The 144,179-nt window shown below is 41.2% G+C and overlaps 3 protein-coding genes and 1 long non-coding RNA gene across 4 annotated transcripts; all 4 read right to left on the bottom strand.

Moving 5' to 3' along the window:
• Positions 1–5,461: 5,461 nt before the first annotated feature.
• LOC309840173 (olfactory receptor 52H1-like) lies at positions 5,462–6,403 on the bottom strand (the record flags this gene model as incomplete). Its single annotated transcript, XM_082682245.1, has 1 exon — positions 5,462–6,403. The coding sequence occupies one exon, from the start codon at positions 6,401–6,403 to the stop codon at positions 5,462–5,464; it is 942 nt and encodes a 313-aa protein (XP_082538371.1).
• A 23,367-nt stretch (positions 6,404–29,770) lies between these two features.
• LOC309840318 (uncharacterized protein) lies at positions 29,771–124,450 on the bottom strand. Its single transcript, XM_082682385.1, has 23 exons — positions 124,348–124,450; positions 116,351–116,840; positions 115,779–115,874; positions 114,858–115,088; positions 112,334–112,356; positions 110,939–111,039; positions 110,636–110,662; positions 109,869–110,420; positions 95,743–96,656; positions 79,459–79,929; positions 78,325–78,420; positions 76,796–77,026; positions 75,762–75,784; positions 74,435–74,535; positions 74,103–74,129; positions 73,224–73,782; positions 37,889–38,345; positions 37,222–37,317; positions 36,355–36,585; positions 33,451–33,473; positions 32,154–32,254; positions 31,838–31,864; positions 29,771–31,587 (listed from the first exon to the last, which is right to left on the bottom strand). The coding sequence occupies exons 2-23, from the start codon at positions 116,771–116,773 to the stop codon at positions 30,992–30,994; spliced, it is 5,406 nt and encodes a 1,801-aa protein (XP_082538511.1). The 5' UTR covers positions 116,774–116,840; positions 124,348–124,450; the 3' UTR covers positions 29,771–30,991.
• Positions 50,452–73,219, bottom strand: LOC309840218 (tripartite motif-containing protein 5-like). The gene is made up of 7 exons (XM_082682289.1): positions 68,777–73,219; positions 60,189–60,675; positions 59,210–59,305; positions 58,360–58,590; positions 53,636–53,658; positions 52,161–52,261; positions 50,452–50,672 (listed from the first exon to the last, which is right to left on the bottom strand). Exons 2-7 carry the CDS (start codon positions 60,612–60,614, stop codon positions 50,659–50,661), a joined length of 891 nt encoding a protein of 296 aa, XP_082538415.1. The 5' UTR covers positions 60,615–60,675; positions 68,777–73,219; the 3' UTR covers positions 50,452–50,658.
• LOC309840253 lies at positions 83,739–85,218 on the bottom strand. The gene is made up of 2 exons (XR_014298567.1): positions 85,030–85,218; positions 83,739–84,234 (listed from the first exon to the last, which is right to left on the bottom strand). It is a non-coding gene; the product is annotated as an uncharacterized lncRNA (long non-coding RNA).
• Positions 124,451–144,179: the final 19,729 nt, after the last annotated feature.

Below are 144,179 nucleotides of genomic sequence, written 5' to 3'. Positions count from 1 at the left end.
CTTTCTTCTGCCCCATTGTAGAGAAAAGAATATCCATGTTTGGCTCATGGGTCACAAAAGGACTATTTTATGACCTATTCCAAAAACAACTGTTTGACTTCATTTTGGATTTGTGTCTTGCTATGGTATATAGGGTGGGTGGATATCTTAGTGTTTGCCCACATCATCCTAAAGGACAACAGGACACTCATTTTAAATGCATCCACAAATATAAACCCATGCTTACACATACAAGATAAACTTAAAAAAAAACCTCTGAGATAGCATATGAAATTTCAATCTCCATGTGTCTGGCCCCCGTCTGAAATGGCCAATTCTATATCTATCATGACCACTAATGTTTGTTTGCTTGTCTTTTTATACATCCATAGAATTTCTGATCTTTAGAAAAATCATAGAAACATCTTAGGAATATATGTGGGAGGGGCTCAGAATTAAGCTCCTAATAAATACCTCTCTTTCACACCATTCTTTTTGCATGAGTGTCAGCTTTATAATCTATCTGTAGAATTCAAATCTTGTCCTTTCTTCTTTCTCGGAGCCCCTTCTTTCCCCACCTGCCTCTTTTCTCCTCACCAGCTCCTTTTCTCATCGTCTCTACTCCATTACTCCCTAATAGTTCTGTATGCTCACCAAGGGCTTATACCTTGCAGATCCTGGTCCCGGAACTGCTTTGCAAAGGGAAGGTGCTGATAAGAGTGTGCAGGAACACAGCAGGTGAAAAACAGACCAAGGAACAAAAGAAGAAGTTCCAGGATTAGTAAGGACAGATAAAGGGACATAAGGGACAGACATAGACCACGCTCACAGTAGGGAAGACCAACATGGAGCCTGGAAGAGTGGAGTGCAAATGTATATCCCTTGTCATCTCCAAGGATTAAAGACAGGTTAGAACAGAAGATTGTGAACCCAGAGGACCTAGAGGCCTCAGGTCCCAAGACATCAAGTCAGTGTGGGACATGAACAAGGATTCAACCAAATTAACACTTTCCCAGGTTAGAAACTTACACTTCAGCTCATATTAGTGGTGCATTAGAAATTTTGGAATCCGTGATGTTAGAATACGTGAACCTCAGTGGGGTCTGGATCTAGCTTTATCGGTAGTTTGATAAAGAAGGTCTGGCAAGAGTCATTCTACCATGTGTCAGCCAAGTTAGAGAACTCCTAAAATTTCATGTGCAGAGACTGTTTCATTCTTTGAATCTGTGGCTGAGGGCACTTCATAGTGGAAAATCAATAAATGTCTATTGGATTGAAATACATCAGCTTCTAGCCTGATACAACAAAACCCTGGAGATATTTCTGCCTAGGGCTGCATCTCTCCAGGTGTGAAGAGGCCTGTCTTCTCAGATATTCACTTAAATGTTCAGTCTTGCTTGGTAGTTCTGTCCGTTTTCCCTCAGTGGATAATCATCATTAACTCAGTATTTAGTCAATTTGTCAGGCTACAGGCCACTAATCTTTATGTTCAGGACAAATGTCTAACACAAATCACACACACATCTGAAAATCATAGCAAGCCAGCCAGGATAAGTCTCATCTTTCCAACAGAACCCCACATATGGCCTCCCATCAGATCCACAAGGACGTCTACTTTCAATGCCTAGTGGCTAACCATGTGGAATATTCCCTGTTATGCTCATCCCTTCCTTTGTCCTCTAACAAAACACTATCATTGTTCTGGAAATCAGGTTCTGCATCTCTAAAAATGGAAAAATAACTTAGAAATGTTTAAGTTAAAGAAAGGCTCTGAAGAATAAGTGGAGAAACAACTATCACCTTATTGTGGAGAAAATAAGTCTTTTTCCATGACTCTCCTTAATTTCCTCTCTGATTATGCAGAGTTACAAATCCATGTAGATGCTCACCAAACAAAAGGGATTTTATTCATTCATTAAAACTCATTCATTTCATCAAAAACTAATGATGTACCATATGGTAACTAACATAATATAAATAAACAAACAAATAAATTAATCTTCTAAAAATCCTCATTCCTTTCAACTCTTTTATTCAGCAAATATTTATTGAATGTCTGTTACAAACTAGGAGCTTGTAAATGATAGGAATGCAATGGTAAACAAAGTAGGCATGAGCCTGATCTTTGATGATATATAATGGAGAAACTGACACTAAACAACCGAGTATACAACCAGTCATTTTATTAGAGTTGTGATATGTCCTACAATGAAAGGTCCATTGTGCAATGAGAATGTATAGGAGTGATGCTAATGTAATATACAGGACTGAAGAAGAAATATTGGAAGGAATTTTTAGTTGAAACTAAACAGGAACTGCCAGGCAAAAAATAAAGAGAAAGCACAGGTAGAAGAGACAAGGAGAAATGTGATGCATTGGAGAAGCTGAAAGTAGACAACTATGGTGGTGTATGTCTTCATTCATCAACAGTAGTATCAGTCTATCTTGTGCAGTCATTATCTCTAACTTCCCCAAAATACAGGGCTATTTTCATTAAGAGTCATTAGAGTCCTTTTTTTCAATTGAGTATGTAAGAGAGACAGTATGGTTTAGAACAAGTTGAGTTTAGGATAAACAAGACAATGGCTGCAGTAACATACGTTGGAATCTAAACTGGATAGAGAAGGAAAAAAAGAAAAGTTGATAATGACGTCAAGAAGGGGTTCCTAATAAAGTTTGAATGTGTATGAAACCTTCATTGAGAACATATGGTGTGTCAGATATTTTCATTTAAAAGGGCATAAGAAGATGCCTAGGACTAAGTTTCTGCCTTCAAGGAGCTCATCATGTAGGTGTGGATAGACAAATAAATAGGCAAATAAATATGATGGTTTATAATTGTGGTTTGGATAAAACAGCCCTTCCTGTGCATCTTCTGAATTCCCCAAGGGCTTACAGACATAAAAGAAAATGTCAACACACATGCAGACCCCCCCACACACAGAAGATCTTACCTCCTTATACCAATTTTACTATTTACTTCTTATTCCTGAGTAATTTAACATGTTTGTCTTGGATAAATTTATGGCCTCTTTTTCTGTGGACAGTGTAGGAAATGAGCATTTTTTATTAATTAATTTTCAGCATAACAGAATTCATTGTTTATGCACCACACCCAGTGCTCCATGCCATATGTGCCCTCTATAATACCCACCACCTGGCTCACCCAACCTCCCAACCCCCGCCCCTTCAAAACCCTCAGATTGTTTTTCAGAGTCCATATTCTCTCATAGTCCATCTCCCCTTCCAATTTCCCTCAACTCCCTTCTCCTCCCCATCTTTCTATGTCCTCCATGTTATTTGTTATGCTCCACAAATAAGTGAAACCATATGATACTTGACTCTCTCTGCCTGACTTAATTTCACTCAGCATAATCTCTTCCAGTCCCGTCCATGTTGCCACAAAAGTTGGGTATTCATCCTTTCTGATGGAGGCGTAATCCTCCATAGTGTATATGGACCACATCTTCCTTATCCATTCATCTGTTAAAGGGCATGGGCATTTTTTTATCCTGAGAGGTTGTTTTTTTTTTTTTTTAAGATTTTTTTTTAATTTATTTATCAGAGAGAGAGAGGGGGAGAGAGCGAGCACAGGCAGACAGAATGGCAGGCAGAGGCAGAGGGAGAAGCAGGCTCCCTGCCGAGCAAGGAGCCCGATGTGGGACTCGATACCAGGACGCTGGGATCATGACCTGAGCCGAAGGCAGCTGCTTAACCAACTGAGCCACCCAGGTGTCCCTATCCTGAGAGTTTTTTAAGAGAAACATAGATGGTTCCTACCCAGCTCTACTTAATACTCTACTAATCTACTACTCACACCAAACTATTGTTGTTGTTGTTGTTTTAAAGAACCAGACACTGTGTACACAAAGAACATCACTTCTGAAATTACCTGCTCAAAGAGTCAGGGATGTGCAAATTAAATGAAAAAAACATAAATGAAGTGTAAATAAATATAAATTGAATGTAAAGCTCTGATTTTTATGGACGATCACTCTTTTCATTAGATTCTTCCATTCCTTATATTGATGCTAAGGTCAATGAAATTATTGAGGAAATGCAAGGTAAAAAAGTGACAGAATCACATGAATTCTAAGATGAACACTCTAGCTTTTATAGAGAGAGTGGATTGAATGGAGCAGGATTGGAACTCCTTTAAAAAGACGACTCTGAAATACTCTCAGAGAGACAGATCATAGAGAAGGACAGAGGCAAGTTCTATGGTCATGATAAAAGTAAGAATCTCATGTATATATCTACTGATGTGACTTACAAGCATCTTGAAATAAAATATTTAACCCAAATATTGACTTGATTTTGCTAGAGCACGACATAGGATAAATCAAGAACAAGCCACAGGTTTCTGGCTTGGGAATGCATTTGGTGGTAGTGCCATCATTCACCATAAAAGAACACTGAAAAGGAAGAGCACTTTTTGTGGAGGAAGTTAGTTTCTAGGTCAGTTTTGGAAAAATTAAGTGGGAGGCGTTTGTAAGCCACTCAGTGGGTAGATATTCAGGAAGCAATTGGATAAAGAATTCTGGATCAGACAGACCTGGTTTTGGATACTAAATCCACTATTTGTCTTTCTGTAATCTTTGTAAATCTCCATTTCCTCATCTGTGAAATGAATTAACTAAAATTATCCTATGATAATTATTTTTATTTTTATATTTTAAAGATTTTATTTATCTATTTGAGAGAGAGTGAGTGAGAGAAAGCATGAGAGGGGAGAAGGTCAGAGGGAGAAGCAGACTCCGAACGGAGCTGAGAGCCCTACTAGGAACTCAATTCTGGGACTCTAGGATCATGACGGGAGCGGAAGGCAGTTGCTCAACCAACTGAGGCACCCAAAATAAATTATTTTTACTTAAATTAATTAATACTTCTAAAATACGGACCAAGGGTAGTAAAATTTTTCTTGGAGCATGCAACTGAAGAAAACAGAAACAAAAGATAATCAGCTCTATGTAATTTGAGAAGGATAAGGAAAAAGGTAAAGCAAGTACAGGACAGAGAAGAGGGGATTAATAATGTATAGACTTGGGACTGAAGCTGAACGCAGAAAGTTTAGTAGTTATACTTGAGAGCATTGATAGCTACTAAAGGAGGAACACAGGAACTTTTGTCTTTAACTCAGGAACGGAACAATACAGGGGTGAGTTGTATATTGGGAAATATCTAGCCTTCAAATATCTCAAAATTAGAAGCAGGAAAAATGGAAGCCTGAGTTTTAATGCTCTTGTGTACCCATCATCACCTTCTTCATACAAGTGTTGAGAAAACTGAACCGAGAAGAGGCTTGATTTTCTGAAAGTCTAGAAGATTTTCTCTTTTCCTCCATTCCCATACTTTGCTCATGGCTAGAACACTAAAATTTCGGGTTAATAGGAGTTAAAGTTTATTTTTATGTTTCCCATCTTACATAAAATTTCACCTACTTGAATTTTACCTCAACGTCTTCTTCAGTGACCCTCCCCACTCATTGTGTCTTTTTTAAAGAGAAAAGCAGAATAAATTTGTCTTGGATCTGCTTGTTCTTCACTCCGTAGACAACAGGATTTAGAGCAGGGGGGATGGCCACATAGAAGTTGGCAAATAGGATGAGCACATTTCGAGGGACACTGTGCCCAAAGCGATGAGCAAGGATGGAGAATGTGGCAGGTGTGTAAAACATGAGAATAACACAGACATGGGAACCACAAGTGCTGAGGGCCTTCTGACGGGCACCCTGAGATGAGAGCTGAAAGACAGCACGAAGGATGAAGGCATAGGAAACAGCAATAAAGATCACATCCGAGAAGACAGTCATGAGAGGCACAGAAAATCCATACCAGATGTTGATGGAGATGTCAGCAGAAGAAAGCCGAGCAACACCTATGTGCTCACAGTATGTGTGTGGGATGATGCGTGTCCCGCAGAAGGGTAACCGTTTCAGCAGAAAAACATCTGGCATGATGACACAGAAGCTCCTCACGGTGATGGTCACCATAACCTTGATGACCACCTGTGGAGTCAGGATGGTGGTGTACCTCAAGGGGAAGCAGATGGCCACATAGCGATCAAATCCCATGGCCAACAGGATGGCTGAGTCCACTACAAAACTGAAGTGGAGGAAAAACATCTGAGTGAGACAGCCAGAGAAGGTAATTTCCTGGGAGCCCAACCAGAGGTTACTGAGTAGTTTGGGCACTGTGTCTGTGGACAGGATGAAGTCCGTGGTAGCCAGCATAGCAAGGAAGAAAAACATGGGCTCATGGAGGCTGTGCTCTACAGCAATGAGGTAGAGAAGGGTGCAGTTGCCCACAATAGCCAGAACATAGATGACACAAAAGGGAATCCCGATCCAGCTGTGGAATCTCTCCAGACCGGGTATTCCCACAAGGATGAAGGAACTGGGATTGTAACAGCTCAAATTATACATGATCTCCTCAGTCTGGGATCCTCTGGTCTTGGAGCCCCGAAAACCAATCAGCTGTCAGAATGGGCTGGGGCTGACCGTGGTGGGGGACAACAACTGTCACATTCAGGCTTCCTCTGTCCCCTGGATGTTGGAACCTATAAAACGGACTTGTTATTGTCCCTTTTCTTTGCAAGTGGCCCCACTTGATTTCCTTTATACCTTTATTAATACGTCTTACCGGAGGGTTATTTTTGGTGGTCAGCAATTTCATGTGATTAAACCTCAATAACTATGTCCCTTTCTTAATGTAGACTATGTGGCATAGGCCCAGGCTCAGGAAAACAGAAAACATATTGTATGTAAGGACAAGAGGTTTGTGTATGTCAGTGAGACAAAGAGTGGGGGAGGAAGACAAGCAGGAAATATGACAATTATTACATGGGATGAGCTGCGAGTAATGGACTTTTATACAGCAAATACTGTTTCCAGCAATAGTTTTGATATAATAAACTGAAGGATTTCAGTAGAGTGGTAGAAAAGGTAATGAAAAGGGAAGGGAAAAGAAAGAACAGATGCCAGAACTGTGGGTGATACAGGAGATTTGTTGCACAGGGTTTGAAATATGGTTTAGTCTAGGAGGGATGCTTTCCAGGATGTGAAAATGAGAGATGGCATCAACCAGCAAGTGCGTGGGGACAGGTGAGCGGCATTCTCCTGACTCGGGCAAAGGGCAGTGAGCTCAGAGGATGACTTGTGGTCTCAGGGATGATTCCCTAAATCTTGGAGGATTTCCGTTCCCTAACTTAGTAGGGGACAGAGCTCTGCCCACCAGTGAGCATGACAATGCCTCCATAACAGATACCAGCCAGGGTGATTGGCCTGGGGCAAATCAGGCAGAGCAGAGTCTCACCTCCTAGAGATAAAGTTAAAAATAATAAAATAGTGCTGCTTGAATGTTTTCATGTTTGGTGTGCCAGAGCTTGGACCCCATCTTTGGACTAAATAGAGCCTGCCTTTTGCATTTCCATTTTAACTCCAGTGTATGATCTATTTTAAAGTATTTTTGGCAATGGGGACCAGTAACAGTGAAGCAGGGAGTACAGCACAAGAGGCCAGGACACCTGGAGCCATCCTTCAGCCAGTTTGGAATTGGTTTAGTTCTTACCCTCTCCACCAAATTTACAAAGTCATTCAAAAAGCTTTGATGGAAAGAAAGTGGGATTTGAGGATGGGTCCCAGCAGCTCTATATTATTGTGTTTGGCAGGACTTTGTAGGTGTGTGGCAAGGAGGGAAAAATGGGATGAGCCATGTGGGATTTTGTGATATCTCAGCCATAATTCTAGCCAAAGCTTTATATAGCAAGGTTCTCTGATGTAGCAGATGATTTTGACATGGCTGGAGTCCTTAATTAGGCAAAGTGAACAAGACATCAACCTGGGAGGAATGTAACTGTTCCCACTGTCCAAAAGCAGCCGTCTGCCCGGCCCCAACCATGACTCATCCTCCACGCCCAGAAGAACGAATGCCCTAAGTTCCACCTGCAGGTCTGATGCAGGCTAACAACTAGTGGGCACTGAACTTATTACATTTACATGAAGACATCAGAGTCTTCATGAAATTGTCCCTAAAAGGACGGCCACCTCATCTTCTGTGGTATAAAAAGTAGGTAGACTGAGAAAGCCCCAAATGTCAAATTTTAGGCTAGATAGCAACTCAGTCTCCTGAAGCACAGACTCCCTGCCTCTGAAAAGAAGCACATTTGATCAGGGTCTCAGGGAATACATTTAAAGGGGAAAAAATAAAGTACTGGTCATTAAAACTACAAAGGAGGTCAACAGAAAACATACACACCAAGGTTTGCTGCTTCAGTCTGAATCTAGTCTGACTTCACTTCTTTTGCCCAAAGAGCTCCTCTTTCCTTCTGGATTCCCCACCGTACTCCTGGTCACATTAGTTGGTCTGCTCATGAAGTCAGTCGTTTTCTGTGAGGAGCTGTCTTCTTGTGGAATCACTGGTGTCAGCAGAACTCCTTTCTCCCGGAGTCATGTCCTGTAGCACAGAGACCCTACTTGGACACTGAGCAGACCCAAGGCTACACTGTTTGATAAAAATCAAAGAACCAGTGTAGCATTTTTCTCTTCCCTAAATGGCTGTAGTTTTCAGCTCACCAACTTGTCTTCTATCTCTTGCTTTACAGGAGTAGTGGAAAATATCTGTTTAGAAGGAAACAAGTAAAATTTTAGGTTGGGACATGTTCCATAGAAGTGAGATGAACGTTTTTATGCATTACCTTATATTCCCAGAAGATAGAACTCATGTTATGTGGGTACCACCATTTTTTTTCCATCCCCAGAGAAAGGATGAGGTCAATCATATTAACTATTTTCCTTTGAGATGGAACATAGCTTGGTTGTTTCAGTAGGCTGTGGATATTGGATCCCTAGGAGAGTCAGTCTAGACAATTTAGACCCAGTCGGCTGAAACAGAATTCTCAGAGGCCTGAGAATGTTCCTGTATATGTGATATTGCTCAGTTAATTAAGCATCTGACTCTGGATTTGGGCTCAGGTCATGATCTCAGAGTCGGGAGATTGAGCCGCACATGACCTTGGGATTCTTTTCCTCTCTCACTGCCCTTCTCCCCCATCCAAAAAAAAAAAAAAAAAAAAAAAAAACTTAGCTGTTTTTTGCACTTTGCATTCCCAAAACTTTATAAGCAGTTTCTAGATTTATAACCACACACACTTAGAGATTTTGTTTTGATTGCATTGAATAGGTCTATCAATATGGAAATACCTGATACCTTTATAATATTTTATTATTATATTATAAATATGATATACTATGTTATTCCTGTAGTCTTTTAATTTCCGTAATAATAGGTTTAAAAACTAACCCAAAAAGATATCTGTATACCCATATTTATTGCAGGAATATTCAAAGCAGCCAAGATATGGAACGTGTGTGTGTGTGTGTGTGTGTGTGTGTGTGTAATATTATTCAGCCCTGAAAAATAATGTAATCTTGCCATTTGTGACAACACAGATGGACCTCGAGGGCATGATGAAATATGTCGGAAATATGTCAGAAAGTGTAAAATATGTCAGAGTAAGACAAATATTATATGACCTAACTTATAAATACACATAACAGACTTGTGGTTGCCAGAGGCAAGGAGGGAGGGGTGGACAAAATGGGCAAAGTGATCAAAAGATACAAACTTCCAATTATGGGGGCACCTGGGTGGCTCAGTGGATTAAGCCTCTGCCGTCAGCTCAGGTCATGATCTCAGGGTCCTGGGATCGAGCCCCACATCGGGCTCTTTGCTCAGCAGGGAGCCTGCTTCCTCCTCTCTCTTTCTCTCTGCCTGCCTCTCTGCCTACTTGTGATCTCTGTCTGTCAAATAAATAAATAAAATCTTAAAAAAAAAAACTTCCAATTATGTAATAAATAAGTCCTCAAGTAAGAAGTAAGGTACAGCAAGGTGACATAATTATAATTACTAACTAGACTTATTGTGGTGAAAAATTGCAGTGTATACAAATATTGAATCATTGTGTTGTACACTCGAAACCGATACAATGTTATATGTCAATTATAACTCAATTAAAAATACATATACTCAGGGAGGCTTAAGTGGATAGGAGAAGAATAAATGAAACAAGATGGGATTGGGAGGGAGACAAACCATAAGTGACTCTTAATCTCACAAAACAAACTGAGGGTTGCTGGGGGTGGGGGTTTGGGAGAAGGGGGTGGGATTATGGACATTGGGGAGGGTATGTGCTTTGGTGAGTGCTGTAAAGTGTGTAAACCTGGTGATTCACAGACCTGTACCCCTGGGGATAAAAATATATGTTTATAAAAAATAAAAAGTTAAAAAAAAAATACATATACTCTTTTCTTGCAGAATGCAGAATATTTGCTCTTTATTATACTATTATAAAAATTACTACAGATTCCATGGCTTAAAACGCCACAAATCACAGTAATTATCTTATAGTTTTGTAGCTCACTTCAGCCTAGGTCTAACCGAGCTAAAATCCAGGTGTTGAAAAGGCAGCTTCTCTTTTTGGAAGCTCTAGAAAAGAAACTCTTTCCTTCCTTTTTCTGGTATCTAGAAGCCCCCTTCTTCCATCTTTAAAGAAAGCAATATTACTTCTGCCCTTCTGCTGTACTCAGTTCCCCTCCGGTTCTCCCCTTGAGCTTTCCTCTTCCACTTTTAAGAATCTCTATGTTCCCATTTGAGCCAGCTACATATTCTGAAATGATCTCCATATTTTAAGGTCTACTGATGAGTTTCATCTGATAGTCATCTTAATTCCTCGCGGCTATGTAACCTAACATAATCACAGAGGTTTAAGATGGGGACATCTACCACACAAAGCTTCAGAATCTGCAAATTATGTTTGTCAAACAAACTTACTGTTCTTGATTAATTTAATATCTAGTTATATTGACAATAATAGATGCATTTAAACATCTCATTTTGTTTTGTTTATTTCTCCTTGCTTCTTAGTGAGTATTTTGCATATTGAGGGCATATTGTAGTGTGCATATATAATGCCTCTTTTCACAAGTCCTGGTAGTTTGCAGCATGGTTCTGAGGGGGAGATTCCCTCTGACTCTTCTCTTTCTCTTTGACTTCTTTGGTGTGCTCATTCTTCTAGTTACCTCATTTGACTCTCCTAAACACTCTGTCCTGAGCCAAAGTTTAGTGTGTTGTCTTCTGATCCTGATCAGCAATCATTTCATGGAGACCACTGATGGTCATTGGGACAGATGGAAGATTTGTTCGATTCCTTGGGGCAGAATGTGTCTCTATCTTATAACATCCCTAAGTAAACCACTTCCTATTGTTGGGTCGGTGGGCTCTGGGAGTTCAGGAGGAACAATAGAAATGACCAGCTGCTCCGGAGGCTCCTGGAGTGCAGGAAGAGCAATGGAAATGACCACTGCAGGGTCTCACCGCCACAGGGTCTCGCTGTCTTCCAGCCTACCCCCGCTCCTAACCCTTATCTCTCCCGCCAAAAGGATGTATGCCCAGGTCACGTCTCCATAGGTAACCTGATACCTATGCAGGAGACAGATAAATGACACACCACCACCCCCCACCACCCCCACGCCTCCGCTAACTCCCTCTCAGCGCAACTTCCCCCACTCTGCTTTCCAGAGTCCCGGAACCTCGCCCGAGGGTGCCCACCTCCTCCCAGTGCAACTTTCCTGTCTCCCCTTCTCCTGAGCCCTGAAACTTCACTGGAGAGTGCCTTTAATAAATTTTGCCTTGCACCCACTTTGCCTGGTGTCGTGTTTATCTCGCCTACAAAACCTTACGTTTGGTGCCCGAAACCCGGGAGAAGATTGAGCCCCCAACCCAGTGGGAAGGCTCTCTCCTCTCCCCGCTAGCCAGATCTGGACCTGCCTTTCCCAATGCCACCTCTGAAGCCATGGTGAGTTCTCTGCGCCCCCCACCCCCGCATTCCTCACCTCCTTCTGGAAAGCCCTGCCCTAATCACAGCCAGGTCAGGGCAGACCCCGCCAGTCACCAGGTGACCTCCGTGACTCCGGGAGTCTGGGAGATGTCCTAAGCTCTATGGCAGTCAACAGTTCTTCTTCAACCCAGTGGCAGATGAGGGGAGGCCTTCCTCCAGCACTCGGGTTGCCCGGCAACGAATTGTGGGGACCTCCCAATCCAAATTCGACCCTAAAACATCCCAGGGGTGTTTTAGGCTTGTTGGCCAATCTTAAAACCCTGGAACAAAACCAGGACCTGTGAAAACGACGTTACTGTACTGTAGCTTGGCCACAATACCGATTAGACAATCAGTCCCAATGGCCTCCAGAAGGCATGTTTAATTATCAGATTCTCATGGACTTAAATAACCTCAGCAGACACCAAGGCAGATGGGCCAAGGTCCCTTATGTTAGGATTTCTGAACCGGCACCCTCGTCTACCCCTCTCCCTCCCCTTCCCCAATCCTATCCCAACTCCTGACAAAGTTATCCACCGTAAATGTGAAACTTCAATCAAAGTTTACTGAAGGTCAAATAAACTCATGTTATTTGTTAAAAATCTGTTAGCAAAGAAATGACTAAACTGATGGTTAGTTGTCTGTCTCAAAGTTTAATGGGTAATTGCTGAGATAGCTTTCAAAGTCTTTGGTAACCTGAAAGTTTAAACTTTTGCTTGGATGACAAATGGAATTAAATTGTTGGACATTTAGGTCTTTTCCAAAGAGGATAAAATGCCAAGTCATTGATTACTGAACATAGGTTTGTGCTTTTGACTTCTTACAGCAAAGAAAATAAGAATATTTAAATCTGTTAGTAAGCATGGTTTGTGCTTAACTGATTCATAAATTGGCATCTAAAGAATTCTGTTATAATCATTCACAATTGATTAATAACTGACTGGAGGTTAATAACTAAAGGTATTTCTAAGAGTACAAAATTCTGCTAACTGTAAGAGTGATGGAAATAAAGGAAGCCACTCTGTATGTAGGAAAGTAGAAGATATATAAGAAAGATTTAAGGAATGGGAGTACATTTTATTGAAAGTAAAAGGAGATAATTTTGTCCTAAATGAGATGGTTGTTAGGGACAAAACCTGAATGTGAAGGAAAGTTGTAGAGGGTTTGTGAAGGGAAATCATTCAGGAACCCAGTGAAAACCAGGCCATGTTTCTTAACTGACTTACTGAGGCACTGACTTAATACACTCACCTAGACCTGGCCTCTCTGGCAGGGGCAACTGTTTTAACTACCCACTTCATTTCTCAGTCAGCCACCGACATTTAGAAAAAAATTAAAGAAAGTGGAGGAGGGCCCTTAAACTCCCATTTCTGATCTGGTGAAAATGGCATTTAAAGTCTTTAACTCCCAAGAGGAGGTAGCAGAACTTAAGTGCCAAGCCAGACTCCAACAGAAGGTCCAACAGCAGACCCAAGCCCTGGTAGCAGCCCTGAGGCTGGCAGGTTCTAGGGGTCAAAAAAAGGGAGCACCTAACTGCGTCCTTCCAGGGGCCTGTTTCAAGTGCGGAGCTAAGGGACACTGGCCCCATCAATGCCCCAATCCAAAAGCGCCCACTAGGCCCTGCCCTCAATGCTGCATGATGGGCCACTGGAAATCGGACTGCCCCAGCCTTGGGGGATTCCTGGGCCTCCATGTTGGGGAGACCCTGAGATGGTAAATCCTGCCTTCCAACTTCTCAGATTGGAGGATGACTGATGGAGCCCAGACTCAGACACCCCTCTCACCCATGCCAAGCCCAGGGTCATGCTCCAGGTAGCAGGTAAGTCCATTTCCTTTCTGCTGGACACGGGATATTCTGTCCTGCCTTCCTACTAGGGTCCTGCTCATCCCTCCTCAGTTGCTGTTATGGGAATTAACGGTACTTCCTCCACTCCAAAGGCCAGCCCACCCCTTACATGCAGCCTGGATGGGTTGCCCTTCTCACACTCCTTCCTCCTCATCCCTTCCTGCCCTGTTCCCCTTCTAGGGAGGGATATCCTCCACAAACTTCAGGCCACCATTCGTCTCTCTCCCTCTCCCTTGACTTCTGCTCACCTCATCCTCCCTCTACTCCCCTTTGACTCATCCTCTATCCCAGACTGTCTCCCCTCCGTAGACCCGCAGGTATGGGACATTTCCTGATCTATAGTAGCAACCCATCCGCAAGGACTTAAGCCCATCATTGACTGCCTCCTGCAGCAGGGTCTCCTTATCCCCATTAACTCTCCAAGCAACTAGATGTCACCGCCCAGGGATGGCAGCCCTGCCTCAGGGCCCTAGCGGCAGCCACTTCTCTGACAAAAGAAACCCTCAAACTTACCTTAGGACAGCCCATCATGGTCTTCTCCCCGCATCGATTTATGGGCTTAGTTAGCCACAAATCCTTGGCACAACTCACTCCTTCCCATCTCCAACTCTACCACCTGCTGTTCATAGAATACCCCCAGGTCACACTCTCTGTCTCCCCTCGCCTAAATCCCGCCACTCTCTTGCCGATATCTTCATTTACCCCCACTCCTTCCCATTCCTGCTCTCAACTCCTGGAAGAATTCTCTCCCTCCCATCCAGGACTTTTGGACCTACCACTGCCTGACCCTGATTGCACTCTGTTCGTGGATGGGAGCTCCCTCATAGCTCCAGATGGATGGCGACAAGCGGCCAATGCAGTGGTCATCCTGGACGCAGTCATAAAAGTGGCCCCCCTTCCCATTGGGACTACTTCTCAAAAGGCAGAACTCATGGCTCTTACCAGGACCCTTCACTTATCTGAGGGCCAACAGGTCACTATACTGACTCCCAAGTATGCTTTCCTTATTACTCACACTCACTCTGTCCTCTGGCGAGAAAAGGGGATTTCTCACGACCAACGGAACCCCCATAGTCAATGGGCCTCTTATTGCCAAACTCTTCGAGGCTCTTAATTACCCTACTGAGGTGGCTATTGTCCACTGCCATGGCCATCAGGCCTCCAATGATCCCATTTTTTGGGGGAACAACAAGGCCGACTCTATTGCCTGACAGATAGCCTTAAACTCCTCTCCAGCCCCTCTACTGTTTCTCAGAACTCCTCACAGTCCCTTGTACACTGATGAGGAGACTCGGGCCCTTAAAACATAAGGTGGCAGGTTGGATGACAAGGAAGGGTATTTTGTCCAGGACAAAATTGCCCTCCCGAAAGCCTAATCCACACCCTCATTACTGACATCCACTAGTCTCTCCACATCAGTCCAAAGGCCCTATACCAATTTATCCAACCTCTATTTCACCACCCTCTCCTCCAAAATACCACTAAGGAGGTACACCAGGCCTGCAGAACCTGTTTTACGGTCAATGCCCAGGGCAGCCTCTGCAGACCAGGACCCATCCACCAGCTCCATGGGCATCAGCCAGGCTAGGACTGGCAACTTGACTTCACTCACATGCCTCGACACAAAACCTTCAGATACCTGCTAGCTCTTGTGGACACCTTCATAGGCTGGATCGAGGCATTCACTGCTAGGGAAACAGCAGACGTGGTCACCCCCATTCTCATTGAGCACATCATCCTGAGGTTTGGACTCTCTCGAACCCTACAATCAGACAATGGATCGGCCATCATCTCCAGCATCACACAATAGATCTCTGAGAGCCTCAACATCACCTGGAAACTCCATATCCCCTATCACCCCCAATCCTCAGGTAAGGTGGAGAGGGCCAATGGCCTCCTCAAGGAACAACTCACCAAACTCACTCTTGAAACCTGCTTCTCTTGGCCAACCCTTCTCCCATTAGCACTCACCTGCCTTAGGGCCTCGCCTCGCAGCCCATCAGGATTCAGCCCTTTTGAGCTCCTATACAGCAGGCCCTTCCTGCTTAATCACAACCTGCCTGCCTCTCCTCCACCCCTCCCCCTATCTGACCCTCTTACGAGCCCTCCTAAGGGCTCCTGCGGATTCAACCATCCCCACCCCTGACAGCCTGGGTGCCCCTGACAGCCTGGGGGGAGACTTCCCCCAGGCCCTAAATCCTGGGGACCAAGTTCTCCTACGAGACCTTCACCCAAAGTCCTTACAGCCCAGGTGGACCGGCCCCCATACTGTTATTCTCACAACTCCCACAGTGGCAAAACTCCTAGGACACCACCGGTGGGTACACATTTCCAATCTAAAACCAGCCCCACCACAGGATGGCTGGACTTCCCAAACCCTGGGGTCAATGCAGTTGCAGATTTCCCGCACTTCTTCTCCTCACTCTCCCCTTCCTCCTAACCCTCTCTAGCCATTTGTCCATCACACCTGAGTTCAGGTGGTGCTTTTACCTGAGGGAAAACTGGACCCATGGGGAGACTGCCCGGTCTAGCCTACTAGCTACCACCGATTGCCAGTTTGGAGGGTGCCAGGCCTTTATCAACTTCATGCCTTCCTTCCATTCAGAGGGGGCACTCCAACCCCATTATCTGCTTCATCTATGACCAAACTCATCCTAACTGCCGAACATACTGGGTCCAGACAAATGGGGGCTGCCCATATACCTACTGCAAAATGCATAAGGCCTGACTAGATATTTATGGAAACTAGTGCTCCCAATATCGCTTCACCACTGATGGGAGTAGTGCTTGGTACCTCACCATCCCCAACCCTTGGGATCCACAACCGGCTACTGGAGTTGAGGCCAGACTTTACACATGACCCTCTGATTCATATCCAACGGTCTCCTTGCACATCTACCGGGCCTATTTTAGAAACACTCCCCCAAAATCCTCAGGAACTCCAGAGCCAGTCACGGTCCATCCAGGCCCAGGAACACACAATCAGAAATGTCCTACTCCCCTCTCCTACTCAGGATTCTGACCCATTTTCCTGGCTTAAACTGGGTTACTTATGGAGACCTAACCTGGGCATACATCCTTTTGGTGGGAGAGTCAATGGTTATTCCAGGCATCACCCTGGAATAAACCCCTCTCAATCGTGGCTCGCCCCCTTAACGACCTGGCTCCTTCCAATCCTAAATCCCCTTATTCTCCTCTGCCTATTAGCACTATTCGCCCCCTGTGATCTTCGCTTCATTCAGGAACGCATCCATGAGGTTTCCAGGGTCACTGTCAACCTGGATCCCTATACCTGCCTACCCACATCGGAAGGACACTATGATGACGCCCCTTTGCCAGCAGGAAGTAGCCAGATCTGAGTCGCCACCCCTATTACACCAAAAAGGTCAGAATGTTGGGTCAGCGGGCTCCAGAAGTGCAGAAGGAACAACAGAAATGACCAGCGGCTTTGGAGGCTCCCAGAGTGCAGGAAGAGCAATGGAAATGACTGCCACTGGGTCTCGCTGCCACGGGGTCTCCCTGTCTTCCAGCCTACCCCCCCCCTTAACCATTGACTCTCCCACCAAAAGGATGTATGCCCAGGTTAGGTCTCCATAAGTAACCCAATACCTATGCAGGAGACAGGAAACTTCGCTGGAGAGTGCCTTTAATAAATCTTGCCTTGCACCCACTTCACCTGGTGTCGTGTTTATCTCACCTATAAAACCTTACACCTATAAATGTAGTTCTAGAAAGTGCTTTGATGCCAATGTGTGTGTGTGTGTGTGTGTGTGTGTGTGTGTGTGTGTGTGTGTGTGTTTAATTTAGGTTTTAGGGCAAGAATCCCATCCCTCATTCTTAGCCTCAAGTACTGACCTCAGTTTCGATCTTCTACATGAAAGAACTGATCAAAATTTTACAGGAGCTAAATATCTTTTTAGGCTACTACCTTTTTCTAGCTCTGGAACACAGAATATTTAAGGATTTGTGAGCCCTCTTACCCAAAATCCTTGTTTTATTTTTTTCTCTTGACCCACAAAATGCCATTAGTGTTTAGATATCACAATTCCTCAATATTTATTTACCTGGAGCCTAAAAACAGGTGTTTAATCTATTTTCCCCATTTTACTATTAATTTAAAGGGAGAGAGAAAGTTCCATTTGTACCATTTACTTCTCATAGACTAAAGACAAAATACCTCTGTTCATATCTAAAATGACCACTATCAAACCTCTCAGGTCTCCTTTCCCACTAGAGTGATGCCTTTGGGTACAGGGAGTGCAATAGAGAAATAAAGTGTTCAGGAAAGTCTTCTCTTGCTTTCCAAGACATCATGTCTCTGATATCACCTGCCACATTCTCAGGTTCCTACTGCTATTTCCTCAGCCACGTTGGAGCTGCTTACAATTTCTTTGAGAACTAAATCAGGTCCATATATAACATGGGGTGAACATTTTGTTTCCTATGAATAGACTGTGACTGAAAGAGCCACAAGCAATGTGACTGCATGCCAAGATAAAAGCCAATGCTCTATAAGGAAAGTCAATAAAACAGATATTAAATGTGAAAAATACAAAGTCTTTAGAAGAAAGCATAAGAGACCATGTTTACAATCTTGAGTAGTTAAAGATCTTTTTTAAAAAAATTTTTTAGCCAAAGATGGAGCCACTCCTGCCCCAGGTTCCACAATAGGGCACCCAGACTTAGACAACTTTCATGACTCCCTGTAAATGTTCTACTTGACCATACACACAGTATATCCAGTCAGCCAGGCCCCAAACATCAAGCCAACACTGGGCCTTCTCAACTTACACAAGGTTGACTATGTGGTCCCTGGCCAGTCTGATATTTTTTATTTGCCTCTTCCTTGTTGCTTATTCTTTGTCCCATGAAAGCTTTTTGCCTTCAGCCCCATTTTGTGGTTGTCTGAAAGGAGACTATCCACTTCATGAAGTATTTAAAAAGCTTGAGTGTATCACACATAATCACTAAATTGTTTTCTTTGTTTAAAAAATTTTTTAAAGATTTTTACTTATTTATTTGAGAGAGAGAAACACACACATATATAGGCACACACACACACACGCACACACTAGCATGAGCAGGGGGAGGGGCAAAGGGAGAAGCAAACTCCCTCATAAGCAGGAAGCTCATAGCCAGGCTTAGCTGGTGGGGTCAACCTCAGAACTCTGAGATCATGACCTGAGCCAAAAGCAGACACTTAACTGAGCCACCCAGGCACCCCACTAAATTGTCTTCTTTTTTTATTTTTTTTTAAGATTTTATTTATTTATTTGACAGAGAGAGAGAGAGAGAGATCACAAGTAGTCAGAGAGGCAGGCAGAGAGAGAGAGAAGGAAGCTGGCTCCCTGCTGAGCAGAGAGCCCTATGTGGGATTCTATCCCAGGACCGTGGGATCATGACCTGAGCCGAAGGCAGAGGCTTAACCCACTGAGCCACCCAGGCACCCCCTAAATTGTCTTCTTTAATCATTTTTTCAACCAAGATTTTCTGAAAGGTAACCAGAAATAATCAACCTTAGAAAATGATAAATTGCATAAGGAGTATAATCAATAATGTCATAATAACTTCATGTGGTAACAAAAGGTAACTACACTTATGGTGAGCATTTTGTAATGTATGTAATTGTTGAATCACAGTGTTATACACCTGAAACCAATATAGAATTATACATCAACTGTACTCTAAATCAAATTTTTTAATACTCCAATTCAAAATTTTTTTAAATGGAAATATTTAGCAAAGGTTCTGATAATCTATGCTTCTTTGTTGGGTTGATCTCCCATCCTCTGTCCCCCAAGTCAAACACAATCTCCCCCCACCTTTTTTTTAAAGATTGATTTTATTTATTTATTTGGCAGACAGAGATCACAAGTCTGTGAGAGGCAGGCAGAGAGAGAGGAGGAAGCAGGCTCCCCGTAGAGTAGAGAGCCCATGCGGGGCTCAATCCCAGGACCCCAGGACCATGACCTGAGCGGAAGGCAGTGGGTTAATCAACTGAGCCACCCAGGAACCCCATCCAATTCAAATTTTTTAAATGATAAATTAAACTTCAAAAATGTTAAAGTTCTTCTCAACCACAGACATCTTTAAAAACATGCATATGTAAGCCAAAGAGAAGAAAATAGTCCAATATTCATCAAACATCTATTTGACAAAGGTCTTGTATCCAGAATCTATATAGAACTCCACAAATCAATAATAATTAAAAAAAAAAAACAAACAATCTAATTTTAATATGGACAAATGATTTGAATAGACATGTCATTGTAATTTTAAAATTGAAGAAGATTCGAACAGACCTGAGGTAAAGTTATGAATGGCCAAATTTGCACAAGAAAAAGTGCTTGCCCTTATGAGTTCAGGAATATGCACATGAAAATCATAATGAAGTAGAACTAAAAGTCACTACTTGCTTACAATTACTATGACTTACAGTTTCACACATTGGCAAGGATACTCAGCAATCTGAAACCTCATATGTTTTTGGTGGGTGGTTAGGTTGCTGTGACAACTTTGTAAGAAAATCTAACACTTTTCTTAAAGTGAAATACATATCTACACAGCAACAAAGAAATGCAACTTTCAGGTGTATTCTCATGAAGATTTAAGCACATGTCCACCACAAGAAGACTTGTATAAAAAGACTTGTATAAAAATGTTTATAATAACTTGATTCATAATATCTAAAAATTGAAAGCACTTTAAATGTGTCTCAGCAGGAAAATGGATAGATGGTATATATTTATACAATGTTATGAATGTTAATTAGCAGTAGAAGAGAACAAATCACTGATACAGAAAGGGACAGGAATAAAGAACAAAAATGTTAAGTTAGGTCAAAGAAAGTTGTTTATACAATGAAGTTTATACCGTATGATTCCATTCATAAGAAAATCCAAACTGAAAAATTGAGACTCAACTTCAGGCAGTTGAGGAATTCATTCTATCAAGATAAACTTCCCATAGATAACTTAAAACCATATGGGGGGCGGGTAGGGAGGGGAGAAGGGAAAAGAATCTGAAATCACTGTAAAATTATAAAAGAGAGTCAGAAACCAGAAGTGAATATGCCCTCAGTAAAAAGGAAATAACTGTGGGTGAGTTTCCTGTTTTTGTGTCTTTTCAACTGAGAGGTACAAGGTAACACAATTAATATTTATAGGAAAGCTCAATTTGTTGACAACAAAAGTAATTTTAAAAAGAAAATGCAAGTGTACCAAATATGCTGGAAAGTGAAGAGAAATACCCACAAAAGAAACAGTTGAAAAATTCTATGTATAAATGCTGTCCACATATCTGAACTACACATTTGAGGAAGACTTCATACAATCTAAGTAAACTTACAAGAGCTGAACAGGGATTTTAGCTACCACATACTGAAGAAAAGAAGATGGAATTTGAGATCAGCCAAGCAAGCTGCCTGAAAAAAAATAAATTTAACCCAGAAAACTATAACAGAATCCAGAATTTTTTTTTTATTACAACATACCATTCACAATTTCTGGAGTACAGTATGCAATCTAAAATTATTAGCCATACAAGAAAAATAGAAAAAATATGACCCAGGCACCAAAAAAAAAAGACAATGGAGAGTGATTCCAAGATGAGTCAGATGTTTGAATTAGTGACACAGTACTTTTCATTTCTTTCTTTCTTTTTTTTTTAGATTTTATTTATTTACTTAAAAGAGAGAGAGGGAAAATGAGCATGAGTTGCCGGGGAGGGGCAAGGAAGAAGCAAGCTCCCAGATAATCAGGGAGCCAGATGTTGGGCTCTATCCCAGGACCCTGAGCAGAAGGCAGTGCTTACCTGACTGAGCCATCCAGGCACCCCAGTGACCAGATTTTAAAGCAGCTGCTTTAACTATACTCAAAGACACAGGATAAATTTGTTTCTAATGAATAAGTAGGAAATCTCAAAAGAGGGAAATGAGATGTTGGCCCAAGGGTCTCAACTTATAGTACAGTGCAGATAAATTATGGGGAGCTAATCTAGGGCATGGTGACTATAGTTAATAATACTGTATTGCAGGGGTGCCTGGGTGGCATGGTTGGTTAGGCATCCGACTTTGGGTTTCAGCTCAGGTCATGATACTGAAGTCCTGGAATCAAGGTCTCTTGTGGGGCTCCACACTCAGTGGGGGATTCTGTTTAAATTCTTTCTCCCTTTGCCTCCTCATTTACTCTTCACCTGCTAATGTCCTATCTCTCTCTCTCTTTCTCTCTCAAATAAACAAATAAAATGTTTTAAAAATACTGTATTGTGTACTTGAAATTTCCTAAGAGAATAAATCTCAAGTATTCTCACCACACAAAAAAAGTAACTCTGTGAGTTGACAGATATATTAATCAGCTTGATAGCAGTCATCATTTCACAGTTTATACGTATATCAAAACACTATTTTGTAGACCTTAAATATATATAATTTTTATTTGTCCATTATATCACAATAAAGAGGGGGGAAAATCCAACTTGAAATGGAAGAGGAAAAAAAGAAAACAGTCTCAGTGACTTGTGGGATAAAATAAGAGAAATAATACACATTTAATTGGGATTCCAGAATTTAAAGTAAAGGAAAACAATATATATTTTAAAATATTTAAAGCAATATTAGCCAAAAAAAAAAAAAAAAAAAGTCCTCATTTTATGAAAGACCCTAACTAGAATAAATACAAAGAAAATAGGAGGTAGTGCGAAGGGCAAAGCCTGACAACGGACACCTGGACGATGAGAAGACCTGGAGCTCAGACGATCTGGGGAGGGCTAAGCAATCAAGCATGAGAGTAGCTGATTAAAAGCAATAAGCCAAAATTAAAGTAATGGTGAAGCCTTTAGTAGCATCAGTAGAAGTTTATCATGCACACATCAAAAAGACGGTTTGCAAACCAGGAACACTCAAACCAAAACATGGTATGAGGCATGGAAGTGTATGAAGCAGCTTGTATGGAGGAAAGCTTTGACTGTGGATTCTTCACAGTGATTAGTTATAATTTTAGAATTGCCTTATAAATTGCAGGGAATTGATCAATGGTTACCTGATATCAACCCGGGGAGAACAGTTCAAGTTTTTCTTATGATTTCCAAAAGCCTAAGCAAGAAGTGGCCCAGATCAAGGTAGCCTTGCAAAATAAGCTAAATTCAACTTTCCATGGCTAGACTCGTTTTGTCTGCTTAAACAAAGGCTGAATCTATTACTGATTTTTTTTTTAAGATTTTATTTATTTATTTGACAGAGAGAAATCACAAGTAGACAGAGAGGCAGGCAGAGAGAGAGAGAGAAGGAAGCAGGCTCCCTGCTGAGCAGAGAGCCCGATGCCGGACTCGATCCCAGGATCCTGAGATCATGACCTGAGCTGAAGGCAGGGGCTTAACCCACTGAGCCACCTAGGCGCCCCTCTATTACTGATTTTAACAGTGCCAACTTCCCCATTCCATCTCCCCTTCTGGGGTCAGAGAGATCAGTGCAGACACCGAGTTGTCTCACTGCCAAAGAACTCTGAATGCAAGTCTCCTGCTGTTTATGAAGCCCATGCATGAGGGAAATTGAAGAGTGAAGGGCTAGGAGAGGAAGAGTACTGAGAACTGAGTTTCCCAATAAGGAGACCACCAAGTGAAGCCTACTGGGCCAGCACAAGAGTGGCCTGCCAGGGGGTCTGGGTCCCTGACCACAGCTTTCTCCTGAGACTGCCGTTCATGGCTGTGCACCACATCATGTGTGGGAAGGGTTTTTTGCCCTGGGAGGCCTGCCCTCTGTAGTTGAGTTCTCTCAATCGTCAAGGGACGGGCCTGAGAAATTACACATAGGATGTCAGCCTGAGCTAAAATCCTTCATTTCATTCCTTAAATTTTCAGGACTCAACCAAGAAACAGTCTACCCCATCATGACCCTAATGGGTGTGACTTGGAGAGGTTCTGTCAGTAACTGAGTAATTAGTCTGGGGCAGCAGGGAGCCTGACAAGTATCAAGACCCCTCTGAGTAGGATGAGACCTGTCTGAAGAACTGAATATAACCACGGGTCTCCACAGTTACCAAGCCAGAGAAAGAAGTCTCATAGCCAATAGGGTTTACTTTAGAGAGCCAGGACGCTTCCTCCCTGTTTCTATAGGAATCCTTTCCCATCTGGTCCAAGGCATTGAGTCAAACACAGCACAACTTTGGGTACAGCACAGTGTTCAGAGGGATTGAGGTGAGATCAGGATGGTCACGTTCACATACAAGAAGTATAATCCCAGGGGGCCCATGTGGTCACTTTAGAAACAGGGTTTACAGAGTGAGGGCACCCCAAGCAGGACATCTATCATCGTGAAGCAGGCTGACCGAGCTCCTGCCTTTTGGTTCCCGATCCAGACCTAATTATTCCACTTAGAATTGATTGGTTTCAGAACAACAACAGATGGTCAGTTTCAGTCTGGTTTGTGCGTGGTACTGTTCGGGAACGGAGTCAACCAGCTTTCAATTAGACAGACAACACTCTCAATAATGCAAGTCACACAGCGAGGTTTATTTCCAACTAGCTGGGGTCCAAGTATCTGCCCGGCACAGCGGGTTTCAACAAGGACCCCGAGCACTCAAAGCCAAGGGTTTATATAGCATTTTCAAGGCACTTTTTCATAGCTACATACATGTCTTGCGCCCCACTTTGACAGTTTAACTTTGTTTAAATTTTTTTTTTTTTTTTTTTTGCTCCTCCCCACCACCCGGCATCACCCAGGCGCCATCCTGGGGGTTAAGTGTGATTTAGGTATAAAAGAAATTTAGCTTTATTTCCTTCTGCCTCATCCTTCCTCAGGTTTATGGTGGGGAGGGGGACCTTAGGCCTTAAGGAACTGAGCCATTTGTCTCTGGAAACTGAGATATTGAAAATATAGCCTTTTGGTTGTAAATCACCAGGACATTTGCAAACCAAGGGAGACTCCTGTCTTGCAGGATTGTGATCTCTGCAAGGTAACTATTTGTTTTTCTTTAACATTTGGTCCCTATGGTACCACCATCTCTTATCTCAAGTTTTCTACTTAGTGTCACAGTGTAGGCCTATTAGGGACAGTCAATAAAATGGCTTCCCAGCCTTCAGGATGGCCATTCTCATGCTAACCCACTCTTACAGTGCAAGGTGCCAGCTTTTGCTTTGCTAAGATGGCTGTACTTATGTCAGGGCTAGACTCGAGGTGGGTACAGCCTCGTTTTAATTGGCCTCCACACCTGGAGCTGGTTTCTGGGACTTGTTTTCAAGTCTCCTGGGGGAAGAGGAGCAGGGACAGTAAAATAGGTCTGTACAGTACCAGTTCATCAGCCTTATGGCATGAATGACATCTGTGTGTTCTGTTGTGTGACTGCTGGCCCCACAGTCAGTCTGAATCCAGAGGTCCTCATAAGAGCTCAGAAAGGCAGTACCCCAACTTTCAATTCAGGAACAGGGCAAAGCTTTCAGGGTCCATTCTGAAAGATCAGAAAGACCATTGATGTCTTTCCCCCTTTATCATGCCTTGCTAGATCCCAGAGTTTAGGATTTTTGCTCTGTTGTTTGTTATTCATTTTCCTATATTGTTACTATCGAGTCGCTTTTAAAAAATGAACTTTATATTTCTTGAAATGCCCTATTTTCATCCAAACCTTTTAGTCCAAAAGGATTCTATGTAAGGTGACAAAAGCATTTATATAGGAAACCATTTTTTCCATCTTAATCAGCAAGACACATCATGTTAAAGGATTGGTCAGCACAAAAGTTTTAAATCTCTCATCCCTTGCTGTCATATTAATCTTGTATCCGCTTGAATCTTTAGAAAGGGGTTGAAGGGATTCGCTGGCCCTTGTAGAGTCCTCCACAAACACCAAGATGTTAAAATTGTAAAAGAAGGATATACAACTGAAGGAAAGGAGCAAAAACCTGACCAAAGTTGAGGAGCAAGTGAGAAACGTCCTTTTGGGAGAATTGCGAAGCCAGATTGTTTATCTGAGATGTGTAGTCCAGGCTGGGGTTGTCTTATCTCTTACCATCAGCTGCAAAATCTCATCCATTAACTGTCCATGAAAATCCTCAGTTTCCCCTGTGGCTTGAGTGCGGCATGAAGCATGAAGAGTCCACTACACATCCCATGATTAGGTCCATGATTTGTAGCTTGGGCTGCAAACCCAGGGCCATTATCAGAGACAACAGGAAACAAATGTGACATTGTAGGGTCTGGAGAGAGGGGCTTGAGTCAGTGGAAATTATGGTACGGCCAGGACACATGGAATGAAAGTGTCAAGTATAGGCAGGACCGGATGAGATTCTCTGATGAGCCCTGAGGTTTGATGTGGGGCAGGGCATTCTACCTGCCAACAATAAACTCCACCCCTTAGTCTGGGGAATCTGTCCTTGAGCAGTGATGTAGTCTGAGAGGTGGGATGGGACAGGCTTTTTGCACTCTTTCAGCATCGTCTTGTCCCCCAGCAGTCTGCATGGGTAGGACCGATGCAAGACGGTGTCTAGATTTTCAAAGGCCGTCCTCACCTGAATTCAGAAGATTGGATACATACCTGTTGGCTCTGGGGTGGAGGACATGTTAGTCTCCACGTTTAGTTGACAATCAGGGTCTGCTCACTGATTGTTCCCTTGGACAAGTGTGGGGTCCTCTCTGCTGAGCATCCATAGGAATCATAAAAATTTAGTAGGAGCAGAACGGGTTTTTCTCTAAATGCCCCATCTCTGTGGGGAGGCTTGTTTTATATGCCAGCCTAAAGCTCTCTAGAGGCCCAATGAAAAAGTCAGGCCATTTACTATAGACCCCAAATCAGGGAGGTTTGCAGTCCTCCACATGTTGCACAAAAACGTCACTATGGTGGCTTGGGGGCCAAGGATTAGAAAGATGTGCACAGACAATTTATCCATACCAGTAATACATTCAGCAGTGAGGGACATCACAATAGAAGGCTGCTGGGGCCCACAGACACCTGCCCATTGTCGGACTTGGGCAAAGTCTTGGGTCGTGACAATTCTCTCCTTGATCGAACTCAGTGAGGATCCTCTAAACTCTCTTCTCGGCTGGGCCCTGACTTTCAGGCTTCCGCTGTCCTTCTCTGCATTGTCTAGAATCCTGCTGCATTTTCTGGAAATTGCTACCGCTGGTCTGAACACGCTTCAACATCTTATCACCCTGGACTGCCTTCAACAAAAATTCTGTTGGTCATTTCAGCAATATGTACCCTTTTAGTGATTTCCTTAGTAACGTTAGTAATTTTCCATCTACTAACTTCTCATCCTGCTCCTTAGCTATAAATCCTCACTTTCCCTTATTGCATTCAGAATTGGGCTAATCTCTCTCCCCCACTACAGCACCCCATTGCAGTAGCCCCCTTGGAATAAAGTCCTCCTTACCTTCCATCTTAATCAAGTGTCCTGAATAGTTTACTTTATCTAATTGGTGGTGGCTTCTGACCCAAATCAGAAACTATTATGTTTTTCCTTCATTTTGCTGCCGGAGATCACAGTAACCAGTACATGGCTCTATAAAATACCTAAAAAATGCAATTCTCTTTAATCTTCCTATTGAGTTCTAACCTTGGCAAAAGGATCTGGTCCTTACTAGGGATAGAGGGCCATCCATTGAACACCTAGTCTTGGTGATATCTGAAAACAGAAACATGCAGGCAAAGTGGCAAGGCCCTCCCACCATCCTGGGGACAACAGGAAGGACTGGTCCCTGGATGAGTCACAGGGGTGGCCCTCAGGATTGGGACACAAGTAGGGACTGGAAAGCAGGTGGCACAGAGGGGGCAGACTCATGTGAGCTGAGTCCAAGCCTCCCCCATGCTTTGCTACTCATGCTGGGGAGCACTGGCTGCTGCTGTTGTTCTGCTGGGCCAGCAGCTGCTGTCAGGGCCGCTAATGCCCTCGCAAGGACAGGGCTTGCACTCAGGCAGCCACACAGTGCCTCTCATGCTTCCAAACTGAAGCAACATCGCCTGCCTCCAGAGAGGATCTAATTAAGGCTCCTACAACTTTTAGGGCGGCTAGGTGAATGGATTCCAAAGGACTATACACTCTTTCTTTTTGTTTTGAAGTATCAGCATCTGCCTCCCACGCAGAGTGCCTGTCAGGGCCTGAGGCCTGTGTTCAGTCATTCAGCTACTGCCTTGAAGAAGTAACAGCCACATTATGAGTTTCCTATGGAAGTTTGGACCCTCTGTACAAGCTGAGGGTCTCAGTCTTGCAAGTGCAAGGAACTGAATGCTCCAAAATCCCAAGTTAGTTTAGATCTAGGCCCTTCCCTGCTCTCGCCTGTTATCTCAGGAAGCACCTTGTACACATCCCAGGGAGATGCTAAAGGAGAGAACCCAGAAAACTGTGCCCAGACTGCTGATCCACAGAAACTGTGATAGAGTAACTGTGCATTCTTTTAAACCTAAAAGTTAAGTCCGTCAGTGAATTTGTGTTAGTTGTTGCAAACCAGGAGAATATGAATACATTTTTACCTAATACGTTAAGTTGAAGGGGCTTACTATGATTATAGGAGATGAGGAGAATGAACTTATTTTTACAATACTCTATTATTTACTTTAAAACTCGATAGAAGGAAATTTGAAAGACTGTGTTTTGTTACTCAAATTATTCTATTTCTTGAAATAGAGCAAAGTTAATGATTTTAGAATGAATGAATGTGCTTTCTTAAAATCATTTATATCAAGTCAGAAAAGAAACCAATAAAAAGCACAAATTGGCATGACTCTGGGGCACTGCTTATGTACTAGAAAACAGCAGGTTATCGCAAATATCCTAGTATTTAAATCCCACAACATCCCCATCTGGTAAGTTTTAATATTTTTATTTATTTTATACAGGAGAAATTGAATCCCACAGAACTTATTTAATTTGATAAGGGCTGCAAAGGAGCTATATCATCATTATACAAAATTTGATCTGTTTTCAGAGTCCCGCCTTAGGACCTCCAATGCCAATGTTCACCATCTACACAGAGGGCAGGGATACTTTCTTCATGTCATCTGCAGTAACACGCTAACCATGAAGAAGCTCACCATAATATTGTCTATGGTCATGACCTACTTCTGTCTCCCTTAGGCTAGATGCAATGAGCATATCAAATTGCATTTCATGGCCCCTCCAGTTTTCCCTAAGATTCACCAAGCTTCCCCTACAGGTAACATTTCCAGGCTCTCCCTTTTTCCCCACACCTTGGGAGTCAGACTGCTGCCTTCTCTGTGGTGTGTTGCACAGGAGAGCCACAGGTGCTGGAGTAACACACAACTGATACTAATTCTGCCTCTCCTACTCATTAGTTGTTGGAACATAGGAGAAAATTTTAATGGCTTATAAACTCCTTTTTTTTTTCAGTTTATAAATTATTTTAATCTCCTGATATAAATTTCTCCCTCTTAGGATATTGGTTAGGATTAACCAGGATAACGTTAATATATGTTCATGTATTTACACAAATGATTCTATGTATATATACCCATATGTATATATGCACACACACATAGATAGACATGCAAAGATATGGACATTGCTCCCATGCCAGACATACTCATTTTCATCCAGCATGGCCAAGACTCTCATTTTTCTGTCATGTCCTGCAAATCTTGATTCAAATTTTGCATAGTGGCCTAGCCTGTCCTAATTTATAAAACGTGCTTCTCAACGAACAATCTGTGTTTTCACTCTCCTAGGTAGTTCTATCGTTCATTCATATTCTCTAATGAAGGAGAAGGAGGAGAAGATGGAGGAGGAGAAGGGGGAGAAGGAATAGAAGAGGGAGAAGGAGTAGGGGGAGAAGGAGGTAATGGGGAAAAGTGAAAAGACAAAGGGGATGAGAAGGGAGAAGGAGGAGGAGGAGAGGGGAAGTGGGGGTAGAAGGAGAAGCGAGAGAAGGCAGAGAAGCAGGTGAAAGGTGCAGAGGGAGGTAAATGCAGTGGCATATTCATGTTTTGCTCCACGAGGAAAAAGACTGAGCACCGGAAGGCTGTCTCTCATAAGCAGAGATGAGCCTAGTCCTGACCCTCTCTATAGGACACATCATGAAAACTCATACTGTCTGCATGGGATTTGGGGACCTGAGAAATGAGACTTCAATAGAGTCAATTATCATTTATTAAAGCAAGACCAAACCCAAACAAACAAACAAACAAAATTCTCATCGATACAGCTCGTACTTTTCCAGCAGTAACAGATATTTATTCTTACATATAAGACTTAGGTAAGTGCTTCACCTCTAATAAAATTTGATTTCTCAATGTGACCCTACTAAATATGTACAATCTTTAACATCAGGTTTTTTTCTTCAGGAAAATGAGACCAAGAGGTGCTAAGAGACTTGTTCAAAATTACACAGCTTATAAGTAAAGAGACAAGATTTGACCTTAGAAACTCTGAGTACAAAAATCTACTCTTACTATATATTTTACTTATGCACTTCTGCTTTAACTCTGTGATACATAAAGGGGTGTTATTGGTAAAGCAACACACTCTGAAGGATTCATTACCTAGTGACAGATTCCTATGCACTCTTCTATGTCCCATGCACTTGGATAGAATTTATGATTTTTCCTTTGTTAATTCCCTAAAACAGAGGGAATGTGGAAAGGAGATGTCAGAGGAGGTACAGCAATACTGCTCTTTCTATAAAAGTGATTAGATGTGTTCCCTTTGCAAATAAGCATTCTCTCCTAATATTAAGCAAAAACTAATAAAGAAAAAGAAAGCATTCTCCCCTAATGAAGACAAAATATTAGGAAGGAAAACCTCAAGCTTTCACTGCATGGTAGGGATGTATAAAAGACTGTTAAGTTGACTTGTGTTCCACCCAAATTCCTGTGTTACAATCCTAACCCCCAATACTTGAGAATGTGACTTTTTGGAAATAGGTTCTTTACAGGGGTGACTAAATTAAAATGATGTAATTAGGGTGGGTCCTTTTCCAATCTGACTGGTGTCCTTAGAAAAAGAGAGATTTGGGAACATAAAAATACACATTGGGAAGATGAGAAGATAGGCGTCTACAAGGTGAGGAATATACTCTTCCCTCACAGCGCTCAGAAAAAAACCAACTCTGCTGACACCTTGGTCTTAGACTTCCAGCCTCCAGAACTGTGAGACAAGAAATTTCTGTTGTTTGAGCCTCCCATTCTGTGGTATTTTGTGACAGCAGTCCTAGCAGACTATCTCAAAAACATTCTAAAATGAAAGATGGAGAAAAGAAGGAAGACATGTTCAGAATGGTGCAGATGAGCTCAGTGGTAGATGAACCCCAGGACAAGGGGTGCTACACAGAAGTGGGTGAGGGACTGAGAAAGTTTAGGAACTCGGTGGGCACAAGGTGATGGGGCGTTGACAATTCCAAGGATTAAAATATGGATAAGCAGTATGAGAAAACTGACAATTAGAAAACCTGTAGATGAGTGACCCATGGTTTGTGACATTGAAAAATGAGACAATACGTGCTTCATAGTCAAGGAAAACCCCAATACGACAGGGAGGAACAGGTATGAAAAGAGTCAAGATCCTGGGATCAGAGGTGGAAGACTCCTCAAAGACCTTATACTCAGATTCATTCTGTAAACCAATAACCCAGTAGCCAAACTGAGGTTTGTATCTGGAGTAAACATCTGGACGATTTACATTTGGATCAAAAACAAACCCAGAGCTCTCTTTTCTCTTGAGGTTTCTTGCTTTACTGTACACCCCAAGGATCCAGGCAATCTTTTCAGACACATCTACTTCCCAGTAATACTTCCCTGAGGAAAAATGTTGGTAGCCCAAGACATCAAAAGCAGAGAAATCACATATAAATACATTTTTAAGAGAGAAGTTGTGCACAGTTGTCATTTGTCTTTTATCAGCAGAAATGGCAATATTCGAAATAGCATTGACTGGCTTCAGCAACACATCCACTGTAAGAAAAAATGAGAGGGTCAGGTGATGGATATGGAGTAGGTGTGTCTTGCGACATTGTGAGGGAGGATGTAAGGAATGGACTGGGGGGAACTTATGTGGTGGGTCAGAGATGAGTAAAACACTTACGAACTGTCATATGTTTGGGGAGGAATACATGAGGCTAAGACCACAGGACCTCATAGTACCCACAATGTCTAAAAAGGGATCATAATATGGTGATTTGAAGAACCTGTAACTCCTTCTTACCCCAGTAGCGTTGGACCTCTGTCAGCTCTGAAATGACAAAAGTTTCAATGATGTTCTTAGAAACAAAGGAGTAAACCCTGATACCTATCTTCTCACTAGGATAAGGGTAGGGAGGGGAGTTCTGTGAGGCTATGAACTGGTGAATGAACCAGACACCTTGCCCATTCCCCCTTAGGTCTTTCAGCATAAGAGATCTAGCTCTCCTTCTCAGGCCTCCATCTTCTTTCATCTAAAAACATCCTCCCTCTTATTGTGCCTTATTTTGCTTGATACTACAAGAATTCCACACCTACAACCTTCCTCTGATTCCCCTTACCTTTAAACACTTGCAGCATCCCACTCAGATCTGGAATTCGGAATGTACTCTTCAGTTTCTTGGAAACAATATTTGGCTTCTTCAAGGTCCACCTCTCACTCCTAGAGAAGACAAAAATTGATCACCTCATACTTCTGACCTTAAGTCTCGGCAAGACCGTTTCCCTTACTTTTTGCTCCACTGATGCACTTGAATCTCCTCCACTGGAGATCCGGGGAAGAGGGTTTGGGGAGACCCCTGATGCTGCAGCCAGAGGGAATATGCTCATGTCTACCTTTCCATTTACCCTCTGTGTGATCTTCAGAGGGTCTTCACCTCAAAGAAACTCATGTTCTTCCTCCTAAAATGGAAAAATTAACCACATACTCTGTCTTTTCATAATAAAGCTAGATGAAATAATGGTGCCTTTAAGAGCTGTTGATACTTCTAAAAAATTATTTGATATACAAAGAAGTCATTGCCATGTAGCGGTTCTACCAGGGACAGGCCAGAGATGTGAGTTCCCAGACATGTGATCAGTAAGAAGCTCCAGAGCTTGGCTACAGAAGGATTTAGGTTATCAAGTATGGAGCTCCTGTATTAAAAGTGTGAAGGGTCTCCAAAGCCTTTTATCCCAGTACAGATGTCCAGATAATAAATAATATTTAAGGTTATATTCTCTGGGGAAACATTACAAACATCTGGAAAAGAAGAAGATATGACAACCAAATGAATGGTGGTCTGAATTTCATGTGTTTAGGAAGACCTTGATGTCGCCAAGTGGGTAGGCAACATTAGACAGAAAAATGTATTTTCTACAAGATGTTAATGTATATAAGCAAGAAGAGATTAATTATTGGCATTAGGATGAAGCCACTGTTCCCCAAGACTAGAGACTTTTTTTTTGGAAGTGCAAATAAAACCACTAGAAAGACCTTGTTTCTTCTAATATCAGGAAGAAAATAAATGCAGAGGAGCTGTCCTTGTGGAAAATTTGGGGGCTTGGCAGAGGGAGGATAGGGTCTTCTCTGAAATAAGATAGGCACCCATGAAATATGGAAACAAACTGCAGCAGAGACAGGCTTGACCGGAATGAGTGAAACCATGATCTCGTTGGCCCTAGCTCTGTGACCTCCCACCACCCCAATTCCACTGAAAATCTTCATCCGTGATCAAAAATTTGTAATGATATAATTCCCAAATTCCCCAGCTCGGTGACTTTTTTTTTATTATTATTCTGATTAATCCCAATAACTCTTATGGCTATAATTCTGTCTTCACATAAAAAAAAGGACCATACCTGGTCTCCTACACATACCTTTTCATGACATTAATCATATCCTGGGGAGAAGAGAGAAAACATGAGTCATGTATAGGATTGCCATATTTAGAAAATAAAAATGGCTAATTAAAATTTAATTTAAGATACTTTAGTTTAAGTATACCTCTTGTAATATTTAGGATACCAGAATACCCTTCTACTATAAGAAAACAACTTATTATTTATCTGAAATTAAAATTTAATTATGCATCCTGTATTTTGTCTGACAACCCTCCAAGAGTTATAAGATCTCCTAAATTAAAAATTTTTCTCCACCTTAGACCCCTAAAGCTCCTTGGTATGAGGTGAATAAATAGATTATCAGAGTATGAAGAACAAAATATAGAGATAAGACTGAGATCAACCATCCCAAGGGCTCATGTAAGGATGTTAGAAAGATGATTTCGAGTACTTCGAGGTGTGATACATTTAACAAGTAGATAAGAGACTTTGACATTACAAAAAATACATTCATGAGGAGACCTCATTAATTCATCATGCTTTTATGTATTCTAGAGAGAAATAAAGGTGAAACCCATATTAGCCAGATATCATTCCAGGCTCTGGAGAGTCAAAGATGATAAATTAATAATAATAGTTCTCCAAAAGTATATTTTCTTTCACTGCAGGTACAAGTAATAAAGAACTTCAAACAAATGTTTCTCTGGCTTCCCTCTACTCATTCTATATATGTCCTCTATATTGCCGACAGTTGGGATGAAATAAGTTTTTAAGCATGAAATAAGCCACAGGAACCAGAACCCTAGGAAGTCTAAAATGTAGGTTACTATTTCCCAACTATTTACATCCCACTGTCCAAAATGATACCAATGTCTACTCAGTCACGGCTTTAGAAACTATAAAAGTCTACTCTGAATTCTAATATTGTATTAAGCCAGTCCAGCTTATATCCTCAAAATCTTTTAGCCATCTTTTTATTCCCAGCATAGCCGTTATTTGCCTAATTTGTTGAACAGAAATGTACCAATATATTTGGTTTCCCTCTCTCCAGCCTAACCCATTTATACCAACAAAGTCTTGACCATCAGTTGGCTCTAGGTCCTCAGATAAAGTTTTATTCTCTGTATTAGGCTTTTTTTTTTTTGTTATTGTATATGACTAAGACCGGTTTAAAGTTAAAAGAAAGAAGAATCATATTGCATGGAGCACTGGGTGTGATGCATAAACAATGAATGCTGCAACACTAAAAAGAAATAAAATAAAATAAAATGGAAAAAAAGAAAAGAAGAATAAATTCTGGGGCAGGTGTAACTTTAGTCATAGCTAGGTTTTTAAATGAAAATTTTGTCATCCGAATCTTTTCTTCTCAAATTCTATTTTCCACCTGCAATATTGGCTTTCTTTATAGACTCTGTATGGAATCAACTTGAATCTCCTGCTTTAAATGATAATATCTGATATATTACTTGCTGAAAAAGGGAACTTCTCTTTCTACTTATGATAGTAAAATTCTAAGGCATAAAAATCATTGACCTAAATTGGGTCAGGTCCCTATCTTAAAATAAGTACTGCATCATTGGTAAGCATATGGGAATCTCATATTCTGATTTACCTAGAATTGAGAGACACATACATGCCTGATGCTACCGATTTTATAAACCCTAACCAACTCTATGGACTGAGGATGAGGATGGTTCTTAATGGGTCAATCAAGAGGTTGTTACCAAGAAAAAAAAGAATTAATTGAATTAAGATTGGACAGATGGCCCATACAACCCATTTCTTCACTGTCATCTCCTCACCCTTTTTACCAAATTATTTCTCCCTAAAAAGGCTGAATATAATACAACAGTTACAATAATATTAAACATGGATGACTAATATCACATATAAATTATGATGTAAGAGCAATTAAAGATCTAAACTTAAGATCTGAAAGTATAACACTGAAGAAAAGAAAAAGAAAAATCTTCACAATATTGGATCTGTAATGATTTCTTGGATATGACAGGAAGAAAAGGACAGGGAATAAAAGAAAAATAATTAAGTTGGACCACACCAAAGTTAAAAATTTCTGTGCATCAAAGAACACCAGGAAGACAGTAAAGATACAATGTACAAAAAGGGATAAGATATTTGCAAATCATATATCTGATAAGGTATTAGTATAGAGAACATACAACAAACTTCTACAACTCAACAATAAAAAGCAAACAACCCAATTGGAAAAATGGGGAAAGAATTTGAATAGATATTTCTCCAAAGAAGATATACAAATCTCCAATAAACCGCATGGAAAGATGTTCAACATTATTGGTCTACACTTGGAAATGCAAATCAAAACCACAGGTTTTGCACAGTCTGGACTCAACAACAACAAGAAAATCAAACATAAACAAAGATTTGTGGTATTTGATTAAACTTAGTGAAGAGATGCCTTACAAATGCAAGAAGACAGATAATGGGAGCTTATAAAGAATTTCTCTCCAGGGACGCCTGGGTGGCTCAGTTGGTTAAGCAGCTGCCTTCGGCTCAGGTCATGATCCCAGTGTCCTCGGATCGAGTCCCACATCGGGCTCCTTGCTCCGCAGGGAGCCTGCTTCTCCCTCTGACTCTGCCTTCCACTCTGTCTGCCTGTGCTTGCTCGCTCTCCCTCTCTCTCTCTCTGACAAATGAATAAATAAAATCTTAAAAAAAAAGAATTTCTCTCCAAATTTTTTGCACTGCCTTTCATAAATTACAAACAATGGCAATTTCCTTTGCCATTCATACTTTGAATTATCCCTATGACCCTTGAAATGACACAGAAGGTATACTGAGAGGCCCAAGAGCCTTGAATGTCGCCATGAGGAAGCAAGTTTGGGAACCCAGCAGAGAAGAAAATATTCTCTCTCTGTTTACCCTGAATCTCATCATGTGGAGCTCCAACCCAAGCCTTACCTGCACTGTGTCTACTGATGATCCCCATATCTGATGTTCAATATCTGAGATGAGCTCCCTTAAGCACTGCTTCTGCTGGGCCAGTTGGTCTCTGGCCACTACCAAGTTATCCAGCACATTCACTTCATCTTCCTCCAGCTTTTGTAGCACCCTCTTCTCCTCGCTGTCCAGGGTTGCTCTCATGTCATTAAACCCTTTCAGAATCCTTTGTCTCTCAGTCTGCATATGATTCTTTGGGGATGAGAAGAGAAAGAGGCAGTCAGTCTGTCTGGCCAAGAGCTTACATTATCTGGGCCTGGGTGCCAAGACAAGAACTATTTTCTTCAGGGACTTCTCAAAGAGAAGGGAACAGTCAGAGAACAACTACTGAGAAAACCATTTCCCAACTCTTTTCTCCTGAGTTTCTCCCAAAGGAATATATTAAAGTCTGCTTTAACGAGGCCCACCCCGAGACACAAAGCAACACCTGGATGAGGCTAGGATTGCAGACACCTGTCCTGGGTAATCATGCCACACTGCCTAGGAACCCTTTCCACCCACAGCTCCTAAATAGGGAACACAGGGCTTTCCTTGGTGTGTTTTCTGGAAGTATTTGTGCCTCAGACATGATGATAGATACTGGACATGGGATTCATGAGTCATTTTTACATTGCTTTCCTCCATGTCTTCACCTCCAAATATTTGGTTTCACTTGTGATATGTATCCTCTCTGGTACCCAACCCTCAACAGGAAAGGAGCGAAATCAGGACCAGTTGAGAAGCCCCCAAACTCATTAATCTGAGGTAACAAAGAGGAAGAGGCCTCCTTGTGACTGGACTGAGGTGCTGCCAGTTTTCTGTACTCCCTCAGGAAATATCTCTTCCTGCCTTCCAGGAAGCTTTCTCCTCTCTGATGCTAGCTTCCAACTCCTCCATTTTCGGCTGCTCCTTCCTCAGTTTCTTCAGTGCTGCCTGGAGCTTTTCCTGTGAGAAAAGAATCACCAGAGTTAAGCTATGAGCTTTTATAGCACCTGGATAGAGGGAAGAAATCAGACTCATCTCAGAAGAGAACAGGTTACAGAAATGAAACTGGTGATTAGAATCTAAGATGTAGACAAAAATCTGAAGAGGTTAATATACTCTGCATCCCTGGATGATGCAAGCGACCATCCCTTGATCAAGAGTAACCTGAATCTCTCTCTTCCGAGAGGAAGAATTGATCCTGCAGCAAGGAAAGTCCTTTCATCTCATTGACAGGTTCCCCTCATCCAACCAACCATGTTCTCCAGAAACCCTTCTGCTCAAAGGAGAAATAAGATTCATCTTGGGGAGTATTTCTCCATTCATCCAACTTCTCTTTGTAGCCTAGACTTATTTCTGATAAAAAAAATAGAGTGCACAAAAATTTCCTTTAAATCTCAGAAGCTAAACAAGGATATGGAAAGAGATCGCAGAGCTCAGTTCTACGATGACAAAGGGAAGAAAATAATTTTAAAAAGTGAAGGATTCACTTGAGGTAATTTTCTGCCACATCTACTTTCTCCTTTGGGCCTACCTGATAGTTCTTGGCCACCTTCTCCATGAAGAATATTTGATGACCACTGTGCTCCCGAGACTGGGCACAGTGCTGGCAAATTAATTTCCCATCCTCCTTACAGAAGATCAGGAGTTTTTCTCCATGGTGCTCACAGAGCTTTTTCTGCCATGGGCTCATGTTCTCTTTGACTTTCTTCACTATGTTGGCCAGGGGCTGATTAGGTCGGAGATTCCAAAACTGGTATTTGCACTGGCACACTGGGCAGTTGCTTTCCCCTCCTTGGTGGACCCCTGAATCCTGACTCTTTGCAGTGATGCAAGCTTGGCAGAAGCTGTGGCCACAGTCCAGACTCAGGGGCATTGTCAGAAGATCCAGGCAGATGGGGCAGGTCACTTCCATCTGTATGTTCATCTGTGCTGGAAAATTCATTGCAGTGCTCTCCTCCTTTCTTCTTGTCCTGACAGTGGAGTCCTGTCTTGCTCACAGACTCCTGCAGGGCAGAGAATGTTGAAAGCAGCATGATAAGAAAGGCAGAAATAGAAAGGATACTGATTATGTAGAGATTCAGAATGGGCAAAACATTAATATACAATAAAGGAATATACAATAAAGGAAAGAAAACAAACAAGAGGAATAGGTCAGTATCAGAATGAAAAGGGCTCTTAGTAATAATTGCAAACACTTTCCTCTCATTTAATGTTACATGACAAATTTCACCCCACTAGGACAAGCTTGCTAGTTTCTCTTCTCCTCCTGGTATTGAAGCCCTTCCTACCAAGAATCTTGTGTAACCCATCAATTTTTTTCTGTCTTTTTTTCCCCACCCCAAACACATCCTCTCTGTTAAATATACTAAATCCACTATGGCCCCTGGGTTTTTGCACTGTTCTTCTCCTGTGTGGGTGATCCGACCCCTGATATTTGCATGATTCACCTTTTTTTTTTTTAATTAACATATAATGTATTATTTGCCCCAGGGGTCTGTGAATCATCAGGCTTACACATTTCACAGCACTCAGAATAGCCCATACTCTCTCCAATGTCCATAACCCAGCCACCCTATCCCTACCCTCCCACCCCCCTGCAATCCTCAGTTTGCTTTGTGAGGTTGAGTCTCTTAGGGTTTGGCATGACTCACCTTTTAAAAACAACTTTATTGTCAATCGGAGAAAGATAATTATAATATGATCTCCCTGATATGAGGAAGTAGAGAAGCAACGTGGGGAGTTTGGCGGGTAGGAAGGTAATAAATGAAACAAGATGGGATCGGGAGGGAGACAAACCATAAGAGACTCCTAATCTCCCAAAACAAACTGAGGGTTGTGGGGGATGGGGGCGGTTTATGGACATTGGGGAAGGTATGTGCTATGTGAGTACTGTGAACTGTGTAAACCTGGTGATTCATAGGCCTATACCCCTGGAGTTAATAATACATCATATGTTTATTAAAAAATTAATTTTTTTTAAATGTTAATTCACCAACCAAAAAAAAAAAACAAAAATAAAAACAGCTTTATCAAGTTATGTTTAAATCAAATGCGTTGATTTTAAGGGTACAATACAATGATTCTAGCAAACTTAGGGAACTGTATAACTTTCCCCACAGTCCAATTTCAGAACATTTCCATGTTCTGAAACATGGTTTTCACTTGAAAACCAACTGAGTGCCATTAGCGGTCATCCCCATTCTGAACCTGAGCCTTGGGGAACCATTGATCATATGTTTTTATAGATTTGCCTTTTCTGGTCAATTTGCATAAGTAGAATTATAATATGATCTTTTGAGACTGAATTCTTTCACCTAGGATACTACTATTGAGCTTCATCTAACCTGCCTTTCTTTCCAGTTTCTTAAAGTCAAAAGTACAAAAGCCACTGCTGCCTCAGAGAAACTTTGCACTTGCTTCTCCCTCTGCAGGGAACCGCTCTCCCTTCTCAGCATGACTCACTCTTTTGTTTCATCAATCTCTTCTTCAGCCCTCTTATCAGGACCTGCTTTGACTTCTCTATAGCAAAACTGCTGATACTATTGCTTGCGGTACATTTGCTATATTTCTCTTATTTTTGCTATGTAATACATAGCATCTTTAAATGTCTGCCTCTTCCTCCTAAAAAGCAATTCATGCATACATCAGGCATGGTTTTGTGCACTGACGGAGCCTCAATACCTAGAACAGTGCATCATACACAGGAACACAGTGTCATGAATATATAAAGTTAGAATCTCCTCATCCCTCTGTGCATGCTTAGACCTTTCTCATCAGCTTTTCATCTTTTCTTTCTATCTATTAGCAGTTCTCTAATGGTCCAGAAGAATTTATCTCCCAATTCACCTGTTCCACCCAGAGCCTTTCCATGTCCTCAAATTCAATCCCCAGAGACACCTACAGACACAGCAAGGGCCACAATCAGGAGGTAATTTCATCACTAACAATTTTATAATCAGTTGCAATTTACAAATCACTTAGACCTATTTATCCCTTATATAAAAATCCTTGAGAAATAAGAGTACTCCCTTTCTTCAAATGTAGAAATAGAATCAAATGACCTACAGATCATTCTTTTAGAGTTCATAAGGTATGGTAGGCTCATTCTTGTCTGTCTCAAATTAGATCTCATCCACCTGAGTCTTTTACCTGAATTCCAGGAAAAGGTCCCCCACCAGTTTCCCTGATACTGTCATTCATCTCATACAATCTGCTCTCATCACTGTTCACACCACCAGCAAGAATGATTTTTTTTTAAGCATCCATTAATCTTACTATTTCTCCAGTCAAATACATGTCGTTCAATTTGAGTCACTCTTTATCATGGTCAACGTAGGTCCACATTATACATTCCCTCTGTTGCATCATTCCCTCAGCCCAGCTCCTACTCCTTCCCCACCCACACTGGCTGCCTTATGCGTTCCTTGATCACTCCGGGGGAAAAAATCCATCTTAAATCCATCAATTCCTTGAAAACTCAGCTGAAAATCACCTTCCCACACTGAGACCTAGCCTGAAAACTATTTTAAATTGCAAAGCCTGCACGGGTGTTACCTGTGACTAGTGAATCACTGAATCAAATATTCATGATGTACTGTATGTTGGCTAAACAAACATAATAATAGTTTAAAAAAAAAAACCTACAAAGCACTTTACCAGGGTACACTATAAATACTAAGCCCTGTGATGGGTCTTTTTCCTTTTTTAATGCTATTATTTCTTTATTTTTGTCTTTTCTTATACTGCATCATTCTTTTGTTATTTGTTTACTTTCTCTCCACTCACCCAGATTATAATCCTTTATAGATGCTTAATATTTACTGACTGTTCAGTAGGTGTTAATACAATTTTTTTTCATCACAGTTATATGCTTTTGCTCTTGTGAATTTAATCAAAAGTATTTTAAAAAATTTAAAGCCCATTTTCTCCCATCCATTGGACACTGTACTAGCCCCCTGAGTAAACAATTAATAAGCACCAGATATGAAACTTGTCTAGATGTAAGAGACAGACCAATGACTTTTGAAAAGGGAGAAGAAAGGAAAGTACACATCAAAATATTATGTAACACAGAGATATGATACAAGGTGTTCAGAGGTAAGATTAAGATGGAGTCCTTTCTGAGAAATTACCGACTCCTTTCCTTAGCTCTGTGCAGAGAAAATGGAGTGAGGAGTTTAGCAATGGAAAAGTAAGGAGTTTAGCAATGGAAAAGTATGTCTAAGATGATGGAGGACAAGTTCTAAATCAGGAGTGGACATCAGAGTGTCGTCGGGTGCTGCTGAGGTGAGAGTAAGCTATGTTCACTCAGAAGAGAACAAATTCCCTGTATCTGGAGCCCCAGAGAGACAAGTGATTGTGTGGGAGCTGGAGAGGTGGACATCAGTCTGATCATCCAGCCTCTCTCATCAGGCTAACCAAAAGTGGTGATTTATCAGGAAAGTTCTGGACAACTTTTCAGAAATTATCAGTACAAGAAGAGTAATAGGAGGAGTTACAAGAGTGTCTTCTCCTTGGCACAGGTCCTAAGATTCCTTTCCCTCCCACAAGTCCAGATAAGGACTCTTGTCTCTACTGGCTCTCTCAAGGAGCTTGGGCTTTTTTTTTTTTTTTTTTTAAGATTTTATTTATTTATTTGACAGAGAGGGAGATCGCAAGTAGACATAGAGGCAGGCAGAGAGAGAGATGGGGAAGCAGGCTCCCTGTTGAGCAGAGAGCCCGATGCAGGGCTCAATTCCAGGATGCTGAGATCATGACCTGAGCCTAAGGCAGAGGCTTTAACCCACTGAGCCACCCTGGCGCCCCGGAGCTTGGGCTTTTATGAAAAGGGAAAACAGGGCCCCATCTCACACACTTCACTGGAGGAAAAGAAAAAAAGATTTTCCTATTTCTGAAAAAAAAAGTTACTTTGGCTCACCTTAGCAAGGTAGAAAAGTCAAAACCTCAGAATAGAAAGAAGATGAGAGTAATTCAGCCTAAGAAATAATGATGATCCCTCCAAGAAGCAAACAAGGGTCTCAGTGTTCTTAAGTCTTCCTTTTTCAGCTATCATACCATCCCCAAACTCAATATATCTCTCTTCTGCAGAAAACATACAAGCAGTCTCTCTCCTTTAAGAGCAGCTTCAGAACCACAAATTAAATTCATCCAAATACATTCACTCTGTTCCTCCCAAACTTCCTGCCCTTTGCCTTCACAAACTGCCCCACAGACCTTTAGGCTGAAGTGGAGAAGTCTTCGCTCCGTGGAGTTCAGAAGCAGATATGGGCAAGACTGACTCACCAAGCCAGAAAACTGATAACTGAAAACAAGGAAGTTTCTGTTTAGGAACTGGGTAGAAATGAAACTTAAAATCTGAGAAGGGGAAATGAAAGAAAGGAAGCAGAATGGAAACTTAAAAAATAGCAGCGAGAAGACACCACAAGGGTGTCAGGAAAGGGTGTGTTCTAGGACCTGCACCAGCCAGGCACCCAGTCACTACATTCTTACTCCTACCCCAGCTTACTCCAGCATGAATATTTGAGTAAGAAAACAATGAGAAGTAAAATGATACAGCCTGAATACTCAGCATTTCAGTTCAATCCTATAATTATTTGTTGAGCTTATGCTATATTCAAGCCCCAGTCAAGCCAGGAAAGATAAAAATAATCATCTGGAAAGGCTTGGCGCCTGAACTCTTGCAATGCAGACTGCAACGGGAAAGACAATCAGTCATAAAGCTCTGTAAATATGGGCAGACATAGTTACTATTAGCAGGTGATGAGGGAGCAGGAGTCTGGCTGAAGACAGAGCAAGGGCTGGCACTTTGCACCCCCTCTCCATCTGCTCCCCCTCAGTAATATGTGTAGCATTCCTCAGTTACCCCTGACTGCCATAAACAATAAACAAACAAATAGTTAACTTGCAGAGATCACAATCCTGCAAGACACGAATATCCCTTGCTCTACAAATGTCCTGGAGATCTACAAACAGGGAGGATGCCTTATCAATAGCACAAATTTCCAGAAGCAAATAACTCTCCATTCCTCAAGCCCTAATGTCTCCCTCCCCATCATAAATGAAACTGGAGGAGGCTGAGGTAGAAGGGAATGTAAATGATAGCAGGATCATAACACCCTACCAAGAATCTCCCAACTAATTATCTTGATGTTAATGGCTGGCCTAAAGACGACATTGATCAAGCCACAAAGGGCAAGGCCTCCTCCTGGCACCTTTGTAGGCCCTCTTTAACATATGAAAACTCTGTTGAAACCTCCCTTCCCCTCACCTTCCCCCAACCTCAATGTGTATAACCTGTCATCCCTTACAACGCGGGGCAGCAGCTCTTCCTGACCACAGGTCCTGTCCCCGTGCTTTAATAAACCACCATTTTGCACCAAAGATGTCTCAAGAATTCTTTCTTGGTCACAGGCTCTGGACCTCAGCCCACTGAACCTCACCTAGGTTCTAGAACTTCATCACAGGCATCATTGTGAATAGTAAAAATCAAATTTAAAAGTTTCTTCAGTGTGAGCCGATGGAGAAAATTTTTCTAAAATGTCATTGAATCTTAGGAGTATACCAGTTAACTACCAGTTTCTATTTCTTATGCAGACAGGTCTGAAAAGGAAGACTTGCAGAAATTAACCATAGTAGAACCAAGTCAGTGTCTTGTAACCCAACAGCTAGGAGGCAGGTGAGAACATGGAGGTTAATACATGGCAGTATTCAAGCATAATCTTTTACTGAGTAACACACCTCCATAATTTTTCATTCTTTACTTCCTTTGGGAAAAATTTGCCCTTTTAATCTCAGTCAGAGGCAGGACTGGAACATCTTGTATTTCCTACATGCACTTTTGTGCCATCATCTATCTTGTTCTGATAACATGTTTTAGATGGGGAATTGCATGGTGGTGGAAGCTCCACCATGGACCCTGCCTGGCAGAATGGCAGAGCACAGCAAACTTCACACATGAGCCAACATGAGACCCCGCAGGGCAAATGAGAAACACAGCTTGGAAAATTAAAGCACACATATTTTGGCATTGTTTGTAACCCACAGAAATGTAAGGTCATCGGGGCTTAGAAACTCCTTTTGAATCACTTAGAGCTATGAGGCAGGAACTGAAAATCATGCAAGCAGAATTACTGAGCCATACTGAAGTAAGTTTTTCATAATAATGAATAAACGTGTGATGCTTTTCAAGTGCAATCATAATCATCTAAATTTTGGGCAAATTACATTCTGAAAGCTGGCATTTTTTAATCACCTTTGTCTTATGATCCTATCATCAAGTATCCTTCCTGCAGCCCCGTACCCAAACAACAGTACATTTTATGAAGGCAGGAAGGGCATTTTCTATGTTGTTCCTTTTTGTCTCAGTTCTATTACAAGGCGCTGAACACAGGGAATGATTTTTCTTTTTATTAACATATAATGTATTATTCATTTCAGGGGTACAGGTCTGTGCTGCATCAGTCTTACACAATTCACAGAACTCACCATAGCACAGACCCTCCCCATCCCTCCCTCCCCAGTCCCTTCCAGCAAACCTCAGTTTGCTTCCTGAGATTAAGAGTCTCTTATGGTTTGTCTCCCTCTCTGGTTTCATCTTATTTCATTTTTCCCTTCCTTCCCCCATGATCTTGTTTGATCTTGCTTGTTTCTCGAATTCCTCATGTCAGTGAGATCATATGATACTTGTCTTTACCTGACTGACTTATTTCACTTAGCATAATACCCTCTAGTTCCATTCATGTCGTCGCAAATGGCAAGATTTGGGGGTGTTTTGTTTTGTTTTGCTTTTGATGGCTGCATAGTAAGGAATGATATTTGAATAGAAAAACACACAGTTATACAGCTGTAGTATTTTTTTTTTTTTTTTTTTTTTTTTTTTTACAGACAGAGATCACAAGTAGGCAGAGAGGCAGAGAGAGAGAGAGGAGGAAGCAGGCTCCCTGCAGAGCAAAGAGCCCGACATGGGGCTGGATCCCAGAACCCTGGGATCATGACCTGAGCCGAAAGCAGAGGCTTTAACCCACTGAGCCACCCAGACGCCCCCAGCTCTAGTATTTTAATTGCATTGAACTTGCTAACAATAATCATGGTTCTGTTCCACTGTTACTCTTGTAGCCAACTTAATTGCTGTGGTGCATGTGAATTCTGGTATGAACCCTGGTATCGGTTCCTGTGCAGAACATTAACAATTTTTCCTGTCTTCTCTGTTTTGTTTTTAAAGCGTACTCAGATACTTATCAATTCCTGTTGTTTACCCATTCTGTGCCAGCGCAATTGAACCACATTACTTCCTGTGGCCTGTGTTTGGTTTTGTTTTGTTTTTCAGACTGAAAACAGTTAAAATTCATGGGCCCAAAGTGGGAGAGCTTTCATTTAGATTCTTTCCCAGCAGGAGATATAGGAAATGGAGTGGGACACAAAGCCCTAAAGAGGACTTTTTATTCCCTGATCCCGGAGAGCATAGTAAACTGGAATGTGGATCACAGCAATGCGCTGAGCTCCAGAGAAAGACTTTGGGTGGTAGGAGAAGGTGGTTCATTCAGGTTTCCAACCACAAGCCCATGTTTCCTTGTACCGGCAAGCTCTGATTTCTTCACTGATTTCTCCCACCTGAATCTCATGTCTTACAGGTGGTTCCCAGGACATCCTCCAGAGCCATCCTCCTACCCTCCTACCCTTCCACCCGCTCATCTTCTCTTGGGTCTCCGCGTCCCTCCCACATTTTCCAGATGAATTTTTTGTTATCTCTCTCAGACAAGCTCAAAATCATCGGGTTCTCTGTGTACGTGTAATTTTCAAATTACAGACTGAGCCAAGGCTTTACAGCACAAAGCTACCCTATCTCAACTTAAGCAGAAATGTGTAACAGGTACTGGGATTTGGGTTTTAGAAGTAAGGGAGCTCTGGAGAGCTGAAGAGAAGAGATCCTTTTACACCCCGTACTGCCAAAAATATCTTTCTTCACATTTCAGAAGCTCTTGCCCTCACACAAACTTCTCACATGAAGTCTGGAGGGAAAGCTTAGGTGTTTGGGGCTAGGATATGAGGTCAAATTGAAGTTCTAGAACCTAGGTGAGGTTTGGTGGGCTGAGGTCCGGAGCCGATGACCAAGAAAGAATTCTTGAGACATCTTTGGTGCAAAATGGTGGTTTATTAAAGCACGGGGACAGGACCTGTGGTCAGGAAGAGCTGCTGCCCCGGGTTGTGAGGGATGGCAGGTTATGTACCCTGCTGTTGGGGGAAGGTGAGGGGAAGGGAGGTTTCAGTGGAGTTTTCATATGCTAAAGAGGGCCTACAAGGTGTCAGGATGTTCCAGGCCTGCCGGAGGCCTTGCCCTTGCTGCTGATCAATGTTGTCTTTAGACCAGCCATTAACATTAAGATCTTTGGGAGACTTTTTGGTGGGGTCTCACAATCCTGCTTTGTTAGTGAGATTTAGAACATTTGTAAACCAAGGGAGACTCCTGTCTAGCAGGATTGTGAGCTCTGCAAGTTAACTATTTGCTTATTGTTCATGGCAGTCAGGGCTGCCTGGGGACTTATGGAGGGGAGCGGGTGAAGAGGGGGTGCAAGGCGCCAGCTTTTGCTTTGTCCTCAGCCAGCCTCCTGCTCCCTCATCAAAATCAGAGATTCAAAAGGAATAAAAGGATGGATATGGGATTTATAGGAGGCATGAGAAAAGACGAAGTATTCGGAACTCATCTTCTTGGTCCTTGCAATCAGCTCACCTACCCTGTCCCTGTTCACACCCCATAAATATACACACACTTGGAGCCCTGCACTCCCCTCTAATTGTCAGCAAGATTTACAGAGCAAAAATAGACTATTCCAAAGTCAAACCTACTGTACATCTCTACCTTCGCCATGACATACGATATCATCCTTTCTCTTTTCTCACCTCTGATAATGAAAAAAGGGACAACCACTTTGAAAAACATGTGGTAGTTTGTTATGACATAAAATATGCATTAATTCTAAAAACCAGGAAATCAATTTACAGTATTCACTCAGAAGGGATGATCGGTTTGGATTTTTCCAGGAGTCAACAGATTCCATCCAAGCCTGCATGAGGAACCACTGCAGAACCAATTCTGGAAGAAAGGGAGAACCTGCATTTATTCATTCCTGAGGAATATCAGAGTCCATCAGCTCCCTGGGAAGAATGAGGCAAACCAGGAGACATCGAAGTTTGGTCTAGGACATTGCTGAGAAATCCCATAAAGTACTCTGGACTCTTCCCATATAGTCATGAACAATAATTGAGTAAAGCCAGGCAGACAGAAGGAGATTTCTAGAGAAAAAGAATTACTGCAGAAACAGGGGAGGATATTAACTTTTCATTAGTATATTCAGTTGAAGAGGCTATTATAATTATGAAATAAGACTGGACAGCTATGAAAGCAATAAGAAAAAACTCTTATAATGCTAAAATATTTATTTTGCAATCAGATGAAATTCTTTAAAAAATCTGTAAGTATGTAAGCAAGTTATTCTATTAGTTACGACAAAGCAAAGGCAGGGGTGCCTGGGTGTCTCAGTGGGTTAAAGCCTCTGCCTTGGGCTCAGATCATGGTCCCAAGGTCCTGGGATTGAGCCCCACTTTGGGCTCTCTGCTCAGTGGGGAGCCTGCTTCCCCCCCTCTCCTCTCTCTGCCTACCTCGTTGCATACTTGTGATCTCTATCTGTCAAATAATAAATAAAAATCTAAAAAAAAAAAAGAAAAGAATTTCTGTTTAAAAAAAGACAAAGCAAAGGCAATAATTTTGAAAGTAAACTAATATGTGTTTTTTAAATAATTTATTTCCAAGTCACAGGTAAAGGAAATGTGAAAACTAACGGACATCATTCTAAATCACTGCTCATATGTTACAAAATAATAACAATTATTTAAAATATTCTGTTACTTAATTTTAACCATAACTCATCAAGTGATTTTCATTGTTTTGTTTTGTTTTTTAAATGAGAAAGCATATCTCATAAAATTTAGTTTATTTGATAAGGGTCAGTATGTGGCAACACCAGAATTATACTAAAAGTCCACCTGTGATATAGAGAAATACCGCATGATCTCACTTATATGCAGGATCTGCAACAGTTACACTGGGAAGTAGATATTACAATGGTGGTGGTCCAGGCTGAGCAGAGAAGGAAATGGGGAGACACACACACACACACACACACACACACACACAGTGATAGCCATGTAGAGGTGATGCATATGTTTATTAGCCTGATTATGATGATCATTTCACAACATAAACATGTATTCAACCATCAAGTTGTATACCTTAAATATTTACAACTTTTATATAGCAAGGTTTTATATAGCAAAGCTGTTAAAAACCTGAAAATAAGTCTTCCTATAAGGGTGTGTGTGTATATCAAAAATAGAACTGGAATAATCTTGACAGTGGTGCCAAGGATCTGAAAAATGAGGGAAGTTGAGGAAAGTATACAAGGCATGTCTCTGTATTATTTCTTACAAATGTATGTGAAGCTACAGTTATCTTTTATTTTTTAAAAATGTAGACAATTTTGGAAATTCTTCTCTAGGGTGCAAGTTTTCCTTTGATTTTGCATCCTTGGCTGAGCTTTGTTTCCAGGTGGTAGACAGGGCCTGGGCAGAAGCGTGAGTATTCAGAAACCTATGGGTTTTTCAAGAGAACTGGGCATGGGACTCAAGAAAGACAAGTGAAGAGAGGAAAGGCTGCAGAACTGGGCAGGGACCCTGTCATCAAGCCTGCTTTACACAGGTGAAAGGCACTGGGAATTTCTCCATAGGATCACAAACACACTGTATATTTACAAGTACAAGAAGCAAATGGATTGGCTTTCCTAGATCCCTCCGGCTTTGAGATCATGGAGTCTCCTCATTTCCCTCTCCCTCCTGAGACAGGGCAGACAGGGATATCATCTGCTATCCCTAACTACTACAGAAGTGACCCAGATGCTGAACTATCAAAAGGAGCACTGCCTCGTGTACTTTGGACACGTCTCATTTCATAATTTTGCACACTTTCATTATTACGATCCTGTCACATTTTCTGCTACTTCTAGAGGACATTTTTATATTCCTCAAATTATTCATTGTAGCGATGGGGTAGCAGGAAGGCAGAGGTCAAAGGGAAAATTTAGAAGATCAATTTCCTCCAGTTTCCATGGATGAGTCCTGAGATATAGGGGAGCTGTGTGCGCACACACACACACACAGTGTACACACACAGATTCTAGAAATATTCACCTTGGAATCCTTTGCGTCATCAAAGGTCATCCAAAGATGAGGCCCATAGGGTTCTGGGGACAAGCAGGAGTGAGAGCAGATACTGTTTAACCAGACAGCCCACTTTTTTTTCTCCTAGCTCTGAATATAATTAAAGAAGAGTTGAGAATAAAAATGCTGAAAGACATAGGGATGTCTTTTATGAACAAGCCCCAAATGAACATCCATTGTAGTGATAACACGGCTCTAATCTCACTGAAGGAGGAGAGTAAGTTTCCTCTACCTTCCTGAGAACTTCCAAGTCACTGCAAAAGGAAAGCTGATCACGCAAAACACTTTCCTACACCACTGTTAAGAAATCCCACGATCATACCTCTCTTACTGTATCACTGTGAATAATAACCTTTTAAAGCTGGGCAAACTGCCCAAATTGAAATTCAATTTCAATGAAATTGAATTACTGCAGAAAAATTAAAAAAAAAAAAAAAAGACCAGGCAGCTATAGAAAAACATTAGCTAAAATTTAAAGAAAATGGTAATTCTTTAACCCAGTTATTTTATTTCTTAACACAAAACAAGAGTACCAAGGGTCTTAACACAAACCAAGAATATAAGAACTTATATTCTTAATGTAAGAATACATTAAGCTAATATGTATTCTTGAAATCATTTATTTAGTCAGAATGAGAGGGGGCAAAAAATAGACACCTACTAGATCCCTTCTTATGTGCTAGAAAACATTCTGTTGGTTAATTTTCACAATTCTACATCAAGTACATTTTTTTTCTTTCTTTTCTATTTCTTTCTTCCTTTCTTTTTTTTAACAAATGAGAAAACTAAATCCCATAGAATTTCATGAGACACTGACACAGCTTATATTTTTTAGTAGAAAATATTTATTAATAAATCAACATACTCAGGGGTGCATGGTGGCTTAGTAGGTTAAGCATCTGCCTTCAGCTCAGGTCACAATCTTGGAATCCTGGGGTGGTGCCTCATGTCGGGCTCCCTGGTCAGTGAGGAGTTTGCTTCTCTCTCTCCCTCTGCCCATCCTCCTGTTCTCTCTCTCTCTCTTGCTCTTGTTCACAAAACTAAATCTTTTACAAAAATAAAAAATAGAAACACTCAGATGTTTATAATGACATTTATTTTCTTACAGTAATCCTAAATATGCTGCAGTTTTCACACCAAGATGATTTTAAGAAAATAAACACAGCATTCATGTACATTATTCAAGATTCCATTAAATTGTGTGGAGAGACAGGACAGGAACCCACACACTCTGGACACAAAACTATCACTCTTAGTTATTAATTTTTATATCTTCTCCTGAATGAGTTCAAATGGAGGGAAGGAAGGCATCAAGGAACAGATGGTGAGAATGGTGCAGATAAGCTTGAAGCATGAGCTGCACCCAAGGCAACAGGCACTACAAGGAAATTAGCAGGGGTGTAAGAAGTTTCAAGAGCTTGGTGAGCACAGACTACAGGTGTCACGGACTACATGTGTCATTACATTTCACAGGGTTGAAAAACGGAAAAGCTTCCTGAGAAAAGGAACATGAAGAGAATTTATAGATGAGAAACCCGTGGTTTGTGACACTCAAAAATAAGACAGTGCCAGCCTCATAGTCTAGGAAAGCTCCAACACAGTGGGGAGGGACAAACAGGACCAGGATTAAGATGAAGGGATCAGAGAAGGATGACTCCTCAAAAGCATTATATTCAAGTTGATGTGTCACCTTTTAATGCAGTAATCACATGTGGTAGAAACACAGAATGAAGATGTTGTCATTTTAATCATGTCTATCATGAAATTTCACATTGGGTTCTGGGCATTTTCCTTCCTATACCTCCAGGATCTACCTCCCAGTAATGTTTCCCAAAACCCAATAACCAGGGAGCCCAGGACAAATTAATTGTTATTATATGCATTATTCCGTTTCCAACAGCGCATACGTCTCATTTGTCTTTTTAACTGTAGAAACAGGCAGTATATGTTGTATTTTCGAGATGATTTGGAGTCATGTGAGCTGCAGAAAAATTGGGGCTGGGTGAAAGACATGACATAGCTTTATTCGTGACACTGTGAGAGGGATTTTGGGAATAACTTGAGTGAGAACTCAGAAGAATTCTGTTCTGTTCTTGTTCTTCTCAGAGGCAGAATATGCATGTATGTGTTAGGAAAACATGGGTGTTGGAACATGAGACCTACTAGGAATGAAAAATTCTGAAAGGTGATGAGAACAAGGTGGCTTGATGACACTGATTTCTCTTCACCTCAGTAGCACTACATATTGTCAGCTCTCAAATAATAAAAAAAATATAATCAAGACAAGCAAAGGAGGCAGCCCTGAAATCTCTTTCCCCTAAAGTATAGGGGAAGGACTGGGGACTATGGCAAGGTAGTGAACTGGTGAAGGAGATTATGCCCCAGACACCTGGCCACTCCCCATCAAATATGGCCATATCATCATGTGATGTCCTTTGTGTTCTCTCTCCACACCTAGAAATCGTACCCTTTTCTCCTTTAGGCCCCTGCCACACAAGACTCACAGCCACTTACCATGCTCTAGCATTCCTCACCTATAAACATTTGCATTATCTCTTTCAGATCAGGAATTCCGGACACTTTCTTTTGTTCCTTGAGAAAAGCTTTTTGTTTCTTCAGAGACAAGTTCTTACTCCTAAAGAGGACAAAAATTGAAACCCACACTTCTGAATTTTTGTCCTTCCAAAATGACTGACTTCCTATTCACCCCATTGAAGAGTTTGAACCCTCCTCTCCAGAGACCCTGAGAAAGAGGACAGCAGACTCCTGACCTTGGAGCCAGAAGAAATGTGTTCATGTCTACATTCCCAGTCTCCCTTTGTGTGACCTTAGGAAAGTCTTGAGGTCTCAGAGACACAGTTTCTTCCTTCAAAAATTAAATCAACCTCTCCCTCTCGATCTCCTAGAAGTTTACAAAATAATGGATATAACAAAACAAAACTTTGGTGCCTTGAAAAAAACTTAATGTATGGAAAAGTCACTGCATGGATGTGGATTCCCAGGGCAGATGATCAGAAAGTGAGGTTGCAGAACCTGACTCCTGAGTGTCTGGAACATACCACGTGTGGAATATTATCTGGGGAGAACCAAGCTCTTTAAACTCTGCCCAGTAGGGAAGCCCTGAGAATAACACCTGAGCTTTTAAGTTTTCTGGGAAAATTTGCAAACACTCAGAACAGAGGACACAAACACCAAACTAATGATGGCCTGAATTTCAGGTGTTAGAAAAAAGCTTGATGCTGTGAGGTAGGTGTGCAAATTTAGACACAAGGATGTTACCTTTCCATTCTGCCTTCTAAAGTATGTGACCAAGATGGATCACTTGTGTGTACTAAAGCCAAAATATTCCCTGAGATTCAAGTCTGTTTTTGGAGATCTAAACAGAGCCATATAGAAGGTCTCTTCAATTCCCAGGGCAGAAGTTTAAATATAAGGAAATTTTCTCCAATTCCAGGTGCTTAGCAGGTGAGGCAGACATGAACTTACCACGATAAGACAAACAGCTATGAAATACAAGTACCTGAGTTAGATACGAGCATACAGGTGGATAAAATTTAAGAGATCTGCCACCTCTTACCCCCTGTACTGCTACTGACCCACACTGGTCCATTCTCAATAGTTACAGAACCCTCAAACCACGATTTGTGAACAGAAATTTGGCATATAGGAGCTCCTGGATGGCTCAGTGGGTTAAAGCCTCTGCCTTGGGCTCAGGTCATGATCCCAGGGGGGATCGAGCCCCGCATTGGGCTTTCTGCTCAGCAGGGAGCCTGCTTCCTCCTCTCTCTCTGCCTGTTTCTCTGCCTACTTGTGATCTCCATCTGTCAAATAAATAAGTAAAATCTTTAAAAAAAAAAAAAAAGAAAGAAAGAAAGAAAGAAATTTGGCATATAACTACACCCAAATTGTCTGAGAGATGTTTTATTCTAACTGATCATCACAAAACTCTAATGACTTTAAACCTTTTTTTTACTGCACAAAAGGACCATCTCTGATTCCCCCCACATACCTTTCCATGACGGAATGCACATCCTAGGGAGAAAAGGAAAGACGTGAGTCAAGAGGTAATAGAAATTCCCCCTTACAAAGCTTCATCACATCCTCACCAACCCCATGGTAGGAGTAAATATGGCCCAATGTGAGAGCAAATAAGTAAAAATAAGATCCAGGCTAATCATTCCAGAAAACTCATTTGAGGTTTTCAGATTTCCTAAAAGGTAGAAACAGCTTTGAGCCTTGCAGAATTATAGCATGAAGCTTCTAGTATTTGGAAATGAGACTTATTTATGAGGAAAACAACAGTTCTATAATTTTTTCCTAAATGCATGAGATGGTTTGAATAATGCAATGCTTCTTTTATTTACTCAGTAGAAATGTAAAGTGATACACTATTATTTGCCAAACATCAGGACAGACTCTGGAGACTCAAAGATGAGTAAAAAAAGAAAAGAAAAGAGTAAATAACTGTAGTAACCCTGAAGAAGTTTACATGGCTTTGAGGAGGATACAAGCAAATATATTGTCGGTGTTTTCCAATTTTCAATTATCTCCTCATTTTAAACACTATTTACAGTTGACCTTGTCCAGTCTCTTAAATTCAATACACATATATGTGCACTTTTTTCCAACTCTTTGCATGTCTCTTAGATACTTGTTAACATAGGCAGTAGTAAAGAAGCCACAGGAACTAGTAGGTTAGGATGTCTAATATGTAACTTACCACTCACCTACCAAATCATCTCCTCTCTTCTTCTCCATTGTTCATAATGTTACCAATATCCACTCAACCACTGTCCTAAAATTACAGTTTTTACCTGCACTTCAGTCTCTACTGAGCAATTTAATCCATGTTCTTTTTTTGTTCTTGTTTTAATTTTTTGAAGTTTTTATTTAAAATTCCAGTTAGTTAACAATGTAATATTAGTTCAGTTTAGTGCACATTCTTAACAGTTTTTAGCTATCTGATTTTCTTTATCCTCACAGGTATTGTTTTGGTTGTTTGAATATATATCTACCAACATATTTGGTTTCCTTTACCTCAGCCTTACTTCTTTCATGTCACCAAAAATAGGCCAACAGGTGGATCAATAAGTGAAAAAAAAAAAAAATTGCTCTCTGTATTAGGGCTTTTATGTTGTATATGCCAAAAAAGAAAACCAGATTAAGTGGAGAAAAGGATTTGGGAGGGCAGCTATAACTTTAATCAAAGATGAATTTTGAACCTCAAATCCTATCATCATGATCTGGTCTATGTCCTCCAAATTTTATTTATTCCCTCTATATTGACTCTCTGTCCATGAGGGAAACTTGAATCTCCTGACATAAACTCCAGAAGAAAAGAGAACTTCTCTTCCCAGTTAAAAACAGTAACAATAAACAATAAGAATAAAAACAACAACAAAACACAAACAGAAAACAAAAACCAAAAATCTCTTATGCCTGCATGCCATTGCTCTGCACTGATTAGGTACCCATATTAAATTATGCCTGTGTTGGAGCTGGAAGGAAATGAAGCAATGTTGGAGGTGAGTTTCTATATCTTACTGAAATTAATTTAGTATTAATCTGAAGTAGACCACGAGAGAGTAAGATGCATACTGTAATCATTAGAACCACCACTAGGGAAGGAAAAAAAAAATGAAACAAACAAACAACAACAACAACAAAAACCCCCACAGAAATAGGAAAACTTAACATTTCATACTCAAGCAAAACAAATTAAGGAGAAAGGACAGTGGAAGCTACAGGTGACACATGGGAAAAAAAAAACAGCAATATGAAACATGTAAATACAGCTACATCAACATTAGCACTAAATGTTACTGTCTTAACACCCCCATTTAAAGGCAATGACTGTTGGACTGGATAAAAAGCAAGATTCAACTATTGTGATCTGTAAGAGATGATTTTGGATCCAAAGACACAAATATGGCCAAACTAAAAAGACAGAAAAATATACACAATGCAAGCAGTAATCATAAAATAGCTCAAGTGCCTATATTAATATTACAGAAAATAGACTTAAAGACAATAAATACTATGAGAGAATGAGAGGATAATTTCAGAATGATAAAAGGTTCAGTAAATCAAGAAGGGATGTAACAATTACAAATGTAAAATGTACACAACAGTAGAGCTTCAAAATACACAAAGCGAAATCGAAAGGATTAAAAAGAAAAATAGAAAACTCAGTAGTTGTAGATTTCAATAGCTCACTCAAAATAATTGATAGAACCGTGTGTATGAAAATCATCAGATACAGAAGACATGGATGATACTATTAACTAATTTGACCTAACAGACATCTATAGACTATTTAATTTAACAAATACAGAATACACATTCTTCTCAATTCACATAGGAAAATTTTCTGGACATACAATATTTTAGTCCATAAAACAAGTATCAATATATTTAAATACTGAAAAAATATGTGTTTTCAGATTATGAAGAAATTATATTTGAAATACACATTAGAAAAAAAAGTAAGAAATCAAGTATTGTTAAATTGAACTGCACACTTTATAGGTATTTAACCAAGAATACAAAAACACTAATTCAGGGTGCCTGGGTGGCTCAGTGGGTTAAGCCGCTGCCTTCGGCTCAGGTCATGATCTCAGGGTCCTGGGATCGAGTACCTGATTGGGCTCTCTGCTCAGCAGGGAGCCTGCTTCCCTTCCTCTCTCTCTGCCTGCCTCTCTGCCTACTTGTGATCTCTCTCTGTCAAATAAATAAATAAAATCTTTAAAAAAAAATACTAATTCAAAGGGATATATGCACCCCAATGTTTCCAACAGTATCATCTACAATGTCCAAATTATGGAAATGGCACAAGTGTCCATCAGCTGACAAATGATAAAGAAGATGTGTTGTATATATATTATAATATATAATAATTTATTTATATATTTTATATATATGAGGTTGTGGTATATATTTGTGTGGGGGACATGCATAGATAGATAGATGATAGATGACAGATAGATAGATAAAGATACATATGCCATGGAATATTACTTAGCTATACAAAAGAATGAAATCTTGCCATTTGCAACAACATGAATGGAACTAGAGAGTATTATGCTGAGTGAAATAAATCAGTCAGAGAAAGACAAGTATCATATGATTTCACTCATTTGTCAAATTTAAAAAACACAACAAATGAGGAAAGAGAGAGAGAGAGAGAGACAAACCGAAGAAAGAGACACTTAACCATAGAGAACAAACTGATGGTCAGCAGAAGGGAGGTGAGTGGGGGATGGGTTAAATAAGTGATGGGTTAAATAAGGGATTCAGGAGGGCACTTGTAATGAGCACCTGGTAATGTATGGAAGTGCTGAATCACTATATTGTATATCTAACACTGATATTACACTATATGTTAATTAACTGGAATTTAAATAAGTAAATAAATAATATAAAATTTAAAAATATATGGAATATATCTAAATCACTGCATTTATATCACTAAATACTATATCAGAAATGATGGTCTCAAATAAGTAATCAAAGTTTTCTCTTTAAGAATCTAGGGAAAAAATGGCAAACTAATCCTAATATACACACACACTTTTGTTCATATGTGTACACACTCATGTTCATGTATGCATACAGTCTCATGTTCGTACATTCATATACACATTCACTCACAAAGTAAACAATAAAGATGAGACCAGACACAAATGAAATAGAAATGTCAAAAAAAAAAAAAAAAAAAAAAGCGGGGTGCTTGGGAGGCTCAGTTGGCTGAGCAGCAGCCTTTGGCTGAGGTGGTGATCTCAAGGCTCGGGGATCGAGCCCCTGTTGGTCTCCCTGCTCAGTGAGGAATCCACTTCTCCCTCTCCCTCTGCCCCTCACCCCACTCATGCTCTCTCTCTCTCCCTCTCAAATAAATAAAGTCTTCAAGAAAAAAAAAAAGAAAAAAAGGATTTAAAAAGTCAATGAAATAATGAAATTTATTCTTGAAGAAAATTTAAAAAAAAATTGACCAAAGACAACTAAACTGTCCGAGAAAAAGCACATCATCAAAATCAGGACTAAAAGAGGGGACATTCGTGTGTGTGCTGTAGAAACCGGAGGGATTATAAGAGATTATTATGACTACCTTTATGTCTCCAGATCAGGCAACTTTAGAGTGGACAAATCCCTACAAAGACATTTATTATCAAAATCTGACTTAATAACGGTAAAATATAGAAGTAATCCTAATACATATTTTTAAATATTGTTTTAACCCTTTTGAAAAAGAAATAGGATGAGATGGCTTCACTGGTGAATTCAATTGAATATTTAAAGACAAAATAATACTAGTACTTCACACTTTTTTGTTTGTTTTTCAGGAAATGGAAAAAAAGGGAGAAAAATCTCAGTTTATTCTATGAGGGGGAAAAATAGGGTCTTAGAATGTGACATTCACTTGTTTGTGATCAAGCTGATTCATGAAGAGGTACCTGAGAAGTCCTTAGATCACTGAACAGAAGCCTCTAGACTATCCCTGGATACCATGCAAATTCAGCCTGTCAGGTTTCTGCACTGCACTTGATAAATAGATATGAGACTGTCCCTTGTTATTTATTCCTATAACCTCTGTCACAGATACAGGAAAGGGGATACTGCAAGGCCAAAGGAACCTTAAGTGTTATCATCAGGAAGTACAAAGAAATGGGAGAGAAGGAAACTCGGTCTTCATTTTTTCTCAAATCTCAGATGCTGGGGCTTCTTCTTGAGTCTTACCTGCAGCATGCCTACTGTTGACCCCTGAAGCCGATGCTCTAGTTCTGAAATCAGGTCTTTCACTATCTGGCTGTGCTGGGCCACCTCATCCTCCACTGAGACAAAGGAGTTGAGAATAGTTTCCTCCTCGTTGTCCAGCATCTGCACTATATTCTTCTCCTCACGCTCCAGCATAGTCTTCAGTTTTTTAAACTTTGTATGGATATACTTTTTCTCATTTTGCATATGATTCTTCAGGAATGAGAAAGAGAGAGTGGTAGTCAGGCTATCAGCCAGAGACTGGGAGCCAGAAAGAGAACTATTTTCTTTAGAAACTTCTTACTGGGAAATGAGAGAGAAGCAAGGGAGCAATTCTTGGGGATCCTGACTTTTCTCATTATTTTTTTCTCCATCACATTCCAAAATAATGGCCTCAAGTTTACATTATTGAGGCTAACCTGAACCCAAGGTGTGGCTCTGCTTTCACACAGCTGTCCAGGACAACCAAGTTCTCTATGCTTTACTCCTGACTCCATCCCCTCACCCTCAGCTGGAAGTTGAACAATACAGACAGAACCCTCAGTCGTTGCTAACAGTCTTCCCCCAGGAAGGTCAAAGACTCAAAATCACAACAGGAATTTAACACAGAACTCACTCGTCATCCTCTATGTGAATACCTCTCTTTAAATGTCTGTGTTCATTTGTAACATGTTCATTTTTCAGTCCCCACCTTTATCAGGGAAAAGAGAAGGGACTAACCAAATGACTTTTGGACATATTGACTATCAGGAAACAAATAGGAAGGGGGCTCCTTGTGACTAACACCCAAGGTCCTGTCTGTATTTTTGTCTCAGGAAGGATCTCTCCCTACCTTCCAGGAGGTTCTCTGTTCTCTGAGGTTAGCATTCAACATCTCTGCTTCCTGCTGCTCCTTTCTCACCTTCTGCAGAGCTGTCTGGAGCTTCTCCTATGGAGAGGAGTCACCAGAGTCAAGCTGTCAGATTTCTAAGTATCAGCATAGAGGATAAATGGAGAAAATATTAGGCCAATGTCCAAAGAGACTAGAGTTTACAGAATCAGTGAGAACAGCAATTAGAAACTATGACTTGGAAGAAAACTTGACATGATAAATGTGTTCTTTAAGACCCAGGTGATAAGCACTGGGTGTTATTTGCAACTAATGAATCACTGAACACTACATCAAAAACTAGTGATGTACGTACTATATGTTGGCTAACTAAACATAATAATTAAAAAAATATTTTCAGCATCTACAGAAATAATCACTTTTTATATATAAATGTATCAATTATATTAACAAAATTGCATTCTATTCAGAAAACTATATTAGAAGATTTTCCAGTGTTGAATTATTGTGTTTAAAAAAATAAACCAAAATTAATCAAGAGGGAAAATAAAGACCCAGGTGATAGACATCACCAACCGTCATCAAAAAGAGGGGTTGATTCTGTTTGTATCAGGGCAACTATTAGAACAAACCAAGCCCTCCAGCAAAGAACGAACTTACATCTCCTTCTACCTTCCTGTTCAACTCAGTGATGAGGGTCTCTCTTGGGCACTACATTTCCGCCCATCTAGCACAAGGTACAAAGTATCTACTTTTGACTAAATCTGTACCATAGGTTTATCCTTTTGTAATTTAATAGAATGCACAAAAATGTCCTTCAGACAAAAAAAAATTTTTTTTTAATGTTCATCAGGCCTTTAGAAGGTAAGACATCAGAGGCCTCAGGTCTATGATGACAAGGTAATGAAAGTTGAATGCAAAGTGGAGATTTCTCATCAAGTTCTATTTTCTGCCCTATATTCCCTCTATCCTGGTCTCTTACCTGGTACTCTTGGACAGCCTCATCCATGGGGACCGTTTGGTGACCACGGTGCTCCTGAGACCGCTCACAAACCCAGCAAAGGACCTTCCCATCCTTCTTACAGAAGAGCAAGAGCTTCTCTTCATGGCGTTCACAGAGATTTCTCTTTTGCCCTTCCTCAGAGCTCACCTTGACCTCTCGGAACCTCTCCACTATGTTGGCCACGTGCCAGTTAGGCCGCAGCTCCTTAGCACAGTAATGGAATTGGCACACAGGGCAACTGGTGCTCTTCTCTTCCTGGCTTGTCTTGGACTCCTTGTTTGCTGCAGTAATGCAGGCTTTGCAGAAGCTGTGGCCACAGCCCAGGCTCAGGGGTTCCTTCAGGAGGTCCAGGCAGATGGGGCAGGTCACCTCCTCCTTTATGTTTGTCAGGAGTTTAGAAGCCATAGTAGCTGCTCCCTTGCTCCTATCTCTCCTGACCTCAGTGGTTCCTCTTGATCACAGATGCCTGCACATTTGGGAAGGTTAAAAGGGGGCAGAGTTGGAAAAGTAAGAATAAAATTACACTAATTGTGGAGAGATTAAGGACAAGCCCAAATCATAATATTGAAGGACAAGAAAGAAAAGGTAGAGAAGGGAGGAGTAGGGGACCCCATTTCAACCAGTCCCCTGAATTTAGCTGGATATCTACCAAACCATTCTGAACACCTGCAAAATCAGCCTGAGATGTAAGAATGTACTGGGATCTCTGCAAGCAGAAAAGCAGGGCCTGTCACAAGGTGGGAAGGGCAGAGTCATGACTTGTGACTCTGTGGGAAGATATCAGAAGATAAGCAGAAGGGGGCAGGAACTACCATAAGCTAGCTTCTGGAAAGAGATATAATACTGGAGTACAAAAGCATAGTGCGCCAGGGTCAGCAAAAACTTTCAGAGCAGTAGCAGCTCAGAAGGGGCTTTAGAGCAGTGCCCAGACATGATCCAGGAGCTGAGGGTGCATGCACAAGCCCACAGCTCCTTGACATTTTAGAAGCACAAAGGGCAGGGACATGCAGGGGCCCCTAGGATGACCTCTGGGAGAGTCACTGTGGACATGCACCACAGGAGGCTACAGTTCTCAGCAGCACTTACAGAAACAGAGACTCTGTCCTGGAGGGCTCTGTGAAGAGCAGACTGCTATTTCTCTGTTCTGGGACAGAGATTTGGATGCAGCCATTTTTTGCTCTGACCCTCTGAAGAGGTGCAGAAAGCCATCAGAGAACAAAAGCTCAAATAAAAACAAAAGCTCCAGTGAGCCCATCCCGTCAGGGGCAGCGCAACTCCTCCTAAGCATGGTTGCCTGAGAAACAGCATGGCAGGACCCTCCCCCCAGAAGACAGGATGGAAGAACAAAGGGACAACACTATGGATCTCATAAGATTGTAAAATCCCAATATCAGGGGAAAAAAAAAAATATATATATATATATATATTTTTTTTTTTTTTTTAATTTATTTATTTGACAGACAGAGATCACAAGTAGGCAGAGAGGCAGGCAGAGAGAGAGAGAGAGAGAGAGGGAAGCAGGCTTCCCGCGGAGCAGGGAGCCCGATGCGGGGCTCGATCCCAGGACCCTGAGATCATGACCCGAGCCGAAGGCAGCAGCCCAAACCACTGATCAGGGGATCAGGGGAAAATATATTAAGCTCCAGGCATTGCCTCAAAGCTTATTTATTTTTCAAATACAACTCTTTATTTTTTGTTTTTCTTTCTCTTTCACTTGTTTTTTCTTTTTACCTTTTTTTCATTTCAACCAGCTCTTTAATACAACTTGTATTTCATAGCAGTTGTTACTTTTTAAAAAGATTTTACTTATTCATTTAACAGAAATAGCACAAGTAGGCAGAGTAGCAGGCAGAGGGAGAGGGAGAAACAGGCCTCCTGCTGAGCAGGTAGCCTGACATGGGATTTGATCCCAGGACCCTGGGATCACAACCTGAGTTGAAGGCAGATGCTTAGCTGACTGAGCCACCTAGGCACCCCTCATAGTAGCTTCTTAACCTGTACTTGTTCACACCTATATTTTTTATATGCTTCATTGTGGTCCTTTTTTTTCCTATTCAATATGATATATTTATACACACACACACACACACAAGTTATACTTTCCCTGTAATTTTGAGAAGTAGTGTCCTCTAACAAACAAACAAAAATATGCCCAGGAACAAATGAAACACCCTACTTTGTCCACACTGAGTGATTATAGCCCTCCTTCCCCTCACCCCACTTTAAAAAAAAAAAATTAATGTTTAAAAAAATTTAATTTTATAAATTTTATTCTTGTGTTTCATTTTGGCTTTGTTTATTTGGTGGTGGTTTCCAACTGCTCTGGAGCTTCCTAGGGTGCATCTTTCGAGGGTCATGGTTGGTATTTTGGATTCTGTACATTCCCTCAACCATCCCTCAACAGAATGAGTATGAGGAGGAACCAGAAAAGAACCAGAGACAATGTCTCCTGCCACATAGCTAATGGATATGGATATAAGCAAGATGTCAGAGATAGACTTCAGGGTAGCAATCATGAAGTCAATAGCTAAGCTTAAAAAAAGTATTAATGAAAATACAGAAACTCTAAGGGCAGAAATGAGATCTGATCAGGCTGAACTTAAAAATACTATGAATGAGGTGCAGTGAAAACTGGATTTTCTAACGGCCAAGGAAAATGAGTCAGAAGAATGAATTACTAATCTAGAAGATAGGCTGATAGGAAGGAAGGAAGCCAAGGAGTATAGGAATAGGCAGCTGGAAGCCCATGAGAACTGACTTAGAGAGATGAAGGATGCCATAAATGCTCCAGTGTCAGAATTACTGGTATCCCTGAGGAGGTGGAGAAAGAGAGAGGACTAGTAGGTGTATTTGACCAAATCATAGCTGAGAACTTCCCTAATCTAGGGAAGGAGATAAGCATCCATGTCTAAGAGGCAGAGAGGACCCCTTCCAAGATCAGTAATACCAAGACCCAGTCATATAATAGTGGAACTTGCAAATCTTAGAGACAAGGAAGCTATGCTGAGAGCAGCTAGAGGAAGAGATTTCTTATGTATGGAGGGAGGAATATCAGAATAATCTTAGACCTGTCCACAGAGACCTGGCAGGCCAGAAAGGGCTGGCAAGACATATTCATGGTACTAAGTGAGATGAACATGGACCCAAGAATATTTTATCCAGCAAGGCTGTCATTCAGAATGGATGGAGAGACAAAGATCTTCCAGGACCAGCTGAACATGAAAGAAGATGTGAAACATGAAAGAATATGACCACCAAGTCAGCCCTGCAAGAAATATTAAGGGGAATTCTATAAAAGAAGACCCCAAGAGTAATATAGATCAGAAATTTACAGAGTCAATCTGTAGAAACAAGGACTTTAGAAGCAGAATAATGGCACTAAATTCGTATCTTTCAATAGTTACTCTCAATGTGAATGGCCTAAATGCTCCAATGAAATGGCACAGGATTTCAGATTGATAAAAAGATAGTACCCACCCATATGCCCTCTACAAGAGGCTCACTTTGAACCTAAAGACACCCCCAGATTGAAAGTGAGGTGATGGAGAACCATTTATCATTCCAAGAGACCTCAAAAGAAAGCTGGAGTAGCAATTCTCATATCAGACAAACTAGACTTTAAACCAAAGACTGTAGTAAGAGATGTAAAGGGACACTGTAACATACTTAAAGGGTCTATCCAACAAGAAGATCTAACAACTGTAAATATCTATGCCCCCAAGTGGAAGCAGCCAACTACATAAACCAGCTATTAAACAAAATAAAGAATCATATTGATAATAACATATTAATAGTAGGAGACCTCAACACTCCACTCTAAGCAATGAACAGATTATCTAAGCAGAAAATCAATAAAAAACAAGACCTTTGAATGACACATTGGATCAGATGGACTTCATAGATAATTACAGAACATCCCACCCTAAAAAAACAGAACACTCATTCTTTCTGAGTGCACATGGAACTTTCTCCAGAATAGACCACACACTGGGTCAAAAATCAGGTCTCAACTGATACCAAAAGATTGAGATTATTTCCTGCATGTTATCAGACCACAATGCTTTGAAACTTGAACTCAATCACAAGAAAAAAAAAAAAAAATGGAAGGAATTCAAACATTTGGAAGCTAAAGAACATTCTGCTAAAGAATGATTGGGTCAACTAGGCAATTAAAGAACTTAAACAATTCATGGAATATAATGAGAATGAATACACATCAGTCCAAAACCTATGGGATACTGTAAGGTGGTCCTAAGGGGGAAATACATAGGCATCCAAACCTCTCTCATAAAATTAGAAAAACAAATGCACAAGCTAACCTTACACCTAAAGGACCTGGAGAAAGAACAGCAAATAAAACCTAAATCAAGCAAGAGAAGAGAAATAATAAAGATTGGAGCAGAGATCAATGAAATAGAAACCAGATGAACAGTAAAACAGATCAACAAAACTAGAAGCTGGTTCTTTGAAAGAATTAATAAGATCAGAAACCTCTGATGAGACTTATCAAAAAAAAAAAAAAAAAAAAAAAGAGAAAGGACCCAAATTCATAAAATCATAAATGAAAGGGAAGAGATCATGACCAACACCAAGGAAATAGAAACAATTATTAGAAATTATTATCAGCAACTATATGCCAACAACTTAAGCAATCTGGAAGAAATGGATGCCTTTCTGGAAACTTAAAACCACCAAGACTGAAACAGGAAGAAATAGATAATCTGAATAGTCCAATAACCAGTAATGAAATTGAAGCAGTAATCAAAGACTTCCCAAAAAACAAGAGTCCAGAACCAGGTAGTTTCTCAGGGAAATTCTACCAAACATTTAAAGAAAAAATAGTACCTATTCTTCTGAAGCTGCTTCAAAAAATAGAAACAGATGGAAAACTTCCAAACTCATTCTATGAGGCCAGTATTACTCTGCAGTCAAATGCTCTACCCCTGAGCTATACCCCCTATTACTCTGAATCCAAAACCAGACAAAGACCCCACCAAAAAGAATTATGGACCAATATTCCCGATGAACATGAATTCCAAAATACTCCACAAGATCCTAGCCAATAGTATCCAATAATACTTTAAAAAGATTAATCACTATGACCAAGTGGGATTTATTTCTGGGAGGCAAGGGTAGTTCAACATTCACAAATGAATCAACATGATAGAGTACATTAATAAAAGAAAAGGTAAGAAAAATATGATCTTCTTAATTGATGCAGAAAAAGCATTTGACAAAATACAACATCCTTTCCTGATTTACACTCTCAGAGTGCAGGGATAGAGGGAATATTCCTCAATACCATAAAAACCATCTATGAAAAGCCCACAACAAGTATCATCCTCAATGGGGAAAATCTGAGAGCTTTTCCCCTAAGGTTAGGAACATGGCAAGGCTATTCACTATCACCACTGCTATTCCACATAGTACTACAAGTTCTAGTATCAGCAATCAGACAACAAAAAAGAAAAAAAAAAAAAGGCATTCAAATTGGCAAAGAAGTCAAACTCACTCTCTTCACAGATGACATGATATTTTATGTGGAAAACCCAAAAAAGACTCTACCCTCAAATTACTAAGACTCATAGAGCAATTCAGTAATGTGTCAGGATACAAAATCAATGCACAGAAATCAATTGTTTTTCTATATACTAACAGTGTAACTGTAGAAAGAAATCAATTCCATTTATAACGGCACAAAACCCAAAACAAAACAAAAAACAAACAAGCAAACAAAGAACAATGTAAGATACCCAGGAATAAACCTAACCAAAGAGGTAAAGGATCTATATCTAGAAATTACAGAACACTTACAAAAGAAATTGAGGAAGACACAAATGAGAAGACACAGATGAGAAAACATTCGATGCTCATGGACTGGAAGAATAAACATTGTTAAAATGTCATCCTACCCAGAGGAATCAACACTTCCAATGCCATCCCTAAAAAAATACCATTGACATTTTTCAAGAACCTGGAACAAACAATTCTAAAATTTGTATGGAGCCAGAAAAGATCCCAAATCACCAAGGGAATATTGAAAAAGAAAAACAAAGCTAGAGGCATCATGTTGTCTGACTTCAATCTATATTACAAAACTGTGATCACCAAGGCAGCATAGTATTGGCACAAAAACAGAATCATAGACAAATGGAACAGAATAGAGATTCCAGAAATGGATCCTCAATTCTATGGTCAACTCATCTTTGACAAATCAGGGGGAAAAAAATTGAAAAAAGACAGTCTCTTCAATAAGTGGTGCTGGACACTATATAAGTGGTTGGACAGCTACATACAGAAGAATGAAACTGGACCATTCTCTTACATTAAACTCAAAGATAAACTCAAGATGGATGAAAGACTTAAATGTGAAACAGGAGTCCATCAAACTCCTAGAGGAGAACATATGCAATAACCTCTTTGACATCAGCCACAACAACTTCTTTCAAGACACATTTCCAAATGAACATTTGGGACTTCACCAAGATAAAAAGATTCTGCATAGTAAAGAAAACAGTCAACAAAACTTAAGAGGCAACCTATGGAATGGGAGAAGATATTTGCTAATGACATTACAGATAAAGGGCAGGTTTCCAACATCTATAAAGATCTCCTCAAACCTAACACACACAAAACAGATAATCACGCCAAAAAATGGGCAGAAGACATGAGCAGACACTTCAAAGATGACATACAAATGCCTAACTAGACACATGAAAAAAATATTCAACATCACTAGCCTTCAGGGAAATATAAATCAAAATCATAATGAGATACCACATTACACCAGTTACAATGGCAAAAATTAACAAGGCAAGAAATAACAAATATTGGCAAGGATGTGGAGAAAGGGGATCCCTCTTATGCTGTCGGTGGGAGTGCAAGCTGCTATAGCTGTTGGGCTGGCAGGAAGGCCTACTAAAGATGGCGAAAGTTCCCGCCACAAGACCTGAGCTCGGACAGGAGAACAAAGGCCCAAGCAGGAATCGGAGACCCCCGCCCCGGGCTCCTGTGGACCAATGGGATCCCGACAAGCAGGCGGCATATCTGAATAAGGGAAACTTGCCAAAAGACCCCTGAGCTTTCCCCAAGACCCCCTAAAAGCCCCCCTCCTCCCTGCCTTGGGCGCGACTTCCCCCACTCTGCCTTCCAGAGTTGCAGAACCTTGCCCGAGAGTGCCCACCTCCTCCCGGTGCAACTTTCTCGGCTCCCCTTCACCTGGGCCCTGAAACTTCACCAGAGAGAACCTTTAATAAACCTTGCCTTATACCCACTTCGCCTGGTGTTGTGTTATTTCGTCGGAAAAAAACTTTACAATAGCCACTCTGCAAAATCGTGTGGAGGCTCCTCAAGCTACCTTACAACCCAGCAATTGCACTACTAAGTATTTACCTCAAAGACACAGATGTAGTGAAAAGAACCCCAATGTTCATAGCAGCAATGTCCACAATAACCTAACTGTGGAAGGAGCCAAGATGCCCTTCAGGTGATGAATGGATAAAGAAGATGTGGTTCATGTATATAATGGAATATTCCTCACCCATCAGAAAGGATGAATACGCACTATTTGCACTGACATGGATGAAACTGAAGGGGATTATGCTAAGTGAAATAAGTCAAGCAGAGAAAGTCAATTATCATATGGTTTCACTCATATGTGGAACATATGGAATAGTACAGAGGACCATGGAGAAGGGAGGGAAAACTGAAGAAGGATCAGAGAAGGGGTGGAACCATGACAGACTATGGACTCTGGGAAACAAACTGAAGGTTTTAGAGGGGAGGAGGATGGGGAAAGGGGTAACAGGGTAATGGGTATTAAGGAGAGCACATGTTGTGATGAGCACTGGGTGTTATATGTAACTAAGGAATCACTGGACACTACATCAAAAACTAATGATGTACTATATAGTGGCTAACTGAACATTATAAAATAAGATTAAATTAAATTAAATTTTAAAAAGATACCACATTTGGAAAGTTATTCCTTTGCCCCTCATCTCTCGGGTGGCCAATATGGCCCTGGCAGAGGATGAGTAAGGTTAGTGACTTGGGCTTGCCAGCTGTCACCCATCAAACTCCTAAGCATGGCCAAACCAAAGTGATGAGAATTTATCTGGAGTCATGCAGAAACGCTACAGTGTTACCCAGCGGGCACTAAAATGTTAGGATTCAAAGATCCCTCTGCCTTTGTTCTTGCTGTGGAGAGAAGAACTTTCTACCTCTGAAAAACAGAGAATTCTGGTTGGTCCTCAGCGACATGCAATTCAGAATTACAGAATGAGAAGGAGAATCTCCAGGGTAGATTCAACCTCTAGAAATAATGGTAACTCCAGAAAAGCACAAAGCCTTTCAAGCCATCAAACTTCCCTTCTTTGAGGACTGCCCTTCCCCCAACTGCCCCAGGCCTCTTCCGCACCCACCCCACCCCCACACTCTTAGCAGGAAGCTTGCAAGCTGGTTGTTGTCCCCACCCACCCTTCACCGCAGCTGCTTGAACACACATTAAACTCACTCCAAAATTCAGTTCTCCCCCACCTCTGCCTTCCGCAAACCAGTCCACACACCTTCAGGCACCAGGTGAGAAGTCCTGGCTCCTCGGGGAAAGCGTGGAGGCAGGCCAGAGTGTGGTCAGGATTCTATCAGCAAACTAGGGGCCAATCTCCACCAAGCTCTTGAAGTGCTAAGTGAAAATGAAAATTAAATTCTCCCGGACTGGCAGGAAAGGAGAGACACCACAGACCAATGGGAGGCCTGCGCATGGGACTCCAGGAAGTGACAAGACGCTCTGCCCAGGGCCAGTCCGATGAACCAGTGGTGGAACTCCTCGTCTGTTCCACTCTTAGAGGATGCTCTCCTGTCTTTTCAAGGTAATCAGTCCTTTGGAGCACGAGGCTTACCTGAACAATATAATTTCACACAAATCCGCCTAACTTTTATCTGAGAAATGGGCTTTCCTGTAGAGGGGGAATAAAATTCCTCCTTTACCACAAGGAGACCCACACTGAAGGTTGCCCTAAGGCAGCCCTGGGGACATGCTCTCTACTCTTACATGTTCACCTAAGGTAAATTAATCCTATTAGGCATGTGAGAGGGAAGGGCTAAGGGACTCTGAAATTTCCTCCAGGGGACAGTCAGGGACCATCCCAAACTGGCAGCACAGTGAGGCTGACCTTCAGAATTTGAATTCAGTACTGCCAAAATAACCCTTCTGCTAAAGATGCTGGGAAGATCAAACTGTAGGCAGTGTCATTTGCTGGGCAATGCCATCTACTATTATTTAACAATCTCTATAATCTTAGCATAATAAAAAGGAATCAGGAAAATCATTGTGGAGTGGTGAGGGAACAGAAGGCTGGCTGAGGACAAAGCAAAAGCTGACATCCTCCAACCTTCCCCCACCACCACTCCTGGTGGGACATATGTGACCTTCTCTAGGAATCTCCCATCCACTAATACCTTGCTGGAGGGCAAAATGACCTTGGCAATGGCAAGGCCTTTGGTATCCAGTATCTTGTAGGTCCTCTTTAGAATACAAAAGTTCTGTTGAAACCTCCCTTTCCATTACCTTCCCCCAACTCCATGGTATATAACGCTGGGGCAGGATCTCTTTCTGCCCTCAGGTCCTGTCCCCATGCTTTAATAAACCATTTTGCACCAAAAGTATCTCAGGAATTCTTTCTTGGTCATCAGCTCCAGACCTCACCTATATTCTAGAACTTCATCATTAGGATCTTGTTATCATGCTACTACTTCTGAGGTCTCTTCATATTATTAACAACAAGCATGCACCTCATTTTGTTGTTGGTGGTGGTCCTTAAGCCCTAAGATCAAGACCTGAACTAAAATCAAGGGTGGAATGTTCAACCTGCTGAGCCACCCAGATGCCCCTCATTTTATTAAAAGTTGTCAAGACGTTCCTTATGGAAATTCTTCCCATGTGCTCTTCTGGCTGATCCCCCAGGTGAGGTCAGCTTCTGGGTGGCAGAAATGGCCCGAGGAGGAGGAGAAGGAGCAAGGTTAGCGTATTCGTTGTTGTTTCTGTTTTTTTCGTCTGCTGTAGATCCCTTAGTTTGAACTTGGAAAGCTTCTAAGACTAGGAAACACCAAATAAACTGCAAAGCAGAGCAACCATCACCCCATTAAGGCTTCCAAACCCAAGTAGGACAGGGTGTTAGGAATTTTTTTGGGGAGTCATGCAGAAATCCTACATTATTATACTGAGTCATTAAATTGGTAAGCTTCAAAAAACTTTGCCTTTTCTCTGTTGTCTTCCTCAAAGTACCTTTTTCATCCCTGAGCAGACCCAGGCTGGTTCTCTTCTCTGCTGCTCTCAGTGCAGAACCGATCCAGTAGCCTGGGATGTGGCCCCCCAGACACTCCACAGGCGCTTTTGTCTAGGGCTTCCCCTGTTAAAATTTTTCTGGGAAGTCATTGCCAAAACTAGGATTACTCTTAGAGGTGAGGACTCAGTCACTATTCCTTTGAATTAGAAATGAAAATGCATGAGTGGAAGGCAAGAAAGAGATGTGCATGGGAAACCTAGTGTTATTATTGATCTTATCAGTGGTAATCATCCCTACCTCACATTACACCCCTAACTTAAGTTTCATGAGGTCAGGGAGGGACTTTCTCTATTGTGTTGCTTGTTGCCTCAAATCTAATAGAAGCTATTGCATATAAGGATTGACAGATATGCAGATATGTAACTATGAAAATCTTTATAAATGAATGGAACATCTTGATGCTAAATCATACATTCTTGCTATGAACACAGTTGCTACCACATCATGTAATTCAGTTATTCTTGAGACACCTGGGTGGCTCAGTCATTTAAGCACCTGCCTTTGACTCAGGTCATGATCCCAGGGTCCTGAGATTGAGTCCTGCACTGGGCTCTCTGCTCCCGAGGGAGCCTGCTTCTCCACCCTCCCCTTTCTGCCTGTGCTCACTCTTTCTCTGTCAAATAAATAAAATCCTTTTTAAAAATTCAGTTATTCTTCTGGTATCAATAACATACATATAATTCCCCTTTGATACTTTTTTTATTTAAGTATAATTAACATACATTAGTTTAGGTATACGACATACTGATTCAACATTTGTATACATGGTGAAATGTTCACCACAGTAAATCAAGTTATCTATCACCATAGGAGGTCATGAGAAAAATATTTTTCCTGTGATGAGAACATTCAAGATTTACTTTTGTAGCAACTTTCAAATTTGCAATACAATACTATTTGCTACAGTCACCATGCTATGCATTATATCCCCATGACTTATTTTATAACTGGAAGCCTTTACTTCTTGATCCTCTTCACCAATTTTGCCAACCCCTAAACCCTGGCCTCTACCAACCACCAATCATCTCTGTATCAGTGAGTTTTGTGTTGTTAAGTACCAGACAGAGAAGAGGTCTTTGGCTAAGAAGTACCTCCTTCTGATCACTACAATCAATACCACTATGTTGTCCTCATCAGACAGTCGGACTCTGAGCTCTCTGATCCCCTTCAATTTCAACCAAATATACTGAAAAATACAACTATTCTTAGTATCTCTGCATTGACCACCCAACTGTATGCCATCATTGTTCCCTTCCTGAATTTGTGGTAATCCAAAACGGTATAATCACTGAATAAAATCTATCAGTTTGTGTTAACAAAAAAGGAAAAAAAAAAACACTAGAATTCAGCAACTGAACTTACAGCTTAAAATATCCAATGCAAGCAAAACTGATGTTCTGTTTCCATAAATGGTGGTATTTATTTCAATGAAAACAGCACCTATACCTATAACCTACAGATCAACACTATAAACCGTGAACAATTGTAAAAATGAAGCAAAACAAACAAAAACATGAAGGCACTAGAGACTGACAAAACACTTAGAATTTAGGGTGTAACAGACAATTGGAAGAAGGGAATACTACTGGACAAGTTTTCTGGTTTTATAGCTTTTTATTTGAAAGCAAAACTCAATTGGTAATGAGTGGGACAGTTAAAACTCAGCAGCATACAGATTTACTAGCTTGATGAGCAAGAAAAATGATTTGTGGCTATCACAACAGCTGAAAAATGGTAGGAAAATGTAAAGAGAGATTCAGAGGAGAAAATCTCAAATTGTACATACACACTGACCAACTCTTTGAACTACACATTTGACATAGATACCAAGCCGCCTAAATGGAGCTGAAGGAACCGACCAGAGATTTCAGCTTCTGCAAAATGCATGAGAGAATTTTGAATCTGATTTCAACCAAAGGCTTGAAAAAAAATATTCTTCAGAAAAATGAACAGAATCCAAAGTCTTTACATCTCATTCACAATTCTCCTGGGGGAATTTTAGATATATGTTAAAATTGTTTAACACACAAAGAAATTAATGAGGCCCCTACTCAAGAACAAAGGCAATCAATGGTGATCAACTCCAAAATAACGCAGATGTCAATTTATGACAAGGATTTACAACAAGAAGACAATACTTGAGAGCAGCTATCATATCCAGGGTAAATACTATGAAAGAAAATATGTTTATAATAAGCAGCAAATAGGAAATGTCAAAAAACAAATAAAAATAGTTTCATTGATTGAAATGCTACAACTAAAAGTTATAATCACTCAAAAAAATTATCTAGGAATGGATTAAGAGAACTTCAAAAAAGAAACACAAAAGAAAGACTAAGTGAACATAAAGATTAGATTAAGGGTAATTAACCTGTATTAAAAGGAACAGAACCTCAGTCATCTGTGGGGGGCGGAGGAATCAAGGTACTAATAACATAGGCTTAACCACAGACTAACTACTAAACTACAATGATAACAAAACTATAAAGGTAGTTGAATTAAACGGAGAAAAGTTGCATGTTCATTTCAATACATGCAGAAAAGCATTGCACAAAGCCATTCTGGAAGGAAGAGGTGTTCAGAAGGGTGCAGGTAAGCTACGTGTAGGTGAGCCTCAGGAAAAGAGGCTCTACACAGAAGTGGGTGAGGTGCTAAAAAGGTTCAGGAATGTGGTGGGCACAGGATGATGGGGCCTGGACAGTTCCAAGGATTGAAGTACGGATAAGCAGTCTGAGAGAAGCAACATTTAGAAAATTTGTAGATGAGTGACCCATGGTTTGTTACATTGAAAAATGAGACAATGCCAGCATCATAGTCTAGGAAAACTCCAATACGATGGGGAGGAACAGCCATGGAAAGAGTCAAGACCATGGGTTGAGATGTGGAAGACTCCTCAAACGCCTTATACCCAAATTCATTCTGTAACCCAATAACCCAGTAGCCACACTGAGGTCTGTATCTAGAGTAAGCACTTTGATGATTTGTGCCTTGTCTAACACCAGACTTTTTATTAGGGAAACGTTTTCTACAGTATACCCCCAGAATCCAGGCACACTTCTTGGACACCTCTATTTCCCAATAGTGTTTCCCTGAGGAGAAATATTGGGACCCCAAGATACCAAAATTAGTACAGTCCACAGGCCAAATTGGCACAGACATCACTTGTCTCTGATCTTCTGAAAGGACAAGGTTTAAATTTAAGTTGATTGGATTCAGTGTGATGTCCACTGCAAGAAAAAAAAAATTAAGATCAGGTGATTAAATATGGAGCAGATTTATCTGGTGACATTGTGAAGAGGGAACATGGGAAGTGGCTAGGTAGAGCTTGTATTGATGGATTGGGAAGGGGGTGAAACACTGGGGAATGTATTTCATATACATATACACACATATGTGAATATATATGAAATATATATATTTCATATATATATATATATGAAATATATGTATGAATATGTATTATATGTAAAGGCATGGACCTAAGATCATGACATCACACTGAAATCACAAGTTTCTGAAAAGACATTAGAAACACAGGGCTTCTTACCCCAGTAGCACTGGACATGTGTTAGCTCTGAAATGATAAGAAGATTCAATGATGTTGATTGGAAGCAAATGATTAAGCACCAATACCTATCTCTTCTCTGGAGTAGGGCCAGCAAAGGGGAGCCCTGTGAGGCTATGAACTGGTGAATAAGATAATGTACTAGTCACCTTGCCATTCCCCCTTAGATAGAACCACATCTCTCTCAGTAATATCCCTCCTTCTCTGAATACACTCCTCCTTTCTATCCTCTCTTTGCAACTATACCAGCTCCCCAGGTTAGTTGCTGACGTCACAGGAATCTCACTTCCGCCCTCCTGTCCTGCTCTCCTCACCTCTACACATGCGCAGCACTGTGCTCAGATCTGGAGCATGGAATACACTCGTCAGTCTTTTGGAAACAGTTTTTGGCTTCTTCAGTGTCCAGATCTCACTCCTAGGCATGACAAAAAATGTTGACCCTATATCTCTTACCTTGTATTCTTCCAATACAACTGCCTTTCTCTCTCCTTCCATGCCACAGATGCACGTGAACCTTCCTCCCTGAGAAGCCTGAGCCGGGGAGTAGGGAGAGTTCTGATGCTGAAGCCAGAAGAAATGTGCTCATGTCGATCTTCTCATTTACTATCTGTGTAATCTTGGGAAGGTCTTTACCTCAACGAAACAGTTTCTTCAAAAAATGGAGTAATTAACCTTTTTCTTGATATCTCATGGACATAGTAGAAAATCTGATAAAATAACATGCAGAGAAAGCTTTTGCTACCCCTAAAAAAGATATGTAATATATGGGCAAGTCAATTACAGTGGGTCTTTCATGGCGGCCATATGTGTGTCTTCCCAGGCAGATGGATTAGTACTGAGGCTGCAGTTCCTAGCTATAATGTGAGATCCATAAGTCTCTTTTTGAGAGCCTGTGAGCTTGTGCTCTAGTCCAAAACCTAAACCCCACTGGTGAGACCTGCAAATAACATTCGAGATTTCAGTCGCTCTTGAAAAAAGTTAGAAAACACTTGGCAAAGGAGAAGTTATGGCCACGGAAATACAAATGGTTAGAATTCCATGCATTTCTAAGGAACTTAATTGTCAGATGGGTTAACAACTTAAGCCACAAGAACTACAGTTTCCCATGTAGGTTTCTAACACGTGACTAGAAAGAGATTAGTTATGGCACCAAGGTCAATGTCACTAACCCGAGGTTCAGGTTTTGTTTTTAGAAATCTAAACAGAACACTGTAGAATAACCTAGTCTTTTGTATTTCCATGTAAATGAAATAAATATAAAGGAGCTGACCCTATAACCTATTTTGGGGCCTGATGAAAACTTCCCTGTGATAGCACAGGCACCTATAGAATACAGGAATGAACACAAGGGCAAAGCCAAGTCACAAGAGTCTGATAGTTGAAATCCCTGGTCCCTATTACCCTTACTGTCCCTAATTCCATGAACCCCAACCACTGAATTTACTAGCACAGATTCTGATCTACTCTCCATGGATAGGGAACACTCAAATCATTGCCCATGACCAGCGATTTAAAAGAATACTACAACCAAATATCTCTGATTTGGAATATTTTTCATTCTGATTGACCATCAGAACACTCTTATGGCTACAAACCTTTCTTCATAACACACAAGCACCACTCTTGGTCACCCAAACGTACCATTTCATGATTCCACTCATGTCCTAGGAAGAAGAGAGAAAACACGAGTCAAAGAGTATATAAAGATTAGAGCAAGATTAATGAAATAAAGAACAAAAAAGACTAGAGAAAATCAGAAAAATCTAAAGTGAACTATTTAAAAATATCAACAACTGACAAGTTTTTATGCAGACATACCATGAAAAAAACAGAGAATACAAATTATTAAAATCAGGAATGAGGGCACTTGGGTGCTTCAGTAGATTAAATATCTGCTTTAGGCTCAGACATGAGCCTCAGGTCATAATCCCAGGGTCCTGGGATCGAGTGCCACCTCAGGCTCATTGCTCAACAGGCAGTTGTCTTCTCCTTCTGTCCCTCTCCCTGCTCGTAAACTCTTTTTCTCTCTCTCAAAAATAAATTTAAAAAAAATCTTATAATAAGGAATGAAAGTGAAGACTTTACTGCCTACTTTTACAAAAATTAATAGGAATATAAAGCCTATGAACAATTGTATGCCAACAAATTAGATAATCCACATGAAATGGACAAATTCCTAGAAACACAGAAACACAGAAACTACCAATACTGATTCAAAAAATAATAGAAATTCTAAGTAGTCCTAAAAACATGTCGTGATTAGACTGGAAATCAAGAACTCCCTGGAAAGAAGTCAGGCCCAGATGGCTTCACTACTGAATTCTGCTAAAGGTTTAAGGAGGTAATATCAGAAATACTTTACAAATACTCAAAAACAAAAAACAAACAAACAAAAAAAACCACACACCAGAAAAGGAGGTTATAGTACCCAACTCATTCTATGAGGCCAGTACTACTCTGATGCTAAAATAAGACAAAGACATCACAAGAAAAGTGAACTACCAGCAAATATAGATGTAAACTTCAACAAAATACTAAAAAACTGAATCCAGCACAATATGAAAGAATATATATATATACCTCTGTGAAAACCTGAAGATTAGAGCCCAAGGACACAGAAAATAAGGTATCTTAGACTGGGTTTCAAGAACTCCAGATTGGGGCATTCCTCTTACCTGTAGCTGGTCCACTGCTGACCATTTACAGCGATGCTCTAGATCTGAGATGAGATCTTTTACCAACTGGGTTTGCTGAACCAGCTCAGCCTCAGCCTCAGCCAAGGTGTCCAATATCCTCTTCTCCTCTTCTTCTAATTTTTGCAGTTCTCTCTGCTCTTCACTGTCCAGAATGCTTCTAAGCTGATTGAATTCAGCCCATATCCTTTGTCTCTCAATCTGTATCTGGGACTGCAAGGTTGGATAAACAAAAGAGGTAAAGAGTCTATCTGCCTGAAAACCTGCTGTATAAGGGGTTAGGAACTAGGAAAAGAAATATTTTTCTCGGGGCGCCTGGGTGGCTCAGTGGGTTGGACCGCTGCCTTCGGCTCAGGTCATGATCTCAGGGTCCTGGGATCGAGTCCCACATCGGGCTCTCTGCTCAGCAGGGGGCCTGCTTCCCTTCCTCTCTCTCTGTGATCTCTTCCCTTCCTCTCTCCTACTGTGATCTCTCTCTGTCAAATAAATAAATAAAATCTTTAAAAAAAAAAAAAAAAGAAATATTTTTCTCTGAGTTCCAACCAAGAGGGAAATGGAGGCATGGGGTCAATTTTGGGGAAAGCTGGACATTTTTCCTATTTTCCCTTTAGCACCCATCAGAACAGGCCTCAGACTATTATCTAGGCCAACCCTGGGATCAAATGTAAAACCTAAGTGAGGTTTAGGTTGCAGGTGGCTGTACTGGACACTCACGCCTCCCTGCATTACCACACTTCCAAGTTTGAACTTTGGGGAAAATCTTGGTCCTTTGCCCACTGTCTTTCACTGGAGGTTCAGAGAATCACTGGAAAAGAGGAATGGAAGACAGAATTTTCCATCCTTCCTCACCGAGAGTCTATCTTTATTCCCAATTCCAAACACTTGTGTGTGCTTGTAACATGTCTGCTCTCTAGTTCTCTGCATAACAGGGACAGGACAGAGAGGAAAACTAATCAAATGGCTTCTGGATGCATTCTGTGTCAGGCAGCAAAGAGGAAGGGGCTTGTTATTTGGACTGAAGATCCCGTCAAGATTCCTGTGTCAAAAAACCCTTAGAGGGATGCCTGGGTGGCTCAGTTGGTTGAGCGGCTGCCTTCAGCTCAGGTCATGATCCCAGCGTCCTGGGATCGAGTCCCACATCGGGCTCCTTGCTTGGCAGGGAGCCTGCTTCTCCCTCTGCCTCTGCCTGCCACTCTGTCTGTCTGTGCTTGCTCTCGCTTCTCTATGACAAATAAATAAAATAAAATCTTTAAAAAAAAAAAAAAACCCTTAGAAAGAGTCTCTTCGAGGGGCGCATGGGCAGCTCAGTGGGTTAAGCCGCTGCCTTTGGCTCAGGTCATGATCTCAGGGTCCTGGGATCAAGACCGGCATCGGGCTCTCTGCTCAGCAGGGAGCCTGCTTCCCTTTCTCTCTCTCTGCCTGCCTCTCTGCCTACTTGTGATCTCTGTCAAATAAATAAATAAAATCATTAAAAAAAAAAAAAAAGAAAGAAAGAAAGAGTCTCTTCCTACCTTCCAGGAAATCCTCTCTTCTCTGATGTCTGCTTCAAACTTCTCAGCTTTCTGCTGTTCTTTCCTCAGCCTCTCCAGAGCTGCCTGGAGTTTCTCCTTTGAAAGAGAAGTCACATCAGATAACTCACATCAGGACTCATCATCACTCTATGAGCTTTCTCAGCAAAGAATAAATGGGGAAGGGACGCCTGGGTGGCTCAGTTGGTTAAGCAGCTGCTTTCGGCTCAAGTCATGATCCCAGCGTCCTGGGATCAGCGGGGAGCCTGCTTCTCCCCCAGCCTCTGCCTGCCATTCTGTCTGCCTGTGCTCGCTCTCTCTCCCTCTCTCTCTGAAGAATAAATAAAATCTTTAAATAAAAAAAAAAAAGAATAAATGGGGAAGAAATCAGGCTGATGCCTGAAGAGACCATTTACAGAAACTGTGATTAGAATCTATGATACAGAAGAAAAGCTAAGGAGGATACATTCTTTGTTCCTGGGTGTCACCATCCCTCACCAAGAGTAGCCTAGTTCTCTCTTTTCATTGAGAACGGACTCTGATGTCATGAGAAAAATGCTACACTCTTAGTGACACTCTTTCCAAATCCAGTCCGCAATGTTGAAGAGCAACCATCCTGCTGAGGGGAAAAATGAGAGCCAAGCTCTCTACCCACATAACAAAAGGGGCAAAAAAAGGGAAAATCTCTCACCCTTGGCCAAGAGTAAGCTCAAGACTCCAGGCTAATCCTTTTTTTTTTTTTTTTTAAGATTTATTTATTTAGAGAGAGAGAGAATGGGAGTGAGGGAAGGGACAGAGGGAGAGAGAAAGGGGAAGCAGACTCCCCACTGAGCAGGGAGCCCCATGTGGGGCCAGATCTCATGACCCTGAGATCACAAGCCAAGCTGAAACCAAGAGTTGGAAGGTTCAACTGAGTTAGCCATACAGGCATCCCAAGGCTCATCCTTTATGTATATGGAAAGAATACGCAGAAATGTCCTTCATGCATCGGAAGCTGAGCATAGTGTAAGAGACAAACATGGAAGGAGATTACAGGATTCAGTACCGCGGTGCCAAGGTGTGTACAGAAGGATGGAAAGGTGAGATTTCCCACCAAGTACCACCCTCCCCTCTTCCTCCCTCCATCCTGGGCCCTACCTGATATTCCATGACTACTTCCTCCACAAGGAACGTGTGGTGACCACGGTGCTCCTGAGACCGCTCACAAACCCAGCAAATAACCTTCCTATCCTCCTGACAGAAGAGCAGGAGTTTCTCTTCATGGCGCACACAGAGGTCTTTCTTCAGCTTCTCCTCTGCGTTCAACTTGAACTTTCTGATTCTCTCCATCATGTTGATCAGAGGCTGATTCGGACATAAGTTTCTAAGTGAGAATCTGACACCACACATGGGACAGCTGCTTTCCTCTCCTGGGCTGATCTCTGCCTCCATGGTATTCACAGCGATGCAGGCTTGACAGGAGCTGTGTCTACAGTCTAGAGTCAGGGACTCTGTCAAAAGCTCCAGGCAGATGGGACAGGACCCCTCATCTTGTATGTTCAGGATTTTTGAAGCCATAGTATGTCTCCCCTGGTTTCTTCCAGTCCTTAGTCCTGGAGCTCTTCTTGCCTAATCGTTCATGGATGGCTGGGCAGATGGAAAGGGGATGAGGTAAGAACGACAGGAATAAAAAGGATTCTAATTGTGCAGATACTAAGGATTGGCCAAAACCAAAATGCTGAAGGACGAAAAAGAAGAGGGGGAGAAAAAAAAGAAGAAACGAAATTCAGTGGCCTGCGTAAACTGCTAATGCCCCAGGCTTCTCATTTGCTCTTCTTTAAGCCTGGAATGATCCATCCTTTGATCTGTGCGTGACTTCCTCGTATATACTTCATCCAACGGTCTCCTTAAGTATCATTTCATCAGAAGGACCTAATGATTATTTTATCTTTAGCACAATTACCAATACATCATTCACTACACATTTGCCATCCTTTCTTATTATCACTCTATGGTATCTTTTTCTTAAATGCCCTATACCTAAAATATAATCCACACACAGATCAGGCCCATTGTTTTTATTCACTGCTGTATCCTTAACGTTGGAAGGCACAGGAACACAACCTTTGATGAACATATAAAGAACCTCCTTGGGGCAGCTGGGTGGCTCAGCTGGTAAGCGGCTGCCTTCTGCAGATGCCCTGTGGCTGGCTCCTTGCTCAGCAGGAGGCCTGCATCTTCCTCTCCCATTCCCCCTGCTTGCATTCCCTCTGTCTCTGCCAAATAATAAATAAAATCTTAAAAAAAAAAAAAAGAACCTCCTCCTTTCTCCATAGTTGATTAGACCTCTTTTTTTTTTTTTTTATCAGCATTCCATCTTTTTGTTCCATTAATTATCTGTTCTCCAGTAGGTAAATGTTGGTACCACAGATAGTTTCCACATAAGAAAAGCTTACCTCCACATATTATCTGTCCCATACAAAACCCTTCCATTACCTCATAATTACTCCCAGAGACACTCACAGAAACAGTCAAGGCCACAATAGGGAAAGAATTTTACCACTAAGAATTGTAGAACCAGTTACAATTTATACATCACTTTGACCCATTTATTCTTTATACAAAAGTCCTTGAGAAACAGAGTACTTTATTGAAATGTGTAAAGATTTATAAAGATTATTTCATTCATTCAGTAAGTTGAATTAGGGTGAAAACAATGTCCTCAGAATTCTTTTTCAGAGGTCCAGTAGGTGTGATAAACACTATCACCCAGAGGTCCCTGTTTAAAGGGAACTAATGATTTGCCAAACAGAAGACTATCAAAAATACCCTCCTTGAAGGACTGAACTAAAAGTAGTGGGAAAGGATATGGAATGAGGAATAGGAGAAATACATTTTAGAGAGAAGTCGTCACATATATGAATGCCCTGTTGATGGAAGGCATAACATCTTCCACAGGTTTTAAAATGCCCATATGGCTGGTGTGCAGAGAGCTGCTAGACTTTTGGCATTAATGTGCCAGCAGAGACCAAAAAATGTGACACTTTCTGAACAATGTAAAAGACACAGTCTCTCTCCAAAGAGTAGGATCAGTGACGGAAGTTTGTAGGACAAGCTGTTGTAGGGAATGGAGAGAACTAGATGAGGCTGACAGAGATGGTAAGATAAAAGGGACAGGACTGGGAGTTAGGTTGGACATATGGAAAGAAGAGGGTCATCATCAGGCTTAAGTCCTTTCTTCCCATAAAAAGGACACGGACATTACCTTCTCCTACCACTTTGTCTTATTATTTTCAGTAAGCACAGACCTCCACTTCCACAAGTGCATTGTGGCTCCTGTAATGAAATATTTGCCTATAGGGTCCTGGAAGCTATGCTTATGGCTCTTTTGTAAGGTAATCAGCCTGTTGGCACAAAACTCACCCTAAGCTATGCTAGTTTCATACATACCACATGGTCTTGTTCTCTCATAAATGACCTGACGAAGGGGATAAAGTATCTCCTGCACCATATGGACCTTCACTGAAAGCTCATATGAGGAAGCCATGAGGCTTCCATGAGGAAGTCTCCAGTCCTGTAGGCTCCAGCTGAGCTGTGTGAACCTGATTGGTTTCTGCCCTGCTAAGTCACATGGGTGGGAGTGGCAAACCAAACCTAAAACTGTTGCTGGTGGTCAGTCAGAATGACAATGACAGCATGGAGACGCTGCTGATTCTCAGAACCCAGACTTATTACAGACAAGAACTGTGAAGCATATAAAAATCAAAATAAATTTTTTTTTTAAAAAGGAAACTTTCAGTAGATATTAGTCACGATACTTTTTTTTAAATGTTTAAAAATATTAAATGTTTTCAATTAAATCATGATCCTCCTCAAAACTCTTCAATGATTGAACTCTATTCCCTACATCGACGTTACCTGTGTGAATGTGACCTTGTTTGGAAATATCTTTGCAGACATAATCATGTTAAGATGAGGCAATGCTGGGAATAGGTGGGCTCTACACCCAATGACCAGAGTCCTTAAAGGAGAGGAGAGGACATACCACATACAGGGAAAAAAGCTGTGTGGGAATGGCAGCAGAGACTGCAGCAGTGCAGCAAGAAGGCAAAGAATGCAAGGATTGCTGGAGACCATGAGAAGCCAGGAGAGAAACGTGGAACAGATTCTCTCTCCGTACCTACAGAGGAAACTAATTCTGCCAACACCTTGACTTTGGACTTCTGGCCTCCCGAACTGTGGGAGAATACACTCCTGTGGTTCTAATCCATAATTTGTTATAAAGCCTTAGGAAAATAACAAACGTCTGATAATGAAAGAACTGAGGTTTATAATAAACTATAACCTTCCCTTTGCTCTAAAAAGAGAGAAGAGAAGCATGATGAATGCTGTATGGAGATCAATGTAGGTCTAGAAATATGCTCACTTCTCCCATCATCCATGAAGTGAACCTGGTGAAAAATAAAGCTGAAAGTGGGCTGGTCAATGTGATCTAGCCAACGATACAGGTACTGAAAATTGTCCAAAGGCCACATGCTGTCAGCTCCTGGCTGCAGTGACTGTCGTCAGATTAGGCTTTATTGACTGGCAAGAGCACGGTTTTATACAACATGGTAGTATTGTAATACCTACTTATAAATGAAGCTATAAGCCAATCACAGGTGTGGGGTTCTCGATTATCCTTCATTCTGTTCAGTATCCAACCAATGCTGAGAAACATCTGAAGTCTACAGGGGAGTGGACCACGTATTCTACTATGAGGTTATAAACCCCGTATGTTCACCGTGGGGCTATAAGAAGTTGATGTTAAAGTAACCGTCATCACATTGGCCCCAGAAGGAGGAAGGTACAAAGGAGCCAGAGCCCCCACACAGGGTCAGTGACCCCATCAATGCCCAAGAGTGACCCAAGAGTCCGGCAGTGATCAGGAAAGTAAGAAGAGAATTCAAGTAGTATCTGCCTGATGGAGTCCCAGGTCAACTGGCTGCCACAAGTATCAGATAACGGTAGCCTACACTGGAGTCTTCTCCTAACATCTGGACTCTGATAATGCAACTCTCTGCCTCTCCCCAGGTCACACAGTAAAATGAAAGTACCTCCAGGAAGTGGTGTGGCGGAAAGGATGTTCTTAGAAGTTTCAGACAGCGTCCTAGACACTTCTCATGGTTTCCTAGGCCAAAACTGCCTGTGGGGAAAGTCGGACCTGTTTTTTACATGGAAAGACCTGGGGAACTCAAATACTGCAATTCCCCCTTCCAATAACTCTATATTGAATAGAATTCCTGCTCTAGAAATTCCTTAGAATCCAGGACTAAGTTTGCACCTCCCCATCTCCAAGACCTCCATTCATGACCCTCTCTCCAAGACACCTAGCTCTCCGGTGAGTATGTTTTTAGAAAGTAGTAATTTTTAAAAAGTCATTTTTAAAAAAAAACTCATTTAATAACATAGGATCACTTTTATTAAATTGCTCCTGGTCTCATTGGTTCATCAGAAGATGCTAATTATTTGTCTGTTTACAATCTCTCCCCAACACAACTGTAAGCTCCTATATGTATTTAACATTTACTCCATGTTGAATGCATTTTTTTTTTTACACCAGCAGCTTTAGTTCCTATAAATCAATCGTTCAAGTTCATGCCACGCGTTGGGCCTTGTGTTGGACCCTGGGGGACACCAGTATCTGCGCAGAAATGGACCCTATTCAAGAGTAAAGCATAGACCCCAGGAAGACAGCAACAGAGACTTCTGGAAAGTAGAGGTACTGGAGGTACATGTGTCAGAAGGTATGTAACCAACCCATCAATGTGAACATTGCTCCCAAGTGAGCTCAAGATGGGACGTCATCACTGTCAGTCATGACGCAAATTTCACAGCAAGACCACTGGATCTCTGGGCTCCTTCTGAGCAATAATCAGCTCCTGTTCATTAGCTCTGCATGAAGAAAAATAGTAAGGAACTGAGGTAACCATGCAACAGTGTGCCTGCAGAGGAGGAATGCCAAGCCTCCTGCAAGCCAGAGGACAGGGACCTATGCGGGGATGTGCAGGGAGACCCCTGAGACTGACACTTGGAAGGACACAGGGTGAATGGGGGCCACAGAGGCAGGTGGCAGGCACATCACCCTACAGGCCAGCAGCTGAGACCTCTCGGGAAGGCCACAAACAGCCCTTCAGTTGCTTCTGGGCAGGGGGCAGGGAATGAGAGAATCAGCTTCAATAGGAGCCCTGCCACGCTTGCCCCCCAAACTCCATTCTGTCTGGTGCTCCGCTCTAGGAGCCTAGGTTTTCGAACGTTTAGAACACAGGGACCTCTTCTACCGGCTTTTCTTCAAGCAGAAGAGCTGGGCAGAACAGAAGAGAACTTTCTGTTCATTTTTGAGAAAGAGGAAGAGAGCGTGACAGAGGGAAAGGACTCCAGTTCCCCCCCTTGAGGTAGATAATTCAAACTACACAACAGGAGGGGATGAGGGCGGCGGATGCAACCTGGAGAAAGAAGGACCCCTCCAGCAAAGAAACAACGCCCCCACCTCTTGGGCGCTCCTTTTTCTCCAGGCCGTCCATCTCCAGAATCAAGACTCTGCACTCACAACAGAAAGTCCACAAACTGGTTCTTCTTCCCTTCAGACCGAGACTGGGTCACACACTGAACTCACATACCTTCACATGGTACCTTCCTTCTGGCGTCTCCCACTGCCTGCCCCCCCCTCCCCATAACTTCCCCACGCACCTTGAAACCCCCTCAGAGAAGTCTTGGCTCCAGATTTAAGTGATGAAGAAAAGCCAGGTCAGGCGTGGTCAGCGTTTCCTCACCAAAAAGGCCGCTGGGTCAGCCTTTAGCCACTCCTCCTGAGCCGCTGGTGGGGAAATGAAAGTGAAATCCTCAGCGCTGAAAGGAAAATGAAAGGGGAAGGAGCTTCTGGAACCAATGGGCAGCCCACCCTACGGGGCCACTGAAGAGAAATGTTTCAGCTCAACAATTCACAAGTGGGAGAGGAAGGGCTCCTCCCAAGGGCGGTCGGCCAAGCCAGAGGACAGATTTGGTTGTCCTACCTGGGTTATGCTACTGCCATCTAGTGGGTAGAGGCCAGGGGGACAGCTAACCACTCTGCAGGACACCTCCCACAGCGAAGGATGAGCTGGTCCAACATGCCCTTGGTGCTGGGTGCTGAGGTGGAGAGGCTGTTTTAATCCTCTCTGCTTCCCAGGCCAGCTAGGCACCAAGAGTCTCCTCCCATTTTATGGTTGTGCACCGGCTGTCAGTTCAGCCTACCAATTTTAAATTATCCCCTCAGGTCCCCCCTTCCGTTTGTCCCCAAAGAGCCCACCACCGCCCCCTAGGAAATAGCCAGGAGTAGGGCAGACCAGGGAAGGAGGTTGTTGGAAGAGCTGGCTACAAAGGACCAAGACAACTTTTTGGAGTATCATTTTCTAATTCCTATTCGTGCAGTAGTCACACAGATGCAAAACTTTGGCTTTTTAAGCTTTTGGCTTTTTTAAAGCTTTTGGCTTTTTAAATTCTGGTTAATTAACATACAGTATGTAAGGACCTATTTACAAGAGGCGTTCATTAAAGTTAAACTGTCCCTGCTTCTCTTCCCCCAGGGGATTCACTTTAAAACAAGTCCCCGAAACCAGCTTCAGGTAACAAAGCCCAGACACAAGGGTGGGTCAGGCCAGGTGGAGGGTTGCATACTGTCTCCAGAGCTACCAAGGAGTAGGGGCCCCCACCCTTTGGGAACCCTTTTTGGCGCCAATCCTAATCAAGGTGTAATAGGTTGGGTCAGATGTCTACTAGGGTAAATTGTAACTCAATTGGTCACCTAGCATCACTATGGAGTTTCCTGTGTTTGTTACAATCTCATTGGTCAGCTGTGCGTGGCCAGACCCGACCACAGGGCCTTTGTCCTTAAAAGCTAGGACTGTGAAACAGAGAAGGGTCTCCCTCTCTTGTAAGAGGTGCGTCCCCGAATGTTCAGTTAAATTCTTTTTTTTTTTTTAAAGATTTTTTCTTTATTTATCTGACAGAGATCACAAGTAGGCAGAGAGGCAGGCAGAGAGAGAGGAGGAAGCAGGCTCCCCGCAGAGCAGAAAGCCCGATGTGGGGCTCGATCCCAGGACCCTGGGATCATGACCCGAGCTGAAGGCAGAGGCTTAACCCACTGAGCCACCCAGGTGCCCCAATGTTCAGTTAAATTCTTGATGCTTGGCGCGAAATAAAGCTTTGCTTGACCTTCACTTTGTATTAGTCTCGCTCCTTTAATCACGGACCCATTATTGGGGCATAACAAGTATACTATAATTAGTCTCGGGTGTACAATACAGTGATTCAACACTGCCATACATCACCCAGTGCTCAATCACAAGTGCACTCCTTTTAAGATTTTATTTGAGAGAAAGAGAAAATGGAGAGAAAGCATACGAGGAGGCTCCCTTGCTGAGCAGGGAGCCTGATGCCAGGACTCCAGCCTGAAACTCCAGGATCATATCCTGAGCTGAAGGCAGTTGCTAAACCAACTGAGCCACGCAGGTGCCCCACAAGTGCACTCCTTAAGCCCCAGCACCTGTTTTACCTGTCCCCTTACCCTCCTCCCCTCTGGTAACCATCAGTTTGCCCTCCATAGTTAAGAGTCTGTTTCTCGGTTTCTCTCTCGCTTTGCCGCTTCCAGTCGGTGAACGGGAGAAGAATGAGGCACAAACAAGTCAGCTGCAAGAGAAAGGGAGCAGCGGACACAGTAGAAAAGACTCGGGCCACGAGCAAGGCCTCAGTCTCACTTTTATTAGATAGAATGAATAACCAACAGCAGAGTACTGAAGGTCAAACATTAGTTCCAGGTCTTGTGGACAAACAAGAAGGAGTGTAAAGTTTATAGTTAAACAAGAACGTTCAAAGGATTCATCTAACAACAGGTGCTTTTGGGAAAAGGGGGAGATAACGGAAAAGGGAAGCAGGCGGAGGTCCGCCCTGAGCTGGGAGGACGTTCCCAGCTGCTCAGCTTCAAGGTTGTAAACATATTGTCCTCTCCCCCCAAAGACCTGCTGCCAGTACGTGTTTTTCTTAAAGCTCTATCTAAATGTCCTTGGTAACTAGTAAAATCTTCCCGGGGTTATATTTTAAGTAATACATTGTTCTGAGGGGCAGTTGCATCTCTTTGCTTTTTTCTTTGCTCATTTGTTTTCCTTCTTAAATTCCACATGAGTGAAAGCAGATGGCATTTGTCCCTCTCACTGACTGACTGTGCTTAGCATTATAGTCTCTAGCTGAACCCACATCTTTGCAAATGGCAAGATTTTATTATTTTTACGGCTGAATAATATTCCATTGTAGATATATATTACCTCTTCTTTACCCATTCATCATTTGATGGGTACTTGAGCTGCTTTCATAATTTGGCTATTGTAAATAATGTCTCTGTAAATAAGGAAGTGCGTATATCCCTTTGAATTAGCATTTTTGTATTCTTTGGGTAAATTCCCAATAATGTGGTTCCTTGATCATAGGGTAGCTATATTTTTAACTTTTTGTGGAAACTCAATTCCATTTCCCAGAGTGGCTGCACCAATTTGCATTCCCAACAACAATGCATGGGTGTTCCTTTTTCTCCACAACTCACCAACACCTGTTGTTTCTTGTTGATTTTTGGCAGTCTGACAGGTATGAGGTGATACCTCATTGTAGTTGTAATTTGCATTTCCTTGACAGTAAATGATGATGGACATCTTTTCATGTGTCTTTTGGCCATTTGTAGGTCTTCTTTGGAGAAAAATCCATTCATGCCTCCTGCCCATTTTTTAGTTAGGTACCTGGTTTTTGGGGGTGTTGAGTTTTATAAGTTCTTTACAGATTTTGGATAGTAACCCTTTGTCAGATATGTCATTTGCAAGTATCTTCTCCCATTCCCTAGATTGTTTTTTAGTTTTGTTGATGTTTCTTTCACTGTGCCATTTATTTTGATATAGTCAAAATATCTTTCACTGTGCCTTTTATTTTGATATAGTCTCTCCAAGTGATTCTTATTTGAGTGTCAGGTTGAGAACCACTGTCCTGGAATGGTGAATTATGCTTTTGGGGGCCTGGGAAAGAAAGGACTGCTTTGAAATTGAGATAAGCTTTGACACCACACTTGATGGGACATCATTTTGAACAGAGGTGTTCCTGTTAGGAATCGCCACCTTTTCTGGGTGCAGGATGATCCCAGCACACATTGTGCCTCCATGCAGAGCACATGAGGAGAATAAATTGATGGATGATATGTTGTACTCAGAAAGGAAATCCTAGTTTCCTGGGCTCCTGGAGAGCAGGTTACATAAAAAGCACCACCTCTGGAATTGCTTTCCAAGGTACCATTGTTCTTTCTGCTCTACTTCATCACCTGGCTCACTCTTGGGGCCCAAGGGCAGAGAGACAATTAAAAAAATGCTTCAAAATTTTTACAACTTTCCCATAAAAATTTCTGTATCTATTCTATTTAGACATATGCTTTGGCCACTTTTAAGGAGTCAATAATTGCCCATTTAGGCTTGCTTATCCTTAATTCAATATTGGTAATTTACATCATTCAGATAATAAGTCATTAGACAGCTTTGTTAGGTTAGGTGTGTAAATCACTAGTTCGGGTGTGTAAATTACCTCAGCACTGTCCATCACTTCTGTGTGAGTAACATCCGATTCTCATCACTAATGTTATTCACTTTTTTTTTTCCATTTTTCTTATACCTGATTTCTTTATGAATTCAGTGGGCTTGCAACCATGCAATGACTTTGCCATCTTTTTATTATTTCCTTAACATCCATCTACCAACATGTAATATATTAAACATAGAAGAAAATAGCATTTATGAAAACTCCTCTTAGGATATCAAGAGTTTCTCTGGCATGTCACTGTCAGTTGAGCTATGCTTCCAGGAGACGAGAATGGCCTGAAAAGAAGGACAAGCAAGTTTGGTATATGTGAGGAACGGACTGCAAGCTGACAGGGTCCTTGCAGTCAAGGGAGTTTTGCCAAGGGCTAGCTCAGCAAATGCCTGCAGGTAACTCACTATTTGCTTTGGCTTACATAAGTGCTCTGGGTCAGGCTGACAGGGTCCTTGAGTCTCTCTGTAAATATGCTCAAATAAACTCTTTTGTTTTGAAGCAAGGCAGCTGTGTGGAACTTGTGGTCATCTGACCTCAAGTTCCTTGATAAACATTCTTGTTATTGCATGTTGGGACTCCACTGGGTTACCAGCTCATGGAGACCTCCTGATCCCAGCTTCCTAACTTGTCTTTCTTAATTCCCCACCCATCTCTCTCCATCTTCCCTTGGACTTCTCATGCTGGTGACAAGTGGCGCCTCAACAGGGACCCACAAAGGAGAAGACGCCTTTAAAGTGAAAGTGAAGAGGTTAAGGAACTCCCATGCACGCGCAGTAGGTTCTTATTGTGGGGAGACGTTTAGTTAGGAGTAATAAATTATGGGACAGTTAGGCTCCAAGATGAGAGAGCTTTTAGTTCAAATGTTGAAATCTATGCGTAAGGTTCAAGGCTGTCGGGTTCACACTCCGCAGCTGGAACATTTTTCACAACATGTCCAGGATGTTTGTCCCTAGTTTCCAGAGGAGGACACAGTTAATTTGGCTACTTGGGAAAAGGCTGGGCATTGTTTTTGCGAGCTCATTATACCGTTCACGGCCCCTTGCGCGTGCCAGTAGACACCTTCCCCTTGTGGAGGCTGGTCCGTGAGTGTCTTGATCAGAAGCATGGAAAGCACAATGGGCCTATGGATACACAGGTCAAGACTTATGCAGAGGCTCAAATAGAGCCCTCTGCTCCTCTGGAGCCAATGCTAAAGGATGAGCCTCTGCCAGAGGAATACCAAAGAGAATTAGAGGATGGAAGGAAAGTATGAAAAGGGAAGGGAATTGCCTCCTCCCTCTGATACTGAGGAGGAGGATGAGGAGGACTTCGTGAGCCTTTTGCTACCTTTTCTAAATTAGTTGTTACTGTTGCTCCCTCTACACCTTCCTGCCACCCTGGCACTGGCTTGCCCTGCACGGCCTCCTCCTCTGCTTCAAATACCATGGGCTGGAGCTTGTCTCAAAGCTCTGGTCGAGTCTCCTTCACCGTGGGCACTTTGCAGGCACAGGGACGTGGGGAGGAGACCACGGGCTTTAGCTGCTTCCCAGGAGCCTGTCCACACTCAAGGTCAGGTCATTCAAGAGCATCAACCACTACCTTCTAAGACTCTTAAAGAATTAAAGACCATTTGGTTCAGCACGGCCCTAGAGCTCTTTTTACTTTAACTTTGGTGAGTAGCTCTGCTACTGAGGCTATTCCTCCTAAGGATGGGTGATACTTTGCTGTGCCTGCCTCTTCCCTGAGACTATTTGTTATGGAAATCAGATTGTTCCGAGAAGCTTCCCAGCAAGCTGAACAGAGTCGCCAACGTAATCCAACTTTTTTTTTTTTTTTGAAGATTTTTATTTATTTATTTGACAGAAATCACAAGTAGGCAGAGAGAGAGAGAAAGAGAGAGAGAGAAGGAAGAAGATTCACGCATACACCTTTCCTTACAACTGTACAGGTCGATCAGGCCATTCAGTCTCATGTTATTCATCATAAAAATGCTTCCACTCTTCACAAACAGTTCTCTCTCGCTGGAGAGGATGCTCATCAGATCATAAAGTCCTGCCCTGCTTGCCCTGACTTTCTCCCTGTCCCATCATTTAGCATTGACCCTCGGGGTTTGTTAAGGTCACCTTTAGCAGATGGCTATTGCTGAAGTCCCATCTTTTGTTAAACAATCTTATGTCCATGTTATTACCAACACTTATTCTTATTTCCCGGTTGCTTTAGCCCAAATGGGAGAAGCAACTAAGCATGTAATTGCTCATTGCCTCTATGCCTTTTCTATTTTAGGTTTTTGGAAAATTATTAAGACTGATAAGGCCCCTGCCTATTCTAGTAAAGCCTTTTTGTCCTTCTGTGCTGCTTTTCAGGTCACATTACAAACGGGCATTCCCTACAACCCTCAGGGTCAAGTTATTGTGGAATGTGCTCGAGGTACATTAAAACACCAACTTTGGGGTGCCTGGGTGACTCAGTGGCTAAGCTACTGCCTTCAGCTCAGACCATGGTTTCAGGGTCCTGGAATCGAGCCTCACATCAGGCTCTCTGCTCTGTGGGGAGCCTGCTTCCTCCTCTCTCTCTGCCTGCCTCTCTGCCTACTTGTGATCTCTGTCTGTCAAATAAATAAATAAAATATTAAAAAAAAATAAAACGCCAACTTCAAAAAATTAAGAAGGGGGAATTACATCCCCAAACACCTGATAACATATTGATTCATGCTCTGTTTTAAATTTTCTCAATCTTGATGATCAGGGGCCTTCTGCAGCCAAACGATTATATGCTCCTTCTTACATGGAAAGCTCCCAAGTGTGCTGGAAAGATTTTTTTTTTTTTTTTTAAACGTCGTCCTCAGACAAAGGGAAGATCGTATAAGAATCTCACACAGGGGTGCAGATCCTAGGTCTATTCCAGTGAGGAACTCAGGTTCCCAGGATTGAGAAACTTCTGATCGCCCTCTGGTGGTGGTTCTAGTTACTGCTGCTTGCTCAGTCCTGCAGACTGAAGGTTCCTTATGCCCTGAATTTCTCCTGAATCCCCCCAAACTTTCATGGCGGACATGTTATCTCTAACTATGGCCCAGCGTCGTCCTAAGGCCCCAGAAATACCAGATGGCATTCCTGTCACATACACTTTCAGAAATAATGAGAAGGAGAAAGTCCTAAAACTGATTTTTGGGTGGTGAGAATCCACACTTGGTACCCACAGGAATTTTTTTTTATTTTTTATTTTTTATTTATTTATTTTTTTAAAAAAATTCAGATCCCTTCTCTGGTCTTTCCCTGAAAATGGAACAACTGGAAGCAGCTCGTAGACTTCCTGGTATTGTCAGCAGAGGGCGCCATTTCTAGGGCTGAGGGCTCTGTAGAAAAGAGCAGGACCCTTAACAGGCAGATCTTTTTGTTGGGGTTTGCTGTTTCAAGTCTTTCTTTTGTTTTTTGTTTTTTGTTTTTTGCTTTTTTTTTTTAAACTCTGTAACCACTTTCTCATCTCGAACTGAGGAATTGGGAATTTCAAAGAATGAATGACCTGATTGTCCCTGGAGAGTTTTTTTGTCAATAATTCAAGAGCCTGCGCTGCATTGTGGTGATAAGCTGACTGGTATGCAAGGGTCCAAAGGAAATAGATACAAGCTGATTGCTGTCAGTTTCCATGGATGAGTGCTGGAGATAAAGGTGTGTGTCCATGTGCAGAGAGACTGGCTGTGTCTATTTGATATCCCCTCCCTCAGCAAAGGTCATCCACTGAGAGCAGCGGGACTGAAAAATTCCTGGCAGAAACCACTTGGTCAAGCAGCTCATTACTTCTATTTGTGTCAGTTCAGAAGTTGGTTAAGGGATAACCCTCAGTGAAAATGCCGGAAGACCTGGGGATATTACCAAGTATGGCGATACCATCTGACCTCTGTTGCTTGAGGCACAGAACAGGCCTCACCTCATTCCTGACCAGAAAGAGTGAGGCTCTTCAGGCGAAAGGCAATGCTGACCCACCCACCTACACGGCTGCTGACGGCACCCATCCCAGCACTCCGGAACCTTCTTCTGCCACTGTCAGTCAAAATGTGAGCAAGCAAGCTGAAAAATGAACACTTAGTTGGGCAAAGAGAATAAGAGTTTCTAGTGAAAGAGAACTACTGAGAATTAGAGAAGAATATCAGAGACTTGCAGTTTTAGTTCCAACATGCAGAGAACATGAAAGTCATTACTTCCAATGTTATAGTAAGAAAAAAGATGAACAGAATGACTAAAATCAAAAACACAAAAAACAACCTGTTGGTGAGGACATGATGAAAAAGGAACACTAATGCACTGTTGGTGGGAATGCAAACTGGTGCAGCCACTGTGAAAAACAGTATGGAGGTTCCTCAAAAGACTAAAAATAGAACTAACCTGAGGTGCCTGGGAGGCTCAGAGAATTGGGCTTCTGCCTTTGGCTCAGATCACAATTTCCAGTCCTAGGATGGAGCCCTATGTCTGGCTCTCAGCTCAGAGGGGAGTCTCTGCTGCTTCCTCTCCCTCTGCTGGTGCTCTGTCTCTGTATATCTCTCAGATGAATAAAATTTTTTAAAAAGCTTTAAAAAATAAAAACAAAAAATAAAAAGAGAACTACTCTATGACCTGACAATTGCACTACTGGGTATTTACCCAAAGAAAATGAAAATACTAATTCAAAAAGATACATGCACCCAGTGTTTATTGCAGTACTTGTGGTGAACGGAGAACAGTGTCTAGACTTGTGCAATCACTATGTTCCACACCCAAACCTAATCTAATATTGTGTGTCAACTACACTCAAAAAAAAAAAAAAAAAAAAAAAAAAGTAAAGAAAAAAAAGTACAATAAAATGCATAGTTAAAAACAGAACACTCCAGGGGCGCCTGGGTGGCTCAGTGGGTTAAAGCCTCTGCCTTCAGCTCAGGTCATGATCCTGGGATCAAGCCCCGCATTGGGCTCTCTGCTCAGCAGGGAGCCTGCTTCTTCCTCTCTCTCTGACTGCCTCTCTGCCTACTTGTGATCTCTCTCTGTCAAATAAATAAATAAAATCTTAAAAAAAAAAAAACAGAACACTCCAAATGTCTAATAAAATTTAAAATGTTTTAAAAATATATATGCAAAGAACAATGAATGTAAGGCAATATACCAAAATGTTACCAGTGGTTTTCTCCTGACTAGGGATTTTCTCTATACATTTGCTGTTTTCCAGCTCTCTTACACTGAATATTTGCACCTTATATTGAAAGATAATACTTAAAAAATAATTTATCTAAATGTATCTGGACTACATACTTAAACAGCAAATAGAATTCAGCCTTGAAGTTGTAAATATATAGTCATAATGCCGCACAAAAAAGGCTTAAAAAAAATAGTGTTTTATAAAATACAGTAAAACCCTGCAGTAAAATACTACGCAGGCACAGTAATTGATTATATAAATGCATATGTATTAGAAACAAACAGTGTCAACAAGTACTGCCAGAGCAGAAAAGTAGTTATAGACCATATGCATAGTACAATCAGTATTTTATATATGTATCATATAATATTTTCCAGGTAGATAAAGGAGTAGATCAAGCTATAGATACAGATGGAGAAAAAAATACAGACACAGATGTAGATACAGATACAGATAAAGATATGTACGTATACAGATACAGATCTATAACCATAGGGGACAAAATTTTAACAGTAAAATTGCTTAGGGGCTGGCTGTACGTTTATGGTGTTATGAATTCTATGGCATGTTTGTCTCTTTTCATAATTTCTAATATTTTCTACAAGGGACATAGATTTTTAATTAAATGCATATTTTAAAAAGAACCATGGACAGCACACGATCTTTCTCTGAGAGGATGTACCAACTAGAGAGCACACTGGGAAGGAGCTGTGGTTGGAGAACGTGTCACAGAGGAGAGCAGGTGAGAACTGGGTGTAGAAGGAGGAACAGGCGTTTCCACAAGCTGATGGAGGTTATTCCAAGGCAGAGCAGGGACATGGAGAATGTGGCATGATCTGGAAATGGTGAGATCTTAATGGCCTGGTGACCGATGGAGGTGACATGGGCAGTGTTTCAGTAAAGGACATCAGGAGACAGGCCACTAAAGGCCTTGAATGTCCCACCGAGGAGGGGATCACTGAAGAACATGGCCTGACATTGAGATTGGAGGACCCCTTCCTCATCATCCCACAAGACAAATCACCCCTCAGAAACCACAGGAGGGACCAGTGTCCATTCCTTCAACCCTCAGAGGTTGTTCTGCCAAATACAAAACACACAATTCATTTACATTCTCTTATTACAGACATGCATGTGGACAGGATATAAATTATAATGTAATAGGAATAACTATAAAACATAGGAGTCACTGATTCTAAGAATATCATTAGCCAAAATGAAGGGCATTAAGGGGCATATGATTGTTTAGAGACATCACAAGACAAGACATCTCAGAGCTTGAGGAAGCTCACTGAGGAAGAGTTGAACCAAATCCCAGCCCAGAGCACAGCTCTCACTTCATCTATTTCTAAAGATCATGTTAGAGTCATTAAGGATATAAGACTTCTGCAAATCAAACATCCTGTCCCAGGGTCTTTGTGAGAGCAGGCTTGCTCCTTCCAACGGGAGTGCTGTGCTCAGGTTGTTTTGACGACAAAGGAGTAAGTCCTGCAACACCGTGGTGAACTTGCCCCACAGACAGAACTCACTGAGCCATTTCCGAGTATTTCAGCAGATCCTTCCCACCCTCCACTTCCAGAGACCACCTCACTGATGGCTGGAGAATCCAAAAACTCAGATTTTAAACTGAAGTGATTTCTGCTTTGTAAACAACACATGGACCACCTGCTCCTGGATTTGCTTGGTCTTGATCCCATAAATGATAGGATTCAGCACAGGTGGGGCAAGCATGCAAACATTAGCCAGCAAGATGTGCGTATGAGGAGGAATGTGGCGTCCAAACCTCTGAGTAAGGGTTGTAAAGATCCCAGGCCCATAAAAGAGGACAATGACACAGATGTGGGAGCCACATGTGTTGAGAGCTTTGTGGCGAGCATCTCGAGAAGGGATGCGGAAGACAGCATGGAGAATCAGCACATAGGAAACAAAAATTAACACAACATCTAAAACCACTGTTAACATTAGAATGGAAAATCCATACCAAATGTTCACACGAATGTCATTACAAGCATACTTGGCCAAACCAATGTGTTCACAATAGGTGTGTGGAATAATATTATTTTGACAGAAAGTCAATCTTTTCAGAAGAAATATTACAGGGAAAATTGTACCGTAACTTCTCAGACAAACAGTCACTCCAATTTTCCCAATCAGAGCAGGTGTAAGAATAGTGGTGTATCTCAGGGGGTAGCATATGGCAATGTAGCGGTCAAACGCCATCACCAACAAGATCCCTGACTCAGAAACAAAAGTGGAAGAAAAAAAGAATACCTGAGTGATGCAGCGATCCAGGGAGATCTCCCCAGCACGGAACCAGAAGATGGCCAAGGCCTGAGGTACGGTGCATGTGGAGAGCATGAGGTCTGCTCCAGCCAGCATGTAGAGGAAGAGGTACATGGGTTCCTGGAGGCTGCGCCTTGTGAGGATCATGCCGATGAGCAGGCTGTTCCCAAGCAGGGCGACGACATAGGAAATGAAGAAGGGGATGGAAATCCACACGTGCTGGTCCTCTAGCCCGGGGACGCCCAGTAAGTGGAAGATCGTGTGGCTAACACCAGTGTGGTTTAAGGCAGTCATGCCTGGAGCAGATGGCCTGGGATCTTACTTTCTGTTTACAAAATACATATTCTTAAAAGAGAGAGAGAGAGGTTTTATTTATTTAGTTATTTGAAATAGAGAGAGAGAGTGAGTGAGCAAGAGCAGGGGGAGGGACCAAGGGAAGGAAAAAGCAGACTCAAGAGCAGGGAGCCTGACACAGGGCTCAATCTCCGGACCCTGAGATCATGACCTGAGCTGAAGGCAGATACTTAACTGACTGAGCCACTCGGGCACCCTGAAAATACATATTCTTTTTAATATATTCTCAAGGGGAATTATTCTAATATTCTTTGTGAATAGTAGAGCTTTTGGCATATCTCACACTCTTCATCTTCTCGGAACATGCAGATAGAAAGTATGCAAAGATGAAGGACATGGTGTGTGCCTCAGTGAGTGACAGCCAATTATACTCACCTCCAACTAACCAAAGTCAGAAACATTACTGTATGTATTTCACTCTTTTTTTAAAGGTTTTATTTATTTATTTGATAGATAGAGATCACAAGTAGGCAGAAAGAGAGGAGGAAGCAGGCTCCCTGCTGAGCAGAGAACCCGAGGCGGGGCTCCATCCCAGGATGCTGGGATCATGACCTGAGCAGGAGGCAGAGGCTTTAACCCACGGAGTCACCCAGGCTCCCCTGTATTTCACTTTCAAACAGAGGATTATACATAAACAGGGAAACTCATTATGCATGACCAGGAAGAGTGTAAAAGACACGTGAAATTGACTAATTTATCAGAAGGGAGGCAGCATAAGAAAAGGTGAATATACAGATCCCTGCATGAATGTTCATGAAACATTTCCAGCCTAGGATGGCAGGTGCATAAACAATGCTTGAGAGGCAGGGAGGGGAGCACAGGCAGTGAAGAGCCTTGATCATAACTTCATACTTAGACCTCATCCTTTATCCAGGGGGCGGCCATTATCTGTCTTGAAGAGTTATTAGACTAGTAATTGACTGAGAAACTGGATGCTAAAAAGTAAGTTGTGTTCAAAGAACTGAATGTAATACAGTCAGAGAGGAATTAAACTAGTATTTACTAGTCATTGTTTTTCCAGGAACTATAGTATCCACATTGCATGTAGCATCATGTAGCAAGCAGACCTCTACACTAGGAAATGAATATTTTCATTGTGTCCATTTCACACCTAAAGAGAGACTCAGAGAATATGAATCACTTGCCAAATTTCACAACAGTAATTGATGGAATGGGTTTGAAATTTCTTGGACTTCATCACATACATTTTGATCACTTGGGAAGAGGATCATGAGGACTTTCAGAGGTAACAGTCAGGACTTCTGTGTCTCAATGTTCACACCCTGGGGAGCTAAGTGTAGAAATGACTGAAATTGGGGGACCAGTCAGCAGATAGTTCGACTTTTGATCTTGAGGTTGTAGGTTTGAGCCCTGTATTGGGTGTAAAGGACACTTAAAAATTTAAAAAGAATTAAAAAATAATAAGAAATGACAAAGTTGAGGGGGGGGAAGGCATTATTTCTGTGGGAGGGTGTGCAATACTTGATATTTGGAAGATTCTTCTGCTAGAAACTAACACGTAATTTTACTATTTGCTTCCTAGCAGACTTTCCTTCATTCATTAGCGTAATCATTCAGGAAGCTTGTTTGGAGTGTGGGCTGTATTTCAGGCATCTGTCCTAACTTGGGTGTATGGGTTGAGAGAGTGTTGGGTATGTACATAGACAGGATCAGTAAAATGTTTCAGGTGTGGCTCAGAGGGCAGCTCCTGAGAAGAGCGCCATATCTCATCCAGTTTTCTCCAGAATGAAGAAGAAATGGAGCCAATAATAAAGTACCTTCTTCTGAAGGTACTTTACCTAATTCTGAAGATATTAGATGAAGGGGTATCTTAAAATATCTAGCTCAGGGGCCAAGAAAAATCGTACACTTACTAACATTATTTCTTCCACTCCAGCTCCCTCTCTTCCTGCCTTGATTTTTTTCTTTCTGGGAAGGAAAATTGGCTCCTAGTTCTCACACCTGCAGAGATGCTCTGGCTCCTTTCCCAGAGTCGCCTCCAACATCCAGCTTGGGGCAGGTGGCCAGCTTGCTGCCATTCTCAGGGTTCCTTGCACGGTTTTCCAGGAGTCTGTAGTCTAAACAAATGCATTTTCTGTTTGCTCATCTCTAGTGTGTAATTATTAGGGCATCTGCAACCGACAGGATGGCTTTTCCTGATTTGCCACTTCTCAGGAGCTTCCATCCGGCCCATATACTCAGCTCCCCTCCCAGACCTCACTTTCTGCGTCTGCTAGAACCAATCAGATTTGCCCCTCGGGTCTTTACCATTTTGTCCACATGTATCAATAGCCTCCAAGAGTCCTGTCACCTATGGTCTCTTGGGGACAGAACACCAGCCCAGTCCTTACCTTGATCCGGAAACCTCCCTACCCTCAGATGTCTAATTCACTCACCAGCCTTGGGCTGACTCTCCAGAGCAGGTGGCATAGCTCCATAATAAAATTCGGGTTGTGGATCTGGAGTTGGGCTGTTTATCCACTTTTGTGGAACGGTGGAGGGAACACTTCCACTCGGGCTACAGGGACAGAGCCAGTCTCCACCAGCCTCACCTTCTTCCCAAATAGGCTGGCTTTGTCAAACCCTTTCCCATCTCCCTTCCTCTCCTCTTGAGAATCTTCTCTGCTGGAAAGCCTTTTCCACCTAATCTAGCCTTCCTAGAGGCCTATTTAATGAATGTTAACTCATTTTCAAAGGGAATATAAATATAAAAAATATGTACCAATGATTTCTATCTGTAAAGTTTTGTTCCTCATAAAGATTTAGGTTGAAGTTATATTCATCCCCTGGATTTTAATAAGTTGCAAATTTTAGAATCATGAATAATGATTTTTTTTAAAGATTTTATTTATTAATTTGTCAGAGGGAGAGCACAAGCAGGGGGAGTGGCAGGCTATGGGAGAAGCAGGCTCCCCACTGAGCAAGGAGCCTGATGCAGGACTCAATCCCAGAACCCTGGGATCATGACCTGGACCGAAGACAGATGCTTAACTGATTGAGCCACCCAGGCATCCCTGTTGACAAGCTTTTGACCATTTGTCACTGGTAATTTATCTAGTGTGGCTGGCCCCTCTGCAAAAATGGCTGACAGTAATTCTTTCCTCTGAAGCACGCATAAGCCAGTTCCCACCGTCATGTTGTGCAGTCTGTTCCCCATCCCCTTGAATCTGGGATGGCTTTATGACTTGTTTTGACCAGTAAAATAGGGTTGAAATGGTCTGTGAGTTCCAGGGCATACGGACCTTGCAATTTCTATTTTGCCCTTTTGGAAGCCAGCAGCCCATTAAAAAGCTCAGGCTAGACAAATGACTAAGAGACCAGGTGGAGAGACACCTGGACAACAGAAGCACACCAGCTGCCATAAAGGAAAGGGTTTTGCTATAGTTGCAAGAATTACTGTCAGCCATTTTTGCAGAGGGGCCAGCCACACTAGATAAATTATCAGTGACAAATGGTCAAAAGCTTGATAACAGGGATGCCTGGGTGGCTCAATCAGTTAAGCATCTGTCTTCAGTCCAGGTCATGATCCCAGGGTTCTGGGATTGAGTCCTGCATCAGGCTCCTTGCTCAGTGGGGACCCTGCTTCTCCCTTAGCCTGCCACTCCCCCTGCTTGTGCTCTTTTTCTCTGACAGATAAATAAATAAAATCTTAAAAAAAAATCATTATTCGTGATTCTATGCTATTCTTCATAGCATAAACCTGAACTGTTCTTGGCATACAGTAGGCACATGATATTCATTGAATGAAATATGAATAACCTTTATCTGAAGGATAGAAATATTTCAGTCGCTGGGTATAATTTTTAAGGTTCTTGGATACCCTGAAGCCTGGTGATCCCACATTCAGGGACAGTTTGGTAGTTTTAGAATGTTTGATTGGTGTTAGATGATGCCAGGGAATGAGATTTGAGAAACTCTCACTATTCGATTCATAGGGAAGTTTCTCAAGAATTCCCACCTCCGGTAGTTAGGCATTTTGCTGCAGGTTACTTTTCCAGCAATATTTCTCATTTCATCTTTCATAACTGTTCCTCAGACACAGTGTATAATTCATCATTCATCCCTCCTTAGTCACGCCATGTGCTTCTACTACTTCTGTGTCCATATTATCATTGATTTTGTTCTTCCAGGAATATCCTGTTTCTTTGACTGATGGGTGAACCTGTGCTCGGATCTCAACCATCTAAAATCTTAGCTTCTTTGTAGACCATGTTATAAATCACTTTCCCAATGCAGCATTTTAAAATCATACTGTCTTGATGAGAAAACAACATGTTCACATTCCTCTTTTTAAAAAATATATTTTTTTAGTAAGGCAGGTAAATATAGAACAATTTGACAAGAGTCCAAATAAAGTGCTTATCATTATCTACAATAGCCAAACTATGGAAAGAACCTAGATGTCCATCAACAGATGAATGGATCAAGAAGATGTGGTATATATACACAATGGAATACTATGCAGCCATCAAAAGAAATGAAATCTTGCCATTTGCGACAATATGGATGGAACTAGAGCGTATCATGCTTAGCGAAATAAGTCAAACAGAGAAAGACAACTATCATATGATCTCCCTGATATGAGGAAGTGAAGATGCAACATGGGGGGGTTAAAGGGGTAGGAGAAGAATAAATGAAACAAGATGGGATTGGGAGGGAGACAAACCATAAGTGACTCTTAATCTCACAAAACAAACTGAGGGTTGCTGGAGGGAGGGGACTTGGGAGAAGGGGGTGGGGTTATGGACATTGGGGAGAGTATGTGCTTCGGTGAGTGCTGTGAAGTGTGTAAACCTGGCGATTCACAGACCTGTACCCCTGGGGATAAAAATACATTATATGTTTTAAAAAAAAAAAGAACATAGGCTACTTCTTTTAAAAAAAATCATTATTTTTTCAATGTAGAGATATACACTACTATCATTTCAGATAATATTGCTAAATATTTTCTGTGTTGTATGTGTTCTATCTAGACACATATTTGCCTTTAAAATATACCAAATACAATTCACTGTTCTGGAACACATTTTCCTCACTTAACAATATAAAGTGGACATATAACCACGACAAACATATGGACTTCTGCAGACATTTATAATTTACCCATGTATAATTTAGCCAAGTGCACTCTTTTTTTTTTTTTTTTAAGACGTTATTTACTTATTTCACAGCAAGAGGGACACAGCAAGAGAGGGAACACAAGCAGGGGTAGTAGGAGAGGGAAGCAGGCTTCCTGCAGATCAGCGAACCCGATGTGGGGCTCAATCCCAGGACCCCAGGATCATGACCTGAGCTCAAGGCAGATGCTTAACAACTGAGCACGCCAGGTGCCCCCAAGTACACTCTTTTAAAAAGCATTTCTCACACATCATTGTAATTAGTTATTTATTGTTGTGTTTGTAGGGAACAAGAGTACGCTGCCCCAAGATAAGGCACTTTGTCATGAATATTATTTTGAGTAAAAAGCAACCAAAACCCAGCAGATTCAGGAAAAACTTTTTACCCTCCTTCAACAGCCAGTTTTACTAGGAGAGCTATTAACAGAGAGATTCCTCTTTACCTAAGAATCTTATCTGCATAAAGGACAACCTGTTTGCCAAACTCCTCCTTTCACCTACTTGCTAAGGGTCTTTCTCTCCTTTGTATCCTCAGACCCTTATCTCTCTCCTTAGTTCATATAAGCTTCATGTTGCCTCACGGTCTGGGATTTCCATGTCTGTGTGGATTCCCCATATCTACACTACTGCTATTAAGTTTGATTTTGTCCTATTAATCTGTTTCATGTCAATTTGATTCTTAGTCCAGCTAGGACTTGGAAGGGTAGAAGAAATTCTTCCTCCCCAACATGTCCAATCGACAGGAGGTTCACAGTTCCATATATATTGCTCCATTAGTCTATTAGATCATCTGACAGAATAGGCACTACATTAAGATGCTTATAATATTTTTCTTTTTAAAGCATATAAAATCATGAAATTTTCACTTTAAAATAATAAGAAATAATGAAATAGACAGCTGTTGTTAGTATGGTTTATTTTTCTTTGCTCTTTTCTATATTTTTTTATATTCATAAACAATCTTTTACAGAGATTTATAATAGTTATTATATTTCAAACATATTTTCGGCAATATATATGCAAAATATGTCAGTTTAAGATAAAATCATATTTTACCTACCCATTTCATAATAATTATTTTTACATTTTTAATAAATTTTAATTGTAGTAAATAAGTATAGCATAAGTCACTCCTGGGTGGCTCAGTTGGTTAAGCATTCAACTCTTAATTTTGGCTCAGGTCATGATCTCAGGGTTGTGAGATCTAGCCCCACATTGGGCTCTGCACTGGCCATGGAGCCTGCTTGTGATTCTCTCTCTCCTTCTGCCCCTCACTCTGCACCACTGCTCTCTCTCCCTCTCAAAATATATATATATATATATATATATATATATATATATATATATATATATGTGTGTGTGTGTGTGTGTGTACACATATATAATAAAAAAATTGCCATTTTGATGATTTTTAAGTGTACTATTCAGTAGTGTTAAGCATGTTCACACTGTTGTGCAATCAAACTCCAGAATTTTTCATTTTGCAAAACTGAAACTCTATACTCATAAAATAACTACCAATCTCCCCCGTCCTCCAGCCACTGGCTAACGTAATTCTACTCTTTGTCACTATCAATGTGACTATTTTAAAGGTCTCATACAAGTGAATCATACACTCTGTCTTGTGACTGGCTTATTTCACTTATAATAATGTCCTAAAGATACATCCATGTTGTGGCATATGTCAGAATTTCCCTCCTTTTGAAGGCTCAATAATCTCTTATATGTATATACCACTCATTTAAGCATTCCCAGACCTAGTTCTAGCATGGGGAAGATCCTCCACACAACACCAAGCAATTCTAGGCCCCCACCAGGGTGTCGAAAAATTCCATTCAATTCTGACACTACATTCCTAAAAATAATGTCAGCTTCCACAGAGTAAGTGTTCAGTCCTACAAGACTACAAGACTACAAGACTACTACAAGCCCCACCCCCATTTCTGAAGCCAGGTGCAAGCCCCAGGCTGTTACCCTGGCTTCTGACTCATACAGCCTCCTCTTTAGGGTCCTTTAATTTGCTAGGGTGGCCCACAAAAGGCAGGGAAACACATGTAACAGCTTAAGGATCAAGTCAACAGCCAGATGGGAAAGATGCAGAGTGAAGTATGGAGAAAGGACAAGGCACAGCCACGCTCTGTGAGCACAGCACTCTGCTTACATTTCCACAGGTTCACCAACCTGGAAGAGCCAAGAGTCTTAGGGTTTTTACGGAGGCTTCATTCATAGTCAGGATTGACTAAGTCATGGCCATTGCTTGACTTAACCTCCAGCCCTTCTCCCTTCCAGAACCAAAAGTTCCAACCCCTTAATCACAAACTGGTCTTTAGGGGAACAGCCCCTGCTCCTGGGTGGAGTCCTAATGTCACCTTTATTAACATAACAAAAGATCCCTTTGTTGCCCTTATCACAGGAAATTCCAAGGATTAGAAAGAGCCATTAGGCAGGAACCTCAAATGAAGACCAAATGCAAATGAGGACTGGGTTTTGGGCCTCTGGGTGACCAGATACATGTATTTCTTATAAATTACAATATTGCAACCACATCATGTTTATCCATTCATCCATTGATTACCACTTAGTTTGCTTCCACCTTTTGCCCATTACAAATAATGCTGCTCTGAACACAGGTATACAAATAGATCTTTGAGACCCTGTTTTCAATTCTTTTGGATATATATACCCAGCATGGATTTGATGAATCATATGGTAAATCTATTACTAATTTTTCAAAGAACCACCGTACTGTTTTTTATAACACCTGCACCATTTTACCTTCCTACCAGCAGTGCCCAGGGGTTACATTTCTTCCAACATTTACAATTTCCTATGAGTTACTTTGTTGTTCTTCTGTTTTGTTTTTTTGATGACAGCCATCCTAATAACTTTGGCTCATAAAGGTAGCATAAATAGATTAAGACAAAATATCAGTATTCTCATGTAAATATTAAAACATTATTATCAAAAATGCCAACGTTTAAATCACTTACTTAATACGGTATGTATTTAAGTTCATGTTTTTCCAAATTATGAAGGTATACATTTTTTGTAATTCATGTTCTAAATATTGATTTTTTGTTTTATTTAAATTAACTTAGTTAACATATAAGATATTATTAATTTCAGGGGTAGAATTTAGTGATTCATCATTTGCATATAACACAGTGCTCATTACATCAAGTGCACTCCTTAATGCTCATCACTCAATTACCCCATCCCCACTGTATATATGTGAGAAAGAGGTGGGGCTGGGTTGGGAAAGATAGAAAAATGGGCTCCATGATCAAGCTCACAGAAATACCCAAAAATGTGGAGATATAAGGAAACAAGAGATAAGGGAACTCTTCAGACCACCCACCCCAGGTATCCAAGGAGTAAGTCTTATGATCATCTACTGTGGTCAACAGAAAATAAACCAGACCCTGAAAAAGAAGTAAAGATGTTTTATCAGTAGTCTTTAATCAATGGTGCTGCCAGCAGAGAAGCCAAAATGATTTAAGTTCCCTGGTTAACTTTCTATAAAAGACCAACCCTAAAAGCTCTCAGCAGTGACACTGTTGGGACCCTCTGTATCCTTGCTTAATAAAAGGTTGATTTACTCACTCTCCATTGTCCACAAGATTCATTCTTCAACTCTGAGACAAGAAACCTGCTTTCCCCCTTCATTTACACCACATCTTCTTTATTCATTGATCCATTGATGGACATCTAGGCTCTTTCCATATTTTGGCTATTGTGTACATTGCTGCTACAAACACTGGGGTGCAGATGCCCCTTTGAATCACTATTTTTTTTGAAGATTTATTTATTTTTGAGAGAGCAAGGGAGCAGAAGCTGGGGGGAGAGGCAGAGGGAGAGGGAGAAGCAGGTTCCGCGCTGAGCAGGAAGCCCCATGCAGGGCTGGATCCCAGGACCTCAGCATTGCGACCTGAGCTGAGGGCGGCTGCTTAACTGACTGAGCCACCCAGGCGCCCCCTCAAATTGCTATCCTTCATCCATTTTTAATTCATTTTTTGTATGGTATATGAAAGTGGTCCAGTTTCATTCTTCTGCATGTGGCTGTCCCGTTTTCTCAACACCGTTGTTGAAGAGACTTTTTCCATTGGATATTCTTTCCTGCTTTGTCGAAGATTAGTTGCCCACAGAATTGAGGGTCCATTTCTGGGTTCTCTATTCTGTCCTACTGATCTATGTCTCTGTTTTTGTGCCATAACCATGCTGTCTTGATGATTTGTAATACAACTTGAAGTCAAACTGGGATGCCTCCAGATTTGGCTTTCTTTTTCAATGCTATCTTGGCTATTTGGGATTTTTTCTGGTTCCATACAAATTTTAGAATATTTATTAATTCCCTTTCGAGTGGAAATTTGATGCACTAATGCTAACAATTCATTTACTGGAAATAACACATGTGCAACCCTCATTTAGGGATGGTATTGTGGAGGGATGTGCAGGTTTAAAAAGCCATAAATATGTAGCCCTGTATGTGGGTCACAGGGAGAGATATTAAAAAGGTGGTTCTACTTCTGAGCTTCCTGGCAAAATAGCTGCCCCTGAGACCTTTAGGCCATCACATTGTCATCTCTCAGTATTACTTCTCTAAGTTTTTCTCTCGGTATTACTTCTCTAAGTTTTTCTAATGTTGTAGGTTTGTCCTCCTATCAACCATTTTACTGTTATTGGTGAACAGAGGTTCTACCTGTAATATGGAATTATCACATCAATAACTTAAGGGAAGGCAGAGGAAGTTTGACCTCTTATTTTCTTTAGGTAAACATGTCAATAATTTATTGACATTCAACTTCTTCTGATTATTTAACAACTATTTCGTTCCCCTCTAACTTCATTATTCAGTAAGTAAATGGACATCTATTTCTTTTTTAAATAAATTATTCTATCCATCCATGTTTGTTCCTGTAGTTCCTTTTGAGTATTTCATCTCTTTGTGTATGTCCACAGGCACAACCTCCTCAGCTCAGCTCTCACTAGATCTCCCTTCAATCTCTGCAAAATATTTCCTGAAAGTGACAAGGTAAGAGACAAAACCCATTTGCAATCTGTTTAGGGGTCCATCCAATCAAAGCAGAGCATGCATTCCAAATTTGGTTGTCCTCCAACCTCCTTAAAGTCCTGATACACTCTCCACCAGTTCCATTCCTTTTGTTCTGTCTCCTTTAACTTATTTAATATTTGATCTTAGCTTGGCCTTTAATTTAAAAAGATGGTTGTTACTTGGCCTATGCCCAGGTATATGACAGCAAAACATCTCATTTCTTCCCCTTTCTTTCACAATTTTAGGCTACAGGATGGAATAAACATAGTTCTAAAAAAAAAACCGCTAAGGTTCTGGGTCTTCTATGAGAAAGAGGAATACCCTAAAGTTCCAAGGTGCTTCTTGTAGCCCATGGAACCGACCACTAGGTCTCCACAAAAATCTGTGCACTCTCCCTTCCTTGAAATTTGATTGTACATAATTGCATATGGCTAGACAGTTCTACAGTTTTCCTTGCCGGTAGGTATTGCCCTGTGGCTATTCTCAGCATAGAAAGTAAGCAGAAATTATGAATCCCGTATTTAAGAGAGGAATTTAAGAACCAACCTGCCTCCCCAGGTTTTTTTTACCCCTCTGCAGGCTTGATGCTTAAGACAATACTGTCTTCGGGGATGGCACTCAGATGAAAGCAAGCTTGGTACATAAAACCCACATGGAACAGTGCCACACAGTACTAAATACACTCATGTTTGATTTTTGTAAGAATTTTTTTTTTTTTTTTTGTATTTGATCCATTGTTTTGGGGCTTACTTTTAGTAGCAGGTTAGTCTAATGTCAAGGCCATTATGCCTCTACCCAGACCCACAGGAGAGTCAGGGCTGCAAATTCATTCCTCCAAATCTCACTGGACCACTTTCCCCAGATCTCACCTACAATCCCAGCAAGTACTTTGTCTTTCCTTACTGTCTAAGGCCATTCACTGAATACCTCCACTGGCAGAGGACAGTTGGGCTAACTCCTTTTTACCTGGAACTTATTAAATGGGAAATAAGTGGAAGGGAGCAATTACTCAGGCAGATTCTACCATTCCTCATCCTCAGACCCCCACCAGCTCTGTAGGCAACGAGTCGCCTGCTCTATCTCCTTTCATAGATCTAATTGAAATGCATGGTTTGTCTACCCCTCTGATATAAATGTTGGGTATTCATCCTTTCTGATGAAGGCATAATACTCCATTGTATATATGGACCCTATCTTCTTTATCCATTCATCCACTGAAGGGCAAATCAGGATGAAGAGTGCATTTGGCCTCTGGCCTCCCACAAATTTCATCTCCCAAAGGGAATTCTGCCCTAGAGCAAACCAGTATGGGGTTTTTACTGTAACCTGTACTTCATGTCCCCATAGACATCAGAGCTGAGCCCTGAGGATGAACTAGTTACTATTTCCTCAAATCATGAAGAAACATCAAATGTCCAACAGACTGAGGGCTAAAGATAGGGCCTGGACTAGGCAGAATCATTTTCTCTGGCCATGATCCCTTTCTATGATCTTCCACCTCGTAAATTTCTAAACATGTTGAGATCTTCTTTTCTCTGCCATTACCTTCTACAAAAATACCTCAGCAGGGTAAGGGGTCTGTATAGAGATGAACCTATCTGCCCCACACTAGGGCCCTGGTAGGGATAGAGACTACATTACAGAAAGAGCTGTCCAATAGAAAGCCAATATAAGCCACATGTAATTTTAAATTTTCTAGTATCTAAAAAGCAAAATGAAACTGGTGAAGTTAATATGTATTTTTTAATCCAGAATATGCAAAATATTATCATTGCAATCTACAACAGAAAAGCTAAAAGGTATTTTACATTGTTTTTAAAAATTAAATCTTCAAAGTCAGGTGTATATTTTATACGTAAAGCACACTTCGATTCAGACTAGTCACATCTGAAGTACTCAATAGCCACTGGTAGCTCTTGGCTACCATACTGGACAGCAGCTCTAGTCGACTCCTTGATATTTGTTTCCACACTCACATCCACCTCCTAATTTCTTCTAGAGCTGGCTCAAAAGCATACACCACCTCTAGCAAAGTCATAGCAGCTCACCCACAAGCTGTTCACATTTGAGCATAAAGATAGGCCGTGAAGCCCGAAAAACTCGTTCTCTTCCTAAAACCACTTTATATTTTCTTGGTACGTTTCCCTCCCATTCTGGGAGAAAAATCTGTATTGGATTGATCATTTTCTTCTCTCCTTTATCTACTTCAGTGAATTTGGGAGATTTGTTTTAAATTTCAATTACTACCCTTAAATTTTTAAATCCATGAAGGTTGCAGTGAAAACGGAAGTTAAGATTTCTTTCTTTGAATTTAAATCCACCAAAGTTAACTTGTATAATGCTTTTTAGCACTCTATCCTATATATACTTACACAGAAATACAGTAATTTCTTTGTTTATTTATTGCATTGTATAAAACCTGAGAACAATGTTACAACGCAGGTCAATTTTTTTCATAAATGGAGATAGAAATGAAACTTAAACAATGTATTAGCAAAAACAAATTCAGTATTGAATATGAATAACAGTGATTTATTCCAGGGCTTGGTGTTACACTTAAAAATGGAAACAAATCAATGTATTCCAGTTATAGAATAAAAATGACAGAGGATTATCTCAATAATTATATATACTATCTGCTAAAATTCAATTTTCCATTCAGTACCAAAAAGTATAGCAAATTAATAGAAAAGAATTTGCTGAATTTGCTCCCATGAATCAGCAACAACAACAAAAACTCTGTCAAATATCATGCTTAATGCTAACATGTTGAAAGCGACCCCCAACCTATCCCAAGATCTGTAATTAATTAGGGATGTTCACTATCACCTCTGGGTATATTTTGGCTCTAAGCAAATGTCTGAAGGGAAGATGTAAGAATATGAGAAAATGGAAGTTCAGAAAGGAGAGACTGAGGTACAAATGAATCTCAGAATGAAGGATCCTGCTCAGATGTGGAGGCAGACAAAGGAACGTTCAAGGGCTTGGCCGACGCAGGGTCATTGGGACTACACAGTTGCAAGGATTAAAATATGGAGAAAGGGTGGTAGGAAAGTAATATTTAGAGAAGGTATAGATGGGAAAGCCATGGTTCGTGACATTATAAAAGGAGACAGTGCCAGCCTCATAGTCTAAGAAAACCCCAACACGGCGAGGGGGCACCATCATGGAGAGGAGCAGGGAAGTGGAAGACTCCTCATAGGCTCTATATTCATGTTTATGATGCAGCCCGATCACCCAGTAGCCACTCTGAGGTTGGTATCTGGAGTAAACATTCCGGTTGTTCGTAAACTGGTTGAAACATGTAGAGTCAACTGAACTACAGCATACCCCTAGGATCCAGTCAGTCTTCTTGGTCACATCCACCTCCCAGTAATGTTTCCCAGAGGAGAAGTGCTGAGAGCCCAGGATACCACAGTCATAATGCTCTTCCAGGTAAGACCCAGCCAGCTTGGCACCCACAAATCTCACCTGTCTTCGGTTTTTAGACATGACAAGATTTAAGTTAGCTGTGTGTGGATTCAGAGTGACGTCCACTGTGGGAAAAGGTACAAAATCAGCAGATGACGATGGGTACAAGGGACTTAAGACACTGAGAAGAGAAAACACAGAAGTGGAGGAATTGGAACTATGTGGGGCGATGGAGAGATGGTATTAACGCCTTGTAACAGAGTGTGTGGTATGTCCAGGGGGGAGCATATGAGGAAGGATAAGGACATGTCAGCTCAAAGATGCCATGGTTGCTACTTACCCCAATAGCTCTGGACATCCGTCAATTCTGTAATGATAAATAGAGTCAATTACATTGTACAGAATGGACACAGGTCAGGTCTGCTTGGTTGAGGGGTGAGGTAGGGAGTTCTATAAGGATGCGAGCTGGCCCTCTTGCTTCCCCCTTAAGTATGAACTGCATTGTCTTCAGCACTGAATGTCCTTCTCTCCCTGTCCTCTCTCTGCACCACTACTCCCAAACACCAACTCTATACTCTATTCTATTTATTGCTTATGTTACAATAATTCCACCTCCAAAAAGCTGTCCCCTGAATCTCCTCACCTCTGAACACCCGCAGCATCCTTTTCAGATCTGGAACTCGAAACATACTCTTCAGCTTAGTAGGGAGAGCTTCTGGCTTCTTTAAGGTCCAAAACTCACTTCTAGAGAGAAGAAACCTTATGAATGTCCTACACTGCTCGTGTTGGGTTTCTCCAATATCCAACCCCTCATCGACCAAGCCCCTGGAAGAACTTTAGCATTCTTTCTTGAAGAAAATTAGCATCCTTCTTCAAAGAGCTCTGGCACTGGGACCAGAAGACCTAGACTAGAAAATAGCTTCTCACCATCTGAAAACTTTGATAAGATCTAGTCCTGCAAAGGATTGTTTTGTTTTTGTAAAATACCATTTCCCCTTCTCTCTATATATATCCTAAGATTATATAAAATTAAACAATTGCTGGGAAATCTTTTGCTAACTCTAAGAAAGATACTGAATACTTACAGTCAGTGCCATCTTAAGGGTCTAGTGTAAGGGGCTGGAGATGTGTGTGTTGACAGGGAGAACACCAGGAACCTGCTTGGTGGGGCTCTGAGAGTACTGAGTAAAGGGCTTCCTTCTGAACAGTGAGGTTAGGCCTTAAGATCTGTCAGAGGCCTAGGGACAAAGGCCTCCAGAACAGTGTTTGAGGAGGCAGTCTCTGGGAATATCATGCCAGTTGGAGAAAGGAGACATCTTCACCTCCAAACCATGAGTGAACACTTCAGAAGTGACAACAGGCTCCATATTTCATGTGTCTGTGAGAAGCTTAAAGGTGCCAGGTGTGTGGGGAACCTCAGAGGTCACCTTGATGGATGAGAATCTAGAGTATGGGACAGAGAAGAGAAAATGTTTTGTTCCAGGGCCAAAACCAATCTTCTCAAGACCTCATGTCTATGTTTTTACAGGAACTGAGAAAAATGGGATGTCTGAGGAAAAACAAGTAGCAAGGCAGGACTCTTCTAAAGCCAAGAGAGAAAGGGTAATTGAAAGCGAATGGCCGAGGTGCTGATTCTTGGACCTTGGAAAGACAGATGGGAAAGTTCCCCAATAAAATACTAAAAGCTCCTAAAATCAGGGCTGGAAACAGGTAGTTTTGTAGCAAAGGGTAGCATCATGGGCTACCACAGGAGTTAGTGATGCTGCAAATTTTATTTTTAAGAACACTACTATCCCCAATTTGTGACCATCCCCCCCAAATTACCCCAAATTCTCTTACCATAGAAACTAGGTAATTCCCTTTATTTCAGGGAACCCCAAAATTCTCAAGATAAGCAACTCATGACATCACAGTCCTAAACCTTCCCTGCCTTGTGATTTTTCTCCTTTTCTTTTCCACTGACCATAAGATAACTCTATGGGTATAGGAATCTTTTGTCAACCCAAGGGAACCACCCTGTATTCACTCCTAAACATACCTTTTCATGACATCACTCACATCCTAGGAAGGAAAGAGAAATGTTAAGTCAGGGAGTAATAGGTTCATCCATGTTCCTTATCCCAATCCCACCACCCCATGGTATGATGGCAATAAAGATGGACCCAAAATGGAGGCCACAAAGTAGAATACAAACTCAGAGTAGACTGTCCCTGAGACCCCATGTAGAGATGTTGGGAGATGACCGAACTCATTCATTGGTACCTTTATTTTGATGATAGAGTGTGTATATGTGCATCATCTATTAGCACTAGAGAATCCCACATTATTAAGTCATAATTTCTGTCTTTGAGATGCTGCCATTCTCAAAGATGAGATGTTGCTGAGGATTCAAGAGCCTTAAAAGTGGTGATTTCTCAAACTTCACCTCTTCTCACCGTTTATGCTACCCTTGCTGACTTCAACCAGTTTTCTTGATTTCAACACACCCATGTTCATGATTCCCAAACCTGTCCTTCTGCTCAGATCTCTCTCACATATGCTAGCAAATGAGCCACAGGCATCATAAAATCAATTTATTTAAAAAACAACACAACACAAAACAAAACAAAAAACCCTTACTTTTCCTGCAACTGTGAGGTCTCTTTCCTTTAATCTCCCTCAGTGCTGCCACCATCCATTTAGTGACTAAATTCAGACAAAGCATGAGCCTAAAAACTACCTTCTATTCACCCTGATGTCCCATCTCAAACAAAGCCAGTCCCCATCTTCTAGCCACCTGCGCTTCACTGTCATTACTGCCACAGCCAGCCTCCCTGGAGCAAAACTACCTCATGGCCTCCCCCTTGACTTCTGTTCTACACACCACACCGAATGAAGAAAAGGCTTGATCTACGCAACACAGGAATAACTATTTTCTCTGCCTTAGGGCTATTTTCAGTGGCATTTGACAGAAACACAGGTCAAACGGCTTGAATACAGAAAGAAACAAAGGGAGAAGATGTGTCAATTTATACTGAATATCCAGGATGCATCAGCCTTCAGGCATGGTTGTACAGAGGAACTCAAATGGCCAAATCTGGGGCCACTCCTTGGCTCCTTCTCTTGCATTAACTTTATTCTCAAGGGTCACACCGAAACTTGAGAGCTGCAGACTTCCATCGGTTATCAAATCTTAATGAGCAACAAAGTCACACAGATATGGAGAAGAGGAGGAAGATGGTGTGCTGGATGAGCTCTAGAAAACCTGAGTGTGAAACAGCCCTCAAGTTAAAAGACCCATTGGGCAGTCATATGAAGAGGTGTGAGGGTCTCGACAGGGACCTGGGTGAAATCATACAAACTGATGATCTCTGTACTTATGGAGCAAGTTTTTACAGCTTGAAAAATCTGTGGAGGGACTAAAATGGGGCAGGGAGAAGCGTTAGGGTAACCCAATACCCAAGCTGAAGAAAAAGGGCAAGAGGAATAATAAAGATTGGAAACCAGAAGCAACGCGTTAGAAAAGCCCCAATAGTGTAGCTTCTGCATGACCCCAACACCAAGGCTCAAAAATAAGTCAAGAAGTGATTGTTCTACCAACAAAGGGAGAGCAAGAGGAAAGCAAGAAAGTAAGGAACAGCCTGAAGTTTCCAGCATGTTACAAAGTACATCCTGTCTCCATCATCAGTCACCCCATTCACTCTACGTAGAAAGCACCTGCAAAGATTTCAACTTCTGTTCAAGCTCCTGCATCAAATCTGTCCAAGTTTGACACCTTGCACCCTCCTAGCGCACACATGTGCACACATGTGTACACACACACCCCAGAGCCCAGCCTTTTTTGTGCCTTAAAAAGACCTGTTTATACTTCTATTACAACACGTTAAATGTTTCCGCCCAAGAGGAGAGAGTGAAGGCAAAGAAGGAATGATGATGACATACAGAATCTCTAAGTACTTGAGCCTGATGTGTGATGGTCTGTGACTAAGCTGGGGTAAATGTACCCGACAGATCCCAACACAGCCTCAGAGACAACAGGTACCACGTGGCCAGTGAATCCCAACAGCGGGAGAGAGGATTATGTACCTACCCCACAGGGACATCTGACAATATCTGGAAGATTCTGGGTTGTCACAGCTGAGGGGAGATGCTACTGACATTCATCCAGTACATGGAGGCCAGGGAGGCTTGCCAAACATCCTATAAGGTACCAAACATCCTACAAGGTACCAAACATCCTACAAGGTACCTCATGGCAACAAATTTCCAGCTCAAAGTATCAGTACTGTTGAGATTCAGAAATGTTGCTCTAGAACATCAGTGGGTATAACAGATCTCCACGGTAACAAATAAACTTTGGGATTACATATTGTATTTAATAAATAAAAATGAGACAGTCCCCAAGCATTTGTACTTGGGGACAAGTACAAATCATCCTATGTTTTACCCATGACTCCATACGGTTTAATAGGCAAGGAGCCCACCAGGGCCAAATAAATCTTTTTCTTGCCCCTACCAGGTCACGAATGCTGGTCTCCCTTTGCCATGACTCTCAGCCTGCGGGGGCTCCTCATGAGCCTTACCTGCAGCAGCTCCACTGCTGACCCCTGACACCGAAGCTCCAGATCCGAGATGAGCTCCCTCAGTGACTGGCTCTGCCGGACCAGTTCATTCTCAGCCTCTTCTAAAATACTCAGCCCTTTCCTCTCTTCCTCCTCCAGCTTTTTCAACTGTCGCTGCTCCTCTTTGTCCAGGATGCTTCTCAACTTATTAAACTCTGTCTGGATCCGGTGTCTCTCAGGTTCCATCTGATTCTTTGGGAACATGCAAGAGAAAAAGCCTGCTCATCTGCTGAGCTAGGGTCTCTGCTCTCGAACTGGGCTGGGGGTGGGCAGGGGTGGAGGGTCAGGCTCAGCCCCGCTCTCCTGGCCAGGTCTCACGGGGAAAGGAGGAGCAGAGATGGGAAGGAAGTCCCTCAGAAGCTGTTCTTTCCTTCTACTCTCTCTTCAGCTCTTCCCAAACCATGAGCCCCAGGCTACCTTACCTAGGACTCTAAGACATAGACTGTGGCTCCTGGGGAAGGTCTCGATTTAAAGCTGCCTCCCCAGCCTCCTGGGCCTCTGCATCCATCTCCCCTTCCAATTTTGAGTACTCATGTGGGAATGATAAGCTGGTGTGTGACCTGTCTTTCCAGGAGCTTCCAGAACTTCCAACTGTAGAACAAAGTCTGGAGTCAGGAATTGCCGGCTGCCAATGGCCACAGTTCCCCTCCTATGTAAGTATCTTTAAAAATCTGAATTCCTTTTTGATATGTTCATTCTCTAATTCCCCCTTCTCTATCCTTATGCTATGAATAACACCCTGTTGGGAAGGGCTGCAGTGAAGGATTATGCAAAGAGCAGCTCTGCCAGCCAAATTAGGAAGAGATAGGACCCAGACTCCCATGCCCTGCCCCAATTCTTCTCCCAGGACACCTTCAGACCTTCAGGAAGAATCCTTCTTACCTTCCAGGATGTCCTCTTCCTTATGATAACCGCGGCCAGTCTCTCAGCTTCCTGCTGCTCTAGCCTCAGCTTCCTCAGAGACTCCTGGAACTTCTCCTTAAAGAAACATCAGGGCAAGCAGGGTCAAGCACTACCTCATCTCTGTGCTCAGAATGTAGTGAATGGGGGGAGAGTATGCTGACCTCGGAAGCCTGTCCTGCTGGACCAAGAAATAAGAAAGCCTAAGGCTCTCTTATGCACAGGGGGTGTGCATAAAAAGCCAATGGGTGCAGGTCGATTCTCTTTTCTCCCAGGGAACCTGTCCATGCAGGACTTTCCACTTACCACCACCATATCCCCCACACTTAACCACCGAGCCCCCTAGTTACCCTCCCTAGCAACCTGTACTCATGCGGAGCAGGTCTTGAGCAGCAAGGAAGAGATAAAGTCTCTACTCTTGGGCAGGAGGGCATTTTCTAGGTTCATCCTCTAGGCAAATGGGAAAACCAAAGAAATGAGATTACAGCATGGAGAAAAGTTACACTCTCCTGCCAAGGGCCCTGCTCCTCCTTGCCTTCCCTCTGGAATCCTACCTGGACCTCGTGGACAACCTCCTCCATAAGCACCGTGTGGTGACTGCGGTGCTCCTGAGACCGCTCACAAAGCCAGCAAATGAGCTTTCCATCCTCCTTACAGAACAGCTGGAGTTTCTCTCCATGGTGCACACAGAGAATCCCCTCCAGCTGCATCCCGGGGCCCAACACCACCTCTCTGAGCCTGTCCGCTATGTTGGCCAGGTGCCGATTTGGCCGTAGGTCCCCAGGCTGGTAGCTAGTCTGGCACACAGGACAATTGCTTTCCCCATCTTGGCCCATCACCGATTCTGTGCTATTCCCCATGATGCAAGCCTGGCAAAAGCTGTGGCCACAGTCTATGCTCAGGGGTTCTGTCAGGAGCTCCAGGCAGATGGGGCAAGTTACTTCATCTCGTATGTCCACCAGGAGCGCTGAGGTCATTGTAGCTTCTCTCCTGGCTCCTGCTTGCCCAGCCAGAATTTCTAAGGTGTTTCTTGCTTACAGAATCCTGGGTAGGTGAGGGGGGGAAAAAAAAAAAGGGTTCAGGGTAAGAAACGATTGTCAATAAAAGGTTGCTGAGTATCCTGGACAAACAGGCCAGATACCTGGGGTCACAAGGGCTTCTTATTCAAGCTTCAAACATGTTATTCATCCCCAGCTCATATTAGACATCAATTTGTACCCTCATCAGAACAAGGGTTGATTTTCCTTCACTCTTGGTGGATGGAGGGACCAAGTGAAGCCCGTGAGAGAAGTGGCCTTGAGTGAGCCATCATCTGTTTGATCTTTTCTCATACAACCTTGGTGTTAAAAGCACTGAAACAGTTTGGTGATCATGGACATTGCTGCTATGACCATTGGGGTACATACGGCCCTTCTTTTCACTACGGTTTTTCACTTACTTGTGGAGCATAAGGAATAACATGGAGGATATTAGGAGAAGGAAAGGAAAAGTGAATTCAGGGAAGTCGGACGGGGAGACGAACCATGGAGACTGTGGACTCTGAGAAACAAACTGAGGGTTTTGGAGGGGAGGGGAGTGGGGGTTGGGTGAGCCTGGTGGTGGGTATTAAGGAGGGCACGTACTGCATGGAGCACTGGGTGTGGTGCATAAACAATGAATCTTGGAACACTGAAAAAATAAAATTCAATTTAAAAAAAATTAAAAAAAAATGGCACCAAAACACAGTGCTGCCTCCAGATATTTATACTTGTTGTTACTTCCTGAAGGTAAGACCCTTCATCCGAATCTCCGCCTGACTCAGTAACTTCATTCCACATCTCCTTACCCACACCCTTATTGGCAGAGATGGCTCTGTGTAGACTAACTAAAGCTTGGCCACCCACACAGTCACTCTTCCATATGCTTGATTTTTCTTTTTATCACTACCTAATGTATATCTTTGTTGCTTGAATCCTCCCACTAGAATATAAACTCTAGGAATCAGAGACTGTTCCATTTTTGTTCAGTACTGTATCCTCAGAAATAGCAGTACCTACACACTTCTTTTTAAATTTTAATTCCAGCAGAGTTAACATATGGTATTACATTAGTTTCAAGTGTGTTAAGGTCCTCAACTTTTGAGGAATGACCATCTAGAACCTTCTTTGTCATGAGCTTTCCCATGAGAATCCTTTTACTGTGAAGACACTTGCAGCTTCTCAGAGTTCTGCTCCTCACGGGGCCCTCTCATCCATCATGGTCACCTTCCCAGACACACTGAAAAAACAATGACCATAATAACCCTGAGGTAATCTTTGATACCTAGTTGTGATTTAAAACTCCCATTTCCCTGTTTTCCTTATCCCTCACAGAAAAACTCCAAATAAATAAGAGTATTTGTGGCTCTCTAAAAAAACAATAGATATGAATGACATTATAAAATCAAACATCTTGTAAGTCCCAGAGTTAGCAGAACCTAACATGTCCAGTCCTAGCTCAAGGCCCCGTCCTCAACCTCAGAACTTTGACCAGACATTCAGTGGTATCAGTAGTAAAAGTCAAACACAGACCCAGGGCTTTAGGAATGTGGAATGAGAAAGGTTGTTTGATGAAATTTCAACACGGCCCGTCATACACTTTGACAGGGACCTGTGCGCTGGGGGGAAAGGGGAGAAGGGAAAGGTGTGGCGGTGAAGGCCACAGGCATTCTAGTGTAGGACCCCAGGAAGATGTGTGCTTGTGGGAAAAGACTAGAGAATCAAGCATGGTTCTGTGGCTCCCCACCATTATCTGTGGTGTGGGGAGATAATGATGTATGAAGGTATTTGTTTTAAGAACAGTAATGGGGGACGCCTGGGTGGCTCAGTTGGTTAAGCAGCTGCCTTCGGCTCAGGTCATGATCCCAGCGTCCTGGGATCAAGTCCCATATCAGGCTCCTTGCTCGGCAGGGAGCCAGCTTCTTTCTCTGCCTCTGCCTGCCATTCTGTCTGCCTGTGCTCACTCTCTCTCCCTTTCTGACAAATAAATAAATAAAATCTAAACAACAACAAAAGAACAGTAACAGGAAGGTGGAAAATCATCATCAGTACCATTTTCTGATCACTTAAGTGCTAGGCAATGGATGAACTGTAAAAAAAGATACTGCAAAAAGAGCAAATCCCACAATAATTCTATAAGGGAAGTTTAATAACACCTATTTTATGAAGGTGAAAAATGAATCTCTTTTTTTTTTCTTAAATTTTGTTTATTTATTTGACAGAGAGAGATCACAAGTAGGCAGAGCAGCAGGCAGAGGGAGGCGAAGCAGGTTCCCCGCAGAGAGCCTGATGGGGGGGGGGGGGGAGATTGATCCCAGGACGCTGAAATCATGACCTGAGCCAAAGGCAGAGGCTTAACCCATTCAGCCACCCAGGCGCCCCCCCCCCCAAAATGAATTTAAGAAGGTATTTAACTGCCCAAAGTCTCAGAGTGAGTAAGTGACAAAGTAAAGATTACAATCCAGTTTTATTCACCTCCCAGTCTCAGGTTATTAACCAGGAACCCATCTGGTTCTTAAAGGGAATGTTTTCTTCACACTACCCACACCACCTGCAAGGGTGCTCAGGTCGTGATGTCGCTGTGCTGATTCATACGATAGCTCTGTTCTTCTTAGCACTGAAAAGCACCCTACAGTTCTTCCTAAGATATCTGTAGGCTCCCTCCACAGTCCCGCTCTGCTTCCTTCCTGGCAGCACATCGTACAGACCTAAGCTGCTTTCTTTTCCCTGGCAGTGTAGGGCAGAAAAGGCACTGGTGCTAGAGCAACGTAGACCCAGGTCTAAATCCTAAATATATTGATCTAGTTTTAGAACACTGGAATGATTCCCCATTTGAGATGCGGCTCCATCTTTTGTGCATTGCTGAGATCAATTCCTCCCTTAGGAGTATAGTTGTGATAATTACCTAAGCCAATGCAGAGAGTAGTCTCAATAAAGATTAATTATGGTTACCCTTACGCTGGAGATGCTCTCTGATCCTGCAGTGCTCTCGCTTGTCACCAGGAGGAAAAGGGCCTCTTCGTATTTTTAGCGGGGGCAAAGCAAAGTGTGGTGGAGAGATAGCTCTTCATAAATATCTGTTATAAGAATTTATGAATTACTTTCTTACCCCTTTTCATTTCTCCTTACTTCTTTTGGAACTAGGAGAAAAACCCAATATTAAAATTCATAACAAGATTTAACGAGATGGCACTTAAGGACAATGTGAAAGAGCTTGACCTCAGTTGGTTGTCTCCGTGTGCCTGAGGAAAGGATCAGTTAAGAAGTGTGGAGATTCCTTAAGGAATTAAAAATAAGGCTACCTTATGACCCTGCAAGTACACTGCTGGGTATTTACCCCAAACATATTGATGTAGTGAAAAGGGCCATCTGTACCCCAATGTTCATAGCAGCAATGGCCACGATCACCAAACTGTGCAAAGAGGCAAGATGCCCTTCAACAGGTGAATGGATAAAGAAGATATGGTCCATATACGCAATGGAATAGTATTCTTCTATCAGAAAGGATGAATACCCAGCTTTTTTATCAACATGGACATGGACAGGATTGGAAGAGATTATGCTGAGTGAAACAAGTCAAGCAGAGAGAGTCAGTTATCATATGGTCACTTACTTGTGGAGCACAAGGAATAACATATGGAGGATACTGGGTGAAGGAGAGGGTAAGTGAGTTGGGGGAAATCGGAGGAGGAGACAAACCATGAGAGACTGCGGACTCTGAGAAACAGACTGAGGGTTTTTTGGAGGGAAGGGATATGGGGGTTAGGTGACCCTGGTGGTGGGTATTAAGGAGGGCACGTATTGCATGGAGCACTGGGGTGTGGTGCATAAACAATGAATCTTGGAAGACTGAAAAAATAAAATTAAAAAAAAAAATCTAGAAGCTTCTCTAACTATCCAACTTGAGATCCTAGAACTTACTCTAACTTTACTGTTTGTGCTGAATTTAGATGCCCTCATTGAAAAACACTATTTTATTCTCATTATTAGACATTTTCAGTTATGCAATTGTATTACCATTGTCTTAAATCAAAATGAGAATTTTTTAAAGACATTTTTTCTTATGTATGTATCTATGTATGTATAGAGTGAGTGAGTATGTGTTTCTGCATTTAATCACTTTCCTTGGAAGCCATTTGCTCTGCTCACCTAGCTGGACTCTTCTTGGGGACATTAAAGAAGAGCCAACTCACAAATGCACCACCTCACTGAAGGCACACTAGCCCTGGGGTCTCAGTTGTGTCCTTCATGTACAGGACAGGACACAGGGCATTTCTGCCTCATAGATGCAATGCAATAACAGCCCAAAACTGGAAATAATCCATAAAACCATTAACTGGTAAATGAAAAGATTGTGGTATATTCCATACAATGGTATATTACCAAACAATAAAATGGAACTGATACTTACACAAGATAAATCTCAAAAGCATGATACAAAAGGAAAGAGGGTGAATATCAAAAGTTATTGTATGGTTCCATTTATATGAAATCCTAGAAAAAATAAAACTCTGCTATTTGAAAACAGACTAGTGGATGCCAAAGCCCAGGATTGTGAGAAGTGGATTAACTGCATCAGGACACAAGGAACTTTTGGGGGTGATGGAAATGACCTTTATAAATGGTTGTGTTGGCAGCTGCACAACTGTATACGAAACAAAACTTACAGAATTGTGTGCTTTAAAGTTGATTTTTTTAAAAAGATTTTGTTTGTTTATTTGACAGAGAGAGATCACAAATAGGCAGAGAGGCAGGCAGAAAGAGAGAGAAGGAAGCAGGCTCCCCACTGAGCAGACAGCTCGACCGCGGAACTCAATCCCAGGACCCTGAGATCATGACCTGAGCGGAAGGCAGAGGCTTAACTCACTGAACCACCCAGGCGCCCTAAAATTGATTTTATAGATGTAAATTATAGCTCATTAGAGCTTATTAATACAAAAACAGAACAAAGAAACACATTGAGAAAACTTAAAGGCTTGGCTTTCTGATCTTCTCAGCATAAATTAGAACTGAGCTGTCTAATATTGTAGCCACCTGAAATGTGGCAAAAAAAAAAAAAGATGTTTTAAGTATAAAATACACACCAGATTTCAAAAGATTTTGTTAGAAAAATAATCTAAAACATATCACTAACACCTTTTATATTGATAACACATCCTAATATTTTATATTATTGATGCACTGAGTTAAGTAAAATATATTCAAATCAATTTCACCTGTTTCTTCTTTCTAATGAGGCCACTGGAAAACTTAAAATGATAAATGTGGTCCCGTTATATTTCTGTATTTCTTTTCCATCTAACGCAGTACTATAGATATTCAGGACAGAGAAAGATTTTTGCTGAAAGAGTTCATGTGTCTTGTCAGAGGGTATAAAGTTGAGGCTGCAGAAAGGAAGAAATTGTAGAGGGACGCATGCAGCTAGCATGTCTAGTAGCTTTTGCACACTACCCAAGACACCAGACCGCAGCCCGAAGGAGCCAAGGTGGGTCAATTCAGTCTCCCAGGAAAGCCTGTCTCAAGAGCAGTGTGATCAGAGATGACAACCTGGCTGTGGGAGGAGAGCAGATCCCAGAGGCTGAAATGCCAGAGCCCTGTGGATCAAATCTGCAAATGAAAGAGCCCAAATTCATGTCCTGGTGAACTATTAAATCAGAAGCAGATGCCTGAAAAAGAATGTCTGGTGGTCTGCTGACTATCAGCATTGGCATCCCTGGAGCTCTTTATGCAGAATCTTAGCCTCATCCTGGACAATTCAGTTTCTGCAAGTCAATAAAGATCTCTAGGTGACATCTATGCATAGCAAGGTTTCAGAAGCCCTGTCTTACGTAAAGGCACGTCCTTCCCAGGCAGATGCAATCTGGGGGCAAAACAGCTAGAAGGAGGGGGTGGGGTGGGGAGGAAAAAGAGGATAAGCTCCTAGTTAGATCAGAAGCATCCACTCCAACAGAAGCTTACAATTCAATATCAAATGGCTTCAGAATAAAAGTCAGTGACAGGACAAGCTAGCCCAGGATGGGGCCTCAGAATGAGTTAGAACTAAGATGGGCAGTCTACCCACCAGCTGGGAGCTCTACTGAAAATGTGGTAAAAAACCTAAACAGGTAGAAGCTGCATTTACAAGAGAGTTTAGTTTCTTGTAACAGTATTTTTTTTTAACCTTTGTGAAGGGTTATAGCCTATTTTAACCTATTATCTGGAATGGTTATCTAACAGGTGACACTTCATAAATATTGGAACTGGAACAAAATCAGTCCCAAATTCTTTTCAAAATTTATTTCAAAAGAGTATCACTATCCCATCCATTTCAGAAACGTACAATTAAATAACTTGGCAAATTCTTAAAATACTTTCCTGCACAAGTTTTCTTTTCCCTGAATTTTAGACAGTCCACTGAGTATTTTTTTTAAATAGCTAATTCACAAAATTCTTATTTTTCCCCCTGCATTTGTGATATTCCACTTGCAATTCCAAATTTTTTAAACTCTTATTATACTTTCATTTGTTTAGATGTTGGTTATACTCTTCGTTACCATAGTGCATTTTAACACATTTTATTCCCCGCTCTATTTTTGAAAAAAAAAAAAAAAATTGGCAATTTTTTAAAAGCTCAGCATTGATTTTTTCAAGAATAAAGACTTAATTTACACTTTGTCAGGCAGTCGCCCATGTTAAACCTCCCCCTCACTTAATTTTCACCAAAACTCTAGGGTATAAATATTACTGGGTCCATTTTACAGATGGAAGAAAAAACTGAAGCTCCAAGAGATTAGTGTCAGAAGGATGAAAAGGAAATAAAAATAAAATGATCTATATCATCAGCTCGGAAAGCGAAGGGACCGCATCTTTTACTGCTCTCCCACCTCTGCCAGGAGCGACAGTTAGTGGCCCGTCCCAGAAGGGCGGACGTCTCCCTGTGACCCGCATACCGACAGAATGAGAAGCCCTAGAGGATCCAGATGAGAGCAGCCCCAGGTGGTCAAGACTCCCAGTAGTTTTGGGTAGACTGTGAGGACCTGGGGCGCGTGGGCCTGCTCCTTTCCCTGAAACGCAGGGCTGGAGGACCCGGCCTTGGAACAGACCCTCAGGTCCGGCGAGGGCGGAAGCCTCACCCTCTTGCTCCCCGGGGAGAGGTCAGGGCCTCCCGGGTGGAGGATAAGCGGTGTCACTTCCTGGGGCAGAGAGGCAGAGATGGGGGAGGGGATGCTGACCTCGGAATCCACGCCAGTCCCATGGTTTGCACGCATTCCCGAACTCAAAAAACTTTCAGGACTGCCTCCCCTACCTCCGGACTGCCTCCTCGACCTCCTGCGGTCCCTTGTCACGACCCTTTGCACAGACCACGCCCGGGTCCCGAGCCAGGAGGAGCCCGGCCTGAGGAGCTCCCAAGCAAAAGTGAGTCAACTCAAAACCGCAGAGGTCTCCCTCACTCCTGTCCACCTGCGAACCCCGCAACCCAGCCTGCAGGGCGGGTCGAACTCCCAGAACCTGCGCGGACAGCGGTGGCCGGCCAGAGAACAGAGTGGCTCACTAACCTGGGCTCTGGGGCCTGGATCGGAGCCGAGGACTCACCGCGACGGCCTCCTCCACCCCAGCCGAGAGACTCCGGGCCCAGAGGCGGGGCGAGAGAGGGCGAGGGCTGCTGATAGGGCCCGCCAGTCCAGCGCAGCTCGGGTCCGACACTCCAGGGGTGTGGTCCCGCCGGCCCCACCTGCCGGCGGGGGCGCTGTTCCGCCTACCTGTGCGCCAAACGTCCTGGGGCCCGGGAGAACACCTGAGCGCCGCAGACGGCGCTTGCAAGTGGTCATCCCTTGGGTTTTCCGATTTCGTGTCGGTGTTCAGGAACACTGAAAATACGCCTGATTAAAATGTCCGAATAAAGAATATCCAAACTTAAACGAGTAGGTAAAGATAACCGTTTCGCATCATAATGGTATGTTTTGCAAAAACATCGTTAACTTTAAAAATTATGCCAAGATTTTAACCTATATGACCTATGAACCCTATGAGAGACCGTATATATGGGTTTTTACGTCCTTGTGAATACATGCAAAGCTTATGAAGCCTGAGAGCTGAACTATAATGTTTCAACGGCACAACGACTTTTGAGAAGAAAAGGAAGGGCAAGCTTTTGACCCAAGCGAACCTAGGAAATGAACCTGACCTGGTCTGGGAAAGTGGGTTGGGGGAGGAGGGCCTGCAGAGAGGCTGACTGGAGGCGGGGGATGTCAGGATAAAAGTCAGGACAGAAGAGTTGGGCAACATGAATTTTTTCACTTAGCATACTATTTTTACAGTTCATTATTGTTGCATGTGTGTGAGTACTTTATTCCTTTGATGGCTGAATAACATTCCATGGTATGAATTTTCCACATTTTCTTTACCATTTCGTCAGGTTTTAGGTATTTTGGATTGTTTCTGCTTTTTGATTTTTATGAATAATGTGACTATGAATTTTCTTTTACAAGTTTGTTTTTTGTTTTTAACGTAGGCTTTTTGTTTTTCTTGGGCATATATCTGAGAATAGAATTGCCAGAGTATGTATTTACTCTTGAGAATCTTCCAGACTGTTTTCCACAGTGACTGCACCATTTTACATTCTCACCAGCAGTGTAAAGGGTTCTAATGTCTCCACATCCTTGCCAGTATTTGCTATTATGACTTTTATAGTCATCTTGGTAGGTGTGAAGTGGTATCTCATTGATATTTTAATTTGCATTTCCCAAAGGACTAATGGTGTTAAGCATCTTTTCATATACTTTACTGCTATTTGCATATCTTCTTTGGAGAAATGTCTTTTTAGCCCCCCCCCCTTTTTTTAAACAGGTTATTTGTCATTTTATTATTAAGTAAGAATTTATATATTCAAGATAAAAGTCCTTTGTGAATTCTGATTTCTAAATATTTTCTCCCATGCTGGGGGGTTGTCTCTTCATTTTTTTGACTGGATCCTTTAGAAGAACAAATTTTGAATTTTTCTGAAAGTCATTTTTTGTCACTTAGACTTTTGTTGTCGTATCTTTGAAGGCTTTACATAATCCAAGGTTATCAAGATTTACTCATATATTTTTTAAAAAAGTTTTATGATTTAGCTCTTATACTTAGGTTTATGATCTAATTTGAGTTCATTTTTATTGTGTGAAATAGAAGTCCAATTTTATTCTTTTGCATATGGATATCCAGTTGTCCCAGGACCATATTCTTGCCCCACTAGGTGATCTTAACATCACTGACAAGCCACTAAAGAGTTTTATTCAGGTGTGTGTGTGTGTGTGTGTGTGTGTGTGTGTTGTGAGATGGTAGGAAGCAGGTGAGGAATGACATGTTCTGAATTTGTAAATGACACATAAGAGATCACCTGGCAGCAGTGAGCAGGGTACAGAGGTCTGCAAGTAACAAAATGCCTTGATCCAGGGAGAGTGAATGTCTAGCTATTGCTTTAGTACAGAGGAAAGCATGCTTAACTAGATGCTCTTGAGTTCAGATAAAAGAGAGTGGATCTATGAAATAATTTGTTTTCTCTCCATACAAATTGGTAATAATGTGTACATGAGGATTAAGGATATATAACTCTAGATATACATCCAGATTTCTTACTTTCACATCTTAAGAGATGAAGAATACAAGTAAGAAGATATATGAAGTGATGTTCAAATGAGTATACCGAAGGCACCTCCTTCCAGGGAAAACAGCTTGGAGAAACAGAGCAAAGGGCCAAAGAGAAAGCTCAGGGGAACCCCAATATTAAAGAAGGCCTGGGGTGTGTGTTCGGTGCGGAGCAAAATAGGTAAAGGGAATTAACACACTTCCAGTTACAAAATAAATGTCACAGAATCAAAAAGTCATTCTGTGACATAAAGAATAGTCAATAATATATAATAACATCCCTATGGTGGCAGGTGATGACTATACCTATTGTAGTGAACACTGAGTAATCAATACAATTGTTGTACTATGTTGTACGTCTCAAACTCATCCGACATTGTATGTCAACAACTGTACTTCAATAACAATTTTTTTTAAGGAGAAGTCTGAGATCTATATCTGGAAAAGATACAAAGGAAAGATGGTATCTAGCATAGGGATTAGCTCGAAACTCTTTTCATCAAAATCTTTTTTTTTTTTTTTTAAGATTTTAGTTATGTGTTTGAAGGGGAGATGGAGAGAGAGCACAAGTAAGCAGAGTGGCAGGCAGAGGGAGAGGCAGACTCCCCACTGAGGTCATGACCTGAGCCGAAGGCAGCCACTTAACCGATTGAGCCACCCGGAAGCCCCATTATCAAAATCTTTTTTCCACATGAGGATAAATAAATCAGAGCGGATACCTGATTCCATTCGATACAATTTGCATTTCTCTTCTGACTTGTATTTCTCTCAAGGGACTAGCTACTCCAAAATTCCACGTCAAATGCCACACTGCTTTGCTCTTTTTAAAAATATCTTTTTATCTTTCAAATCAGTTTGAGTTCTCTTAACAAGTTTTCCTTGAACTCTCTTATTTCCCCACAGTGTTGAAATCTACTTCATGGAAGCCCAGTCCACCCACCCTCACCCTTCACAGGCCTTTAACAATTCAGTTTTTTCCCCTGAAAATTCAGCTTATCCCAGAAAAGATAGTGAAAGATGGAAATATGCTTTAGAAAGAAACCCTAAGAAACTCAACTTACATTAGTTTGCCTAAAATTAACTGGCATGTCAGGTACTAAATAGGTCTTGTCCTGTAATGTGTCTGCTAGTTTACTTTCCATTCAATAAATACCTTCTATGGGTTGTTTTTCTTTTGTTTTGTCCATGTTTGTGTTTTTTAGATTTTTTTTTTTTTTTTTTTTTTGAGAGAGAGAATAAACAAGGGTAAGGGCAGAGGGAAAAGCAGACTCGCCACTGAGCAGGGAGCTGGAGGCTAGGGCTCAATCCCAGGACCCTGGGCTCATGATCTGAGCCAAAGGTAGACGCTTAACTGACTGAACCACCCAGGGGTCCCTATGGGGATTGATTTTATTATCCTATAAGCAATGGAAAGTGTATCTCCTTGTATTTTGGGTAGATCTTTAAGGTGTCCGGTGAAGGTGGCACTAGGAGGAAAGAAAGAAACTGGGCTTACCTCCTGGAGAAGGAAGAGAAAGAGAAATGTGGGCTGTGTCTATAATCACTATAGGTATGTGAACTGTAATGAGCTCTGCGAAAGCCCCAGGCTCTGTACAGAAGGGCTACAGCTCCACACCAAGGAGCAATTGTCTCTGCTTGGTAGACCATGTGGGAGAATGGGATTGGGGGCAGTGGGCACTGAAGACACTGCATCTCTTTTTCCCCCATCACAGATGCTCTGACAAGTATGGAGGCAGTGAAGTCTGCTGTGGCATTTAGAAAGAGCACTGGACATTATGTGGGGAAAAAAAAGAAAAGACCTGGATCTGCAGGTCCCATAATTACTTTCATGTGTATGTGTTCTTAAACTATTTTTAAAACTAGCTGTGTAAACACACACATACACATAGTCCTGTGCATGTGCCTATGGATATATGTGCATATGTGTGTAAGTATGTATGCATCTCTGAAAGAATAATTTCCCCATCTATTCTCTGAATCCTCTTTTTTTCCTACCTCCTCTGGGACTTTGTTCCATCAATTACTTCTCTCTTCTATATCTTCAATTTCTCCTAATTTTTCTTGGATCGTCTTTCTTAGATCTTTTGCATTTATAAATATTCATGTCTTTAGAACCTTGAAAACAAATGAACAAAACAACAACAGCTCTCATATAAACATCTTACTCAGGGAGCCTGGGTGACTCAGTGGGTTAAGCCTCTGCCTTCAGCTCAGGTCATGATCTCAGGGTCCTGGGATCGAGTCCCACATCAGGCTCTCTGCTCAGCAGAGGCTCTCTGCCTGCCTCTCTGCCTACTTGTGATCTCTCTCTGACAAATAAATAAATAAAATCTTTAAAAAAATATCTTATTCTACTACCTGTTCCACTACTTACTATCTTTCTTCTTTCCTTCAAAGTCAGTCCTTCCATATACACCTCTTTAGGTTTTGATTTCTTTATCTTCCACTGGTTCTTCTCTTGTCTCCTGGCCTTGCTTTTCAGTCCTCATCAAGGCTGAGGCTGTCCCAGCAGGACTGTGGGTATTTCCTCTGGACTGTCTGCAACCTCTCCTCACTCGCCCACTTGCCCTGACTGATCTGGCCCACAGCTTGGGCTTCATTCAGTGTACTTGTGCTAATACCTCCCAAATCTGCATTTGTCATCTACCTGGTTTACCAGGCTTCAGATCCACTTACCTGAACAACTGCCCCCACTCCCACCACCTAGTCTGCACTTCTTCCAGTCTCTACAACAGCCTCCATATGTAAATTATGTTTCCTAAACATAATTTTGAGCACAGTACTGACTTGATTACAAATCATAATCTCCCTCTGCCTGAAAGATTCACCCAAATATGTTTCCTGCTTCTCCTGCTGAAACTGGATCAAATACTTGTCTCTGAACCTGTTCTTCTTTCTCTGTAGTCTTTCATATATTCTGCTTCTTCTACCTCCGTCCTCACTTTTATTTACCCAGTTTATATTTCTCATTCAGGAAGACTTTCCTCATCCCCCGAGGGGGGCTGTGCCCCCTCTCAAGGCATCTGCATTCCCTTGCAAGCACCTATCTCCCTCTCGAACTTACCACACTGAAATCTTTTCAGCCCCAATATATTGCGAGCTCCTTAAGAGTCAGGGCTGCTGTCCTATTCACCGGTGTCTGAGACAGAGTTGACATGTGGTGAGCATTAAGAAAGATGAGAGAATAGGTAAGGCTCCACTCACACAGCCACATAAGTTCACACTGTTAGGGGCACACACTCATGCCATAAAAACCATGGGTTTGCACAGACCCTCTGTTCTCACACTCTCTTCTAGTCTACAGCCCATGCCAATTGTTGCCTCCATCACTCACCAGGTGCTCCCACAGACTCCATGCACTCCACTATGAGTTCCCACTTAACTGGGTCCCATTTGTCTGAGTCAACATTCTTCTCTGACTTCAGTTCTCCTTCTCCATAATCAGCCTCCAAGGCAGCCTTAGTTTACAGCAGCTCCCTATTGCTAATCCATGGGGCTTGTGTTTTCAGTCCAGTTGAGGCAGCCTTGATGTTGCTGCACTCCCAAACTAGGGAGTATCCCTAGCAGCTCCACTCTCAATTTTCTCTCTGGAAGCCCGTTTTCAGATGTCCCACGCCTTCTATGCCCAATCCTCTTGCCCTCTAGTTCTTGCTTTTCTCAGCTTTGGGGAAATTACCAGAAAAAGTGTTCCTTCTATTTCCAATTCCCACCTGTTTTTGAGTCCTTTACCTGACTGTTCCATCCAGGAACTTTATCATTTATAAATGCCCCCCCCCATTGCAGTAAAATAACATTTTCCCCATTTTTTCTCAATGTCAGAGGATCGTGCTTGTGTGCCATTTATGATTCTACTATCTTTCTTACAAGCCAAGAATCAACTGCTGATCAATCCTCACCTGTATTAAAGAGACCCTTTATAAAAAGTGACCCTTCAAACGGCTCTTCCCCCCTGCAGAACAAAATTCCCTCAGGTGACCTAGTCCACTCTTCCCCTTCATCGTTCACATCTACTTGAATGTTGCTAAGAGCTGTCTACTTATCTTGTACCCATTACCCATTCATTCCCCATATTAATAACCTCCTCTCCAACTTGAAAATATATGACCCAGACTTACTTCCCTGAGGCCACCTTCTCAGAGTCACAGTTTTTCGATTCAATGTTTCTTACACAGCTCAGCCTTCCTTAATATATAGAATTGAATCTAGGGCCTTGCTTCATATGGTCTTTGTTTCCTCTTTTCCTTTGGGGATACGGATTCTCCTCCCTTTGTATGTCCTTTCCCCGCTTAGTTTCAAATCCCTCCCCTGACACTTGGGCCAATATACTTCTGTTCAACACAGGATCTAAGGCAGACAAGGAGATGCTCTGACATAGAGCCAGAGAAAAGAAATCAGTTGATAGAGACTCTGAGAACCAAAGGAGTGTGATGCAGTGATGGTCAGCACCAACTCAGAGGCTCTTACTTGGTGTGAGAGTTTCCATTAAACTTGTTTTTGCATCTCCTTCCCAATACTCGCTCTTTTCCATGCCTTCAATCCCACTCTCTCTCCTCTCTTTCTCTCATCCTTTTGTCCTTCCTAGAGCATTTTCCTCTTGGGCTTCTTTCATTCACCATCTGTCTAGTGTCTGTCTTCAAACCTCTGCACCTTTCTTACCTTAATGTTCTCTCTTCACCCCTTCATTGCTAAAATCTGTTGTATTCAAATGTCGTCCTGAAGGAAAGGATATGTAGGGACTATTGTTCCTATCTTGCTCATTTAAAAACTGGAAAAGTCACGAGTGAACCCTTCTTTAGTAAATATTTAAGGTCTACGGGTAAGGGAAACATGTCCTCTTACAGTGAGCAGCTACGAATAATTAAGACAGTGGGTGTAAAGACCTATGGGAATCCAGAGGCTAGAAGTATAATTCTGCTTGGTAAAGTTAGGGTGGCTTCAGGGAGTGTCCAATTGCATTTGGGACTGAAAGTATGTGGTGTGCACAGATTTATGTGTGCATGTGTGTTTATGATTTTATTGTGACAAGTGAGACAATGAATGTGAAAGAACTTTGTAAGTTTCTGTTGATTTAAGTGCCTATTCTTGCATTAGCATCACACTTTCTTGATCACTGTTTCATTATAAGTTTTAACTCAGGAATTATGAGTCCTCCTATTTCACACTGCTTTTTTTTCAGAATTGATTTGACTATTCTGGATCCCTGAGACTCCATATGGATTTTAGAAACAATTTGTTAATTTCTATGAAGAAGTCAGCTGTGATTCTGATAGAGATTGATTTGAATCTGCAGATCAATTTAGGAAGTATTGCTATCTTCACAATGTTGAGTTTTCCAACCCATGAACATGTGATATTTTTCCCTATTCATTATGCAGAGCACGTCTCCTTTAATTTTTCAACAATATTTTCTATTTTTCAGAGTATACAATTTATACATCTTAAATTTATTTTTTTTTTAAGATTTTATTTTTTTGACAGACAGAGATCACAAGTAGGCAAAGAGGCAGGCAGAGAAGGTGGGGGAGCACACTCCTCACTGAGCAGAAAGCCCGATGCGGGGCTCAATCCCAGGACCCTGGGATCATGACCCCAGCCAAAGGCAGAGACTTTAACCCACTGAGCCACCCAGGCACCCCTTAAATTTATTCTTAAGTATTTTATTCTTTGTCATATTCTTATGAATTGAATCATTTTACTAATTTGTTACAAGATTGTTCATTACAAATGAATAGAAATATAAGCAATTTTTGTATATTGACCCTAAATATTGTGTAATTAACTATACATGCTGAACTCATGTATAGTTCTAATAGTTTCTTATTTTTATTTTTAGTGGATTCCTTGGGATTTTTTATATAAAGATCATGTCAACTATAAATTGAGATAGTTTAACTTATTCTCTTCCAATCTAGATGCCTTTTATTTCTTATTCTTACCAATTTCCTTGGCTAGAACCTCCAGTACACTGTTGAATAAAAGTGACAAGAGCAGACATCCTATCTTCTTGATCTTAGGGAGAAATCATCCAGTCATTCACCATCAAGTACAATGTTAGCTGTGAACTTCACACAGATGCAACTTATTGAGTTGAGGAAACTTCTATCCTAGTTTGTTGAGTGTCATCTGCATTTCTAAAGAAGAGGTTTTGTCAGATATAGAATTCTTAATTGAGATTTTTTTTTTCTTTCAGTCCTTTGAATGTTACTACATTGCTTTGTCACCTCCATGATTTCTGATGACTTATCAGCTGTCAGTCCTATTAACAAGTCCTTGTACATAATGAGTTGCTTCCCTCCATGTTTTTTTTTTTTTAAGATTTTATTTATTTATTTGATAGAGAGAGATCACAAATAGACAGAGAGGTATGCAGAGAGAGAGAGAGAGAGAGAGAGGGAAGCAGTCTCCCTGCTGAGCAGAGAGCCTGATGAGGGACTTGATCCCAGGACCCTGAGATCATGACCTGAGCCAAAGGTAGTGTCTTAGCCCACTGAGCCACCCAGGTGAACCTTCCCTCCATGTTTTCAATACTCTGTCTTTGGCTTTCAGCAATTTCATTATGAACTATCCCATTGTGGATTTCTTTGTATTTGTCCTACCAAAAAATAATTGAGCTTCTTGAATGCATAGATTCATTTAAAAATTACATTTAGGAAGCTTATTGCCATTTTTCTTTATTATCACCATCACTGTTTATTTATTTATTTACCTATGAGAGAGAGAGAGAGCACAAGCAGGAGGGAGGAACAGAGGGAGAGGGAGAAACTGACTCCCCACCAAGTGGGACTCAATCCCAGGACCTGAGATCATGACCTAAGCCAAGGGCAGACATTTAGCCAACTGAGCCAGGCAGACACTCCATTATTTCTTTAACTATTCTTTCTGCACTGTTCTCTATTTCCTTTCTTTCTCAGACTCACATTATGTATCATATGTTGGTACATTTGGTAGTGTCTCATGTCTCTTAGGTTCTATTCATTTTTTATTACTTTTTAAAATTTTAGTCCCTCAGATTAGTTGACCTCAATTGACCTGTCTTTTCATTTGGTGAGTCTTTATTTTGCTAGTTCAAATCTGCCTTTGAGTCCCTTTCAGTTTGCTTATTACAATTTTCAACTCCAGTATTTATATTTGTTTTCTTTTTCTTTTCTTTTTTTATAATTCTAATCTTATAGACATGGTTGGTTTTAGCCCTTTGAACATATTTAAAATAGATGATATCAAGTCTTTGTATAATAATTCAAACATCTGGGCTTTTCAAGAACAGTTTTTATTGATTATTCTTTTTCTAGTCTGTGAACTATATGAAACATGCAAAGACACTGGGCAGTGGTTAAACTGTAACTCTGGAAATTGGATTTTCCCTTATTCCTAGGGTATGCTTGTGTTGCTAATTGTTCTAGCTGCTATTTCTTTAATCACTTTCTTGAACTAATTCTCTAAAGTTTATATTCTTTGTCTCATGTGATTACTGAAGTCTCTACTCAGTTATCCTAGAGGTCAGCTAATGATTAAACAGAGACTTTTGTAAATACCAAGAACAATAAACCACCCAGTCTTTACTGAGGGGCTTTGTGTGCATTTTAGAGCACATAGTCCCTACTCAGCCATGCAGTTTACAACCCTGCCTTAGCCTTCATTTCCAGCTTTTGCAGAGCCTGAGGTTAGCAAGAGGTGAAAACTTAGAGCATTCTTAGGTCTTTCCTGAGCATGGTCACTGCCCTCACATATCTCTGAGCTTCTTGATTTACAAGGATATGTCAGTCTTTTCCAAAGCTTCTAAAGATGTCTCATTTCTACAGCTTTAACATTTCAGTTCTTTTGGTTAGTTTACTGTCTACTGTAATGGTCTATGTTGCCTCAAGCAGCAACAAAACTAAAACACTTGCCAGCTTTGTTTTCAATAAATGTCTCCTTCTTTGAGAAACCTTTTAATACTGGACAAACTTTGTTCAGTTGTGTAAGTCAGGTCTTCCAAGGAACTACCAGACAAGTCAGATAATGAAAATTCTTTGGGAATGAGGATTGGAATGAGCCCAGTTTCCATTTTGCTTCCTCCAGTGGCTGCCAAACTTCTCTGGGAATGTAAGCTTTTATTTTTAAGGCTCTACATAGCTGGAGAGAGGAGAATAATTTTCAAACAACTTAAAACTCCGCAAAGCTCTTTGTTCTTGACTCTGTTGAGCCATTTTTCTTGAATAAATGCTCTGCAAGTGGCTTCAAGAATTTGATTAACTGCCAGAATTATGAATAAGTTGACCCTAATTATTTATCTAATTTTTTTCATAACTTTTACAGAGGGCAAACTATTGCAGGTCTTTACTCATCCATTTTTCCATGTCATCTTCTTAATTTGGTTGTTTTAATATTAAAATGAGATTGAAATTTCAGGACATATTGATAAGCCCTGGTCATAGGTCTTAACAGATTTTCTCATTATTAAAATAATGGTAAATGGTGTTCAAATAGCACTAACCCAGTATTCAGCTCTCTGTTTTAAGGTGGGATTCTTCAATTCTCCATGAACATCTAAGCCCCAAGCAGGTGTTCTTTCAGTGATAAAGAAAAGACAAAATAAAAACAGAAACAAATAGAAGCAAATAACAATCAAATAAACAGATGTAGTCTTACTAACAAAACTTTGAAAAGATTAGCCTTGTGCCATTTCGCACAATGTAGCTATTCTGACCCCTTTATGTACAGGATCGCCTCCCTTAGGAAGAAACTGTGAACCTATAGTAAATTTTCATCATAATTTTTACCTCATTTGGGACACTGGGAGGAGAATTCACCCTATTTTATAATACAGATATGGAAAATAAAACCACATCCAAATGGAAAAATTTTTTAAAGCATTCTTTTTTTTTTTTAAGATTTTATTTATTTATTTATTTGTCATAGAGAGAGAAGCAAGAGCAAGCACAGGCAGACAGAGTGGCAGGCAGAGGCAGAGGGAGAAGCAGGCTCCCCGCCAAGCAAGGAGCCCAATATGGGACTCGATCCCAGAACACTGGGATCATGACCTGAGCCAAAGGCAGCTGCTTAACCAACTGAGCCACCCAGGCGTCCCTTTAAAAGCATTCTTAAACACAGGAACAGAAGTGTTCTTGAGCTGGCTTGAAAGAGTTTCAAAATCTGATTGTGTCTTTCTCTACCATATCCTTCTTTTTAAGTTTTGTCATTTTAAAAAGGGAGGGGTGTTTCATATTCTATGCAAACATGTAAAATATATAGAATAAAATATAGGAAAATAAATTTATGACAACTGGATAAGAACTTATTTCTTATTAGAACTCAAAAAGTACAAATAATAAAATTAATGCTTAACCAATTGATTATACCTACATAGAAAATGTCTATATAGACAGATATAAAATAAGTAAAATGATAAGTATCAGCCTGCAAGCAGTTTTTTAATAATAGGAAAATAACTATGAGGCAGTCCTATAAATAAATAAGAAAAAAGGACAAAAATTGCAATAGAAAATGGGTCAAATAAAATAAGTAGGCAAAGAAAAGACAAAGACAACTGTATGTTTAATATATGTATTTGAGAATATATTTGCCCTGAATTCTGTCAGTTGGCTTTTTAAACTTCCATTTAACATTCCTTCTTTTTGTTTTTTTTTTAAAGATTTTATTTATTTATTGGACAGACAGAGATCACAAGTAGGCAGAGAGGCAGGCAGAGAGAGATGAGGAAGCAGGCTCCCTGCTGAGCAGAGCCGGATGTGGGGCTCAATCCCAGGACCCTGAGATCATGACCTGAGTCGAAGGCAGAGGCTTTAACCCACTGAGCCACCCAGGTGCCCCAACATTCCTTCTTTTTGAAAAAATTTGGAACACTATAACTACATCTGAATGAAATTTAACTTTCTTCAGTTGGATGTATTCTTAAAGATCTATCAGGAAAGAGTAAGTCAGAAATCATGATTTCCTTCTTTTTTTTTCCCCAAAAAAGTTCAAAGCAAAGGTTTTTTAATCTGTTTTTTAAAATTTTTATTTATTTTATTTTTTAAATTTTTATTATTTTTTTTAAATTTCTTTTCATTGTTCCAGAGTTCATCGTTTATGCACCACACCCAGTGCTCCATGCAGTACGTGCCCTCCATAGTCCACAGTCTCTCATGGTTTGTCTTCTCCTCCAATTTCCCCCAAATCCCTTCTCCTCTCCATCCCCCCATGTCCTCTATGTTATTTCGTATGCTCCACAAATAAGCAAAATCATAGGATAATTGACTCTCTCTGCTTGACTTATTTCACTCGCATTCTTCCAGTATGACTAATATGTTGATGTGATAGCCATTGATGGTGGTGTCTTTGGTGACTCCTTGATTCTAACTTGTGACCCTTAGATTGTAGGGTATAGAGGTTTATTCTGCAGCCTTCTGTTTCTCTGCCAACTAACAGTCATATGATTTTATATGTACACTGTATGAGAGCCCTCTTTCCTCTAGAGTCGAACACTATTTAGTCAATAATATTTGTTATTGAGTACTTACTGGTGATAACCAACAGATAAAGTCATTGCTCTCATGGAAATTATATTCCAGTGGAAACATGTAGATAATAATAAGTGAATAAATAAGTGAATCCATAATTATGGCAGGTTGAGATAAGAGAAATGAAGAAAAATAAAGTAAGGTAGGATCAATCAGGAGTGATGTCATATCAGATACTTGGATTAGACGATGAAAGCAAACATTCAGAGTTTTGGTTAAAGCTCATCCCTAGCAGAGGTATAATTAAGAGCAAGAACCTAGAGACATGAGCTTAATTGGTGTGTCTGAAGAATAGGTAGTGGTATATTATAACTGGAGGATTGGTGGGGATAAGTGATTGGTTGGGGAAGAGGCCGCATCATTCAGGGGCTTCAGTAAGTCATGCAATACAGATTTTATATTTTATTCTTAGTGAGCTAGAAAAGCACAGCAAGGGTTTTTAAAAACTATTTAAATGTTGACATAATTATAAATTCATAGACGTTCACAAAGAAGCATACTAGGAAATCTCATGCAACTTTATTCCAGCCTCTCAATGTTGATGTCTTAAGTATCTATCACAAAATATCAAACCCAAGAAATTGACAAGGACCCATAGAGCTCATTCCAATTCCACCATTTATACATGCACTCATTTGTGTCTGTATGTATATTTCTATGCAATTTTATTACATGTATTGCCTTGCTAAACTACCAACAAAATCATGATATTCAAATGGAACATTGCCACAAGATTCCCACATTTTACTTCTGTATAGCCATGACTATCCCTTCCCTCTTTCTAACCCTTGACAGCCACTGTTCTAGTCTCTATATCTATAATTATATTTTACCAATGCTTCATGAATGGAATTATGCAGTATGCACTCTTTTGAGAATGGCTTTTCACTCTGCACGGTTTCTTTGCGGTTCATGCAAGTTGTTGAGTGTGCCAACAGTTCGTTACTGTTTATTGCTAGGTAGTATTTCATGATACTACAGTTTGTATAACCATTCATTTTTGAAGGATATTTGTGTAGTTTTCAGTTTGAGACTACTATGAATAAAGCTTTATGAACATTCAACTATAAGTTCATGCATGAAAACAAAATCTCTGTTTCTCTGAGATAAATGCCCAAAATCTACTGCAAAATGTGCAATAGCTGGGTTATATGGAAAGTCTATTTTTAGTTTTGAAAAGAATTGTTAAATGATTTTCCATAGTGGTTGTCAAAAAGATTTTGAAGTGAGAAACTACATGTTATGGCTTACATGTTTAGAAATATTATTGGCTTTTCTATGGTAAGTAAACTGAAGATAGACCATGTAAGAAGCTATTTTGATTTTCCAGATGAGAAATTATAGCCACATGGACTAGGGATGGAGAATTAGAGGTTTTGAAAATAAATTTTGAATACACTTTGATAGTAGAGCTAATAGGATTTAATGATGATCACACAAGTGATATAAGAGAAAGAATCAAGAATGATTCAAAGGTTATTGGTCTCAGCAACTGGAATGATGGAGTTGCTATTTACAGTGATAAAGATGGTTTAAGGAGGAGGAAGAGTCTGATTTTGGACATGTTTTGCTTGAAATGCCTATACAGCATTAGGTAGATGTGCTGAGAAAGCAGTTGAATCTAGGAATCTGGAATATAAATTTAGGAGTCATGAGTGAATAAATGGTGCTTAATACACACACACACACACACACACACACACACACACACACACACACACACTTTGTGGAGTAAAACTAGAGCAAGGAGAGCTGAAGACGGAGCACTGGAGTAATAAAAGATTCAGAAAAAGGAAAGACAGAGGACATAGGGAGAAAAAAAGAATCAGCTAATGAGGTAGAAGAAGGGACAGGAGAAAATATAAAAATCAAGATATGAAAGAAAAAAATTGGAGTATGTGGAAGTGTTCATAGTTTTCAAATGCTGCTTATGTGTTGAGTAGATAGACAGCTGAGAATTACTCATAAAACTGTACGTTATAGAGGTCCCTGGGTACCAGAGAGAGGGCAGTTTTAGTGGGTGGTAGAGACTGGAGAGTGTTCATGAAGGAGTGGGAGAAAGAAATGGAAATTATAATGAGGGGAGCATTTTTTCTGTCTTAGGACTATGTAAGAGAAGAGAAATGCTGGTGATTTTTTAAAAAAACATTATCTTGTATCCCTTTACTGTAATAAGCTCCTATCTTAGCAGTTTCTGGTACAGAAAACTTACAAAGACTGTACACAGATTTCCTATAATTAATAATAAGATATCACTAATATCTTATCTAGAATGGTACATTTTATAACCAATATACCAATATTGACACATTATTATTAATGAAGGTAAAGTGATATCAACAAAGGTTCATTTCAGATATAATTTATATCAGAAAGACTTACTTCTGTTTACAGTATATTTGCAGTAGAAATACCAGTATATAACTAAGATTATTTGTACAGAAAAAATGATGATATAATTATAGGTGATACATACATACATGTATATTCTTTTTTATTTTATTTTATTTTATGTCTCTTCAGTGTTCCAAAACTCATTGTTTATACACCACACTCAGTGCTCCATGCAATATGTGCCCTCCCTAATACCACTACCAGGTTCACCCAATATATTCTTTCTTATATACAAGAATCAATTATAATAGTTAAACATCTTTTGAACATTTACTGTATGTTTTGTAGGTTCAGGAAACAACCTTGTTAGAAAGAGCTATAACTCAACACTACTTCTTTTGATATAGCATCCTAGAATGGTATATATCTGTTTCATTTTCAACAAATCATTTTATAATTACATTTATTTGTTCTAAAGAATCAATCTTGATATCTTTAAAAAGAGGACAGCTGATAGTAAAGATAGTTTCATTTCTGTGAGTCATTGTTCCTTAGGGATATTTTGTTTACTTGGTTTTATGATGTATTTATTCTATATTCTCAAATTGTCTATGTTAAGAACTGTGAGGAGTCTGAAATTTTCCTCTCCTTGCAACCTAATCAAGTTATCTTGCCACAGTTTCATGATGGCTGGTAGAAGACACAAATTCTTCTGTCAGAGACAAAGGACAATCTAGTACAAGCAGCCATAACAGCTTTCTCTAGTTTTAACTGATGTACTTTTTCTGTCCCAGAGTCCTATTCTGGAAATTTCATTATATTTAGTTTCATATCTCCTTAGGCTCTTCTTAGATGGAACAGTTTAGTTTTAGGATATTTCAGTGTGTTACTATTTTACTTTGATTTTTTTTTGAAATGGAGTTTTTGTGTATACTATGTGTTTTTATTTTGGAATGTTTGACTTACTTTTTTAGATTGTTGAAATGGATGGTGTTAGTGTTACCCTGTGCTCAGTTTGATTTTTTCCTCTGGAATTTTCACTTTCACCTGCTGAGATGAAGGAAGGTCAATTTCATGTAAGTTGCTCAAAGATAAGCAAGAACTCAGGGGCACAGCAGAGTCAAAATACATTTTTAGGGGAGGAGGAGGTTATTTTACCCATTTAAAACAATTTTTTAAAAGATTTTATTTATTTATTTGACAGATAGTACAAGTAGGCAGAGCAGCAGGCAGAGTTGGAAGGAGAAGCAGACTCCCCTGCTGAGCAGGAAGACCAATGCAGGGCTCCATCCTAGGACGCTGGGATCACGACCAGAGCCAAAGGCAGCCGCTTAACCGATTGAGTCACCCAGGCGCCCCTATTTTACCCATTTTTATGCGCCACAGTTGATATACCAAGCTGGCCAGCATACAACCTTTAATACTCTGGCCTGTTTTCCCTTGAGATATTCAAAAATAACTTTAAAACTTGATACTTTTATCTGATTTGTAAAATGGAAACCTTAGTACCACAAAATTACCATGTATCTTCAGCTCCTTCCTTAGTAAGCAGATCTATTACACTGTCAAGACAATTCAAGTGTGAAATGTCCCTGTAAGAGACTAAGACCTGTGGTAGGTTGTTGTTTTTTGCTTTGTTTTGTTTTGTTTTTGGCAATACATTAACAGAATCAATAAAATGAAAATAAGAGAAGTGAGAGAATAAGTGGTTTCAAGAATAGCTTCAAAGTTTCTGCCATAAGCATCTGGTTGTTAATGATAATCACAAGCAGTAGGTTAAACATTTGATAATATGCAAAGACCTAAAGGAGTTTTTAGGTGAAAGATTAACTCATCTTGCTCAGGAGTCTAGAGTTTCTTCAAAGTACCTCAAAGCAGTTACAAGGAGAGACCTGAAAGCCCCATTTGGTGGAACCAGTGATACTCGTATCTGTCCTACAACCATATCTGGAACTCGCCCACATCCCTAATCAATTGATTGTTTTTCTCCAAACACAAAAACATCTGGGGTCTGAGTTTAAAGGGTTATTATCACACCAATCTTCAGAGTCAGAACCTGGAGCCTAGCTAATTCAAATTGGTTTTTTCTTTCAAAAAAATTATTTCTTGAATTTTCTGTAAATGACTACTTTATGCAGGCTGAAGTATTCCAGCACTTCCTGGTTCCTCCTCTCTGTCCCAAATGCTGAATCATACCATGTTTCTAGACCAGGAAAACATTAGTGCAAACATTTATATACTAATACTAATAGTATTGACTGGTGACTAGACTCCCTGGAGTCCCCCTAGAATTTAGACACCTCACTTCTCAGTCTTCCCATCCCCTGAGAAAAGCAGTGAGAAATAAAAGGTTATGCTGTCCAGGTGTGTCTGTCTTTCTTGGCTGGAATTAAATTTCTTTGTTCCTATGCTTCACTTCTTGTCTGGGTACCTTTCTCTTTATATGTTCTCCCCACCTGTGTTGTGTTACCTCCTGTATCTCTCTGTTCTTATCTTGGGATTATCCTCTTCGAGTCCTTTATTGGTTTCCTACCATCAGAATAAGGTGCCTGTGAGTATAATCTGAGCATGGTAATGTTGGTAGTTGTTTTGGGGAGGCAGACTGGAGAAGATCCTGGGAAAAATCCAGGGAAAGATTATAATAGCTAAAATAATGAATGACCCCTCAAAGATATGCACATCCTAATTCCTGGAACCTGCACATAAGTTACTTGTATGTCAAAATATATTTATGACTGCTAATCACTTGACTATAAAATACTACATTGGGTTATCTGGGTGAGTCTGATATAATTGCAGTAGTCTTTAAAAGCAGAAGAGGCAGATAGAAAAGTTCAGCGTCAGAGAGAGATATGTGATTGTAGAGGTTAGAATAAGGAGACTTAAGAAAGACTCAACCCCCTTTTATTGTCTTTGAGGATGGAGGATGAGACAATAAGCCAAGAAAATGTGTGTGTGGTGTATGTGTTTATGTGTATTCAAGCTATATATTCAATATTTTCTGGCCCAAACAGGACACAATGAAAAAATAAGTAAAGAATGACAAGCTTGAAATATCAGTCTTACTCCTGAGATTGTATGAACAGTTATTCTATGTGAAATCTTGCCTTCTTTTATTCTAGAAGAGATCCATGAGGACAGAAAATTTTTCCTCAAGAGGAGTTCCCAATCATTAACAGAGGATGCCCATATATCTATAAAAGAGAATCCAAGAGAACAGGCATGAAAATAATGTAAAAATGCAGTCACCTGGTAGTTTGGTAAAATTATTAAAGTGGTTTTACAAGCAAGGGAATGGACTGCTTGGTTCAGAAGGTGTGCTGGAGACATCAGTGTTGGTAAGGATCAAGAGCAATGAATAGAATTTACACATGTTGAGAGAAAACAAGATTACACTGATGGAAAAGGCAGCAATCTAAGCAATGAGTTGTAGGAATGAGGAGAAATCTATGGAGGTCTACATAGACATCCATTATGGGGGAAATGTGAGACACATTCACATAGGTAGAACTAAAATATATAGGAAAACTACTGACTGGCCAAGCAGGAGATAAAATATATTTGTAGGTATAATGGGGGCAATGACAAGCTTTTATTTTTTAAAAAATATTTTTGAGATTTTATTTATTTATTTGTCAGAGAGAGAGAGAGAGCACACGCGTGTGTGAGCAAGTGAGCACCAGCAGGGGGGGCTGCAGGCATAGGGAAAAGCAGGGTCCTTGCCCAGCAAGGAGGCCCAGGTGCGACTCAGTCCCGGACCTGGGACCATGACCGAGCAAAAGGCAGATGCTTAACTGCTTAACTGACTAAACCATCCAGGCATCCCAATGATAAGCTTTTTTTTTTTTTTTTTTTTTTAAGATTTTATTTATTTATTTGAAACAGAGAGAGAGAGATCACAAGTAGGCAGAGAGGCAGGCAGAGAGGGAGAAGCAGGCTTTCCACTGAACAGAGAGCCCGATGTGGGCCTTGATCCCAGGACCCTGAGATCATGACCTGAGCCAAAGGCAGAGGCTTAACCCACTGAGCCACCCAGGCACCCCCAATGACAAGCTTTTAAGCAAGTTTGTGAATGTTCTAATAATTTCATATTTTTAAGAGAGCAATCTGGCAGCATGAAATAAAGAAAAAAACTCCCAAGATATTGGAAGAACTGGGATTCTTATTGTATGGCTCCAGTTAATGACTAATGACTTGAAAAGGTAAGGAAATAGAAAAACACAGTAGGCAGATCAGACAGGCTTTCAAAGAGGATCAGAAGAGCTGGCAGATGAGACATAGGGACTAAAGGAGGAGGAGCCTCTGTCAACCCTCTCCCTCCAGTGGTGGGAGAAAGATGTGATGACAAAGTGAGGGTAGCTCATCAGGAAGCTGGCCGGTGGAAGAAATAATAGGTTTTGGAGAATTGTCGATGAGTTGACAGAAGAAAAATATTTAGAAGGAGATTTTCTTCCAGATATTAAAGAAGTGGAACAAATAGGCAATAGTAGATTGGCTTGCCAGAGTCCTAATGATTTTTTGGCAATGAAGAATGCAGATTTACTAATTCGCATCTGGTCCCTTTTATTTCTTCGAATGGATACCTCAGTGAAGATATTATTGAGACTCGTGCCTGGTAGGATATTCGGTACTTCCATCTTTGGGAAATCTCAGACTGAATTACTTGGTGAGGACAAGATAATCTTGGAACTTCAGCTGACAACACCGGCCCATTAATAATCCCAGGTCATAGATCTGGTGGGACATGGTCCCAGTATAGTAACAATACTGTGTTATTGTAATGTCTATAGACAGGGAATTATTGGTTTAAATAATGTCTCTTGGCAGCCTGTGGTAAGTGCTATAAAAATTGTGACAAAAGGTTGGTTGTGTTTGCCACAGTGTTTGTCATGCAAAGAGAATGAAGGGATCTTAGCTCTGGAAAAGTC

The sequence above is a fragment of the Mustela nivalis genome (assembly GCF_964662115.1).
Source record: "Mustela nivalis genome assembly, chromosome: 9".
In the NCBI taxonomy this organism is placed as follows: domain Eukaryota; kingdom Metazoa; phylum Chordata; class Mammalia; order Carnivora; family Mustelidae; genus Mustela; species Mustela nivalis.
Note: the sequence above shows the minus strand (reverse complement) of the source record. Positions and strands in the feature narration are given on the sequence as shown.

Coding starts and splice junctions, on each gene's coding strand:
- LOC309840318 (XM_082682385.1), bottom strand. CDS start 116,773: ATGACCTCAGCGCTCCTGGTGGACATACGAGATGAAGTAACTTGCCCC. Junction 115,875..116,350: donor AGGTTGTCCACGAGGTCCAG/GTAGGATTCCAG, acceptor TGTTTCTTTAAG/GAGAAGTTCCAGGAGTCTCT. Junction 77,027..78,324: donor AAGAGAGGATTTCCTGGAAG/GTAGGAAGAGAC, acceptor CCAACCTTGCAG/TCCCAGATACAGATTGAGAG.
- LOC309840218 (XM_082682289.1), bottom strand. CDS start 60,614: ATGGCTTCTAAACTCCTGACAAACATAAAGGAGGAGGTGACCTGCCCC. Junction 58,591..59,209: donor AACAGAGAACCTCCTGGAAG/GTAGGGAGAGAT, acceptor TCATTCCTGAAG/AATCATATGCAAAATGAGAA. Junction 52,262..53,635: donor GTGCATTCCGTCATGGAAAG/GTATGTGGGGGG, acceptor TGTCCTCTTTAG/GAGTAAGAACTTGTCTCTGA.